Source organism: Schistocerca gregaria, chromosome 7 (genome assembly GCF_023897955.1).
Source record: "Schistocerca gregaria isolate iqSchGreg1 chromosome 7, iqSchGreg1.2, whole genome shotgun sequence".
Classification (NCBI taxonomy): Eukaryota; Metazoa; Arthropoda; class Insecta; order Orthoptera; family Acrididae; genus Schistocerca; species Schistocerca gregaria.
In genome coordinates, this window is record NC_064926.1 from 239,368,059 (window position 1) to 239,512,237 (window position 144,179).

Genomic DNA, 144,179 nt, shown 5'->3' on the forward strand with positions numbered 1-144,179 from the left:
AATAATCACACTTCTTGGTCACTTGCGCTCCAGACCTGAACCCTTTACACTTTTGCCTGTGGGAATGATTGAATGGCGAAGTCTACAAGGAAAAAGTAAACACAGGAGAGGAATTTATTGTTCGGACTGTGAACAGTGCCGCCTCTCGTACAAGAACTCCAAGACGAGCTCAGAAGAAATTCACACAGTGTGTTAAATGAAAAATGTTTTGAAGTCCGAGATAGAATTTATGAAATTCAGCTTTGATCTTAATCATTTTCCTTTAATCAGCACTTTGTGAGTATATGTTTGGGTACACTATAATAGCTGCATCTTTGTGACCAACACAAATTTTACATACATTATATGGAGGGCTTTAATCTAATTAGTATTTGGCATACTACCATGTTCTAAAACATTCTGATAAGCCAGAACATTATGACCACCTACCTAATAGCTGATATATCCAGCTTTGGCACGGTTAACAGCGGCGACGCTTTGCGGCATGGAAGCAATGAGGCATTGGTAGGTCGCCCGAAGGAGTTGGTACCACATCTGCACAAACAAGCATCTAATTCTCGTAAATTCCGGGGAGGGTGTTATTTGAGGTCATGTTCAATCACATCCCATATGTGTTCGATTGGGTTTAGATCTGGCGATCTGGGAGCGAGGACTTAGATTGTATCTCGCCAATTTGTTCTTCGAACCACTCCATCACACTGCTGGCCTTGTGGCATGGCGCAGTGACTTGGTGAAAATTACGACCAGCGTCGGAAAATATGATCATCATGAAGGGGTATACGTGGTCTGCAACGAGTTTACAATACTTCTTGGTCGTCATAGTGCCTTGTACGAGCTCCACTGGACGTACGGATGCCCACGTGAATTTTCCTCAGAGTACAATGGAGTCACCGCCAGCTTGTCTCCGTCCCGCAGTATAGGTGTCAAGGAGCTGTACCCCTGGAAGACGAATAATTCGCGCCCACCCATCGGCAGGCAACACACTGCGCTGAACCAACGTCGAGTGCCGATGGTCAAGTGCCAGTTTCAATCGTAGTTGCCCATATCGTGGTGCTAACATTGGGACATGCATGGCTTGTAGGCTGCGGAGGCCCCTTGTACTCTGCCCAGAATTAAAGTCAGGTGTTAGTCCCAACACAGTTCACCACCTGTCCTGTATTAGCAGTCTCCCCAGCCCGACAACTGTAAGAGGTGTGGCCACCCAGCACCGCGACATCTGGACATTGTTTCACTTTGGTTTTGCCACGTGTTGAAAACACTCACCACAGCACTCCTCGAACACCCGTCAGGTCGCGCACTTTCCGAAATGGTCAAGTCGAGCCTCCAGGCCTTCGCAATCTGCCTTCAGTCAAATTCAGATAGATCGCGCATCTTCCTCACTCTACACACGGACAGCGCGCTCACTGATACTACATTCACCGTACGTGTATCTGACTAGCAATCATCCTCGTTAGGTGATGCTGCTATCGCGTGGACGGCTTTAATCGACAGCAGGTGGTGGTCACGTTCTGGCTGATCATTCAGTTTGCTATTCCTCCAGAAACTCTCTGTATACTTAGAAGTAGAAACGAAAAGGTAAGTGACGTCACCCTGACGTAGACGAGCAGGAAGTCGGAGCGCCACCTCCCTGCATCTCTGTTGGAGCTTCTGGCAACGAGGCCCTCGACGACATAATGCCGGCTTACAACTTCATGCGGCAGTGAAGGACATGAAATCCCCCCACAATGCGGGCTGTCTTGCTCCATTTGGAATTCGCTGGACACCTGGAGACGCGGCCTGATGCGATTAGCGGAGTGTTGACTCCTGCGGCCGCCGGGCTGCGGCGTGGCGGGGCGCTGCACAAACACAAACATTGTGGCTGTGTGCACAATAGGCTGCCGCGCACAGGATTAGCGCTTTGTGTCCCGCTGAACCGAGGGCTGTTCACGCTACCGCTCTCTCGCCGATGAATCCGGCCCTACACTTGGATAAATCCAGAACAAAGTTATTCTAAAGGTGTGTTGTGGCCACTACTGAAAGGGAACGTAACTCGATACTGGACACTATAGGCATCTATTCACGTCCTTGTAGTTAATCTTACCACTGCTACTGGGCACATATTAAATTAAAATCTCACACCAAGTCCCATTCTGCCATCTCTGTAAACGGCTTAGAGGTAATGTATCCTTCTGTGGACCAATTACCGGAAAAGGGAAGATGGTGTGAACAGTGCTATGATGAGAAGTAATGTGACATATGTTTGTGTGTTTGTGTGTGTGTGTGTGTGTGTGTGTGTGTGTGTGTGTGTGTGTGTGTGTGTGTGTGTGTGAAAGAGAGAATAGGGCAAAAAAAGAAAATGTGCATATTTGTGTGGCGCTAACTCTCCTAAGTGAATATTAACATTATTCCTGTTCACAATTTTGTTTGAAAAGCACTTCGATGCAGCATTTCTCAACGTTTAGGTATTCGTGACCCAATTTTCAGTCGTAACTTTCATCGTCGCCCCCTCCCCCTTCCCCTTTCTTCATGTGTTTTGATACTAAAGCTACACAATTACAAACTTTACCAATTAACAAGAATACGTAAGTTTATTTCGCAATACCGATCTGCTACATTGCAAATGCCAGAACAGATGGCCTTCTATTGCTATCTGTCTTATGCCAGAAGACAGAGTTCGTGGAAAGTGGCAAAATTAAAAGACAATTAAGTAATAAATCAGTTTTTCAATTTTTAGCAGGATGTATTGGTGAGTTTTCAACATCCTAGCTTTGCGAAACCGGATTTTCTGCGTTGGTTGCATTGCAGACAAAATATAAATCTGAACTAAACATAGAACAAAAACTCAAGAGTGTCTTTTTCTGATATTAAAACCTCCTTCGAAAAATCTGGTTAACAAGTAGGATCTCAAATATTCGGAAGTTTAAGATTCCATAGCAGTATTCTAATCATAAATCAAGAAGTCATAAATATACCTTTCCTGCCTTTTTTTTTAAATTGAAACCAAACGCGAGGAATAAAACGAAACAGGCATTATTGTATAAACAAATTTTGTTTACAATTATTTATAAGGAGAAAGAATATATACAGGTGAAAAAATTTGTCTAATCGCCTAAACGCCCTGATATTGTAGTTAAAATTGACTGCGAGAAAGAAAATTAATCCACACATTATCACAGCACGGCACTGCATTTTTTCTCGCTGTCGGTTTTAATAGCAAAACTGTAAAATTTTATTTTATTTTTTTAAAATATGTGGCCGATGTTTATCTGAATGTTTATCAGATTATTGTACAAAATTTTGAAGTAAACTGATCGAGAACTTTTCGAGATTTTTGTTGGTTCGACTAGTTTCGTAAAAAAGCAAGAAAAATTATTTGTTTCATGAACAACTTATCTTACTTCTCAACTAGTCACCCTTCAGCGATCCCGAGCATTTTAATTTTGTCGCCGGCCGAAGTGGCCGAGGGGTTCTAGGCGCTACAGTCTGGAACCGCGCGACCGCTACGGTCGCAGGTTCGAATCCTGCCTCGGGCATGGATGTGTGTGACGTCCTTAGGTTAGTTAGGTTTAAGTAGTTCTAAGTTCTAAGGGACTGATGACCTCAGAAGTTAAGTCGTATAGTGCTCAGAGCCATTTGAATCATTTAATTTTGTCGGAAAAACGTGTTCTGTCAAATTCTGCAAAATATTCGTTGATTGCAACTATCATTCCTCATTTTATAAAGATTTCATCCCAGCAAGGCGAAATTTCAATTTAGGGAACAGGAAGAAGCACTTTGGGCTAAATCTTGTGAACAGTGAGGGTAAAGAACCAATACAAAGCCCAATTCACTCATTTCCACCATTGTTATCGCTGATGTGTGGGATGGTGGTGCATCATCTGGTGAAATAGGAATTTTTTTGTGTGCCAACCTTGCTCATTTCTCAGCCAACGCTAGTTCCTAACGATACAACAATGAAACATAATCAGGTCCAGTTACTGTTCCATATCTTTTCCAAGAAATCCATGAGAATTGTTCCTTGAGAATCGCAAAGAACAGTGGCCATCACGTTACGAGCTGACGAAATGGTCTTTGCTGTCTTCGGTGCAATTTCACCAGCCTTTGTACTTTGTTTGACTGCTGTTTTGACTATGGTATGTAATGATTCATACAGTTTTTATCAACAGTCACAAAGCGGTGCAAAAAGTCTTGCGCGTTGCGATTAAACATCGCCATACGTTGTGTTGAAATGTCGTGCTGGATGTGCTTTGGTCGACTGTGAGCAATCGGAACCTCAGATTCGCACATAGCTTCTTCATAATCAATTCTCCACGCAGGATACTATGCACTCGTTCAGTCGAGATGCCTATGGTCTCAGCAATCTCATGAATTTTTAATCAGCAGAGTTGCATTACCATATCATGGATTTTGTGAGTGGTTTCCTTTGCGGTGACCTCAATTGGGCGGCCGCAGTATTGCTTTGTCTTCGGTGCTTGCCTGACAACGTTTAAATCCATTAATCCAAAAGTAAATGGTGTTCAGTGATGGTGCACTTCATCCAATTCTGCTTTGATTTCTGCGGCAGTCCAACTCTTTAAATGAAAATATTTAGTAACAGCACTGAAATCGGATTTCACCATTTTCAGTCGAAGTCGACAGACTCCAGTTCAGAGAGTCGTCAACAGTTAAATGTAGGCTGTACATTGTTGAAATTCTTTATAAGATCGTTGGAATAATCAAATTTACCAATCAAGAGGTGTAACAAATATGTTCCACCTTTTCGCAGAAATTTACCAGACTTATAAAACACCTACAATGTCCGATCCTTTATGAGGGTACGGTGTAAAAATCTGAAGAAAATTGGTCAATAGCTTTTCGAGATTTTGATTGGTTGGTTGGTTGCTTTGGTATAAGGGGACCAAAGAGTGAGGTCATTGGTCCCATCGCAATAAAGAAGGATGGAGAAGGAACTCGGCTGTGTCCTTTCAAAGGAACCTTTTTGGCATTTGCCTTAAGCGATTTAGGGAAATCACGAAAAACATAAATCAGCTTGGCCGAACGTGGGTTTGAACCGTCGTCCTCCCGAATGCGAGTCTAATGTGCTAATCACTGCACCACCTCGCTCGGTCGAGATTTTGGTAACAACGTTAAACTACAAGTCTTTATACAGGAGTATAGATCATACAGGTGTAAACAGGAATTATAATTTTTTTTGTGACATAATATATTTTGCTTTTATGTTATTTTAGTAAGTTCATCAGCATTGTATTCATAGTTTTTTTTCTCTTTTCGATAAACTCACCTCCCTCCCATCTAGTGTCAGTAAGCCAACTTCCACAAGGGGGGTGCACCCAACAGATTGAGAATCGCTGGCCTGATGAATGGCTAAATAAGTTTCCAACAAAGTACGGCAGCTATGGGCAATATTAAATGACGCAAGGCACATGTGTCAGCTGAGACTAAAGATCTATATCTACATACATAGTATGAAAGCCACTCTACAGTAAGTGGTGGAGACTACATCGTACCAGTATAATGATTTTTTTTCCTATTTCATTAGCGTATCACAGGGAAAAATGGCTGTCTAAAATGCCTCTGTAGGATCCCTAATCTCTCTCACCCTTTTCTCGTGATCCCTACACGAAAAATACGTTTATCGAAGTGCAATGGTCACATAATCTACGATACAGGTTCTGTATGTTTAACATACAGGACTCTGAGAGGATCTTCCAGCGATTCCGATTTAAATGCCACAAGCATTTCTGTCACACTTTGGTCTGGGCTATAAATACTTGTTACGATGCTAGCACCGCTTCTCTGATGTCGTTCGATGCCTGTTGTCGTGCCTACTTGTTAAGAACTCCAAACACTGGAACAATATTCTATAATTGATCACACAAGCGTCTGATACACCATTTCCTTTACAAATGCACCATATTTTCCCAGAACTCTACCAACAAATAAAGCTCTACCGCTCCCCTTTCCTAATACCAATTTTACGTACCTGTCCCATTTCACATTACTTTTTAATATTACTCCTGAATATTTACACGATGTGGTGTGCTCAAGATTTTCAGCATTGACCTTGCAGTCAGGTGCTGTAGGGTTCCTTCTCCTTCTTAGACTCATATTTCATTTATCGGCATTTAAAGAGAGCTGCCATTCGTTACACCAAGTGGGCATTTTGTCTAAGACTTTCAGCAGTTCCTTAAAATACACAAATATGTTGTCAACTAATCTTATAACAGTGCTGCCACTCGTATCTGATTAATTTCAAACGACTCTTATTCTTCCTCAGAGACCCGCACCACTACGAAGACTGTGTTTCGACGCCTGGTGTCAAAGCGACGTCTCTGTGACAGAAGACGTTGTCAGTTCTCTATGTCACAGGACTCAGTCTTCGGCTGGTGAAATTGCCAGTTAGTCAGTTAGTTTCTCATTTGAACGGTTCTTTTATCGAAGTAATGTGGAATGAGTCTGTTTACAGGCTATGTATTCATGACTATTCTTAACATTAATTACTATTTTAGTCATATTAATGTAACTACACTTAAAAACAATTGTTCTTTGTTTTACCAGTTTTTAAATAGAAATTAGTAAGTGTAATAGAACGTCCGCCTCACACGCAGGGGGCTCGTCTTCGATTCCCGACAGGGGACTGGGTGTTGTGTGTCCTTCATCATCATTTCATCATCATTGACTCGCAAGTCGCCGATGTGGCGTTACCTAAAAAGGGCTTAATACGGCGGCCGAACTCCCCCGAATGGGGCCTCCCGGCCAACAATGCCATACGATAATTTCATTTCATTTCAATGTAACACAACGAGTTGCTCAGGAGAAATAATTTTAAGTTGTATTTAAAACTTGCTTTGCTATCTGTCAGACATTTTATATTATTTGCCAAATGATGAAAAATTTTTGTTGTTGCATACTGAAGTCCTTTCTGAGCAAATGACAGTTTTAATAATCGTATTGAAGGTCATTTTTCCTCTAGTGTTGTTGGCATGGCCATCACTGTTCATCTCAAATTTGATGAATTTCACTAGCGAATATACACACTAACACGACGCAGCATGAAGGACTCATCCGAATGGGACGCAAATCGGTAGATGTGATGGACATGGTCCATCTCTGACCGCTATTGGTCCACTTCTGACCCTTATGCAACCAGCTATTCGGCTTTGCACTGACAGACTTGTTGAATTCCAGCTGAGGGATGCCGTGCCAAATTCTGTTCAAGGGGCGCGTTAGATCGTCAGAATCACAAGCCGATTGGAGGTCCCTGCCCATTGTGCTCCAAACGTTCTCAGTTGGGCAGAGATCCAGTGACACTGCTGGCCAAGGTAGGATTTGGCAAGCACTAAGACAAGCAGTAGGTACTCTTACCGTTTGTGGGCAGGCATTATCTTGCTGGGTTGTCGGGCTGTATGGTAGGCTCCTTTCAGGTTGGTATCCCACAACTGTCTGGGGCGTCTCCAGACACGACTTCGACCTGGAACCTCATGGACTGGAGTAGAATTGTTTGCAGTGACGATTCCCTCATCGAACTGAGCCCTGATGACCAGCAAAGACGTGTCTGGAGATGCTTCGAACAGGGGTGGGATATCAATCTACGATCCAACAACCAGGATGGTGGTCTGGTGTGCCATTTCTTTTCGCGGCAGGACCACTTTGGTCGTCATCCTCGACACTCTTACACCACGGCGGAAAGTCGAAAATATTCTGGGCTTCATTTCGTTGCACATCAAGGCATGCCATCCCACCCTTACAATTCAGTAAGATAATGCCCGCTCGCACAGCCGATTGTCTTCGTGCCTGCCAAACCCTATCTTGGCCAATAAGGTCGCCGGATCTCTCCCCAACTGAGAAGGTTTGAAGCACTATTGGTAGAGCCCTCCCGGGATTTTGACAATTTAACACCGCAGTTCGATAGAATTTGGTCTGATATCCCTCAGGAGGGCATCCAACAACTCTGTCAATCAATGCCAAGCTGAATAAATGCTTGCATAAACACCAGAAGTGGACCAACGCGTTGTTGACATGGATCAGTTGGTGAAGCTCCTTCTCTTGATTGAATCGTTTGTTTGTCTGTAGATGTACATCATTTCTACCGATTTCCGTTCCATTCGGATAATTCCTTCGAGGTGCATCCTGTTTTTTTCGTCATCGGGCGTATTTATTGCTATAGCACAGTTAAAATGCCTAACACCTTGAAGAGGTACCAACATGACGTCCGTGGGTCAGCACCATATATTATCATCAAATGTTTTTTATTCCAGACTTTGATCACAATACCAATTCCTTAGACGATGACCTTTTTCAATCCGTAATGACCATCCACAGATCTTTTTTACACCACGTCCCAAAGCGATAAGGCCATAATGGCATCGTGATCTATGTGACGATGCTGCGCTGATTATATTCATATGTTTTGGCGATGCCATTATGGCCTTACCCCTTTAGGACATGGTGTAAAAAAGATCTGAGAATGGTCATTACGGACTGAAACCGGTCATCGTCTAAAGAACTGATATTGTGATCAAAGACTGGAATAAAAAAAACATTTGACAGTATTGGATCACTGTTTGTATACGTGACTATGTCGCAGTTGCTAATATATTATCGCTTTCGTGCAATCAGTACTTTCTTTCTAAGTGGTTAGTAGCCCTAGAAATCATTCCACAAGTAAGAGGTTGATTCGTTTGCTGTGAAGAGCAAATTGAGCTCGACTTAATTGTTTGTGAAGCTCAATAATAGAGTTGTAGTTATGGATACCAGTTTTCTTCTGAACTTGTGATGTTGTTATGGATTATTTATAACGTATTTCACTAACGAATATAAGTGCTTTGACAACACAGTTATCAATCCTAGCTCCTTTAAGAGGTATCTGCGTGATGTCGGTGGGTGAACACACATTATTCCTACTGCTCGCTTTTGTGCAACGAATATGTTGTTTCTAAGCGGTGAGTTACCCAAGACCGTTATTTCGTACGACATTACTGAGTGGAAATATGCAAAATATGTCAAGAAGTTGATCTGTTTGTTTGCAAGATAAGCAATAATACGAAGAGCAAAAATAGCTAAACTTAAATGTTTGAGAAGTTCCGTAATATCGTGCTTACAGTTCAATTTTCCTCAGTATGTAAATCCAAAAATTTGGATCGTTTTACCCTATTTAGTCGGATCTGCCTAGGTGCTACATCAAGCGCCGGTATGACTCTATTTCTTGTGCAGCACTGAATGTAGTACGTTTTTTCAAAATTTTGGGACAGTCCATTTTCAGGGAACCATTTAATAATTCTTTGTAAAATATAATTCACCAGCTCTTCCGTTGCTTTCTCGATAATGGTATTTATTATAACATTCGTATCGTCTGCAAAAAGCGTCAATTTCTCTTGATCATTCACATCTGTAAGAAATAGAAGTGGACCAAAAACTGAACCCTGTGGGCCTCCCTTTGTGGTTTTTCCGAAGTCACTAAAACTTTTTACCTTTCCGATATTGTCTGAATTCTTCAGCACAACATTTTATATTCTGTTTGAGTATGATTCAGCCAGCTGTGTATAAAGCCATCAAGTTCGTAAAACCTGAGGCTTTTTAAGAGAGTAACATGATCTACACGATCAAACGCCTTAGAAAGACGACAAAAGATACCAAATGACGAAATACTATTATTTAGTTCTTCTACTATTTGCTGTATGAAGCCGCGCGGGATTAGCTGAGCGGTCTAAAGGGTTGCAGTCATGGACTGTGCGGCTGATCCGGGTGGAGGTTCGAGTCCTCCTTCGGGCATGGGTGTGTGTGTTTTTCCTTAGGATAATTTAGGTTCTGTAGTGTGTGTAAGCTTAGGGACTGACGACCTTAGCAGTTAAGCTCCATAAGATCTCACACACATTTTAACATTTTTTTGAGGACTCGAACCTCCGCCGGGAGCAGTCGCCAGTTCATGACTGCAGCGCCCTACACCGCTCGGCTAATCCCGCGCGGCTATGCATGTTCTTTAAATAAATATTCTTTCCGTCCCCATGCGGCGAAGACACCGTAGGGGCCTATAATCATCTCAGAATTGTCAAATGGTTCTGAGCGCTATGGACAACATCTGAGGTCATCAGTCCCCTAGAACTTAGAACTACTTAAACCTAACTAACCTAAGGACATCACACACACATCGATGCCCGAGGCAGGATTCGAACCTGCGACTGTAGTGGTCAAGCGGTTCCAGACTGAAGCGCCTAGAATCGCTCGGCCACTGTGGCCAACTAATCATCTCACTAAGCTGAGAGGAAATTAAGGTTAAAATAGCAATTATTTTATGTACCTCATTTTTTTCACCGATCTGTCTGTCTGTCGGTCTTCTCAACTGGTGCGAGAAAGGTGTATGTGATTGTCCCGTCAGTACTGTGTTAAGTAATAGTTATAATATACGGAAGTCGCAAGTTTTCATTCTGCTACCGAGCTACGTCCTAATTTCCTTCTCCCGATCCGGCGAGGACTTGCATTTTGAAATGGACCCTTTCGGAAACGAAGTCAACACTAAGAGAGAAAAGGTAAATACCAAGTCAAAAAAAAAAAAATGGTTCAAATGACTCTGAGCACTATGGGACTTAACATCTGAGGTCATCAGTCCACTAGAACTTAGAACTACTTAAACCTAACTAACCTAAGCACTCACACACATTCACGCCCGGGGCAGGATTCGAACCTGCGACCGTAGCAGTCACGCGGTTACAGACTGAAGCACCTAGAACCGCACGGCCACCGCGGCCGGCCAAGCCAAACACCAGAACTAAAAGGAATTAATATTCATTCAGTGTTCCAGAACTGCCACATCGTTCTTAACACACATGCGTCTACGCCTGTGCGCATTTCTGAGCAGACAATTTTTGGTGTGGCTAAACGATAATTACTGCAACTCTGGACAATCGACATTATCCCTCCCCTCAACCACTATACTCTGTATGTGAGAGGTATTATCTATGCACTGAAGGCTGCTCGCAGCAATATGTTTATGAATTCTGGTAGAAGTTATCTCACTGTTAAACTTTGATCTGATTTGTTTGTGTTGAATCTTCTGTCCACTTGCCTCAGGCACCTAAATCCGCTGTATTAAGGAATGATGTTGGCTGCCTTCCACTGTCAAAACTGAGTTAGGGCTAAATTATTTGCTAGCAACTTGCAAATTTCTACTTCAAAAGGCAGAACCTATTTGTGTAGCCTGTAACGAGTAGTTTACAGCCGTCTACCCGTCGTTTGGGAGGCAACACCGAGAATTAGAAGTAGATCGATTATTCTACGCAGGATGCCATAGACAGGGTGACTCAACTGCCCCTACTGATAGGTTTGATGCAAACCGCAATGCTTTCAAAAACCATGCCCGCGATTTTCAAATTTTCTCGCTCGCTGCTAGTCCTCTAGAAAAAAAATGAACAGGACCGTTATGTCGGATATTAAATGTAGTTAAATTTTGTACTGTGATAAGTTTTCGCTGGTTCCACAATTTTCGAGTTATTCAAGAGGTCAGTTTTGTAAGTTTTTCTTGAATAATTCGATAACTACAATGTGAAACTGAAGTGTAACAAAGTATAAAATTTAACTATATTAAATATCCTACCAAAAGATCCTGTTCATAATTTGTGTAAGACTAATAGTTGGCGTGTAGCGAACGAGAGAATATGAAAATCTTGCACGTTGTATTTGAAGGTTGCATAAAACCTATGGGTAAGAGCAGCTGAATCACCTAGAGTGTTGCCAGTATGCCCAGGTTATTTATACGCCAGCTTAAGCTGTTCGATAGAGTATATTTATTTTTTTATTTTTTTTATTTTACTGCTGGACTGGTAAATGTCAGTTTTCAGTGCCATTTTATACAACCTGTTTACTTAGAAAGTGCTAAAGAATTTTCATTATGAAATTTATGTAACTCTTCAGTACACGACAGCCATGTTAACGAAGGAAAATTGCGGAAAAAATCGTGTCGGAAATTTCTAAACGGTGGTAGGAGGGAGTGTCATGAATAACGTAATAAAAATCACCATCGACTGAGTGTGAACGAGATGTGGGGGGAGAGTTTCCGCGGAGGGCCCCATTCTGCCGTCTCACGATGTCTAGTGGCCACTGAGGTCGCTGGTCTGGAGTACCTGGCAGCAGTTGGCAGCACAATGCACCTAATATGAAAAACGTACGTTTTTGGGGGTCTCCAGATACTTTTGATCACATAGCGTATGTTGGTGGAACTGTCTGCTACAACTATACAAAAACTTCCGACGACACGAATTATTCCCGATATTCGACCTTTCTTGGTCTCTGTTGATCGGGGCATTACGTCACCAGCATGGCCGACTATTTCGTTAACATTAATAACTTAAAACGCTTGTGAGGAAAAAAAGACTTTTGTAAAAGTTACGCCACAACTAATTTCGTTGACAATTCGATCAATAATTAATCTTTACAAACACAGCAGTTTCGTAGTCAGAAGACCTGACAAATACAAAGATGTAATTCTTTATGCTGCTAAAACTCACAAAACGGTTAAGTAAAATTTACATAAGCGTCAGTTTTACAATTTGTAAATGCTCGACTAAGCCGGTCGCTAAATAAGACCAATCAATGAAGACCGTAAGAGGTAGGATGCGGAAAATAATTCGAGCACTCTCAGATTTTTGTACAATCGTAGGTGAGACTGCCATGAACAACATACTAGAAATCCTGACTGGTGGTGGATTAGTGTACGAGTGGGGAAGGGTTTGGAAGTCACTTTTGTACGGTTTTCTGAAATGAAATGTTGTGTGGCGAGGGCCTCTCACCTGTCGTCTGGTGCAAGTCGTTTGGCGTGACGTCACTTCCACGAGGTGTGCGTCGATACGGTTTTCTTGAATAACTCGAAAACTACGGTCTCTAACGAAAACAAATCCCAGTAGAAAACTTAACTTCATTGAATTTCCTACCAAAAGGCCCTGTTTACTTTTTCTGTACTAGTTTGCGTGTAGCAAGGGAGAGAATATGAAAAGCTCGCACGTGGTTTTTGAAGGCGCTGCGGGTTGAATAAAACGCAGCAGCCGAATCATCCTGCATACAGGGTGAAATTGCTAAAACCGACAAACTTCAAGGACGGACTTCTGACTGAAAATGAAGGAAAGAAAGTCCTACGAACATCTGTCCGGAAATGCATCATTGCCACTGTAGATGGCGTGGCCAAAGAAAGTTCCTCTGACCACGTGCTGTGTGTTCCTTGTGTGTTGCAGGCTTTGAGATCGATGCAGCGTAGTGTAAGCAAGAGAATGGTCCGGTATTCACGTCGGGAACAAGCCGATATTGTGTTTTTGTATCGCCAGACAAATGGAAACCATCGAGAGACAGCACGGCTATGCCAAAAAAAGTCCCCTCACAGACACCTGCTACATCGCACAACATTTCAAGTCCTGTTTTGGCGTCAAACAGACGAAGTACAGGGAGGCGGCGGATTGTGCGTACACAAAATTTGGAGGAGCGGGTTCTACAGGATACTGAGACGAACTGAAGTACAAGCTACAGGCAAGAGGCCCGCCAAAATGGTGTATCCTGCAGGACAACCGCTATTACCTCTTATCACCTGCACGGAGTGCGAGGATTATCAGCAGCCGATTTTCCACTACAGGAAGGATTTTGTCGATGGATTTTGCACCAGACCATCACAATTATGGGATTTAAGTCCTCCTTACCGAAGAAGCAACTCTTACCAGAACTGGTATCACCAGTCTGCATAACTGTCATCTGTGGGCTACAGACAATTCTCACGCAATGGTTGAGGTGTCACATCAGCATCGCTGCAGCATCATTGTGTGGACAGGGATACTTGGCGACCACATATTTGGAACAGTTACTTCACAATGCTACGCCAGAGGAATTTACCTGCACTTCCTACAGAATACTATTTGAGCCGTGTCTGGCTCATGTTATGGGTTGGATTAAACTTTGGTTGCTGTTCTGTGTTTATCCTCCCGCGGTTATCGCAATTATCCTCACTCTCCGCGAGTGGCAGCAGTGGTGTGTATCGATATTCGCAGCTTTTACTACCTTTGACCTGGCGCTTATAGTTTCCGGTTGTGCGGTGTGCGACCAGTTGGTCGGTTGGCGTGGAGCAACGAGAAAATACACTCCTGGAAATTGAAATAAGAACACTGTAAATTCATTGTCCCAGGAAGGGGAAACTTTATTGACACATTCCTGGGGTCAGATACATCACATGATCACACTGACAGAACCACAGGCACATAGACACAGGCAACAGAGCATGCACAATGTCGGCACTAGTACAGTGTATATCCACCTTTCGCAGCAATGCAGGCTGCTATTCTCCCATGGAGACGATCGTAGAGATGCTAGATGTAGTCCTGTGGAACGGCTTGCCATGCCATTTCCACCTGGCGCCTCAGTTGGACCAGCGTTCGTGCTGCACGTGCAGACCGCGTGAGACGACGCTTCATTCAGTCCCAAACATGCTCAATGGGGGACAGATCCGGAGATCTTGCTGGCCAGGGTAGTTCACTTACACCTTCTAGAGCACGTTGGGTGGCAAGGGATACATGCGGACGTGCATTGTCCTGTTGGAACAGCAAGTTCCCTTGCCGGTCTAGGAATGGTAGAACGATGGGTTCGATGACGGTTTGGATGTACCGTGCACTATTCAGTGTCCCCTCGACGATCACCAGAGGTGTACGGCCAGTGTAGGAGATCGCTCCCCACACCATGATGCCGGGTGTTGGCCCTGTGTGCCTCAGTCGTATGCAGTCCTGATTGTGGCGCTCACCTGCACGGCGCCAAACACGCATACGACCATCATTGGCACCAAGGCAGAAGCGACTCTCATCGCTGAAGACGACACGTCTCCAATCGTCCCTCCATTCACGCCTGTCGCGACACCACTGGAGGCGGGCTGCACGATGTTGGGGCGTGAACGGAAGACGGCCTAACGGTGTGCGGGACCGTAGCCCAGCTTCATGGAGACGGTTGCGAATGGTCCTCGTCGATACCCCAGGAGCAACAGTGTCCCTAATTTGCTGGGAAGTGGCGGTGCAGTCCCCTACGGCACTGCGTAGGATCCTACGGTCTTGGCGTGCATCCGTGCGTCGTTGCGGTCCGGTCCCAGGTCGACGGGCACGTTTAACTTCCGCCGACCACTGGCGACAACATCGATGTACTGTGGAGACCTCACGCCCCACGTGTTGAGCAATTCGGCGGTTCGTCCACCCGGCCTCCCGCATGCCCACTATACGCCCTCGCTCGAAGTCCGTCAACTGCACATACGGTTCACGTCCATGCTGTCGCGGCATGCTACCAGTGTTAAAGACTGCGATGGAGCTCCGTATGCCACGGCAAACTGGCTGACGCTGACGGCGGCGGTGCACAAATGCTGCGCAGCTAGCGCCATTCGACGGCCAACACCGCGGTTCCTGGTGTGTCCGCTGTGCCGTGCGTGTGATCATTGCTTGTACAGCCCTGTCGCAGTGTCCGGAGCAAGTATGGTGGGTCTGACACACCGGTGTCAATGTGTTCTTTTTTCCATTTCCAGGAGTGTATAATTGGTTGTGGGCGCCAATACTTTCTACGTTGTTCCATTGAACTCCCTGTTGTGTGCTGCTCAGTTGGAGCGGAAGTTATCTTGTCGGTGGGTCCTCTGACGTCTGTAGGTTGGGTTATCATCGGATCGAGGATGATTGAGCCGGCTGCCTGTCTCACCTAAGTGAGCGTTAGTATTTGAATCCCAGGCTGGCCCTCGGAAACTTCTGAGCGCCTTTGGGTGTACTGCCTTTTCTTATTTGTTCTTGTTTGTATTTGTATGGCTTCCAGCCAAGTTTTAAATTAAGGTTGTTTTTCCCTTAAAGCGTAAGATTGTTTAGGCTTCAGCCTAATTTAAAGAGCTGTTTTAAGTAAGGCCTGTTGCCTTTTTAAAAATTTCATTTTGTTGAGTCTTAAGAGATGGGTCTTCAGCCGATTTTGAACTAAAAGTGTTTTGCTCTTAAGGTGTCAGATTGTTTGGACCTTCAGCCTAATTAAAGAACTTTTTGAAGATAAGGCCTTAGCCTTTTAAAAATTTAATATGGGTTCGAGTCTTAAGAGATGGGCCTTCAGCTGTTTTCTTAAAAAACTAAAGTTGTTTTGATCGTTTGAGCCTTCAGCCTAATTGAAAGAACTGATTTAAGATAAGGCGTTCTGCCTTTTAAATGTCTTATTTTAAATTAAAGTGGTCTTGCCCGTAAGGTATGTGATTATTTTGCGTATCCAACCGGTTATTAAGTTCCAAAAATTGATGCTGTCTTTTTTTTTATTTTCTTGGCTCTTGTAATGTTTGGTCAAATAAATAAAGTTGTATGTTTGAGTGTAACTGCCAACCACTTCTTTAGGCCTGTTCCACAATTTAAACTACCTGTCCTGTCCTGCGGGTTCAGTAGGGCGTCTCACTCTCCCTGGGCTGCTTGAGAATGTGCCTTTGTCAATACGACGGGTTATGTGGTTTCTGCGTGAGGGAACACCACCTCATTTCCGCACTGCAGTTCGCCGTGACCTCAGCAACATCTTCCTCGGACATTGGATACGATGTGGAGGCTCTGTAGCGTAGTTTTCTATATCTCCGGACTTAAATACCTTGGTATTTTTTCCCTCTGGGGGCTGAAGCAGTTCCTGATGTGGAGACTCTGCAACACCGTGTTCGCGACTCCTTTGACGCTATTCGGAGAGAGGTCGGAACATGCGAAAGAGTACACTTATCCATGATCGACAAGTGAACAGGTGTTCTGCATCACATAGAGGCCTCTTCGAATACCTGTTGTGATGTGGATGCGATGTAGCTCTGTAGTGTGTTCCAGGACGATTTGCTGTCGTTGTACGCAAACTCCGTTTCAAGGCAAATGTTCATAGGCCCTCTTTCCCGCCATTTCTATTGAGTAATTCGCACCTGCAGTTTGTCGGTTTTAGAAATGTTCACCCTGTATACACTACCAGAAAAAAGGTTAGTACTCCCTTTTAGAGGTTTCCAATTCACTCAAGATCTATTGTTTCAACAATGGATATGGAGTACATGAAATGAATACAGTTGCAGGTCAGTAGCACAAGAAGTTCTGAGGTTCAAGGTGTTGACCCGTGTTGAAACACTTATATGAGTTCGTGGAGTAGCCTCGCCAGGCGGCAATGCAAGCGTTGAATCTGGCATCCAGTCGACCGTACAGATGGCGAATATTGTCCTGGCGTACATTATGCCATGCCTGCTCGACCTGTCCACGTAGTTCTGTAAGAGTTTTGGTTGACAAGTCTAACGAGTTACTCCTCCTCCCATCATATCCTACATATGCTCGATCGGAGACAAGTCTGGAAATCGCAATGCCAAAGGAAGTTACTGCACCCCTTGCATTGAGTTTCACGGACAGTGTGTGGGCGAGCGTTATACCATTGGAACAACGCATCACGCTGGTTAGCGTTCCCTCCAGAAATACCGAAGATGAACGAGAGTTTAGCTTGTTGCACCCCAGACAATAAGGCCTGGGTTCTGGCCAGGGTAGTTTCCAAGAATGATTGCCTATCGAAGTGGCGGCGACCAAACGATACACATCGAATGTGCAATCGTAATTCGATCATGCAACTCTGATGGCAGGCGTTATGAGAATGTTTACGGTGGTCACTACAACAATGACAAAAGAAGAGCGTTACAAAAATACTTGCAATTGCAAAGGAGACGATTTACCTTAGTCGTCGTCAGTGTTGTCGTCATGTGAAAGTCCATTACGGTGGTCTGGATGGATAATTTGGAAGAGTTGAACCATGTATTCTTCCTGATACTAGTGCGTTTTCCTCACTGTCCGCAATGAAATTGTAGCGGTATTTCAGCACCGAAACTCTTCTTACGAAGTTTCACACACTTCGCACCACCACAGTCTACACAGTCCCCCTTTCTTCCCTCGTCTGGTAGTACTCAATATTTGCGCCAAAAAGTCACACAATTTTCTACGCTGGATAGACATGGAATTAGATTTTTCCATGAGAGAAACATCAAGAACACTAGACATCCCACTCACTAACAATATAAATCGTCTGTGTTTCCCTAGCAACTCAAAAATAATTCGCGGAGGTATGTAATTTAGAGCAACTACGGGAATAACGGAAAACATATAAAAATGACGATCACAAATAATTGATCACAACGCCCGCCACCGGAGTCGCATTATGGATTTAAGATCGCACGTTCGATATGTATCGTTTGGACCCAGCGACTACGATAGGCAATCATTCCTGGAAATTACCTTGCCAGTGTGTCTTGGACGAATGCACTCTATGAGACAACGCGCACCAGGTCTACACGTCGTACGTACAAACAAGCAGTACTCGCGTGCAGGCAGAATTTGCTTTCATCACTGAAGATCACATCGCGACATTCCATGTTCCAAGCAATGCTCTCACAGGGCCAGTCGAGCAGTGCAGGCCGACGCTGTGACGTGGCTGGAAGACAGGCCAGAGCTATGGACGCCCAGTCCCCTCGCGGTTTTCGAGTTATTAAACGAAAACGCGTTTGAAGGTCACTTTTATACGTTTTTCTTGGATTATTCGAAAACTACGACCTGTACCAATAACGAATATCGGTACAAAATTCAACTACATTGCATTTCTACAAAAAGGTCCTGTTCAATTTTTCTGTTGGACTAATAGCTTGGGTGAAGCGAGCGAGAGAAAAGAAAATATGCACATGGTATTTGAAAGCAATGCGGGTTGCATAAATCCCATCAGTAGAAAATGGTGCTGCAGATGACCAAGTGCCCAATTTAGACAATAAAATAAAAAATAAAAGGTAGAGACTGAGCAGTGTATATATTGCGACAACATATTCAATAATAGTGTAACGTCTCCTGCCAAAACACACAATATATGTGATAAAAAAGGAGAAAAGAATAATTGAACTGGATGATTGTAATTGCGTGGACAATGGTTGTGTGAACTTTATGTAATAAAGAGAAACCATTATGTGTCACGTTTTATACTTGTTTAGAATTATGTACCGATTTTTTTTAAAGATAATATCTGCGTAGGCGAGTACTGAAACCGCCACAGACGATAGTTATTAAATATCGAACAAAGATAAAAATATGTCACAACGAGCATAAATAGTAGTGAGCGAAAATTAATTTCTCTGTCGTCTTCTTGGAGTTACGTGAGTAGGAAGAGCGTGTTACGTTATATTGTATGCTTGTATAGCATTCTTTTGTCAAGATTGAGAGACGTAGGCCATTAGGTACTGATTTGTAAAGGTGTGTAGTAATTTAGTCTGTCTAAATGTTTTGCATAGAGTTACTTAGTGAAAACTTGCATTATGATTTGTAATAAGCTTGCCTGGTATTTTATCCCATCCTTTTAAAACGTTTTCAGCTATTTAAATACACTCCTGGAAATGGAAAAAAGAACACATTGACACCGGTGTGTCAGACCCACCATACTTGCTCCGGACACTGCGACAGGGCTGTACAAGCAATGATCACACGCACGGCACAGCGGACACACCAGGAACCGCGGTGTTGGCCGTCGAATGGCGCTAGCTGCGCAGCATTTGTGCACCGCCGCCGTCAGCGTCAGCCAGTTTGCCGTGGCATACGGAGCTCCATCGCAGTCTTTTAACACTGGTAGCATGCCGCGACAGCATGGACGTGAACCGTATGTGCAGTTGACGGACTTCGAGCGAGGGCGTATAGTGGGCATGCGGGAGGCCGGGTGGACGAACCGCCGAATTGCTCAACACGTGGGGCGTGAGGTCTCCACAGTACATCGATGTTGTCGCCAGTGGTCGGCGGAAGTTAAACGTGCCCGTCGACCTGGGACCGGACCGCAACGACGCACGGATGCACGCCAAGACCGTAGGATCCTACGCAGTGCCGTAGAGGACCGCACCGCCACTTCCCAGCAAATTAGGGACACTGTTGCTCCTGGGGTATCGACGAGGACCATTCGCAACCGTCTCCATGAAGCTGGGCTACGGTCCCGCACACCGTTAGGCCGTCTTCCGCTCACGCCCCAACATCGTGCAGCCCGCCTCCAGTGCTGTCGCGACAGGCGTGAATGGAGGGACGATTGGAGACGTGTCGTCTTCAGCGATGAGAGTCGCTTCTGCCTTGGTGCCAATGATGGTCGTGTGCGTGTTTGGCGCCGTGCAGGTGAGCGCCACTATCAGGACTGCATACGACTGAGGCACACAGGGCCAACACCCGGCATCATGGTGTGGGGAGCGATCTCCTACACTGGCCGTACACCTCTGGTGATCGTCGAGGGGACACTGAATAGTGCACGGTACATCCAAACCGTCATCGAACTCATCGTTCTACCATTCCTAGACCGGCAAGGGAACTTGCTGTTCCAACAGGACAATGCACGTCCGCATGTATCCCGTGCCACCCAACGTGCTCTAGAAGGTGTAAGTCAACTACCCTGGCCAGCAAGATCTCCGGATCTGTCCCCCATTGAGCATGTTTGGGACTGGATGAAGCGTTGTCTCACGCGGTCTGCACGTGCAGCACTAACGCTGGTCCAACTGAGGCCCAAGGTGGAAATGGCATGTATCCCGTGCCACCCAACGTGCTCTAGAAGGTGTAAGTCAACTACCCTGGCCAGCAAGATCTCCGGATCTGTCCCCCATTGAGCATGTTTGGGACTGGATGAAGCGTTGTCTCACGCGGTCTGCACGTCCAGCACTAACGCTGGTCCAACTGAGGCGCCAGGTGGAAATGGCATGGCAAGCCGTTCCACAGGACTACATCCAGCATCTCTACGATCGTCTCCATGGGAGAATAGCAGCCTGCATTGCTGCGAAAGGTGGATATACACTGTACTAGTGCCGACATTGTGCATGCTCTGTTGCCTGTGTCTATGTGCCTGTGGTTCAGTCAGTGTGATCATGTGATGTATCTGACCCCAGGAATGTGTCAATAAAGTTTCCCCTTCCTGGGACAATGAATTCACGGTGTTCTTATTTCAATTTCCAGGAGTGTATTATTTGTGGTGCAGACCTGCGCTACGAACGCACGAGCCGCTGCCGCGGCGCATTCAAACTCCATTAAATGAAACCAATCATACCGCAAAGAAGCGGACAGAAAATAGTGAAATAAAATTACTTCTTCGAGGTTTCGGAATTGCAGAGCAGAGCAGTAGATTTTATGATGTGTTTTACAGGTGGACGCGGTCTGCGGATGATGTATTATTAACAGTGCAAAAAGATAATTGACCTCCATAACATAAAATAAATCTTGCTGTGTATAGCTCTGGTCTGGGAAACATTATAGTAAAAACATATTTTTCTCTGATAATAGTCTCATGTTCTCGTGTTAGTCGTTGTACTTATTGGTGTCTTAGTGTTAACAAAAATCCACTGGAAAATTTTGATGTTGAACAAACACTGCGTACAGTAACCTCAGTATTGATGACGAAATAATTTTCAATAACCGTTTCATTAACTATGAAATAAGGAAGATATAATGTACTTTATAGAGAGTTACAGTAACGAAACAATGTTCTTTTTATAGAAAGCCAGATCCAGAATAATAAGAAGATAATATATTTTGTTTTGTTGAAAATTAATGATCCAAAGAAACTCACAGCACAGCATCCCTAAAAGGTAGGGCTCTTCTTGTAGCAATGTAAGGTGTCAGGCAAATCCAACACCTTCCATGAAAACCCTGACATGATAAGCAAATCCAGTAGCATGTCACATAGCTCCGAATAAATCGTGACATTAAATTAACCAAAGGAATACGAGTAACGAGTGAGCAAATGGAATACCACAGACTAACACAAGAGTGCCTAAATGCATGTCGTACCTTCCTACCGTGAGACCGACGCAGTTCCGAGGGGAGAAACGAGAACAGTAGCCGAGAGCAGAACCATGTTAAGCTAGAAGGCCCTACGATAAGGGACGGACTGGACACCCACGTCACCAGCCTACCTCTAAGACTACCACCTGCACGTTTTAGCGTGAGACTTTTTCGCGTCTCTGTTACGTCAAGGACCACCCCCCAGCCCATGTTAAAAGCTAGAGCCCTCCAGAAAAACAGTATAGATCTTACGATAACACAAAAAGGGCCACTACCACCCGCAAGTTTTAGCGCGAGACTTTTTCGCGTGTCTGTTACATTAGGACCACCCGCCAGCCCATGTTAAAAGATAGAGCCCTCCAGAAGAACAGTATAGATCTCACGATAACGATAAAAGGACCACACCAGCTGCAGGTTTTAGCGTGAGACTTTTTAGCGTCTCTGCTACGTTGGAAACTTTAAAAACATTGCCCCACCACGAAAAGTATAACGTTTCTCATTGGATACATAGAATTTTTGTAGGCGGAGCTTAAGGTTAACATCGAGACCCTAAGTGTTCAGATGAAAACACAGCCAGATAGTTTTTTTAAACCAACTTCGGTAAATTGTAGTAAGGAGAAGTTAGAAAAGAGTCGCTTCCGAGATGGCGAGGTGAGCGGAGCTGTGCTGCCAGCCGCTGCCCTGACGCTGCCTAAACACCGACAAAGTAATGAACGCACGCGACGCCACATTTTTGAGCACATAAGGCTTCACTCAGAACTGCAGAAGTCTCATCTGCTACACCCCCTTTTTTGCGTAATACTAGTGTCGATCGTTAATTGAAATTCTTGGTGTTCACATTTTCCACTTGAAGTAAGAAATCTGAAACGCGATGATTTCTCTGTTATATAGTTATTGAGCAGCCACATCAGCCACTGTCACTTACGACAAGTTAGATAAGTAATTAAAGATAATTGAGGGTCGCTGTAGACCATTTTGATAGTTTTCTCGTTTGTGAAACTTAAATTAAACCTAGATTATAGATGTGATACTGCATAGGTCATCCTTCGATCGATTGTAGAACTTGGAAACCCATTCAGGGAATATTCGTTCACATTTTTGTTGAACACAGTTGGTTTTTACCATCCTGTATTAAAACATTTCCTTTTATCAATAGTGCAATTTATAAACGATGTTTTGTGAGTATAGTAAAATTTCCAATGGTAAACTTAACTGCTTTTTCGACGTTATTTTACCAGCTAACTAAAAATAGGAAAGCCTTGAACCCCTTCCACTAAATTTAGTTAGTATTAAGATTCTTTTACAGGAAGTGCAGTGAAGCTGACGCTGAGATCATTAAGTATTTGGTTATATCATCGCTAGTCTCACTGAGCTCTTCTTAATTCTACATGTCATGTGTGGTCTGGCATCTCCTTACCAGCAACAGGTCCCAGGTTCAAACTAGTCAATTCCCTAAAAAACACGCTCAGAGCGTCGTTGCGCGAAAGTGGTACGGAGACACGGTTAGAACAAACAGACACCACCATGAATGTTTAGAGCAACATATTTTATCTCATATGTTAGTTGTTATGCGAGCAATAACAAAGAAAAAAGAGAGACGGCGAAAATAGATTCCGTACGGCATTATACAAATGGAATAATCTGTCTCGTGATAACAGATATCAGTTGAGAGTAAGGGGAGGAAAGATGAAAATGTTGGCGACGAGCGGAAATGAGATTGGCGACGAACTTAACATCAAAACAGAGGGCCAAGTTACGGAAGTGATGAGATTCTTGGAAGCAAATTAAACAGTTCACGAAATAAAAAGGGCGCAAGTTTTAGGAATTCATCTTGTACGTAAACGTGACATGTTTTCAATACATCTAAGCTCCATATCACGACAAGACAGAGGTATAACTGTTAGTAATACACTTGCTCTAATCGATAAACTCGTGTAACTGTTGCGAGATAAGCCGAGTGCGTCGTGGTGCGATCTCCGCTGCCATGTTTGCGGGCGAGACGTGGCGGGGAGCTGTGGAGCTGACAATGCGGCCTGACGAGCAGCTCCCGCGGCGACGCCGCCTCCGCCGCCTCCGACGCCCCCGCCTCCCTCGCCGCCCACGCCCGGCGCCCACAACGCAGAGGCGGCAAATTATTTGGAAAGCCGCGCCCAAATAGCGACGCCTAGCCGCATTTCCTCGCCCCGCTGCAGCCATTTCCTCAGCGCCCGCTAAAAGCCGCTGATGACGCCGGGGCTAGAGAAGGGCGGTGGGGGGAAGGGTGAGGGAAGGGGGGTAGTCGCCGCCGCGACTGAGTGCTGCACTCACACGAGAAATAAAGAAAAATGCGGGAAAATAGCGCCGACAGCGGAGCCGCGGAAAAGTTTTCAAAAAGAGGACGCAGTCGCTTGACGCAGCGAGGTGAGGTGGTTCCAGGACTCGCACAGGGAGGTGGGCCTCGGGTGGCTGCAAGCAGGGTGGGGGCGAGGCTTTCGGGGACGCTACGAACGGCTCCACGGAGAGACAGCCCCTCCACCGTGCTTGCCGCAAAGTTTAGCCACACTCGGCGCGAAACACGGAAAGCAGTCCGGGAGGCCAACGGCAAGACTCCACGGTCCCGACAGTGGCCACCATTTCGTGCCTTTCCTTCCCTTTTGCTTCCACATTTAAACTCCATTGCTTTTACAGGCTGGCATGGAAACTTACGGCGCGACATAAAAACGTTTCCAATGTTTCCATACACCAAGTAGAATATTTTTTTTGGTTGTGTTAGTGTTACATGCGCTTCTCCGGATGCTGCCCTTGAGTTAAATTCAGCAGGCTGTTTAAGTACCGGCACGGTGAAGCTTCACAATAAATCGTCTCGCGAAACAAAGCAGCATCCGATGTCTGTGTTGAATCCTGGCTTAGTGGTTACAATACTGAATAAGATTTCGGAGCTGCGTTAAGGTTTAATCCACAACGTATCCGAGCTGATTTCATTAAAAAATTTTGATTAATAAGTTTGCAACTCAATAGCACTGATGTGATATTTTTTCAGTATTGTTCTTAAGTATCATTTAATTCTGTAAAGCAAAAACATTTGTTTTTCTGCAGATTCGAAATAAAATAACAATAACGGAAGAAATGCTACACGAGGGGGGAGAGGTACAGGCAGACGGCTCAACGAGATCTGAAATACAGAAGTGGCTGAACCAGATAACCGTGGAATTTGCTTCTTAAAATGGCAGATAAGTTATTGAGTGAAGACTCCAAGAGTGCTTGCGGCTTATCACATTACATTCCATGTGGTTTATGTCTCGGGTTTTGTGTGAAAATGTGTTTGATTACCTTGTAGAGCCACGCATTCCCACTACACTCGATTTTTCTATAATGTGCTTCACTTACACGTTCCTCGAATCACAGTGTGAAATTGCTAGAAACAACTGTGATCCTGAAATTCTTTCAAACACTCTTTTGTGTCCACAATTGTTTTCGTTTCTCGCCGACTCTGTGGAAAGCCGCCTCTTTCCCTATTAGTCCACCAGATTTTCATTATCCTCCTATAGCACAACAAATCAAACTCTTCGATTCTCTTTTTCACTGTTTTACCACGCTTTACGATTCACTTCCGCTCAAAGCTGTGTTGTAATCAGAAATTTCTTTGTCAAATTGAAGCCTATGTTCGGTACAGAAAGACTTCTTTTGGCCAAGAATGCCCTCCTGGGCTGTGCTAGTCTACTTTTTATGTGTTCATGCTTCGTTCGATGTGCCTTATTCTGCTTCCAAGGTAGCACCATTTTTTCACTTTGTTTATAAAATGGCCCCCAATCCTGATGTTATGTCATTTCTGCTACTCCTCGTTACCTTCGCCCTCATTCGGTTTTCTCTCAGTCAGTAGCGTGTGCTCCATGGACTGTCCATTCAGTTCAACAGTTCCTGAAATTCGTCCTCATTTTCGCTGAGGATAGCAAAATCAGCCGCATACCTTCTCTTCGAGACCCTTTCATCATGAATTTTAACCTCACTCCTCAAGCTTCTTGTTGGACAAACAGATTTTTTAATACGACCACTTAGTTCCTCATCCTCTGTTCTTATTTCTCCCTCTTGTTTCTTGTGTATTACCCATCTTTCCCTGTAGATTACACCTATTTACTTGAGAATTTCGACCACGTTTGACCATTTTCCATCGTTTGAGTCGATACTTTTAATAACGTTTCTTGATTTTCCTCAGGTCTTGCATCCATTACTAACCACAAAATCAGAACTTCCTCACAGCTGACTCTGCCTTTATCTTTGCTAAAGCCAAACTGATTACCTAATCAGCAATGAAATCTTAACGAGAAACACAACTGATTAGAACTATTAATTTCTCTCGAGCAGACACGGCCTAAAAATAGCATTGTCTGCTCGGGCGAAATGGATTGCGTATTTCAATAAAGCAGAGGGCTATACTGACTTTATCGTAGTTTTGGCAGTGTCTCCCGTGCCCGACAGGCCGCTTTCAGAGGATCCAGACAAAGAAAGTCTCACAACGTCCCATCTCTTCCTTTAATCAATCGTGAGTTTTCATTTCTTGAAATGTAACATAGGGTAGGACGAACTTTAGCCAAAGCGAAGGCAGCCTCCCTAGGCCAGTAAACAATGAGGAAAAATCCCAGTCTTTCTGGCTGGGAGTTCGGCGGGGTGATGGCATCCCACTCCGGTAAAAACAGGTTTTTCTATGTTTCCCAAACAAAATAAAAAAGACGGTCGTATCAGGAGGCATCGACTCTGATTCAGGACAAGGACTCTAATTTGTGAAACGTGGAATGTACAGGGATTAGCAGAAAAACTGAGAATATAATTAAAGATATGGAACTACTGAAACGAAAGAGAAAGGATCTGGACAGAAATAACTGGAGTCTATATTCTGTTTTGGATTGGAGATGAAAAAATTGAAATACCAAAACCAGGAGTAGCAGATCCTATAAAAAGAAACTGGAAACAAGGAATAATTAATTGGAAAGAAGTGAATGAAAGGATAATCAATGCAAAAATAAAAATTCATGAAATGTAATTGAAATTAATTAGGGTGTATGGCACCAACGAAGATGCGCCTGACGAGAAGGAGAGGGATTTCTTCGATCACTTACAAGAAATGGTTGACGAATGTCCAGAAGAGTGTGAACTGGTAACAATGGGGGACTTAAATGGGCCAATTGATAAAGATTAAATGATGACGTTGTAGGACTGTGGGGAGAGGATGTAGAGAACCATAACGGAAGGAGGTTGATTAACTACCGCAAGGTTCGGAAGTGTACTGTTATGAATGGCCAATTGTAGCATAAAAAATACATACGTACACTGAACCAGTCCGTCAAGGAACCTAAAATCGATTATAGACTCTGTAATAACGTGGAGGCAGCGGTTGATTAAGGTGCAAGATGTAAAGGTAAAAAGAGGAACAGAATGTGGCTCCTGTTATGTTATAGCTACTTGAAAAACTGCCTTCAGATTAAGACCAAGATGAGACAGAAGGAGAAAAAGGAGGATGCTGCAAGTAGAACAATAGAGGATCCAAAATATAGGATATATCTGCTACAAGAAGAAAGCGTGAAAAGTTTGTACCAGCAAGGATAAAATCTAAGATTGGATACAGTGTAGGATGACTGGAGTGCTAATGAGCTATACAGTTTCCTGAAATAGTAAATTAAGGAAGTAGCAGAGGATGCTCTAGGAAGGGAAAGGAAGAGAAGAGTAGGAACTGAATAGACAACCACGGAGTTGGAGGTGACTGACGAAAGCTATATCATACGTAACTAAACTGTGGGAGTGAAGAGAACTGGAACAGATACAAGGTATATAAAAAGAGGGCTTAGAAATCAACAACAAAGTGTAGGGAAGAGGAATAGGAAAGAGTATATGGGGAAATACAGCTTTTGCTTGGATACAGGAGATCGGCGGTAGCATGGAGGATGATAAGGAAGATGTACTCACAATACAGACTATATCTAATGGACAATGGATAAACCACTTTGAAGAACTTTCGGTAGCAACAAGAAAAGATCACGTGATAGCAGTCTACAACAAAAGCAGTAAATTAGGTAGTACAGAACCTATACTAGAGGAAGAAGTGAAAGATATGCTGAAAAAGGCAAGAGATCGAAAGGCAAGTGGACAGGGAGGAGTTGTGATGGAACTGTGGAAACATGGGCCCCTTAGGTGGTGAGACTTCTATGTATATTGTTCAGTCAGATTGTGGAGGGGGTGGAAATACCAAGGGAGTGGCGTGCATCACACATATCTGCTATCTACAAAAAAGCAAACAAGAAGCACTCAAGTAATAATGAGGGAATTAATGCTATGGCTTCTATCAGCAGACTTTTTAGTGCTGTGCTGAAAAACAGGTTTGAGAACGAGATTGAGCGAAAGATGCGAGAGGAACAGGCTCATAGAGGATCTTGTATGGATCATATTTTTAGCCTTAGACAATAAGTGAGAAGGTGTATTCCAAGGGTCAGGAGGTACACCTAAAAGGGAAACAGAATGTGGCTCCAGTTACGTTATAGCTACTTAAATGGAGTTAGAGAAAACGTATGGTTGGGAACCCATCAACGGATTATAGTAAGCAATGGAGTATATAGGTATAGAAACACAATAGATATCCGTAAATCAAAGAATATACTACCAATCGTACACAGCAGTTACAGTAGAGAGGAAGTTGAGTGAGATACTCCAAACATCGAAAGTATTTAGACAGGGCTAGAGCATGTTGCCGGCCCTGTTTAAAATATGTATGCAATGTATATTGGAACTGGGGAATCAGTCAGCCGGAGGTATGGAATTTCCTTTCCAGTATGGTACTATCTACTCATTATTGTTTGCCGATGATCAGGTTCTGATAGTGCAAAGTAGAGAAGATGTGAAATATATGATAAAGAAATTAATGCAAGCATTTGAACGAGGCCGGCTCAAAAAAATATGAGCAAAACAGAATATCTAATAATGGTAGGAGATCGAAGGAATGTAGTTTAACCGCAAGGAACTGTTAAATGTATAAAGAAGTTAAATACTTAGGATGATTATTAATTTCTCATGAAGATGTGAAGCAGATGTAGAATGCAATATCAAAAGAAACAAAGAAGAGAATTCTGTAGACAGCAGTAGAAAGTGTACTAACATATGGTGCAGAAGGATGGTTCTTGGGGGAGCAGCAGAGTACAGGCAGCAGAGATGGACGGAATAATGAGGGCTGCCGGGATATCCAGGACGGAGCGGCGAAGAAATGAGGGAATTACCGAGATGATAGATGTGGAGCAAGCAGTAATGCAAAGAATTAAGAATACATCTCTTTTACCGCATGGCTATGCAGGGCGACTGGAGCAAGACGAAAGTCATAAGCAGTCTTGGAATGGTCACCGTCAGAAAGGAGAAAGCATGGACGGCCTAGATTAATATGGAGAGCGGGAGTAAGTGGGATAATGAGGAAAAGAGATCTGAAAGAGGAAGACTGCCCTGATCTTGAAAGCTGGCGAATGAGAATGTGGAGAAGCCCTTAAAAGTAAAAGTAAATAACTCTCTTGATATCCACATTAAGTCTCACAAGTGGGTAGTGGGTTTTTACAGCAAAAAAGTTTCCAGAAGTGCGACAATCTCTACAATTGTTCGAATCACATGGGCACTCTGTCTCTCGATATGTTTACAAGAAACATGTGGAAAAGGATGATCAGTTTCGTCGCATAAGTACAGAATTTAACAGGTCCTCATCATACCTAGAAGAGTTTCTTCCATCGACATGTCAAGTTACGCGCAATAGATGATATATCATTAACAGGGAGCCTCGGTTTGTATCGTGTTGCTGGCCGACTACCAAGATGGCTGAGACAGGTAGTTAGAGGGCTGTAGCGAGCCGTGCCGAATGCTAGGTAGCAACAACAGGCGGCGCGTCCTATCTGATTTCGTAAGTCATTAAGAGTACGGTCTCCAGACCCGCTCGCAAGCAACACAACCATGTCCTGAGAATGGCACCGTCGATATCTGGATATACATAGCATTCACCAAAACAACAAAATTAGATCCAGAATAGGTACAGTAATTCTGACTCCATCTTTGAAATAAAACAACGTTTCCATAAAATTTTCACCACCGATATAATACCTTTTTAATTCTATGTTTATATGTAAATAGTCTACAGCAAAAGGAGTTCGTCGTAACAGTTGAAGAATCATTCAAAGTGTGCTAACAGCAGTATGAAAATACCGAGATCTGAAATAATAGTTGGGGCGGCTTTAACCTACTGAGTATAGAGTGGGACATCTTTCGATTCACTGCAGGTGGTACGAACAGTCTGTGAAGGTATTCTGAATGAGTTTTCCAGATCTTGTAGTTACAAACAGACACGATCTTTTCGACAAAGTCATTACAGAGACCGGGATTAGTAAATAGGATTGTCCCATGCGGCAGATGGTTGCTAAAGTTAATAAAGCCATAGAAGGCTAGGAGAGCATTTATAATGGAAAGAGCAGATAAACAGTTGTTAGCATCCTACGTAGTGAATGGACATCATTTATTGCCAATATAGTGGACGCTGAGAAATTTTGGGCAAAGTTTAAAGCGACTGTAAATTTCTCTCTGAAGAAGCAAATGTCGAGTATGTGGATTAGGGACGATAAAGATCCACCATGGTTTAGTAAATAAAACTTCGAAAACGCTGACACAGCAGAGATTCTGACACTCTCAAATGCCAAACTAACGTGGAAATGTCGTCAGGTAAAATTTAGTAGAAATTCGAGCGTCTATATAAAGATCGATGCGCGTAGCGTACAACTTGCGCCGTCATACTCTTGCAGAGTACCCAAGAAAATTCTGGCTCGATGTAAAATCAATAATCGGGTCGGAAGTTTCTATTGAGTTACCCGTCGACCAGTCAGGTGTGGCAATAGAACAAAGCAAAACGAAAGCTGAAGTCTTAAATTTAATGTTCAAAAAATATTTCACCTATAAGGATGGAACAGACATACCACCGTTTGCCAATCGCACAGGCTCCCGGACGAGTATGGACACACTTAAAGGTTCGCTTCTTCAAAATCACGCAATTGTCTCGCATTCCGGCACATTATTTTGAAATTTTGCTCAAAGGTATGCATAACATTCCTCTGTAGTGGTGAAAAATTGCAGCGCTCTAAAACGTTACCCTCGGCTAAGATTCAAACAGCACGGTGTCGACACAGGCGAAAGAAAGGCTGCCACTCAGAAGTTATGTGAGCTGTACGGTGGGTCAACGTTTTATTGGCAGGACACTTGGAAAATGTAGCAGACCTACTAAGGAGACTGCCTACACTACGCTTGTCCGTCCTCTTTTAGGATACTGCTGTGCTATGTTTAATCCTTACGAGATAGGACTGACGGAGTTCATCGAAAAAGTTCAAAGAAAGGCTGCACGTTTCGTATTATCGCGAAATATGGGAGAGAGTGGCACTGAAATGATACAGGATTTGAGCTGGAAATCATTAAAAGAAAGGCGTTTTGCATTGCGACGGAACCTTCTCACGAAATTCCAATCACCAACTTTCTCCTCCGAATGCAAAAATATTTTGTTGCAACCGATATACATAGGAAGGAACGATCACCACGATAAAATAAGGGAAATCAGAGCTCGTACGGAAAGATATAAGTGTTCAGTCTTTCCACGCACTATACGAGATTCGAATAATAGAGAATTGTGAAGGTGGTTCGATGAACCCTCTGCCAGCCCCACCGTGGACGTATCACACCTTGACAAGGTTGTCACACTCCCTCTTACTCACATTTCGTCCTGTCTTTTGATTCCTCAGCGACGGAGGTCAGCAGAGGAAAGTATTTAACACACGCCGCCGCTCAGAATCGACATGGAAAGCCCGAAGAAGGCGAAATAAGGACCGCCAATGACCCCTCCTCCCCTTTTCTTGGGGCGTTGATTCCAGTATATTTTGGGGTCTAAAACGCAGTTCTCTGTGCATTGACCGCCAGGACAACGTTCTTCACAAGGTTTGAAACTGATGACACCTTCCGACGGTTCAGTCCTTCTCTAAGGACACAACGGGCCCGCAACCGTGATCGCACACCTTCGGACTGTAGCGTGAGTAATTTTTCCTCTGTTATACAGAGTGGTACCACCAGGGAACGTGATTAGAGGAAGCAAACGGCGTTTATGCCTTAGTAGCCCTCCTATTTCGCACCCTCCTGTGTCGTGATCACGGGGCGTAGTGGCATTGACACATGCGTGAATAAAACGGCGAAGGGTCGCTCTGAGACCCCCAGTTCGACAACAGGTTCGGTGCCACCCGCGCACCTCTGGTGAACAGTTTAAAAATGTACATGTACAGAGACTGCCAGTTGCTGATTACTGGGCACCGCCCTCACAGGAAATCATTTCGCCACCCATGAGCTGAGTGGAACATACACAACTAGTACCTGCTTACACATTTCAAACTTCTGAGTCGCAATAGCAGACAATTAAGGTATTTCGAAAAAGTGGCCCTGCAATGTGTTTTACACTGTAGAAATAGGTAACCGTGGCACGGAGAAGCAATTGAGCTTAAAACGAATAAGTCGCCAAGTTCGGGAATCTCAGTTTGTTTTTACAGAGAATTTTCTAGGGCATGGGTCTCCAAACTACGGCCCGCGAGCCGAAACCGGCCCGCTAGGTCCGGCAAACCGGCCCGCGTTGTCTAGCCGTGCATCCCCGGTATCCGGCCCGCCAAATATTTGAGGTGGTGCCTATACTGGCAACGATTGAGTTTCGAGGCCTATCACGACCAATACACCGCCACATTGTCGGAGCTCTATCTTTACAAAGCGGAAGGTCATGGTTAAACTTGTGGCTATCCACAATAAACAGACCATTCTCCGTGCGATAGTGAAAAAAAAAGGTTAACAGACTAGTTTGGCGAAAACATTTTAAGTAAAAACTTCTTTGCATTTTATTCTACTCACGAGTCTGGTGCAAGTCTTTCAAATGGACGCCACTTCGGCGACTAGCCTTAGTAATCAATCATTATGGAAGATGCTTCTTAAGCTAGATTTCACTTTCTTTTGATTACTTTGTAAAATACATACAGTCCACCAATCAAAATTATGTAATTAAATAAAAATCGTAGTTCGTTTCAATGATAGCTATTCCCATAACCTTAGATTTTAGTGATTTCATCTTTCCTTTCGCCTTACATTACGGTGATTATGGAGTGCTAGGGTGCTTTAATCCCATTAAGTAGATCTTGGCCCTTATGACTTCGTGGAGGAGGCAATGTGGCCCGCGAACTACAAGTTTGGAGACTCATGTTTTAGGGCATAGGACCCTTACTTGTATTTCTCGCATATCTCGCCCACGCGAGATCGCAAAATAAAAGACTCTTGTATATGATTAGGGCAAAAGAACTCAAAAGCAAAATAACAGACCTCTATCCTTAACAGAATTCCGCACTGAAGCGCCAAAGAAACTGGAATACGCATGCGTACTCAGGCACAGAGATATGTAAACAGACAAAATACGCCTATATAAGACAAGTTGTTAAATCGGCTACTGCTGCTAAAATGGCAAGTTATCAAGATATAAGTGATTTTGAACGTGATGTTACAGTCGGCGCACAAGCGATGGGACACAGAATCTTCGAGATAGCGATGAAATGGGTATTCTCCCTTACTACCATTTCACGAGTGTACCGTCAATATATGGGATCCGGTAGAACATCACATCTCCGACATCGCTATGGCTGGAAAAAGCTCTTGCAAGAGAGGGACTAACAACGAGTGGAGAGAATCATTCACCGTGACAGAACTATAACCCTTCCATAGATTGCTGCACATTTCAATGCTGGACCATCAACAACTGTCAGCGTGCGAACCGTTCAACGAACCATCATCATTACGGGCTTTCGGAGCCGTAGGCCCACTCGTGTACCCTTGATGATTGCACGACACAAAACTTTACACCTCGCCTGGACCCGTCAACACCGACATTAGACTGTTAATGACTGGAAACATACTGTTTGGTTGGACGAGTCTCGTTTCAAATTGTATCGAGCAGAGGGACGTGTACGGGTGTGGAGAGAATCTCAAGAAGTCGTGGACCCTGCATGTCAGCAGGGGACTGTTCAAGCTGGTGGAGGCTCTGTAATGGTGTGGGGCGTGCGGAGTTGGAATGATATGGGACCCCTGAGGAGTCTGGATACGACTCTGACAGGTGATACGTGTGTAAGTATCCTGTCTGGTTACTTGCATCCATTCATGTCCATTTCGTATTCCAACGGACTTGGCCAATTGCAGCAGGACTGGGCAATTGCAGCAGGACAATGGGACACCTCATACGTCCAAAATTGCTACAGACTGGCTCCAGGGCAAGACTCTTCTAAGTACTACCGCTGGCCACCAGACTCCCCAGACATGATCGTTAGTAAGCATATCTGGGATGCCTTGCAACTTGCCGTTCAGAAGAGATCTACATCCCCCCACCAGTACTCTTACGTACTTATGGATAGCCCTGCAGGATTCATGGTGTCAGTTCCCTCGAGCACCACTTCAGACATTAGTCGAGTCCATGCCACGTCGTGTTGCGGCACTTTTGCGTGCTCGCGGGGGCCCTGCACGATACCAGGCAGGTGTACCAGTTTCTCTGGTTCTTCAGTGTAGAACATATTTCAAGTTCGAATATATTGAAGTTTCTTGAGAGAGAAAAGTTTCAGTCAATAATGCAGTGCGGACATAGAAAACGTGGCTCGTACGAGACTCGGCTTCCCTTTTATCGCACCATATCCTCCAAACTGTGAAAGAAGAGCGACCGGCTAATCGGTATTCCCAGATTTCCGGAATACAGAATAGATTCACAGATATGTGAGTGGCTCGAAGACTTCTCAAGTAAGATGACCCAATACGTTGTCCTCGAGGGCGAGTGCTCGTCAGAGACAAGCGTAAGGTCTGGACTACGCCAGGTAAGTGTAATAGGACATGCAGTGTGAGCAGCAATGTGCGACTGTTTGCTGATTACCTTGTGTTGTACGGGAAGGTATCATCGTAGACTGACTGTAGGAGTATACAAATGACGTAGACAAAATTTCTACACTCCTGGAAATGGAAAAAAGAACACATTGACACCGGTGTGTCAGACCAACCATACTTGCTCTGGACACTGTGAGAGGGCTGTACAAGCAATGATCACACGCACGGCACAGCGGACACACCAGGAACCGCGGTGTTGGCCGTCGAATGGCGCCAGCTGCGCAGCATTTGTGCACCGCTGCCGTCAGTGTCAGCCAGTGTGCCGTGGCATACGGAGCTCCATCGCAGTCTTTAACACTGGTAGCATGCCGCGACAGCGTGGACGTGAACCGTATGTGCAGTTGACGGACTTTGAGCGAGGGCGTATAGTGGGCATGCGGGAGGCCGGGTGGACGTACCGCCGAATTGCTCAACACGTGGGGCGTGAGGTCTCCACAGTACATCGATGTTGTCGCCAGTGGTCGGCGGAAGGTGCACGTGCCCGTCGACCTGGGACCGGACCGCAGCGACGCACGGATGCACGCCAAGACCGTAGGATCCTACGCAGTGCCGTAGGGGACCGCACCGCCACTTCCCAGCAAATTAGGGACACTGTTGCGCCTGGGGTATCGGCGAGGACCATTCGCAACCGTCTCCATGAAGCTGGGCTACGGTCCCGCACACCGTTAGGCCGTCTTCCGCTCAAGCCCCAACATCGTGCAGCCCGCCTCCAGTGGTGTCGCGACAGGCGTGAATGGAGGGACGAATGGAGACGTGTCGTCTTCAGCGATGAGAGTCGCTTCTGCCTTGGTGCCAATGATGGTCGTATGCGTGTTTGGCGCCGTGCAGGTGAGCCCCACAATCAGAACTGCATACGACTGAGGCACACAGGGCCAACACCCGGCATCATGGTGTGGAGAGCGATCTCCTACACTGGCCGTACACCTCTGGTGATCGTCGAGGGGACACTGAATAGTGCACGGTACATCCAAACCGTCATCGAACCCATCGTTCTACCATTCCTAGACCGGCAAGGGAACTTGCTGTTCCAACAGGACAATGCACGTCCGCATGTATCCCGTGCCACCCAACGTGCTCTTGAAGGTGTAAGTCAACTACCCTGGCCAGCAAGATTTCCGAATCTGTCCCCCATTGAGCATGTTTGGGACTGGATGAAGCGTCGTCTCACGCGGTCTGCACGTCCAGCACGAACGCTGGTCCAACTGAGGCGCCAGGTGGAAATGGCATGGCAAGCCGTTCCACAGGACTACATCCAGCATCTCTACGATCGTCTCCATGGGAGAATAGCAGCCTGCATTGCTGCGAAAGGTGGATATACGCTGTACTAGTGCCGACATTGTGCATGCTCTGTTGCCTGTGTCTATGTGCCTGTGGTTCTGTCAGTGTGATCATGTGATGTATCTGACCCCAGGAATGTGCCAATAAAGTTTCCCCTTCCTGGGACAATGAATTCACGGTGTTCTTATTTCAATTTCCAGGAGTGTAGTTGTGTGATGAATGGCAGCTAGCTCTAATTGTAGAAAAATGTAACTCAATGCAGACGATCCCGTAATTTTAGAATACAATTAGTTGTGTGTTACTTGGCATAGTCACATCGGTTAAATATCTAGGCCTAGCGTTGTAATGCGGTATGAAATGGAACGAGCACGTAAGGGCAGCAGCAGGGAAGACGAATGGTCGACTTTGGTTTATCGTGAGACTTTTAGGAAGCTGTACCTCATCTACAAAGGACTCCAGGTATAGATTTGTCGGATTCTCACCATGTTGGATTAAAGGAAGACATCGAAGCAGTTCAGAGCGCCCTACTGGATTTGTTACGGGTAAATTCGATCGTCACGCGAGTGTTGTAGGTATGATTCGTGAACTCAAGTGGAAATCCCTGGAGGGAAGACGATGTTCTTTTCGCGAGACACTATTCATAAAATTTAGAGAATCGTAATTTTCAGCTTACTGTCGCCAACGTATATTTCGTGTAAGGACAGCGAAAAGAAGATAACAGAAATCAGAGCTCCTACTGAGGCATATTGCCAGCTCCATTTTCGAGTGCGTGAGGGGCCCGCTTGTACGTAGAGCCCGGTTTTCTAATATACTTCATGAAAAATGACATATAATGCTTATCACATGTAGAAGAAATTGTATCTTTGACACCACTGAACCAAAGATGTTGCCTGAGTGGCAGAATCGATTCTAAGTAGGGATGCGCGGAGCACAGCAGTTGTTGCCGTTGCACACTGCTCAAGGTAGGATGTAAGACTTTAAGCTAGTGGCTGGCTGCGAGAATTTAGGTGTTGGCCTATGGATGCAGCATAATGCAGTTTTGTAAGGTAATGTAATTAATGTAAAATGATTCGTATCAGATTTTGTGAAGGAGAAACTTTATTTTTGAATACAAGTTTCTAACTGAACCATTCTGTCTTAGCAATCCCCTTATCAGTACCTCATCCTCTTCCAAATCGTGTTTATTTAAATCCAACGAATATTTTTTTAAAGAAATGAGTTTTCAGTCGGAATCAGAAAAGTATTAATATTTGTAACGGCATCATTGCGTGCAGCATTGCACAGCGCTGAGCCAATATCCGAAATTATCGCCGAACATTTGCAAGGTTATTCATTTATCAACTAATCTACTGCTGTTATTTGAATGAAGCTATTTTACGGCCGGCATTGGACTTCACTGAGCAAAGATTGAATATTTTGTATGCCTACTGTGGAGAGAACAGAATAACAACATTACATCCATTGCGTCTCAGCAGCTAAAAGAAATGTTTATTTGCATAGGGAATTTTATCAGTTTATTGCACAGGGCCATAGAACTCGGTGGTAACGAGACTGAGTAAATTTCAGAGGAATTGATTTCATCATAGGCATGACACAGAGGTCTGGCAGACTAAGTTGTTTAATAGTTCTTTGGATTACTGTAAAACTGATTAAGCACACAATTTGCTCAACAGCACATTACACAGTAAATTTCCATACGACAAACATTACGCATTGTATATCCATTAACAGAAACAACTAATAACTTTTATAAAGAACGTTACCAGTGGTATAGGTGAATATGATGGGGAGTGGTACCTAGACCCTCTGCCATACACGTTACGGTGGCTTGCAATGTACGTATGCAGATGTAGATCCTTAATATTCGCCTTCGAGCATCAGTCCTGAGAAGGAATGTGGAGTACTGAGGGCGTCACTTTCTGAGTGGTAACGTGGGCCCTGGTTAGACAGTGCACCTGCAGGACAATTGATGTGAGGAAGAGATGGTCCTAAGAATAACATACCACTTGATGCCAATGAAAAAGGTACATCTGGACATGAGGCTAGTAGCCTCGAATTCTATCATATTACAATAAACTTTAAGACCATTTAATTGCTCTTTGACACAAATTCATTCCTACTTTTAACTACGGAGTATTTTACTCTAATAAGAGATAGTTGTCCTGGTTGGTAACTAAATCATCTGCCGACACTGCTTGAAAAGTCATACAAGGCGCCTACAACGTAGGATGAGAAATTGCGTGAGTATCTCATGAAACGTTTTATTTAAGTGTTTTTAACTGTGTAAAGATAATTACGAAATATGTATTCTCCAATCACATAGGGAAAGAGGATCTCATCGGAGGAAAGTCGCTTCTTTCTAGGAAACTTACGTAGACCTCTGAAGAGCCTAAGCTGATGAATTTTACTGTGATTTAATTTTATAATGCGCTGGAAGACATCTTGACTTCTTAAGCCGATAAGCGTTCCTCCTCCGTAGACAGGACTGCAAAAGCATAGAGTAAACTGGTAATATTAGGGAAATCTTGCGGAGAACCCACTTCAATTACCTGACAGTCGGCTTAAGAGTTCTCCCGTAATATCCGAGCCCAGTAATTTGCGTCGGCAATCCGCTTTTAAACGTGGCCCATAAGCTGCGCGTAATCTGGGCTGGCTTACGTCAGTGGAAGGAGCAGGTGGGGGGGGGGGGGGGGGGGGAGGGCGGGGGGCTGGCAGGTGGTTGCAGCTTCATTTGTTTCCAGGTTCTCCACCCCACGGCAGTGATTACGGCGCACGTCAGCGCCCTGCGTGGGCGGAGCTGCGGCTTAGCAGGGCTCCTCAGATGATCACGTCAGAAAGTTGGCCTGGCGCTGCCGACGTCGAAATGAACAGCCCGTTTTCGTTGGTTGAGACAGGTATACACTTACTACCAAGAGGTCTGCGGGCACTCCACAGAAGGTGCGCGCTGTATCACTACTGTGTTTACAGGGACTCTCAAATACGTTTTTCCGAAAGCCGCTTTCCCAGTTTCTTAATACTCCAATATCGATTCTGAAAATGTGTATTTGGCTGCGGAATTGGTTTATTTATTTACGCTATTACTTCATATGGCAGGCCCTCTCTTACACTAACCAGACATCGTTAATGAATCAACATTACAATTTGTATGGTACATGAGAAATATATACAATAATGATTGAGCCGTGAATTTACACTTTCAAAATCTTTTCTTAAAGAATTTACTTTATTTATTAGCGATTCATCAAGAACATTAACACACTATGTGAGCGTGGAAGTAGTTGCCAAGGAGTAACTAATGGAAACAAATTAAATTTCATCCAATGGAAATTATATTCATAAAAGCCTTTTCAAAAACAGATTTAAAATTTATAAGCTGAAAAGCACCCTCGAAATATCAAGTTACAATTTAACAAATGGGAATTTTTTTTCCTAAAAGCCTTTTCAAAACCGTTTTAAAATTATAAGGAGAAAAGCGCCCTCGAAATATCAAGTTACAATTATTCAGAGGCAGAATAAAAAAATATTTTTTGTTACAGTAGGAGCCTTCGGGCTGAGAAGCTGCCGCTCCCTTTCAACAAGCCCGTAGTCACGACCGCTCACAACGACCTCTGAAAAACTACACTGGTGAAAATCTGCAACACATCAGATTAGTTTAAACTAAAATTTTTAACGCCTCACACCAACACATTAACTATTCACCCCGTAAGAGGGATGGAAATGGTACAAACTCTCATACTAAGAACTTATTTTCTACCAAAAGTGCAATTTGTTTTTAAAAGGGCTCTTACTGTGGAAGGGTGGCAAATTTATAAAAATGACTATTTAAATGAAACCCATGAAATTCAGACTTACATAAACTGTACAACATGCACTACATTACACATCTACCGCCTCGCAAGATGATAGACAAGATAAAAACGTCTTTCAGGAATTCGGTCCTTACCTTAGTTCTATAAATTCGTTAACACCGACTCCGACAAACATGACAGAGGCAGCTAATAACCTATGGCAGATTGACAGGGGAGGGGGGGTGTTACTAAACAACCCGAACCGCAGATTGCTCTAAACCTCCTCAATTCGACAAGGGCAAAACGGACCACCCAATTCGCAATAACCACCTTCCCGCGGGTGGGCAAACGGAGAAGAATGGTGGGACGACCCCAGAACAAAGTGGCTGGTGACCTCACCAAGAAAACCAGCAGAATTTAACAAGTAAATGAAAGACGAGACCTTTCGACTGCTAAATCAGTTGGCAAATGAGGTATCACGGAAGGTCTTAATACAATACCTGAGAAAGCTATGAGACTTAAAGAAGTCACAGACTAAGTCAATACCCCAATCCCGTACCGCCTGTGCGTGGACTGGTCGACTGGTAAAGTTGGAATCCGCCACGTGCAGGATAGGAGGAGAGGGGTGATTATACCGGACCTGACAACGCACTGATTTTGACTTAGAATAGTTCATTAGGTTAGGAAATTAGAATAGGAATTAAGATAGAAACCTGCAGCGGACAAAAGTACTGGCCTGCCCTGTGCCAGGGGCGCGTTCACCGGGGTTAGCTCGGTGAGCAAGGCACACAAGTAGGTTTGTATATTACTGGCACGTTTGTAACGCTGCAGGCAGTAGAGACTAGTCTAAGTAGTAATATAAGGTAGTAGTAGATTTGCTAATTAGTAGGTCTGCCCATTCAGCTAAACTATACTGTCTGTAGATTAGAACTAAAAATGTATATGCTGTACTAAACTAATGTATGATCTTAGGACCCACTATTTATTGTATAAATATTATATTGTTGGAAAGAAAGATTTAAAAAAAGTAAATGAAACAACATATCCCCAATCACTGAACTTCTAATAAACTACGATTGCTGGCGAAGACGTGGCGCAGCACCCCCAACGCTCTCCCGAACCGTGCGCTGCCAGCCGCTTCAACAGAAGGCGCGCTGATCTCCCTTCGCACGGCGTCACATCTCGCCCCGGCCAGCTCGATGTCGTGGTTCCGCTCCTGTTGCTCTCTTGTGCACCGCGAAGCCACTACCCCTTTCGATACGGCGCTGCCCACGGGACTCCCATGCGCCGACGCTCAAGGCGAACAAGTCATCTCGTGTCTCAGTGTGCGACCAACCAACCGGACGATCCAACCGCCAATGACCGTTGCCCGAGCAACTCGAGCAGACTGGCGGCCTAACGCGGAGGCTCAGATGCAGGAACTCAGCCCCGAACGGGCGACCACTAGCTGAGATCTGTTACTGGCGGAGTGGCAAGACTCTCATTTTCTGGCTTAAAGTTTGATCCAAACGACAGACATACTCGCACTCCGATGGCAGACACTGACTGCCCTACCGTGAGCCGACTAACCAACTGACTAGACTCGCCTCGACTGACCGAGTCTCTTCCTTAAGAGCTCATAGGGCCCCTCAGATGCACTCGAATTGGCAACCTTTCCGCTTTCCCATCAGAGGGAGACACGAAAGCTGCGATTAGTACAGCGGCGCCACCGCCAGAAACGGAGGGCGACTGCTTTACACAACGCGCTCTTCAAAACAGCAAATTTTTTTATCACGGCTCAAGGATACTAATGACAGTGTGTTTAGTAATACATATAAGAAATTTAAAAAATATGACTCTTGTTAAGCTTGTATTAAGTAATTTACTTATCATGTTCTTGTTAGGGAATTCAATACTCCGATGTCCATAGCGCCAAGAGTGTGCCGAGAATACCAAATTTTAGGCACTACCTCTTACCAACAACGCAATGGCCGACAGCCTTCACTTAACGACCGAGTGCAGCAGCGTTTGCGTAGAGCTGTCAGCACTAATAATCCGCTCTGTACGAAATAACCGAAGAAATCAATGAGGGACGTAGGACGTAGGATAATGCGGCTAATTTGGCGTAAATGCGCTGTGACAGCAGAGACCGACGCGAATGCCTTTGCTGACACCACGACATCCACTGTAGCCATTTCTCCTGTTGTTTGGACCCTAGACGATTTGAAAACTGTCCCGATTTCAGTTGGTAAGAGCTGGTGGTAGGTTTCGAGTGTGGTGGGGGACCCACGAAACTAAGGACCCAAGTTGTCAACAGGGCACTGTGCAACCTAGTCGTGGCTCCATAGTGATGTGGGCAGTGTGTGCATCAAATGCACTGTGTCTGGTCTAAGTGAATCGATCTTTGACTGGAAATGTTCACAGACTTCATGTTACCAATCAACGATGAAGTTCTTATGGACGACAATACGTCATCTCACTCGGCCACAATTGTTCGTGATTGGTTTAAAGATCATTCTGAACAGCATGCCCGAATGGTTTGGCCATCTAGATCGTCCGACACGAATCTCATTGAACATTGTCAAGTATGTATGCAGAACTGTAAACGGATCCTAGCCAAGGCTCGACATATATTACGTACCATGAATAATGGAGATGTAACCATTGTGCGCAATTTCTGGTTAAGCCACGTCACAAGGACAACTATAAATTTAAAAATTACAGAGTCGCCACCAGCCCAAGCCCTTCCCAACAATTAAGAAGAGACCGAACTGGAAATTATCAGTTTAATTAAATTCAGAATTTAATTAAAAGAATGCAATTTTTTTAAAGAAACTAACAAGATGAACAACGTTGTATGCGGTATTTCGATGAGCTTAATTAAATGTGATAATTTCTTAATTTTAGCACAGTACACCGATCACTTTGATTTTTTTCCATTTTTGTTCATCACAAGCAAGCAAATTAACTTAAAAAAATCAGGGAACAGAGAATTCATTTGAGAACTGGTATCAATGAGAAAGATAATCTACGCAGAGTTTATCTTTTACGTATCACATTTATTTCATTACTGAATTTGATGAACGTCCTTTGAATACACATGACTTGCGCCTGAATGAAAAATTTAACTAAATAATTCGCCAAGAAATGGTAAAATAGTGCAATTAAAAAAGAGAAACACCCAAAAGCGAAGTGGAACACAATAATTCCATCATTCCATCTGCATACCCACGACAGAAATAGTTCAGAGAGATACCTATCACCATTATGCTCATGCACTAGCTTGGAAAGAGGTTTATCCGATTCGCAAGGTTTGTATAGTAGATATACGACATGGAATCCGCGCCTACCGCTTACGAACGGCCGAACTGTTCAGAAAGTAGACATTAAACCAGGCACAAATGTAAGAAGTTTTAATGGTGCAATACCAGAATGATTTTGCCGTCAAGAAATAAAATTTACTCGGCATGGCAGAAACCCCCTCTAGGAGCTACGAACTGTACTCACCAAGCGCTGGATGCAGAGTGTCCTGTCTCCACCGAGTTTCGCCTAACTACCGGTGCAACGGAAGCTACCAGAGGGGTAGGCTTCCGCCACCAAACTGACAGACAAACCAACCTCAGACTAAAAGGGATAAATATCGCTGTCCATTTACTGGGATCCTAAGTTGGTCATCCTGTGCTACCCTCCAAACGAGAAGCAAACATCACCTGCTCCTAGCAGACGACAACCAACTCAGCGTCCCTCACAAAAGAAACCCGAAACCACTCTAAAAACACTCATGCAGTCACATTTACGCACACATAGGATAGGGTGAAGGAAAAAACGTAATAAATACAGGTCATGGTTTACTATGGAACACAAAAAAGTCAAACATAATATCATTTAATAGGCCTTAGTTTGATTGCTCAGTCTTTCTGGGAGAGGTAATAAATTAAACCGCAATTAGGCGGTGGACAGAATAGAATGCACAGAATCCAGTGAGACAAGTGTCCATGAAACTACTCCACAGAGACGTTTCAATGTTCATGGGGCATAACTGAGAGGTCTGTTCGTGCACAAAATCCTGCACCGGCAACACTTTCGCAATTATGGACGGCTGTAGAGGCAGTATAAAACAATATTTCTGCACGGTACTTCCGAAGACTTGTTGACTCCACGTCACGTCGAGATCCTGCACCACACTGGGCAAAACGGTGGCTCTGGTTCAAATGGCTCCGAGCACTATGGGACTTAACATCTGAGGTCATCAGTCCCCTAGACTTAGAACTACTTAAACCTAAGGACATCCTGCCCGAGGCAGGATTCGAACCTGCGACTGTAGCGGTCGCGCGGTTCCAGACAGTAGCGCCTAGAACCGCTCAGCCACACTGTCCAGTGGCAAAAGAATGTCCGACGAGATATTAGGGGGTGTACCACGACTTTTGTCACCTCAGTGTAGATAAGACACAGGGTATAGGGTGAAAGTGGCGGAGGCAGCGTGCAGAATAAACAGGCATCCGTACTACTCGACTACAGGACCCCGTTCCATGCCGCCCCGTCCCCCTCCCAAAATTATGCAAATCATTTCTTCCGGAAGCATCCAACTGGCCCATATCTGAGACCACAGCAGATGAGTGTTTCTGAGCAGCCAAAACGAAATGAACTCGACACGAGCCCATAGTTAAACTACTGAGAAGCTATCTCTTGAATAGATCTTTCTCCGCTAGAGTTGAAAGGTCACTATCGACGAAGAGACGCATACGTGCGAGAGTGCCTCTCTGGCGTATTTACCTTTCCTAAGGCCAAATTGATCGTCATTTAACAGAACCTCAATTTCTTTGCAGTTCTTCTCTATACTACTTGAGCTGGTGCGTTGCTGGCGCCAGTTTCCATCGATTCTTTTCATCGCTGCTCATTTGTCTTCTTCACAGCTTTGGCGGAGGGGGGCTGTAACTGCTGTGCGAGAGCTCTGCTGGGGCTGGTGTGCGGGTATCCGCAGTGTGGGGAGGAGTGACGTGGGACTGTGTTTGTATGCAGCACGGCGAGAGGCGGAGTCGGTACAACGGAGTGTGGCCACTAGCTATTGCGAGTTTAAAGGTTACAATGCAAATCTTCTGCCCATGGTGATGGGATTTCCTCGAGGTTAGAAGGACGAGTTCCGTCGAGTTGGTTACAAGTTACACAAGCCGAATGAATTTGCAGTCGTCGAGTTGCTAGGTGGGTGGTGTTCATGTTAACTAAATATTTCAGTGTACTAAAAACCATTTGGAATTTTTCCAGTTGCTTATTACTGGATTTGTTGTCGTCCTTTGATACTTTGACGGCAGTTAAGGAAGTGTAACGACGCTCACCAAACAGACACGAAGCATGGCTAATCACGTAGCTAGAAGTGTAACTAATTAGTGCGTAAGTGTGTGTTTGGCGTTCCAAGCTACGCTGAAATATCTTTCCCATTGTACATGTTATTTCATTATTTTAGTCTGGCCTTTGAATGTTTGCCGAGATTATTCTTGCTATTCTAATTTTCATACCATTATTTTAGTGATGGTTTTAAGGAATAGGCTAACCAAATTTTAAGAGCAGTGACTGCCCTAGTAAGTCTCAGAGGTTAATTCTGTTGGTTTCATTTGTGGAGTATATCATTTAAAGATATTCATAAATAGTTGTGCAGATAGGATTGTGTATCTCAGGCCTCAGAATATTGACTGCCACTGATGTGTTTTCTGTTGCAGATAATTGGCAGTGGTTGACGCGAGCAAACTGCGATCAGACTACCACGATGGCAGAGTGATATTTAAGGCCCTGCTCCCCCCAAATCCCGGGTTATGTTGTTACTGTCCTGTAATTCTATCCTTTCGGTGGAGAGTTATGGTTTGTGAAGCTCAATCGCAGTGCAAAGTTGAGTACCTTTTTATTTCATTTCCCGTCCCATGGATTTCCTGTATTGGTAAAATCTTTTGGTGTGCTCTCGTCCATCACTAATTCTCATGTAGAGTGGAACCGGCCCGTATTAAGTTTTTCTCGGGAATGTCTTCTCGTTATAGTCAGGTAATGAAATCACAGGTACTTGGTATATGCAAGTAGTATTGTTCCAATTAATCATAAGTTGGCCGAGTAAACCTTAGAAATTTTGGGGCTTGTTGAAATCAGAACTTTGATGTGAGTTGGTCATGTTACTCATATTTTATGAATCAGGATTTTATGAACATTGTATTAGTTAGTGAAAAGCTAGCCGAGTAAACGTTAAAAATTTGTTGTTTGTTGAATTCAGAAGTTTATCTGAGATAGTTATGTTAGTCATATTTTACGAGCATGCCTTTGTGAATATTGTGTTTGAATTATGAAAAGTGGACCAAGGAAGCCTGAAAACATTATTGTCCGTTGAACTCTGGGTTGGTTACGTCATCCATGTGTAAATTAAAAACGGTTTCATGAATAGCGTTTCATTTAATGAAAAGTTGCCCGAGAAAACCTTAAAAATATTAGTGTTTGTTGAATTTGTTATCTGATCCAATTAAGTAAGTCCTATTTTACGAAGGATGCTTTTATGAATATTGTTTTTAAATTATGAAAAGTTGCCCAAAGAATTCTTAAAACATTACTGTCTGTTGAACTCTTAACTTGGATGTGATGAAGTTGCCCAAAGAATTCTTAAAACATTACTGTCTGTTGAACTCTTAACTTGGATGTAATGGAAAAATAGATAAAAGGGTTCCATGTAAGTGATGAAGTAGGTGTGATTTATTTGTCAATCATATTGAATAAATTATGGGTCCATGGACATGGTTAAAACTAATGAATTGCTTGAAAGAAAGCGATATGGGGAAGATACCTTAAAAGATTTTTGTGTTCTATAACATAAGCTTTGTTGTAATTATGGTTACTGTGAATGTATTATGAGCAACGTGTTCGAAAAAAAAAAAGGCGGTGGCAACTACAACTGATTTCGATTGTGATTTCTGTGTGTCCATAGGGACTACACCCCACTACTCTTGTTAGCATATTGTGGAAGTACGATATGTTAAGGTGATTGCACGATACTTCTCTTACTTACCGGATCTTGCTATCTTCCCAATTATGTGGATGATTTTTTTTTTCCGAAAGTCTGATGGTACATCGCCAGTCTTATAGGTTCTACACATCAGCTTGAATAGTCGTATGGTTGCCACTTTCCCCAATAACTTTAGCAGTTGCGATGGAATGGTATCACTCCCTTCCGCTTTATTTCATCTCAAGCCTGCCAAAGCTTCCTTAAACTCTGATACTAATGCTGGATATCCTGTATCATCCATATCCACTTCAGTTTCTTCTTCCATCATGTCATAAGACAAGTCCACCCCTTCAATGTACTTTTTCTACCTGCCCGGCCTCTCTTCTGCGTTTAACAATGGTTTTACTTTCACCGAAGGTTGGTTCAAAATGGTTCAAATGGCTCTGAGCACTATGGGACTCAACTGCTGTGGTCATTAGTCCCCTAGAACTTAGAACTACTTAAACCTAACTAACATAAGGACATCACACACATCCATGCCCGAGGCAGGATTCGAACCTGCGACCGTAGCAGTCGCACGGTTCCGGACTGCGCGCCTAGAACCGCGAGATCACCGCGGCCGGCCACCGAAGGTTGTTTGCATTTTTCTACATCCTCAGTCAGTCTTCCCGACAGTAATTTATTTTTCTTCACATTTTTCCTGCGACGATTTCGCCTTCGCTGCCCTGAAACTGATGTTTATTTTATTCTTAAGTAATTTATATTGCTGTATTCAGTCTTTCCCTAAACATTTCTTTATTCTTCCGTCGACCTACTGAAGTATTACATCTGTTACCCACGGTTTCCCTCCCAAGTGCCTTCCTTGCACATATGTTTGTCTACCCCACATCTGTTATTGCCCTTTTTAGAGATGTTGTAAAGAAACTGGTTCTTTACTGCTGAAAAAAAAACCTGTTAAATAATAAAACATGACCTATACAAGGAATCTGACTACCCCTGTTAGTCATGGACGAAAAACAAAATTTGGCATAGTCTTTGTCAGAACGTGCAGAATCTTATGTGGGGCCAATAAGGCGTCAATTTTAATCTAAATATGGTATGTCAATGTTTACGTAATAAAAAAATAAATTAGGCAATTCAGTACAATTATTACATAGATGCGATAAATCACTTTAACGGTGGGGCCAAATGGATAATTAAAGTCAATATAATTCCAGTAAACCTGAAAAAGACGTCGCGCATCTGCTAGATGCCTACGAAATACGTAATTTTGTTTTGAAACTGACAGCCAATGAGAAAATAGGTGCAAAAATACTATTTGTCAGTTTTCAAGCAGTAGTGGCGGACAGCATCAGCTGGTAATATACGTAATTTTATGATAGCTAATTTTACTGCACAAAAAATATGTACTCCCTCCAAAAGAAGTTACAAACAAACATTAAAATAAAATTATGATGCGCAGCAAAACGTCTGAGAAGAATTTTCAAAGAAAATTATTAATTGAACTTTAATTTAGTGGCTTTTCAACACTGTCAACAAGACGAAAAAAAATGGTTCAAATGGCTCTGAGCACTATGGGACTTAACATCTATGGTCATCAGTCCCCTAGAACTTAGAACTACTTAAACCCAACTAACCTAAGGACATCAACAAGACGAAATAATGGAAAGAATATTTATTGGAACTAAATAAAATTGAACCTTGATATTGTGACAGTATTTTTAAAATAGATAATTTATACAAGGTATTAGAGATAAAGTTAGTGACTGCTTATAAATGTTGACTCTGAAATTGTTGGTATATCTGAACACTTCTTAATTAAGAAGATAATTCTGAGGCTTCCTGGGATACAGGTTGGCTGGCAGCTTTTCGAGGAGCTCTTTGCGGTGTGGGGGAGTAGCCATGTATGTGAAAAACGGCATCCCATTTGAGGCAATTAATGTTTCAAAGTACTGCGCTGAACAGGTGTTTGAATGTTGTGCAGGTGTGGTTAAATTCAATGGAGCTAAACTTCTAACTGTTGTTATTTATAGATCCCAGGACTCTGATCTCACAACATTTTTGCTAAAGCTAGAGGAGGTTCTTGGTTCACTTTATAGGAAATACAAAAAGTTAGTTATATGTGGTGACTTCAATACTAATTGTATAAGTGATTGTGCAAGGAAGAGGATGCTGGTAGACCTCCTTAATTCATATAATCTTATGCAAACCGTATTCTTTTCAACGAGAGTGCAAGGGAATAGTAGAACAACCATAGACAACATTTTTGTTCATTCCTCATTACTAGAAGGGCATTCTGTTAGCAAAAAGATGAATGGCCTTTCAGATCATGATGCACAAATTTTAACTCTAAAAGATTTTTGTGCTGCAACACGTGTTATATATAGTCATCAGCTGTTTAGGAAAGTTGATCCAGTTGCTGTAGAGACCGTTGTAAGCCTTATCAAGGAACAAGAGTGGCAAGATGTTTATAGCGCCGATACAGTAGACGATATATATAATGCTTTTCTCAAGACCTTTCTCGTGCTCTTTGAAAGTTGCTTTCCGTTACAACGTTCAAAACAGGGTACTAGCACAAACAGGCAGCCTGGGTGGTTGACTAGAGGGATAAGACTATCTTGTAGAACAAAGAGGCAATTATATCAAAACGTTAGAAACAGTCAAAACCTAAATGCAGCAGCCCATTCCAAACAGTATTGTAAGGTGCTTAAAAATGTTATTAGAAAGACAAGAAGTATGTGGTATGCAGACAGAATAGCTAAGTCTCAGGATAAAATTAAAACCATAAGGTCAGTCGTAAAGGAAGAGGCTGGTCTGCAGAGACAGGTCGAGGATATAGAATCAGTAAGTAGTGGGAATGTTCGTGTTACTGATAAGTCGCATATATGTATATTATTTAATAATCACTTTCTGATTATAGCAGGTGAACTAAATAGAAACCTAGTCCCAACAGGGAATCATATAGCGCTCTTAGAAAAAAGTGTTCCAAGACTGTTACCTTAAATGCTCCTCCATGATACTGACAAGAGGGAGATTGAGTTAATAATTAAATCACTAAAGACCGAGAACTCTCATGGATATGACGGGGTATCTAGCAGAATACTGAAGTATTGTTCTATGTATGTTAGCCCAGTACTTAGCTATATCTGTAACTTTTCCTTTAGGAGTGGTCGGTTTCCTGACCAATTAAAGTACTCGGTAGTGAAGCCACTTTATAAAAAGGGAGACACTGATAATGTTGACAATTTTAGACCTATTTATATGCCATCGGTGTTTGCTAAAGTTATCGAGAAGGTTGTATATACAAGATTACTGGAGCATTTAAATTCACATAATTTGCTGTCAAATGTTCAGTTTGGTTTTAGAAATGGTCTAACAACTGAAAATGCTATATTCTATTTTCTCCGTGAGGTTTTGGACGGATTAAATAAAAGGTTGCGAACGCTAGGTGTTTTCTTTAACGAAGGCTTTTGACTGTGTTGACCACAAAATATTACTGCAGAAGTTGGACCATTGCGGAATAAGGGGGAGCAGCTTACAATTGGTTCGCCTCTTACTTTAAGAACAGAAAGCAGAAGGTAATTCTCCACAATATTGAGAGGGGTAGTGATGTTCAGTCCCAATGGGGCACTGTTAAGAGGGGCGTTCCTCAAGCGTCGGTGCTGCGGCCACTGCTGTTTCTTATTTATATAAATGATATGCTTTCTAGTATTACAGATGATTCAAAAATATTTCTGTTTGCTGATGACACCAGCTTGGTAGTGAAGGATCTTGTGTGTAATATTGAAACAGTATCAAATAATGTAGTTCATGAAATAAGTTCGTGGTTTGCCGAAAATTATTTGATGCTAAATCACAGTAAGACTCAGTTTTTACAGTTTCTAACTCACAATTCAACAAGAACCGATATTTTGATCAGATGGAATGGGCATATTATAAGCGAGACGGAACAGTTCAAGTTCCTAGGCGTTCGGATAGATAGTAAGCTGTTGTGGAAAGCCCATGTCCAGCCTGCTTTATTTACCATTAGAACAGTATCTGAAATAAGTGACACTTCAACACGAAAAGTGGTCTACTTCGCATATTTTCATACGCTTATTTCGTATGGTATTATTTTTTGGGGTAATTCTTCTGATTCAAAAAGGGTATTTTTGGCTCAAAAACGGGCTGTTCGAGCTATATGTGGTGTAAGTTCGAGAACCTCTTGTCGTCCCCGTATTCAATAGTCTGGGAATTCTGACATTGCCCTCACAGTATGTATCTTCTTTAATGTCGTTTGTTGTTTGCAATATTAGCCTATTCCCAAGAGTTAGCAGCTTTCACCCAGTTAATACTAGACAGAAATCCAATTTGCATGTGGAACGCACTTCCTTGACTCTTGTGCAGAAAGGAGTGCAGTATTCTGCTGGATCCATTATCAATAAGCTACCACAAGAACTCAAAAATCTTAGCAGTAGCCCAAACTCTTTTAAGTCTAAACTGAAGAGTTTCCTCATAGTTCACTCCTTCTACTCTGTCGAGGAGCTCCTGGAAAAGCTAAAAAATTAAGAAAATTCCAGTGTAACATTGTTGATTTTCTGTATTTTAAACTTACAATTTGTCACCTGAATATGTTTTTTTATATTTCATTTTGTCTGTTTCTAATATCGTGTTATAATTTCATGTATTGACTCGTTCCATGACCATGGAGACTTCTCCTTAATTTGGTCCCACGGAACAATAAATAAATAAATAAATAAATAAACTGCAATTGTCTTTAATTTTGAAATGAGAGCGAGCGTAATAATTTTCTTTTAATGTCTTAACTGTTGCTGCTGGCCGTGCAATGACGTCATCGGTGGTCCGCGGGATGTAGTCGTTTTCAACACCTCTCTTGCCTTCGTGTTGTACAGTTCTGACATGCGTAGGTATAAGTTGTTTTAGCACCGTAAAACAAAATAAAATAAAATACATACAGTACCTCCTACGCCTAGGAAATAACAGTTTTAATATGACACTTGGTGTTAAGTGATCTGAGTGTCTGAAGTGGTTTTGAGTAGATTATACTGACTATGAGCTAACGAAGTTAATACTGGCATTACTTGTACTACTGCAGCTGCTGTCTGTAATAGTGATAATAATACAATAATAATAATAATTATTATTATAATGACAATAATTGTGACTTTAATATCAATAATGATAGTGCCAGATATATGAATAATTTATAGGTCTACGAAATAGATGTTTCCTGATAAAATGAGTTGTGGGAAAAGGAAATTTTAGGATACTGTATCGGTTAACTGTACTGGAAAACGAGGAAGTTAGTTTGGAAAGAGGAATGCACAAAGGTATCGAGTGCTTACAGGGACAATGGCACTTTTATTGTTGCTTTAGCAGATATGTCATTACCTGCCTTCCGAAGCTGGAGATGTTATTTAGTTCTTTAATATAATGTGGGAGGCCATTTGAGAGTCTTGTTCCTGCTACTGAGAAGGATTTCGAGAAGGTGGTCTGACAATGGAATGGAACAGGACGGATTTTGCTCCGATGGAAAAGGTTGTTCCTGCCGCGCTGTTCAGGGAAGAGCGTTAAGATTGAGGAAAGATAAGACAGTAGAGAAAATAGAGGACATGGAAATCTATGTGCTCGTCTGCACGCAGCCAGGATAACTGTGCATACGACGGTGCATTCATAACCAGTTTCAGGTGGCGTGACCTTTCCTGAGAAAGGCCTAGCGGAATGACATACCTGTAATCAATAATTCAAATTTGAAGTGTTTGTACAAGTTTCTTTTTCCGGTCATGAGGCAAAGTCTCTTTATATTTTTGTAGATGGCGATCAGTTTGTCTTTAGAAAAGGTAAAGGCACCAGGTAGGTAGGTCTCACGTTGCAGTTGATCATGGAAGCAAGACCAAAGAAAAATCGATCATGGATTTGTCGACCTGGGAAAAGTGCTCGACAGTGTCAAATGTGCAAGATGTTCGAAATCTGAGAAAAATAGGGGTATGCTACGACGAGAGACGGGTTGTATGCAACGTGTACAAGACCCAAGGGGGAATAATAAGAACGAAAGGCCAAGAACAAAGTACTCGGATTGAAAAGGATGCAAGACAAGGATGCACTCTTTCGCCCCTAGTGTTCAATATATATTCCGAAGAAGGAATGATGGAAATAAAAGAAAGGTTCAAGAGTGGAATTAAAGTATAAGGTGAAAGGATATCAGTGAAAATATTCGCTGATGACATTGCTATCCTTATAAGGTGGCTATAATTTCGCACCTTACGAGAACTCATCTACATACTTTGCCGTGATCTACAAACACAATTAGGTATCATGTGATAGCTTGTACATCGTACATATGAAAATATAAGGGAGACTGACATTTACACGTACGTCTTGTAAATAACTGCTAACGCTTATTGCATGAAAGGTGACGGAGTGTCTTTATTATAAAAACGGCGTAATGAATGATTGCCTATACTAGTAGAGGTAGGAACGCCAGTGGAGATGAAACGGCAGGCAGAACACAAGCTCTGGGTGGGAGGCACGGACAGGTGTTGGTCCTGCGTCCTCAGTCAAAGTGAAGAAGAATTACAGGATCTGCCGAATGGAATGAACTGTCTAATGAGTGCAGAAAGTGGATTGAGATTATTAAATCGAAGAAAGATGAAACTAATGTGAAGAAGCAGACATGAAAACAGCGAGAAACTTAACGTCAGGATTGATGGTCATGAAGTAGATGAAGCTAAGGAATTCTGCTACTCAGGCACTAAAATAATCAATGACATACTGGCCAAGCGAACATAAAAAGTAGACTAGAGCTGGTAAAAAAGGGCATTCCTGGGCAAGAGTAGTCGACTAATAGCAAATGTAGGTCTTAATTTAGGGAAGAAATTATGTGAATGTGCGTTTGGAGCACAGCATTGTGTTGTAGTGAAACATGGAACAGTGAAACCGGACTCATAAGGAATGAGGTGGGTTTGTGCAGAACTGGAGAGGAAAGGATTATGTGGAAAACACTGGCAAGAAGAAGGGGCAGGATGATAGGACATGTAATATTAGTAATTTTCGCCTCACAATCCTTAATATACGCTCAATAGTAAACGCCTGATGGCGTAAAGTTACCGAACAATTGTAAAGGAAAAGAAATGAACACATCGCATAGCAGCGACAGAATCTATTATTCTTTATATTTGCCGTTCTTGTGCGGTGCCTGTAAATCTCTATGTACATGTATCGATTAATGATATAAAAAATAATGCTGTTGTTTCAAGACAAACGTGGCATTTGGCGCCTCACCTCTTACTGTTTGTATTCCATGAAAGGCGGACGCGGACTTGCTGCGTTCCGCATCGGTATTTTATATTTTATGTGAAAATATTCAATAAATGTGCTAATTGTTATTTTTCCAACCGGAAAACATATGGTGTTTTGTAATTGATTGCTAACAGACAGCATCAAGAGGACTTTTGACTGTTATGTATAAAGTATGGTCATCTATTGTAATGTAATATGAAAAGGTACGTAGCATTAAAAAAACGCGTGTTAAGGATAAGTGTGCTTATTTTAGTAAATTAACCTTGATGATTTCCATCTCCTCATTTACTTTATCGATGATTATTTTGTGTTAGTTCATCACCAGAAATAACGATCACGCTGATGGGCCGAACGCAGTATGAGGCTGAAGGAACATTATCCTTTTCGTATTATTTCTGAATAAATTCCTTTTTTTAAAATTGTGTAGTGTTACATTTCTTTTAAAGTCTATAAATCTTCAGGTCCCTTAGTGTTGTTCCGGGTATGACTACATCGCGTCTATAAAAATGCATAGAAATGATAATGTTTCTTCCGAACGATCTCAAATAAATCAATCTGCTGCTCTTGTTCAGGTATTTAATGCTCAATGTATGTTACTATAATAGTGTAATCAATCCCTGATTCTGTTGCCAAGTGGCCCTCCAAAATATTCACTTTTTCGACATTTTTCAAAAAAGTATAAAATAACAATTCTTTTTCTTTCCGCTCTCAAGAGCAACACTACAGACATCTGTTAAGACATCAGGGAATTACTCCCATGGTACTAGGAGGATATGTGGATGAAGGCAGAGATTGGAATACGATCAGCAAATAACAGAGGACGTAAGTTTCATCTGCTACTCTGAAATAAAGAAGATGACGAAGGAGAGGAATTCGTGGCAGGCAGCAAAAAAACAGTCAGAAGACTGATGAAAAAAGAATAGAAAGGGGACAGAAAAGAAAATGAAAAAAGGACATGGATCGATACTGACAGCTTCTTGCACGCTATAATTATGCGCTCAGTCTAGTTTATACTTACATCTATTATTACTCCTAGACTCTTTGGAGGAAGAGAGAAAATAAGATTTGTCCTATTTTGGGTTAAAGATGGCACGGACTCCCGACATATCGGGCTAATGAGTCTAGAATGACCATGTTTATTGGTTTTGCTGTTAAATGCAACTGGGGGGTCATCAGTTGTACATGTGGCATTTGCAACTGCACAGTTGTCGCAACTCGGTTGTATTCTAGAACTTAATTAGTATGATACAGATAGTATAGCCGCGCCTGTTTAGCCGAGCGGTCTAAGGCGCTGCAGTCATGGACTGTGCGGCTGGTCCCGGCGGAGGTTCGAGTCCTCCCTCGGGCATGGGTGTGTGTGTTTGTCCTTAGGATAATTTAGGTTAAGTAGTGTGAAAGCTTAAGGACTGATGATCGTAGCAGTTAAGGCCCATAAGATTTCACACACACACATATATATAAATAATACGTGCGAGAATCGTCGGTAATAGCAGGGACAGCGGCCTGCCGAGTGGTCAGTTGTGTTGTGGCGAATTTTGTCGCCCCCGCCCGGTGAGCAAAAACAGGTGTGGCAATGCGGCCACAATGGGCTGTCAGCGCTAATGACGTGCACGAGCTCACAAAGCCCGTCCCCAGCCGATGCTATCTCGCCGAATCCCGCCTGCCGCCGGCTGTTTACATTTTCCGGACAATAAGGCATCGGCTTTGCGGAATTTGCTCTTTCTGTTGGCACGCGAACGCACGGGTCTCGGCTGTCGACGCCTCTCACACGGCCATTCTGAGGAAACCTACTGGGTCGAGAGTCTTAAGAAAGCAGCTTAGGGCCCACTTATCGCGCTTTTCAATCTGCCAACAGCCTATCTTAAGCGCCAGTGTTGTGGTGTCCGTGTAAACTGATGACTCTGGATTTAGGGACATTCTTTCGTCCACATGTGGGCCGTGACAATAAAAGTGACATGTCTTTACACGTTCTTCGGTTCCTTCGAGGTCGTCAGATGGTAAGTAGTTACGCTTCAATTTTGCAAGAACGAGGAAAGCCACTTCGCGCACGATCTATTTTAATCATTTACCGATACAAAAAAATAATGTAATTTGTCTGAATATGAATCATAATCACACGTGGCCAGCTACAAGTTTTGATACTTCCTGTAACTTTTTAATAGAGTAGAATTTTCTCTTCTCCGCTTAGATAATTTTGACTACTTTCTTCATTTTACTCGCACCGCTTGTTAGATCTTTTCATTACTGACTAGTGCGTATGTTCTTCATTTGACCTTCTCTACTGTATCAGTCGGGTGGCCGAGCGGTTCTAGTCGCTACAGTTTGGACCAATACGGTCGCAGGTTCGAATCCTGTCTCGGGCATGGGTGTATGTGATGTCCTTAGGTTAGTTAGGTTTAAGTAGTTCTAAGTTCTAGGGGACTTATGACCACAGATGTTAAGTCCCATAGTGCTCAGAGCCATTTTTTTTGTATCAGTTGGAGTGCTTTTATTTGTCTAGTTCTCCTTTCCTTTTGCTTCGGTCTCCTATTCAGTATAGTTCTTCCAAAGCTCTTTAACCATCTTCCTGTCCATTGCCTCTTAAATCCTTCTGGTCATTGTATTAAAGTTCGTCTTGATAATCTACATCTACATCTACATCCATACTCCGCAAGCCACCTGACGGTGTGTGGCGGAGGATATCCTGAGTACCTCTATCAGTTCTCCCTTCTATTACAGTCTCGTATTGTACGTGGAAAGAAGGATTGTCGGTATGCTTCTGTGTGGGCTCTAATCTCTCTGATTTTATCCTCATGGTCTCTTCGCGAGATATACGTAGGAGGGAGCAATATACTGCTTGACTCTTCGGTGAAGGTATGTTCTCGGAGCTTTAACAAAAGCCCGTACCGAGCTACTGAGCGTCTCTTCTGCAGAGTCTTCCACTGGAGTTTATCTATCATCTCCGTAACGCTTTCGCGATTACTAAATGATCCTGTAACGAAGCGCGCTGCTCTCCGTTGGATCTTCTCTATCTCTTCAATTAACCCTATCTGGTGCGGATCCCACACTGCTGAGCAGTATTCAAGCAGTGGGCGAACAAGCGTACTGTAACCTACTTCCTTTGTTGTCGGATTGCATTTCCTTAGGATTCTTCCAATGAATCTCAGTCTTGCATCTGCTTTACCGACGATCAACTTTATATGATCATTCCATTTATACGTCAATAAATTTTGTCCTTTATAGCTACTTTATTTTTTCCTGATACTCTTTGCACGAAAAGGCATTGTTAATACTTTGATATTTCACTTCCTCTTTTTGGATCTACGATAATTGTGAGATTTTTTTTCACATTAATTTGTGATACAGAAGTAAATATTCGCTTTGGAAAACTATTGATAATGGTTTCTAATACTGTTGGGTAAGCTTCGTCCAATATTCTCACTCATTTGAGAATATTTTAAAAGCTTGTGTACACATCTTTTCGCTAAAACACTATACAACAAGTTGTTTCGACACGACATAAAATCCAGATGTACGTTAAAATTGAAATTTTCTGAGAGACACGACGGCAACTGGACGAAAAAAGTGAAGTTCGTGCAAAATGGAAAGCAAAAAACCTATTCTGTCATAACAGCAGGCCGGTGTTGGGAACATTATGTGGCTGCACGACTACGCTGCACACGGGTACCTCTAACTAGAAACTCAGGGAAGCGCAGTGCGTTCCGTGTAGCCTCGAAAATATCGTACTCGATCCCACAGCAGAAGGGGTAAGTAAGGGGTAAGTAAGAGTATGCAACGTCGGTTCCTCAATTTTAATAATCCCGAAGTTCGCTACTGGACTGGACGCGAACTTTGATGCTGTAGTTCCTTTGTTATCCTGAGGCTACGGCTACGCAATGCGGTAAGAATAGTTTTACGTTATTTTCAAATAAAGTTTTGTGTTGCGACCATAAGCTATAATTCAGGCAGTAATGAATCTACGGAGTTTTACTTCTTATCATATTGCCGTAAGCTGAACTTTCATTCTCATGGGATATTAAAACATCGATATTCCACAAAATCGTTTCCATGGGCAGATTAATTTTCAATCGTGAATCACGGAGCCAGTTTACGCTTTTCAAGTGATAGCGCTATCAACGGCAGGGTTATCGTTGATATGAAGCTGTAAAAGTTTAAGACGCTACAAATGGATGTTTTACATTAAGCATAGGATTCAATGGGCCAATTTAACTATTTTATCGTCTACAAGAGAAGAACCGCACGGAAAGTAAGGACTCCAAAAGTCCTGTAAGCTGCAGTAATGGCCTGAAAATCGAGAAGCCTGAACGACACTTAGCTAGGGAGCTTGGAATAATTGTAGGAGCCCTTAAAAATCGCTGTAATGACGTCCAAGATCACTTCGAGTCCAGTCTCGTCCATATATATTTTTTTATTTTGGGGACTGTTACCAATGTAAAAATCAGCTTAAAATGAACTACCACGTTATTTTTCATGGTTTTTGAGAAAACAAATTGTGTAGATTCCAAAGACCTTCTAACGACGAGGAGGAACAGCAGCCAAGGAACAATGCAGATTTCCGGACAGATATTATTATGTCTTGTCACTAAAAGATTTTTGATAGTTAGTTTATGATTGACCTGAGAAGAATAAAATAAAAAAGAAATTTTGACAAACTCTTAGAAAAAAGGAATTATTGGGCTGATGATCTGAACAAATACGAAACCGTTGCCTTCAGAGCCTAGAAGAAAACTAATCTAGGACATGTGATGGGGTTTGATAATGGAGAAATATACATTTGCATCTTATCGTAATTAACACAGATGAGTAAGGGGTTACAATAGTTGCTAAGAAGACGACGAAAGTGACTGCACCATCAGACGCGAACTGCCGGGCACAAAGTGCATACAAAGGAAAGTCTTAATTAATAATGTTGTATGGGACTGAGGGGAATTACGTCCTTCCAGTAATGATATTTCCTCGGAAAAGATTGAAGGAGAATTTGGAGATTGAGTGTTTGGAGATTGAGAGTTCAGAGATCAGTGCTCCTCCTGGGCAATTAATGATGTGTTTGGGCACTGGATGGAACTCAGATTTGTGTCTCACATGTTACAACATATTGAGAAACGTATTTGGCCAACTGAAGGAATAATTTTTTACAATCACTCGTCACATTTATTTCTGAACCCTGTCATTTACTCTAAATACCACAACATTCATGTTCTTTCCTTTCCTCTAGATAGCAGCCGCAAAATGCAGCCACTGAACTGATGCTTTTTCAAGCTGGTAAAGAACTTTTGTCCACAAAAATGCGACCGGTGGCTCATTAAACATGTAGGACACGTAATTACCAAGAATTTATTGCCGGATTGTTATGAACTGCTTAGGAAAGAATGGCGATAAGTAACGAGGTCTACTAGGACGTTCAAGATCAGTTAGTGAGCAGAGTGGCAATTTGAATGATTCATGCGCAATTGAAACTGGATTTCTCCCGAGCCAAAGTTCTCAGTCCTATAAAGACGAACTACCGCCAGTTTCCCTAAAAGAATGTTAACAAGAAAAAGGCCACTGGAAAAGATAAAAGAAAAGAACCTGCCCCGGTGTTCCTGAAATCTGGTCGCTGGAACAGCAAATGGTCACCTGTTTCTGCCACGTCCCTCCATCCGTTTGCCCGGAGGTCGTTTGTTTCCCTGCAACCAAGACTGATGCTATAATCTGGGTCAGAAGACGGGCGGTCGGCTATCTTTATGGAGATGGAGTCGAATCGCGGCTTGGCTTTTGGACCCTCCTACACAAAGCACATGAATAACTGAAAGCCGCCCACGCTACCGCAACAGTGCCTTATTCAAAAAAACACTGCAGTAGCAATTAAGAGAAGAAGGAAGAAAGAAACCGTACATAAAACTGTTTCTGACCAGGAAAACAAAAAGACAGGAAAGCAAATTTCAAACGCGCGACATCTAACCTACAAACTTCTCGTTTTCCGGGGGGGGCAGGGGAGGGGGGGTGGGGGAGGTAATGTAAAGTACAATAATCCGCAAACAGAAGACGTGATTGAATCTCTAAATAGCGGAGATTGGCAACACTTTGTGAAGATTTTGAACACATTATTTGTGACTTCTGTTAAAATATATGTCTTCTGTTTAGAATAATTTCTACTGTCTACTTTACGAGCCCCAGCTGCCATATTCACTACAGACACTATCTGATCAAAAGTATCCGGAAACGCCTATGTAATACGAAACTGAGGTCCACCCACCAGAACAGAAGCAGTAACATCAGAATGTTTTGGTCAGGAGAGCTCAAGATCTTGAAAGTGGACTACTCACTGAATGCCGCGAAAGTAACAAATCCATCAGGGACATTTCATGGCTTGTAAATTGGGGGCAGCTCGACTGTTGTGAACATGAAGTGGAAATGAGAAGGAACAAACAGACCTAAACTGAGGCGGACGATTTGTAATGAAATGATCGTTGTTCTTGTTGTTGTTGTTGTTGTTTGTGGTCTTCAGTCCTGAGACTGGCAGCTCTTAATGCTACTCTACCCTGTGCAAGCTTCTTCATCTCCCAGTACTTACTGCAACCTACATCCTTCCGAATCTGCTTAGTGTATTCATCTCTTGGTCTCCCTCTACGATTTTTACCCTCCACGCTGCCCTCCAATGCTAAATTTTTGATCCCTTGATGCCTCAAAACATGTTCTACCAACCTGTCCCTTCTTTTTGTCAAGTTGTGCCACAAACTCCTCTTCTCCCCAATTCTATTCAATACCTCCTCATTAGGTTATGTGATCTACCCATCTAATCTTCAGCATTCTTCTGTAGCACCACATTTCGAAAGCTTCTATTCTTTTCTTATCCAAACTATTTATCATCCATGTTTCACTTCCATACATGGCTACACTCCATACAAATACTTTCAGAAATGACTTAATGATACTTTAATCTATACTCGATGTTAACAAATTTCTCTTCTTCAGAAACGATTTCCTTGCCATTGCCAGTCTACATTTTATATCCTCTCTACTTCGACCATCATCAGTTATTTTACTCCCTAAATAGCAAAACTCCTTTACAATGTCATCGGTGAACCTCAAAGTTTATTTCTTCTCCATGAATTTTAATACCTACTCCGTTTTTCTTTTGTTTCCTTTACTGCTTGCTCAATATACAGATCGAATAACATCGGGGAGAGGCTACAACCTTGTCTCACTCCCTTCACAACCACAGCTTCCCTTTCATGGCCCTCGACTCTTATAACTGCCATCTGGCTTCTGTACAAATTGTAAATAGCCTTACGCTCCCTGTATTTCATCCCTGCCATCTTCAGAATTTGGAAGAGAGTATTCCAGTTAACATTGACAAAAGCTTTCTCTAAGTCTACAAATGCTAGAAATGTAGGTTTGCCTTTTCTTAATCTTTCTTCTAAGATAAGTCGTAAGGTTAGTATTGCCTCACGTGTTCCAACATTTCTGCGGAATCCAAACTGATCTTCCCCAAGGTCCGCTTCTACCAGTTTTTCCATTCGTCTGTAAAGAATTCACGTTATTTTGCAGCTGTGACTTATTAAACTGATAGTTCGGTAATTTTCACATCTGTCAACACCTGCTTTCTTTGGGATTGAAATTATTATATTCTTCTTGAAGTCTGAGGGTATTTCGCCTGTCTCATACATCTTGCTCACCAGATGGTAGAGTTTTGTCAGGACTGGCTCTCCCAAGGCCGTCAGTAGTTCTAATGGAATGTTGTCTACTCCCGGGGCCTTGTTTCGACTCAGGTCTTTCAGTGCTCTGTCAAACTCTTCACGCAGTATCTTATCTCCCATTTCGTCTTCATCTACATCCTCTTCCATTTCCATAATATTGTCCTCAAGTACAACGCCCTTGTATAAACCCTCTATATACTCCTTGCACCTTTCCGCCTTCCCTTCTTTGCTTAGAACTGGGTTTCCATCTGAGCTCTTGATATTCATACAAGTGGCTCTCTTTTCTCCAAAGGTCTCTTTAATTTTCCTGTAGGCAGTATCTATCTTACCCCTAATGAGATAAGCCTCTACATCCTTACATTTGTCCTCTAGCCATCCCTGCTTAGCCATTTTGCACTTCCTGTCGATCTCATTTTTGAGACGTTTGTACTCCTTTTTGCCTGCTTCATTTACTGCATTTTTATATTTTCTCCTTTCATCAATTAAATTCAACATCTCTTCTGTTGCCCAAGGATTTCTATTAGCCCTCGTCTTTTTACCTACTTGATCTTCTGCTACCTTCACTACTTCATTCCTCAGAGCTACCCATTCTTCTTCTACTGTATTTCTTTCCTCCATTCCTGTCAATTGTTCCCTTATGCTCTCCCTGAAACTCTCTACAACCTCTGGTTCTTTCAGTTTATCCAGGTCCCATTTCCTTAAATGATCGTATGGCATAATATTTCGCCAGAAGACGCGGCCGGGACATTTCGACCGCCTGTCACGAGTCTTTCCATTTGGCGCCTCTTTGGCGACTTGCTCATCTTTCTGATGGTGGTTAGACAATGGGTCCCAGGGCGAAGCGAATACCCGACCCTTCTGGGAATCGAATCCGGGACCCCGAGATCTCAGGCACCGAAGCTAACGAATAGACAACGATCTACAGACTAGGTCATGTAATGAAGGATAGGGACTCTCGAGAGTAATGCGCTGGTGATTGTAACAAAGTCGTATGAAACCAGGAAGGAATTACTTTTGAGTTCCAAAGTGCTACCAGCATTCTAGCTAGAGCAACGACTGTGTGTAATGAGATGAAAACAATGAAGTATAGTGGTCGAGGAGCTCCTAATGTCACACATTTATGTAGTCAACGAAAAGAAACGCTTGAGCTCGTACAAAGAGAGACGTCACTGGACGCTAGATGGCGGGAAACTGTTTATTTGGAGTGATGGGTCACGCTACATGCTGTAACAATCAAATAGAAGAGTATGGTTTTGGTAAATGCCTGGAGGATATTACCTGACGTCATGTTTAGTGCCAACAGTGAAGTACGGAGGAGGGTAGGGCGTGTTAACTTTATTCTGCTGAGGAAACGCTACATGGGGGAGCATATGAACACATTTACAGCACTGTGTACGGTAGAGGAATAGTTTGGAGACGCCGACTGTTTCTATCAGCATGACAGTTCGCCCTGTCATAAGTCAGCATCTATGAGGGAATGGTTTGTTCCGGAAGTTGACAGCCTACTTGGAATCCCGACCTAAATCCAACAGAATGCCTTAGGGATGAGTTAGAACGTTGATTTCGTTCCAGACCCCAGAGCTTGCTATCAGTACCTTTTCCGCTTTCCGCTCTTGAGCAACAGTGGGCAGCCATTGCTCCACAGAGATTCAGACATGTTATTGAAAGTGTCCCCAGCGGAATTCGAGTCGTTATAATGGCGAAGAGCTGGCACACCCGATATTAATGTCCGCTAATGGATGTCCATAGAGTTTTGATCAGATAATCCACCAGACTGTCCTGTTATCTTGTCTACAATCGCGCTTGCCACAGTCTAGCTGCAACATTCGGGCGACAATTGCCACAAATGGTGGAATAGGGCTACGCTTCCTGCGACCTCTGACCACTCAGTTTCTTATGGTGTCAACGGCCGTGCCGAGACAGATACAGGGGTTCGTTTTAGCTCACCGAAGTTAACACTATCGGGCAATTCCATAGCTTGCATGGGATACCGTCTGGGTAGGCCGAGTTCTGTTGACAATTTTCCCTTTACCTTTCGGGCAGAGCGGACAGGAAGGGTGGCGCCTAAAGTCGCTGATCGCCAGTCATTGCGCCAATGAACTCGACTACAATCTAAACTTCTCCGCAATGTTTCATGAAGTGATGGCATGCGACATATTTGATGGTGATCCATCCGTTGGATGGCGACGCTAAGGTCGGCCGCACCCTTGGTGCTATTCAAGAGGAGTAAGCTATGTGTCGGCACCGGATTTCACCCTCTCCCTGCTGTCATCAATATGAACAGGGCAGTACACTACAACATACATTACAGTCATTTACGCTTAATAGATACATTTACCCACAAATCTCTCATACTTCGCGAAGGAGAAGTGTCTGCGGGTGGAAAAGATAGGAAAACCTTTCCAATTAATCTGCTGAACCTGCCCTTTGGGGCCTCCCAGCTATTCATGCCAAAAAACGACTTTACTAGTTTATTATATAGCAAGGCTGTAGTGGTAGATCTAAAGTCACTGTCCTCAAGGATGTCTGAATGTCAGGTGATTGTAATGTCAAACGATACTGACCATCAACACGACAATCGAATGGGCTTTTCAGTGCTACCAGGTAATGCGTGCCCCAAGTATGAGACATTCGTCTACGAGGTCACGCAAGAGTAAGAGCTTTGCTTGCTACGTTGTAAAAGGATATACAGGGGCTGTTGAGTAAGGAATGATCATAATTTTTTTTTTGACAACATGCCTCTACTCATCCTCATAATCTCGATGGTCCTTCTCAAAGCAGTGTCCCATGAGTGCGATGCACTTGTCCCATCATTTCTGCCAGTCCTCAAATACATGCTGGAAACCATTTTTGAGAGGTCCTGCAAATTCACCTGCGAATTCTACATCGCTGCTTCTGATGATTGATAATGCCTCCCACGAAGGCATATCTTCGTGTTAGGGAATAGAATAAAAGTCACATGGTGCTAAATCCGGACTATAAGGGGGAGGGAGGGGGGAGGCATACACATCACGTTGATTTTTGCAAGATATTCAGCAACAACATTGAGGATATGCATTCGCGCATTATCGAGGAGCGGCATCCAGCCTGCTTCACGGAAATGTGGTCTGTTGCGTCTGATAAGGACTTACAATGTTTTCAGGACGTCCCTGTAGTATTATCCAGTTAATGATGTGTGAGCAGGTACTACTTGCTGATAAACCATTCCATGCATATCAAAGAATGAAGTGACCACAACTTTCCCAGCAGAAGCAACCACTTTTGCTTTTTGGGGGTTGGTGATGAAGGAGATTTCCACACGGAGCTTTGCTGTTTGCTCTCACGATGTAGCCAAGTTTCATCAGCAGTAATTACACTAGGAAGAAACTCTGGATCTTCCTCTAACACCAACTTAAAGTGCGTGCAGACCTGCACGCGAATGTCCTTTTGTTCGGGAATCAACAGTCTGGGAACTCATCGCGCACAAACACGTGTCATGTGTAATTTTTCTGTCACCAACGTGTGGGTGGCACCCAATAAAATATTCAGTATTTCAGAAAGTGATCTTAAGATTATTCGTCGATTCTCTCTCACAATGTCAGCAGCAATGTTGACGTTTTCTTCCGCAAGAGCAGTAACTGGAGAACCGGGTCCCCTTCCTTTGAAACTGATTGTGTCCCTTCTTCAAAATTTTTAACCACCTTCGAGCTGTGCTGTAGGGTAGAACAGACTCTCCATAGGCCTCCTGTAACATTGTATAGACCTCAGCTGAAGATTTGTTGAGACGAAAGCAGAATTTCAAAGCCGCATATTGTTCCTCGCGTGTTACTTCCATTGCGGTGGTAGGCGACACTGAACATGTCTGATATTGCCTGCCTGTCACAGGCAGGAACGAGGAGTCCCAATAATGAAAATAATACGGCGTGTTTGTTGCACATTAAGCTAACAGAATAGCATAAGACTAAATTTTAGCGAGAGAAATTTTGACCATAAAAAAGCAAGATCATTCTTTATTGAACAGCACTCTTACTAACACTAACACTATCTGGAAAACAACTGAACCCATAGTCAACCGCAGGGGAAACAATGCGTTGCCTACAGGAGCCGCTATTGAATACTGTGAGTTGTAGCATGGAGCGTAGTGAGTTGCAGACGAATAGACGGACTGCAGGGTAACAAATCATTCAGCAATATGGTTACATTTGGAATACAGTCACTTGCCATACATCCCTTTAAAGATGAAGTCCCATACAATATCTTAAAACAAAGCCCATTGCGCCTCCCATTTTTTGAGCAGCTGCACGCTCTTTGATAGGTAACAGTGGCCTAGAAAACCCAGACCAGGAAAACTGAGTTTCTCGCCTGCGCAAAGGAACATCACTTTTCGATTGATATACCGAGTGGGTTGGCGCAGTGGTTAGCACACAGGACTCGCATTCTTAAGGACGACGATTCAAACCCGCGTCCGGCTATTCTGATCTAGGTTATCAATGATTTCCCTAAATCGCATTAGGCAAATGCCGGGATGGTTCCTTCGAAAGGGCACTGCCGATTTCCTTCCCGTCCTTCCCTTATCCGAGCTTGTGCTCCGTCTCTAATGACCTCTTTGCCCACGGGAAGCTAAACACTAATCTCCGCCTCCTCGATTGATGTAGTCTTTCTGTATTTGGAAAAAAGTTTCGTTGATCAAGAAGGATCACCAGCTCACGACTTTCGAACTAATAACGACCGTCAAAAACTCCCTCCGCCGGCAGACAGCAAACCTCTCTCATGCAACGCACGAGGGATGCTGGCCATATCGTCATTCTGTGACCTCGAAGCCGCAGCAAGAAATTACATCTCCATTTGACATTACTGGTGATGTGGGCCGATTGTAGTAGACATTTTATGCGAGCTTTACCAGTGGACATGCGCGCTACAGACACACGTCTCAAATATTCTGGCCACTAACCTTCTCTCATTTGTAGATGTGTCCAGTACGTAGCAGGTATACCATAACAAGGTGTGCGAGAAAGGTAATGAGACCGAATTTTTTGTCTACCAAAGTTTTTATTTTTTCAAACAGTAATATTGTCCCCTTCGGCAGCCTTGCACCGGCAGAGTCGTTGTTCCCATGGCCTCCAGAATCTCAAAGTGACCCAATTTTAAGGCATTTTTCAATTGCGGGAACCGTGATGGAAGAGACCGTGTGCCATGAGGCGATGTCATGATGCAGCACCCAATTGTCTGCATTGTCCAGTCTCTCGATTCGCCCTATTCCTGAGCCTCTCAAGAGCATCCTTGTAAAACACTTGGTTTGTCCTGGAGTAACAGATTCTTTATGCATAATACTCCTACTATCAAGAAAGAAATTAGCATTGTTTCAATCCTTAATTAGCTCATTCGAGCTTCTTTCGATCGCAAAGTCTCAGTGTGCCATTCCTCACTTCGTCGCTTTGTCTCACGCTCGTAGTCGAAAATTCAGTCACAATAATCTGTGATCACACGGCTCAACCATTAGTGGTCTTTGGCAGTCCTCTCAAGAAGATCAACACACGCGTTTCTTCGATTGTCATTCTCCTCAAAAATGGTTCAAATGGCTCTAAGCACTACGGGACTTAACATCTGAGGTCATCAGTTAACTGGACTTAGATCTACTTAAACCTAACTAACCTAAGGACACCACACACATCCATGCCCGAGGCAGGATTCGAACCTGCGACCACAGCAGCAGCGCGGTTCCAGACTAAAGCGCCTAAAACCGTTCGGCCACAGCGGCCGGCCGTTCTCCTCTGTTGTGAGATTTTTCCGGCACCATTTTGACACAAACCTTTTGCATGTGCCAATTTTCGACAAAAATTTGATTTACGGTGAAAGTCTTTAACTTGTCACCCATCATCCTTATTGCTAAACGTCGGTCTGATCTCATAACAGCACGCACACGTTAGTCGTTTTCGTCCGTTTTGGAAGCTGAAGGTGGCCCTAACCTAGGTTCATTTTCAACTTTATCTCGGTGTTCCAAAAGTGATTTGTGCCAGCCAATAACTTGTGCTCTTGATAAGAAACGTTCCCGATACGCCTGTTTTAACTTTTCAGAGATCACACTCACAGATTTCCCAAGGTAAAAAGAATTCCCCAAGATTAACACAAAACTTGCTCTAAATTCTGCTGTTCCCAGTAACATACAACAAAAACACTACTTCACTGATGGTTCTCTAAAAAAATCGCGTGATGGCTGTACGATGCTGAAACTCGGACTGAGCATCTGAAAGGAATGAACGACCAGTTTACACAAGTGGAACATAGTATCGTTCATAGCACTCACCATGACTACAATGAGGATCGCTACTGAGGATCACTACAGGTATTAACCGGCTGCTTCACTATTAGTAATGTATATTCTAACATTTTTAGGGATGCCAATGTACTTTTTTTATTACAAGAGCAATTTGAATAAAAAGTGAAATATAAAATCTGTGCTACTTACAAGAGGCGCTTGCTCTGTGTACATCCGTCTCCACTCGTGTTGATTCTCACACTACAGTCACCTACTAGTGTCCGCCCGTTTTGCAGTCTCTGCTCTGAAAAACTAGCAATCCGAGAGGGGTGAAAACGTATCACTCAGTCGCTTTACTCAGTGCCTGTTCATGGTACAAAAGGTGTCTCCCAATAGAGGTCATCCCATATTGCACAAAATTACAGTTCCCACATACCACGTTATTTGATTGGAATGTATGTCACCCAGTTGAACAAGTTCATGTTTCAGATTTTGGCATGTCTCGGCGTAGGACTAATTAGCCAAAGTATTACAAAATGATTTTGTATGTCAGCTGGCTTCGAAGGGATTGGGAAAGCAATATGTTCTGCCTGTTACCGTCTTCCCTGCCATCAGATTTAAATTACCACACATGGAAGCGTCCAACTTCTTGGACCGTTGTGGCATCTGGCTTCATTTCGTCCAGGAGGGATTTCGTTTCCTGTTACAATTTATTGATTAATGAATGGAACAGGGAAAGACTACAGACCACTAACAGTCAGACGGCCCAAGTGAACCAGGATATATTCTTGAAAGCAGAAAAGCAAAGCTGTCTCGTCACACAAAAAAGGTGGGAACTTGCGAGTCCACAAATTTGGACAACACAGGCGATCAGCAGGCTTGCTGTGGGACAACCCCAAAGTACTTGAAAACAAATAAAATATAAGAAAAATAAAAGTAACTAGTTCAGTTCCTTGATTAAATAAATTACAGAACTGTCTCCAGGATACAGATCACAAAAAGGAGGTAATTAGCCATAAGAAGATATGTGCTGTGAGCATGCAGACAGGGACAGCGTAGCAGAAAGTGCGCTGTAGAATTTTACATGGATACCGTGCAGCTAATTTCTCGCATTGCAAATCGCGTATTTGCCGCTTAATCATGGACGAAAGTGCCTACAAGCATTCTACCACGAACGCATTGGCTAAAACTGAACGTAAGACTATAAAGCTGCTTCCAAGGTGTTGGAAACGAATACGATGGCAACTACTGCTTCTCTTCTGATCAAGAAGTAAAGCGTACCAAGAACTGCAACGAACCGAGGCCGAGACGGCGTCCCTCAGCACTTTTCTGACCTCGGGTCCTCCCACACTGTGTGCTTCCTCCGACAGCAAATGTTCTCTGCAGCCAGATTATCTGGGGGCAGTGGTTCCGATAGTCGTTTAGCCATTTAGGATCAGTTCGGTCACTCAAGCATTAATGTGGAGCCCCGGATGCTCCATAGAAAGTAAGGAAGACTTTGAACCTAACAAAGAAGAGAGCACGAGAGCAAGATACTTCTGCTTCCAAATTACATACAGAGAAGCTAGGTTGCTTGCATAATAGAGGGTATAATTTTGCCACTGAAACGCCAGAGCGGCCAGCAACTAAGAGAACTCTATACTACAAGTGGGCACACACGCAGGGTGCTGAGAGAGATTCGCAGACAAGACAACAAAATTCATCTCAGAGCAGGACTGCTAATTATTAATGATGGCAGCAGTTTTCTGTTAAGCGATGACAAACTAGGGGAAAGGATAATAGTTTTTAGCAGAAGGGCAGGGAGAGAAGCTCTAAGAAGTAAACAAGATTACTTATGGAAGGCACGTCCAAGTAATGCAGGAAACAGTTTCCGCAAATGTACACAATTCACGTCGACTTTGATAGTCCAAATACTAAGACAAGCATCTATCCAGTTGCCTTAGAATAATCGCCAAACAAAAGAAAAGAGACATAGATCTGTCTTTTCCGAAATTTCGTGGAAAATATTCCAGAATGGAAACCTACAAATGTGATCGAAGATCTTGAATCAGCAACAATTTCTGCGGTTGAAGTTGTACTAATGACAGCCGAAGTGCATGGATGTTATTACCAAATGAGGAAGTCTCTCTGGAGAATAGTGCAAGTTCTAGAACTTACTCATGAAAACAAAGAAAATGAAGAAGTGGGAAGACAAATTCACATGTGTGCTGCGCTGGCGTTTCTACTGCCTGGAGATGTATCCGATGGCTGGCTCGAGATAAATTCACAGGTGCCGGATATCCCCAGGTTTTTAGAGTTTTTTTATTACTTTGTACATAGCTAGTTTCGAAAAGGAAGAAAACCCGATCAACCTTTGTAATTGCTACAAACTGCGCCATCGGACGACCAACGCTGTAGAAGACAAGCTCCACAAAATATACAACATTCATACTGAACCAAATCCTAAAATCAATGGCGTAATTAGGTTAGTTACATGTATGAAAAGAGAAGTAGAAAATTCATTGTGTGCTTTAATGAGGGCAGAGTTGAGTATGGAAGGTAAACGAAAAAAATCTACATGAAACGGGATGGAAGGTTAAAACAAGATAGCAAAAAAGTACGAAGAGGGTGGTGAGATATGTGTTTGCTTGAAGCTGTCTCCTACTTACAAAAACTTGTGTAAATTTATCAGATGATGTATAGAGATAGAAAAATACACAAAATGCAAATAGCAACTTACAAATAATAAAAGACACACACACACACACACACACACACACACACACACACACACACACAGGTTAACTGATTAATTAAGGTAACAGAACAATAACCGAATATCTCCTTAATGACAAGTGACTAGCACGTAGCTTAGAATTGCTTCCTTCTTTCTCGGCTGCAAATTTCAAAATTATCTCATCAGTATCGGTACCTTTAGTTACGACATTTTTATTAACTGCTAAATTAGTCATGTTTCATTCATGGTGGACCCAAGATAACTCTTAATTAATTTTTCTTTTGTAAAAAAAACAAGGTTTAGAAAAATTTTGGCGCCAGAATAAAGTTGTGAACAGTTTCGGAATAAATCATAGTCGCGAAATTTGAGCAAAGATACTGCCTTCAGGAATCTCATGATAATTGTTAACAGATTTTTGTATAATCGTCAGACGTTTAGTTTCTGAAGTTTTAATCTAATGGGAAGGATCTGAAACAGCATACGTTCCATGGTTGTAATGTTGTTGCTTAATTTGTTCTGAAAGCGGTGTTGATATTCAAGACCATAAAAGTGGGTTAAAAGCTGTGAGCTATCTGAGGAAGTTAACCTAGCATTACTGCGCAACTGTTTCACCAGGAATCCAGTCTAGCTTACCAAATTCCCAACCAGACTAACATTAATTATACTCTTTTAGTACTCATTTTAAGATAACCGGTGATATATATATATATATATATATATATATATAAAGACAATTTCAATAAAAAGAAATAAATCAGTTTATATTTGGACATTTATTTTAATATTGATCATTGTTCCGTTAAAATTTCAGCATATCAAACTTGATTCATAGCTAAACTGGTGCCTTATTTAGGATTGTGAAAAAGTGAGTTTGTAATCTTACGGAACACATCAAACAGGGAGCCAAGATTGGGAGACTGCATACAACAATGCATTCATAAAATAACACACGAAGAACGTTGAAACATATGCAAGAGAAAATTAACCACAACCAACTGATTTAATTTTCACCCAAAGAAGTAACGTTCGTAGCGCAATTCTGTCCGTCATGTAATTACCACACACTGGTATACTAAATTCATACTAACTCTCTGTGAAATCTTCCCGAAAACAATAGCTGAGAGCTACTTTGATGATTACACCACATGCTTCACGTGGTCAACTTGGTTTACACCAAGAGTGTAACTCCACAATAATTTTGATAATTAAAATAAATTAAATCGAAAAGCAATTTACAAAAGAAAAACCTCGAACTGGTTACTATCATCTTATTATTAACCTGATGGGTCAGACAATTGTATAAGCAAGTGGTACTGGTCTCACAAACCCCACATGGGTTGAACATTAAGAAAAGTTGCTATATTGAAAAATATTGTCAAGACGAGACGTTATAATTTCACACACATTCGCATTTAAGATTGATGATCTTAGAGTTACTGATCAACACGTGGTTCCACTTTACTCACAAAGTAGTGACAAAGCAACTACCGGAAGATATTCTGAGCTTCACACTCGAATTACATTGCGTTGCAATTTAAAATAACATTAGATATTTTAGAGCTAAACCTGAAATAAAGGTGATTAAATTTTCAGTTAGAGTGAACTTAAGAAATCCATTGTCCTACGGACTTAGCAGACACGCGCTTAGCCGGAGATGTTACCACTTCAGACGCTCGCCATGGACAGACTGACCTGGGCCCCTACCGAGAATGCTTATAACAACATGACAAGGGACGGACAGGACCATACTAAGAATAGAAACCTCTCTGCTTTTAGACAGCGTAGCTACCAGTTCCAATGTTGATCCTACTGTTCTCTAGCAGACAGGCTTGTCTGCTACCATCAAGCAAGCAACTAGAAATACATTTGCTCATTCATCCGCTCACACAGAAGGGAAGGGGGATGACAGTATCTTATCATATAAAAGAAAGCGGATGTAGGTTCCGTATGAGACTGTGTGACATAAATTACATATAAACAATGTTTTAAAGTGTAGTAGTGTGACAGATCGTTCTTGTTTATGTGTAAAAGTAACACGTTTCACTGCTCAGTCTCCTCCCAGATAGTCAGAAACACGACAGTAAATTTAGAAGAGGAATTTATGCCGAAAATGACAACAGATTTAAGAAATTAACATGAAAGGAATCCAGCAGAGACCTCCCATGGTTTTGCAACGTGTATCGCTTTTTTGCAGAAAGCTGTCGATGTACTCTTAACATTGATCTTACCAGATCGCAGCGTTCTTTGTAGTTTGACTTGAAAATTCGAGCCGGAAACTTCTAGGTAGCGTCTGTCAGTTCTTCTACCTGCCGGGCAAGGGGATTAGTGGTCCTTAGTGGACCCTTCCTCGGCCCTTTCTGGGCGCAAATTTCACTGGACGCAAATTTCAGTGGGTGCCGTTTTCAGTACACCCGGCAATTCAACTAACTGACTGCAGAGCTGCAGAACGTGAGTGAGGGATAAACTGACCCTTTACAAATACTCTTCTTCCGTTCATTAAAAGTTGTGAAAATCAATTGTGTCCTGTTTCAAAGGAAGGAATCACATGCTGTACAAGGAGATCTTGTAATTTTCCTCCCTTTCTATGTAATTATGTAGATATGTAGTTCTCAATTCTTTCGAGCCAATCATTCATAATAGGAAACACAGTCATAACTCAGTCACTCAAAAATGATTCAGAAATTTTACTTGTTAGAATGAAATCAGGCGATGATTCTTCTTCTCTGCAGGCTCGTGCTTTGCGGCAGTCTGCTAATCTGTACAAATAAAATGCCTCGTATTTTTGGGAGCGTTGTATAATCAGTTGTGAAACCTCAAATCAAGCGGATATTTGGCTTTGATGAAATTTAACCTTCCGAAGAAGTAATGGAGCTCTTGGATTATTAAACGCAGGTTCGTACCCAGTCTTTCGGAAGTTCGCTTTTGATTAACAACTACGCAATATATCGATGAATATCATTAATTCTCAAATGTCAAATAATGTAAATTGTTACACACCTTTTGTATGAAGGAGCAATATATATATATAATTCCCTTTAAATAGTACAATTTCGTATCAGTTATCTTTTGTCATAAACCTCAATATTCAGATTACAATTCTTCAAACAGTGCTCAGGCTCATCGGCACGAAGATAATCTCGGAAGCTATTTTTCACTAACAACTACCAGAGTGAGTACTAAAAAGAATAATTATGCCTCATGGCATAGCTATTGTATGAAACTACTTTGCGCATGGATTCTGCAAGTATGAAGATAGAAAATTAGTAAGCGACATTCAAGGGTAGAATTGTATCAGAATAATTCATCGAATATAAAGAGATATTACAATCTCAGTTACATCCGGACATCACGGTACACCTGACAGGCCCTCTGGCAGTATTTTCTTCGTAGAAGGACCGAGCATAAAGGTTCGTGTGAATCCACATCACGCACAAACATAGGTTGAGTGCAATGGCTCTTCGTGCAGAGCACGTGGTTAAACAGTGCCCCCAATTCGGCAGTTCTGTGTATCCACTGCAACCTGTAGTGCAAAATGTGCCTCGGCACTCCACAAAATATTGCCCGGTCACACGTCATCTGCTTCGATCCTTGCCAGAAACCGAAGACCAAATTCAGAACGTTGCTAGATCATGAGATTTCAGTCACTGCACCGTCTGGATCTTGTAGGGTATCAGTGTAAAATAAAATGCAGAACTTTTCGTACTGTTAACCGTGGCCGGCTGGGTGGACGAGCGGTTCTAGGCGCTACAGTCTGGAACCGCGCGACCGCTACGGTCGCAGGTTCGAATCCTGCCTCGGGCATGGATGTGTGTGACGTCCTTAGGTTAGGTATGTTTAAGTAGTTCTGAGTTCTAGAGGACTGATGACCTCAGAAGTTAAGTCCCATAGTGCTCAGAGCAATTTTTGAAGACTAGAAGATGCATTTCAACGCAACCCCCAGAATTCAACTCGTAAAGCATCACACGAACTGCAGAGGCAAGGGTATGGCCAGGAGGGCCCCAGAGAAGTGTGACAGGACCGCTGTTATTTTCTATAGACTCATACATAGGTGATCTGGCGGACAGGGTAAGCAGCAGTCTGTAGCTCTTCGGTGATGATGCTCTGGCGTATGGGAAGGTGTCGTCGTTGCGTGATTGTAGGAGAATACAAGATGACTTAAACAAAATTTCTAGTTGGTGTGATGAATGGCAGCTAGCGCTGGACGTAGAAAAACCTAAGTTAATGCAACGAGCAGGCAAAATAAACCCATAACGTTCTTTTACAGCATCAGCAGTGTGCTGCTTGACACAGTCACGTCGCTTAATTATCTAGGCGTGGCGCTGCAAAACAGTGTAATGGGCATGTAAGAATTGTAGTAGGGAATGCGAATGGTCGACTTCGGTTTATTGAGAGAATTCTAGGAAAGCGTGTCTAAAGGATGCGACCCATACTGTTCGCGTGTTTGGGATCAGTACCAGATCAGCTTCAATTCAGTGGCGGGCTGCTAGGTCTGTTACAGAACGACTCTACTGCCGCCACAAAGATAAGATTAGACGTATTAGGATAGTCGTTTACCCCTCGCTCTGTTGGCGAGTGGAACAGGCTGAAACGTCCCTTTAGAAAAGTTATAAATGACTGTGCTTAAACTGACACAAAGTAATTTTAGCGCAACGCAATCAGACTTTCAAAAATCCCTGCGAAAGAATTTCCCTGACTGACAATAACCTACACCTTTCATGAATCACTTACCGCACAAAAATCTTCGTTACTCAAACTACTGCAACACAGCATGTGCCAATACTGCCAGGTAATTAAAAGATTCTAACTACTGAAGGTACTAACTACTGATAGGCATAGCAAATGAAAGATTTTGATAGAGAACAAAAATGTATTTACCTTAATAGTGTTCAAAAGTCATTATATATATATATATATATCAGTTCACGACATCCAGTCTCACATATTTACTCATTCTGATGGACACACGTCCAGATCATCCGCTCTCAAAACTCCGTCATCTCTCTCCCCACATCCACCATTGCTGGCAGCTCACCTCCAACTGCACAACGCTACGCGCTGTTCACATCGAACTGCTCAACACTACAATAGAAAATATTTCAACGATGCCAACCAGCCACAGACTGCACACAGTACAGCCAGTGATTTTCATACAGAGAGCTACGTGGCGCTACTAATATAAAAACCTAAACAGCCTACTTACAAGGGTACCCTCCGCTACGCACCATGCGGTATTTTGCGGAGTACGTCTATAGATATAGGTGTTGATGAGATCAACGTCCATAAGGCGTTACATAAGCGGTGGACGGCTGTTGATGGTCCCATATAGCATGGCACGCTCTCCCGATGTCACGTCAGTAGACTTCATTTTGTTGGGTGGCGTCAAGGACCACGTGTTCACAACACCAGTCAATAAGACGGCTACCCTTCATGCACGAATCGACGCAGCAATCAGAATTCTTGATGCTGCTACGCTGAGCCGCACATCGTCAGAACTCGAATCTCACATCAATTCTACAAGGAATCAGTGGGGCACACACTGAAAGGAAAGAGAAAACCTTTGAGAGTTGTTAAACGTAGGACAACAAATCACGAAGCTCTATCGATTCTGTACTAATAATAAAACTCTTCGTTAGTTTGAACTGGCTTCGCCGAAACTGCCGCGCGCGTTTAGCCGAGCGGTCTCGGCTTTCAGCCGTGATACCGTGCCGACGGGCTCGGCGCGCCGGGCAGTGCGCCGCAGGCGTTGTTGTTTACCCGCTAGCGCGCGGTCGCGTCGTTGTCTTGCCGTATAGTACCTGTACCGACCCGACATGGCGTTCTCATATCGAAAAGCTACAATCAAACTAACGTTCAACTCATCGTACACGAGACCGAAGGGCATCATGCACATAGAGCCGATAGAACTGATAGGCATTCATTTGTCTATCGTATCCAGCACAGTGTACCTCAAACTGATTGACGAAGCGGCCTGCGACAGACTACTCCATCGATCTGCAAACGGCTTTCGCTTCTGTCACGCAGACGGTAACGTGAGCGTGGTAGGAGTTGACCATGCTGGTCTGGGGGCGCGTACCGTGCCCATCTTTGAACTACCGTTGGAAGTTCCTGCCAATCTTGTCGTTGATTCCGTGAGGCCATACCGCACAGTTCTGAGCCGCACAGAGGAGAAATGGAACACATTCGAAACGTACCCTGTCCTTAACGGAGTACGACAAGTGCGCATAGAACTTAAGAAGCACGTTCCATCATATATTTTCGTTGGTGGCTGCGGCGCAATTGTTATACATATGGACAACCAGGAGGGCCATATTAGAACTGAGTGTCTGCAGCGCCGCCTCGTTCAGGTGCCCCGCAATGAACTTTCCCAACGATCCACTATGACCTCTCTACCACTAACACATGTGGAGGCGGCACGACATGATGTGATGGATGATCAAAACGTGCTACCTCCACGACGACGATGCAGCCCAACGGTGCAGAGGTTCCTACAGCCTCTGCCCACCGCAGCGTCGTGGGCACCCAGCCGCCGTCACTGTCGGGACCGAACACAGGGATTCCTAGCGACCGAGACTGTGTCGAGCCCCGCCCTCCAGTGGATGTCGAATCTCGGACCCGAAAGCAAAAATCACCCAAGTGACACAAGAAGAGGCGATTGTCAGCTGAAGAACAGGACAGGGATGTGAAGCCGGCGGAAGACATCGACTTCGTTGACTCGTTCACAACTGCAACGGACTCCAATGGCATCATTCACCAGAAGGTGCCTGCCGACAAGGAACACTCTCCTAAATCTTTTGGCCCAGAAAACGAGGCGCATTGCGTCGACTCCCAAAATGTGGGCTCCTGTGCAAGCGACCAGCCACCAATGACAACACAATCCTCTCTTGGTGATTGGGCAGACGATATGGAGGCAGATGATGAACAGCAAACATCGATATTTCCACCAGAGCCCATGGCTAACATTGAGCCCGGAGGGCTCGGCCAGTCAGGGACTCGTACGGCACAGTAATGCACAGCATGCAGCTGGATGGCTATGTGGTGTGTGAGATTACTGTGGGCTTACACCAGCATACTGCCTCCGTCACTTGATATGTCTCAGTCATACCGTGTGGGAACAGTCAATGTAAATGTTGTCCACTCCACTGTCAAGACCCGCATGTTACACGACATGATCAGAGCGGCAGACTTGGACATTGCCCTTCTCCAGGAGGTCAGTCCCGAGCTGCGTTTGGACCTATATGGCTACACCATGTACAGCCTACCCGTAGGCGATGGCGCAGGAGGAACGGCCATCCTTCTCCGAGATGGCATAAACGCGAAGGATGTGACGTACTTGCCGAACGGCCGAGGCATCGCTCTCATACTTGGCGCAGTCCGCCTCATTAACGTCTACGCTCCCTCCGGTAATTCGCACCGTGGTGACACGCATTTCTTCTATTCGGAGGAGGTAGCCCCACTTTTGCAAGGAAATATGGGCCATTACATAGTGGGCGGCGATTTTAACAGTGTTCTGCGGCCCGAGGACCAGAAACCGCATTACGTCCCATGCCCGGCTCTAGAAGCATTGATACGTGACCTCGCGCTCCACGACACATGGCTCTTACATCATGAGACCCAGAGTGGATATACGCACTTTACCAGCCATTCTGCCAGTCGTCTGGACCGGATATAGGTCTCGCGTGCCTTCCGCACAGCAACCCGTGATGCAGAACTCTGGCCGACGGCCTTCACGGATCATCTCGCGTACATCTGCACAGTCACCTTACCCCGACAACTCACAAGACGCAGCAGGGGCCCGTGGACGCTGAACGTATCCCTCCTTCGCGAGGAAGCGTGTCGGCGAGCAGTCACTGACACGTGGCTTCGATGTATCAGGCGCCTGCCCATGTATGCTTCCACGTTGCTGTGGTGGCTGGGATGTGTCAAACCTGCACTCCGAAAGACCCTGATGGCCTACGGGCGTGACAGATCGAACTGGCAGAGGGCAACATCGGAAATTTACTATACAGCGTAACGTGAGCTGGCGACGCAGCCGCCGTCTCCCGAACGTCAGATGTCCGTACAACGCATCAAATGTCTACTTCCCATCAGGACAGAGCAGCTATAAGGTGTCCGCATCTGCGCGCGAGTGCAAGACTGTATCCCCGACGAAACGGCGTCAGTGTATCACATTGTGCGCGAGAGGCGCCACCGCAAACGTCAGCTCATTACGGCGGTAAACACGGAGGAGGGTGGCCGCGCAGTGACACAAACGGACATCGCGCACACGTTCGCCAGGCACTATGGGACCTTGTACATGGAAGATCCGCGAAACGTACGTGATTATGACGAGCTGTTGTACGATTTTCCCGCCCCTCGGGACTTGGCACCCGATGATAGTCTGCTGTTGCCCATTACACCCGACGAGCTGACATCGGCCTTGGCACATGGAGCACCGAACAAGTCGCCTGGACCGGACGGTTTACCCCTGGAATTCTACCGCACTTTTTACGTCCTTATGGGCGACAAGTGGCTCCAAATGTTTCAAGACCTGACCCACCCTGATTTCACTGTCCCCATAGAATTCACAGAAGGCATCTTGATCCCAGTTCCGAAACCGAATGGTGGTTGTAGGTGGCAAGACGTTCGCCCACTCACACTCCTCAACAACGACTACAAGATCTTCGCCCGCATCCTCTGCGCGCGTCTCCACACCGCTATCGGGAAAGTCATCCACACCGATCAGACATGTTTAGGTGGTCTTAGCAACATTCATACGGCGTTAGGAGCATACCGCGACGTAATTTCTTTGACGGCGGCGTGCAAAATACGAGGCGCCCTTGTCGCCGTAGATTTTGACCATGCATTCGACCGCGTCGACCACGGCTTCTTACGCGCAGTTTTGCAAGACATGGGCCTCTCTCCAGAGCCTGCACAGGTGGTCCTTCGATTGGTTCACGGAGCGCGCTCCCGCATGATGGTCAACGGTTATCAGTCTGGTCACATTGTTGTTGGACGGTCAGTGCGACAAGGGTGCCCCCTGTCGGGTATATTATTTACGGCAGCGCTTGAACCAGCTTTACATGGGCTACGGCAGCGATTAACAGACATTTCCATGCGGGACGTGACCTTTCGTTGTGGTGCATTCGCCGATGACGTGGTGTTCCTGGCCAAATCAGAGGATGAAATGCATATGGCGCTACAGTGGCTACGTCAGTACGGGGCGGTCACTGGGAGCGTCATCAACGTGAAGAAGACAAAATACATGGATGTCGGAGGGGGGCTTTCCCACACAACGGCGGTGCCCTTTGACAAGGTGCCCGTACTCAAGTGTTTAGGAGTGCAATTCTATAGCAATGTCCGTCACGGCGGCGGCTACGTACCGCCGGCTCCTACACCAGACACGTGCTCTGCTGCAGGACAACAAACTGCGTCGCTTGGATATGGTCCTCAGAACACGTTATGTCATCACCTATCTTGTCTCAAAACTGAATTATTTTGCGCATGCCTTGTGCCGCGACCAGCGAGTGCTGGCTACTGACGCAGCGCATGATGGCGTTACTCTTGCGGCGATTGCCGGAGTCTATCCCCCCTGATGATGTATTGCGCCCCGACGGAATATACTTTCCATCAACCAGAACGAATGCAGTTCACTGGCTAAAAGGCCTGGGCCTTTACTACATATTTCGCGATACTCTCAAAGGCACACTCGACTTTTGGTCCCTACTGATGACGACACATGCAGCTTTCAGCCGCCACCCGAAGTACAGAACTCGTTTCGCAAACTATTTAGGTTCATTATTTGGGGATCCTCCTGCTCACTGGGGCGTTCCGGGTATGAGACGCTGAAAATGAAGAAGAATCCTGGAGCATATTGATCCCCACCGGACGGAACAGGGGGAACACCTCCCAACAGACGAGAAGACGACTCAGACGCTCGGCTACGGCAGTTGTTGGATCTGTCTTTGTAATGAAAAAAAAATCTATAAATACAATACAAAACGAAAATTTTTAAAAAAATTAAAAATGTTCTAAAAATTAAAGAACTAAATAAATAAAACAACATCGACAAACCCACTACATCCTCTTCCTGATCCTTCGATCCTCGAACTCGAACACGTTGCTTGGGCGTGGCGGCGGGATGGCCAGGCTTCCGATGTCGACCCCTGCTCTACCCATCGTCCTGCTCCTACAGCGGTTCCTAAAAAAAATAAAATAATAAAAAATAAAAAACTGAACAACATAAAAAAGCGGTCTAGGGCGCTGCAGTCATGATGGACTGTGCGGCTGGTCCCGGCGGAGGTTCGAGTCCTCCCGACTCCGTAGACGCTTTACTTCATCAAAATCGTATAACAAAGAAAAAGGATAATGTTATTTAAAATTTTGTCTAAAAATGTCACGCCTGCTGCTTCTATCAACATGCCAATCTCTTTCATGGCGTTTTCACAGATATCTTGGGGGTAGCTTTCAGTTCATGAAAATCGGATCATGAAATAAATATATCGTAACATAAAATTTTATCCATGCTAATATAGTATTATAAATGCGAAAGTAACTCTGTTACGTTTTCACGACTAACCTGCTGTAACGATTTCGATGAAGTTTGATATGCGGATAGCTTGAACCATGAGAAAGAACATAGGCTACTTTGTAGAATGTATTTATTGATTTGAAGAAGATACATGAATTATGACAAAATGTTTACTCTTTGAAGAAGCTACTTGCCCTTTAACTTTTAATCTTTATTATATTTGTGAAAACGCTTTTATTGAGTTATACGTGCTACGTGTTAAGATTTATAGTAATTAATACAATGCGTAAAAAGTACTTGGTTTACTTGCCGCGTCAGATTCTGATAGAATTCCAGGCTTGCGACGACTGCCTCCATTATCATCGTCAGTGGCTCACACTGACTGTAGTGAACTGGCCAGGCTCCCACTTTTATACCCCATGAAGCGACAACTTTTAAGCAAGCACTCCGTCGCGAAAAACTTCGTAGCCAATGAATACAATGCTTACACGATGCGAAATGTGTTTAATCCATACTTCCACGCTGTTTGTTGCATAATGTACACGTTATATAATGTAAAGCTATCTTCAGTTTATTAATTTTTTGCAGCTGTGTACGTGACTGCATTCATTACACAGCCCAAGTTTGAACGGAAACGCTTTCAGTCAAAAGTTTTTTCGTGTTTTATTAATCACGCGACACATTTCGGAGTGGATGCATGTTCAAATGTAAAAAAAAAACTCATATGTAATATACATTTGCTCTTGAGTGAGGGGAAATGCATTTTCTTCTTACGAGATTGTTAGATGTTATATTTCGTATTTCATGAATCGAGTGCTGAAACATTGTTTCTCACATACTTCCGCACTAGTTCATGAAATACGAAACCCAGTACCTAACTTTCTCATAACGGGATAACGCATTTCACCTCTTTCAAGAGCAAATATAAATTATGCATCTGATGATGAACCCACAGGTTCTGAAATGCATCGTATAATTTAATAAAACACGGAAAAATTATGACTGAAACAAGGACTGATGACCTCATAAGTTAAGTCCCATAGTGCTGAGAGCCATTTTGTGACTGAAATCGATTTTATTCATATTTCCCGTGTTATATACAGCTACTTAACATCATGTATAGATGCACTCTACTGCACACGCCCCTCTGTATACACTGCTCGACAGAGAAGCTGAATATGCTGGTGCATCGTGCGTTGGTGCAGCTCGGGAAGGCTGAAAGAGGGATGCACATCACGGGCTATGCTTACCCAAACAGGTAGGCACTTGAAGGCAGCAGACGTTATTGCACCTACAATAGCTTAGTCATGTCAGCGCCATGTCAAAACTACTGACACGGAAGCACATCCGCATGTAATAGCTATCTCTACTACTTTCCAAGTTATGATTATTTTTAATTTAGGAATTCATGGTCACCCTTTAGACTATACAGGCTCCATCAACTTCCGACAAAGTACAAATTATCAATATTCCAGAAATAAATAAAAAACTAAAATAATAAAAATAAAAAAACTTCGCCCAAACAGGTCATGAACAGGTCATGAGGGCCCAACAGTACCAATCGGCCACCGTGCCATCCTCAGCCCACAGGCATCTCTGTATACGGATAATGAGGGGAATGTGGTCGGTACACCACTCCGGCCGCTGTGGCCGAGCAGTTCTAGGCGCTTCAATCCCGAAGCACGCGGCTGCTACGGTCGCACATTCGCATCCTGCCTCGGGCATCGATGTGTGTGATGTCCTTAGGTTAGTTAGGTCTACTTGCTTCCAAGTCTAGGGGACTGATGACTCAGATGTCAAGTCCCGTAGTGCTTAGAGCCATCTGAACCATTTGAACAAATGGCTCTGAGGACATCAGTCCCCTAGAACTTGAAACTACTTACACCTAACTAACCTAAGAACGTCACACACATCCATGCCGAGGCTGGATTCGAACCTGCGACCGTAGCGGTCGCGCGGTTCCAGACTGAAGCACCTACAACCGCTCGGCCACAACAGCCGGCCACCATTTGAGCACACCGCTCACCCAGCCGAATGTCAGTTTACGAGACCGGAGCCGTTACTTTTCAGTCAAGTAGCTCCTCAGTTTGCCTCACAGGGGCTGAGTGCACCCCGCTTGCCAACAGCGTTCGGCAGACCGGATGGTCACCTATCCTAGCGCTAGCCCAGCCCAAGAATAGTTAACTTCGTTGACCTGTCGGGAACCATACCACTGCACCAACGCCCTTCAGTATTCCTACTCTACGTAAAATATATCTTTGTTGTATGAAATGATTGCTTACAGAAAATGGCTTGGCTGGTTGGTTTATTTGTTGGGGAGGGGGGGGGGGGGACCATCAGATTACGGTGGGATGGGGAAGGAATGCGGCCGTGCCGTTTGAAAGGAACCATGGCGGAATTTGCCTGAAGGGATTTAAGGAAATCACTGAAAACCTAAATCAGTTTGGCCGGACGCGGGTTTGAACGGTCGTCCTCCCGAACGCGAGTCCAGTGTGCTAACCACTGCGCCACCTCGCTCATTACAAAGTAGGTACGAGGTCATCGAAAGCGCAGTTCTCTTAGGGCAGGACTTGCTCGTTCGTACGGGGAAAAACGAAGTGGAAACATCGGAGACCGAGAAAGAGCTGCCAGAACTGTTAGCGCTCTGTCGATTCGCGACCGGGCCGCGCCGCTATCGATCTCCAGTAATCGCACTGTGATTGCCGGCACAAATTGCGGCCTATTTGCACAAAGTGGTTCAGGGGCATTCCTTCTGCTTCGAGTGCTTCGGCGCGCTTCCACGCAAAACGTTCCCACGTTTCCACGTCCTCGCCCTCGGCAGGGATAAGTAATTTAATTGCACAATTTCCCCTTTCAAGGTAAACGCAAATGGGGTGTAAATACGGCAGCGGACCAGGGCGCCAACAGGACGAGACGCTGCTTCGGGGGCCTCCCACCTCCTAATGAAGGCTTGCGAAAACCGATGACGCGGTGCCTTACGTGTGAATAGGGCGCATTAGGATCTGTCGCGTCGATGAGCACTGTGTATCTCACAGAATGCCCCGCACAACACGGCTAGCAGCAGGGAGCAAGAACAGTGCGGCGCTGCCGCCGCCTTCACAAACCGTGTCTCCCACGTTCCGAGTCGTGGCAGCGGAGGTTGCCCTGCGCTCTCGGGAAGAAACTGCGCATTAGTCGCGCGTCGGTGAGATATTACGTAACAGCTGCATTTAGACGAAGGAATTATAATGCTCCGATTACTCTTTCGTGCATACTGCGGTCCACATCCTGTTTTCTGGTAATCATGAAGGATTTCATTTACTGCTTGGGATTTGTTGACAGACTACAAATGTTAGCTACTTGAGTACGTGTAGGCTCTACCATGATAAATAGAAACGAACCTCGAATCGCAGGATTAGCCGAGCATTCTAAGGCGCTGCAGTCATGGACTGTGCGGCTGGTCCTGTCGGAGGTTCGAGTCCTCCCTCGGGCATGGGTGTGTGTGTTTGTCCTTAGGATAATTTAGGTTAAAAAGTGTGTAAGCTTAGGGACTGATGACCTTAGCAGTTATGTCCCATAAGATTTCACACACATTTGAATTTTTTTTAAGAAACCCCATAAAAAATCATCCTTTAGGGATTTCAGAAACCAGTCACAGTCTGAATTGGCTGTTCAGAATCTGTGATCACTAACAGAACATCAACTAAAATTGATGAACAGAGAAAACTCATGTAGACAGATGAGAAACCTTAAAGATTCTATACAATGCGGACGCTTTTGCTCCCCTTCTTGTAGGAATTTATTGTAGATCGGAGTCTCGTTGAAGCATACCAAATGGTTCGAGCATAGTCAGCTCATTTGAAATATGTCATATTACCGCCTTGAGCTGCTGTAAAAAACTTTATTAATACAACCAGTTTCATTCGTCTGGCCATCGTCACGTTCATAAATATATTCACAGCATCGTTTTATGTGAAATATAAAATAGTTATCGTCAGGTGAAAAAAACATGAATAATGCACTGTTTCATACCGTAATATAAATTACCACGTCAGTCAACAGAAAGTATGGTAGTGAGTGCATTCATTCATGTTAAAGCTGTAATCGGATGTTCAGTCGCCCGTGCGGTATAAATCTGTTAACAGTTTTAACATTAATGAATACTATCACTACACAGTTTTTATAGTGTATTATTCATAGATTTATCACCTGGCAATAACGTTTTTATATTTCGCCTACCATGATGCTGTGAATATTTTTGTGAACCTGACGATAGTCAGACGAATGAAACTGGTTGTATAAATAAAGTGTTTTACCAGCACCTCAAGGCGGTAATATGATACTTTTCAAATATATAAGAGCCGTGGGACACCACCTTCTGAAGATATGTTAGCTCATTTCTTTTATAGAAGGATCATCAGGCTGATGGACAAAACTGCTTCAGCGAGGAAGATCGTACTGCAATCCCTTCCTTAAACCGTCGCAAGAAAGTCAAATTAACAGATATGGAAATAAGTTACCGTAGGTTAGAAAATGTAGTGAGCAAAGTCACTGGAGATAATAGGTTACCTATGCGATTCTACACGGAGTATGTGAAAGAACTTGCTCGTCTCCTAGCAACGGCGAACCGTAGGTCGCTAGAAGACCGTAGCATTCCTAGTGTTTGGAAAAATACGTAGATCATTCCTGTTTTCGAGAAGGGTCGACGAGCAGGAGCACGAAACTATAGGTCTATACCTTTGAACTAAGTGTGTTGCAGAATTATGGAATATTTCTTATACTCAGATTTTGTGGAATTTCTGGAGACCGAAAAAATCTTCTGTAGGAATCAAAGATCGCGTAAAACTCAGCTCTCTCTGATCATCCACGAGACCCATACAGCAGTAGATACCGGCGCCCAGGTAGATGACGTGTCCTGTAAGGATTCGACACGGTTCAGCATTGCGGCCTACTGAACAAAGTAAGACCGTACGGAATATCAGTCCAACTGTGAGAATGGATTCAAGAGTTTCTAGCACACAGCAAATCACTCTTAACACTACGCTTGTTCGTCCTCTGTTAGAGGTATCCTTACCATATAGGATTGAAGGAGAATTTCGAAAAAGTTCAGTGAAGAACAGCTCGATTTGTATTATCGGGAAACAGGGGAGAGAGTGTTACGGGAATTGTAAACGAATTGGGAAGACAATCATTAAAATAACGGCGTATTTCGTTGGGGCGAGATCTTTTCACGAAATTTCAATCACCAACTTTCTGCTCTGAGCGTGGAAATATTTTACTGTCGTCAACCTGAGAAATCATCAACGTAGTGAAATAAGAAAAATGAGAGATCGTACAGAAAGGTTTAAGTATTCTGTTTACCAAGGAACTGTTAGAGAGTGGAACGGTAGAAAAATAGTCTGAAGGTGGTTCGAAGAACCTTCCGCCAGGAACTTAAATGTGAATTGTAGTCATGCAGACGTGAATGTAGATGTACATGTAGAAGCGAGAGAAAACTTCAGACGTAAACTAGTTCTTCCGTACCCCAAAGGAGTGTTATAGGACCATTACTTTTCACAATACGTGTGAATGACTTAGTAGATAACATCGGAAGTTCAATGTGGCTTTTCGTTGATGACGGTGTTCTATACAGACAAATCGTAACGCTACCGAAATGGCAGAAGGCCTGCGGAAGATTGACGCTTCGCACAGGGACTGCCAGTTCACCCACAACATACACTGATATAAAGTAACGATCGTAAATAGTAGGAAAGACTCATAAGCAGTTCTATTGCATAACTACCGATGAGTTACTGGAAAAAACAACACTGGTAAAATATCTAGATGTATCCCTTTGGAGCGACCAAAAACGGAAAGAGCACGCGAAACTAGTCATACGATCCTGATCAGCAATCTCCTGTTTTTTTTTTTTTTTTTTTTTTCCTTGGTGGTGGTGGTGGAACTCGAACACAGACAGGTTTTTTCCCATATGGAGTTTGCAAATAACGTGTGAATTTATTACACACCGTTTGAGGTTTTTTCTGACATTCTTAGTGGCGTGTCTCACTTCTCTACTGCTTCCGCGATTGACTGTAAACCTATACACATTTCTGAGATTGCATTGGTGGTCCGTTTTTCTTGTTGATGCCTTTTCAGCAATTTCTGAGGTCATCAGTCCCCTAGAACTTAGAACTACTTAAACCTAACTAACCTAAGGGCATCAAACACATCCACGCCCGAGGCAGGATTCGAACCTGCGACCGTAGCGTTCGCGCTGTTTCAGGCTGTAGCGCCTAGAAACGCTCGGCCACTCCAGCCGGCAATACCACTACATCTGATATAAGTTACTCGAAGTATATTGATAGTGACTGCGCCTAATATCTCACGAAATAAGCATCAAACGAAAAAACTACAAAGAACGAAACTCGTCTCGCTTGAAGGGGGAAACCAGATGGCGCTGTGTTTGGCCCGCTAGATGGAGCTGCCATAGGTAAAACGGATATCAACTGCGTTTTTTTTAAAATAGGAACCCCCTTTTTTATTACATATTCTAGTAGTATGTAAAGAAATATGAATGTTTTAGTTGGACCACTTTTTTCGCTTTTTGATAGATGGCGCTGTAATAGTCACAAACATATGGCTCACAATTTTAGACGAACACTTGGTAACATGTAGGTTTTGTCAATTAAAGTACAGAACGTAGGTACGTTTGAACATATTACTTCGGTTGTTCCAATGTGATACATGTACCTTTGTGAACTTATCATTTCTGTGAACGCATGTTGTTACAGCGTGATTACCTATAAACACTACAAAAATGCAATAAATGCTCAAAATGATGTCCGTCAACCTCAATGTATTTGGCAATACGTGTAATGACATTTCTTTCAACAGCGAATAGTTAGCCTTCCGTAATGTTCGCACATGCATTGACAATGCGCTGACGCATGTTGGCAGGCGTTGTCGGTGCATCACGATAGCAAATATCCTTCAACTTTCCCCACAGAAAGAAATTCGAGGACATCAGATCCGGTGAACGTGCGGACCATGGTATGGTGCTTCGACGACCAATGCACCTGTCATGAAATATGCTGTACAATACTGCTTCAACCGCAAGCTAGATATGTGTAGGACATCCATCATGTTGGAAGTACATCGCCATTCCGTCATGCAGTGAAACATCCTGTGCTAACATCGGTATAACACTACGTAGGAAATCAGCAGACGTTGCACCATTTAGATTGCCATCGATAAAATGCGGGTCAATTATCCTTCCTCCCATAATGCCGCACCATACATTAACCCGCCAAGGTCGCTGATGTTCCACTTGTCGCAGCCATCGTGGATTTTCCGTTGCCCAATAGTGCATATTATGCCGGTTTAAGTTGCCGCTGTCGGTGAATGACGCTTCGTTGCTAAATAGAACGCGCGCAAAAAATCTTTCATCGTCCATAATTTCTCTTCTACCCAGTGACAGAACAGTACACGATGTTCAAAGTCGTCGCCATGCAATTCCTGGTGCATAGAAATACGGGACGGGTGCAATAGATGTTGTTGTAGCATTCTCAATACCGATTCTCACGCAATTTGTCTGCTACTGATGTGCGGATTAGCACGTGATACCACGTACTTACACGTTTGTGACTATTACAGCGCCATCTATCACAAAGCGAAAAAAGTGGTCCAACTAAAACATTCATATTTCTTTACATACTACAAGAATATGTAATAAAAAAAGGGGGTTCCTATTTTTAAAAAAACGCAGTTGATATCCGTTTGACCTATGGAAGCTCCATCTAGCGGGCAACCATAGCGCCATCTGGTTTCCCCTTTCAAGCTAGTCAAGTTTCGTTCTTTGTAGTTTTTCGTTTGACTCATATTTCGTGAGATATTTTGCCCGGTCACGATCAATGGACTAACCTGTAATCAGAGCCCAGATAAATGTAAAACTAAAATCTGGAAATATTACCCAAGGAAATATTAATTAAGAAGCCATACAAGTGTATTTTACTTCACAGATACTTTTAATTTTATATTTAGACGACGTTGTGAGGGACTGGAAACAACGGATTATAAAATTTAGTATAGATCACAGCCTCAAAGGGAGAAATTTTATCAGATCTTGTACGTTTGCTGACGATCAGATTCTAGTTGCTGGTAATGATGGTAACTCGCAAAGAACGCCATAAAATAGCAAAGCAACACAATTTTAGCATATCGATAAACAGAACCAAGTGTTTGGCACTCCAGGACTCACAGTCTTTAAGATCTAAATTTGTATTAGTAAGTGACTGATTCTTGCGCTGTGACATAATATGTCTCGGTGAAACTGACATTGAAAAATAATTCATAGAGTCAATATGATGTGTAGCACCACCGAAAGAACTCTCAGAAGCTAGGGACGAAAGGACACACTGCTGAAATTTTATAAAGTTGAGGCAGTTTCCTGTCGACTGTATGGAAATGCAAACAGGGACATGAACTCAGGAACACCTAGAGACTCCAAGCAGGCGATATTTGATTTTCGTCAACAGTCCGAAGCACACCAAAAAGAGACAGACTAAAGAATGAGACCATTTGGAAGACTGCAGGTATTTTCAACTTAAATGAGAAATGAAGGAATAGTGATCATTGAAATGATACAGAAGTGCGGAAAATAATGGAAAAGAACATGTAGATGAAATGGCCGAGGAACCTATTCCGAAGCAATTGCTTCAGTAAACCCCGTAAGGAAAGGACACTGATAAACCAAAGAGAAGATCAATGGATCTATTTGTCACAATGGAACAGCTGGTCTAATGTTTGAGCGAGAAGAAGAAAATGACATCATAAATAAGTTTCAAATGACTTGGAGAAATGTTCAATTTAGAATGAACTACGTGTAATAAGATTTAAAATGTTGCATAACAACTCGCCAAAACGTTAAGAAACGCTAACGTGAAGAACACATTAACTTACATCTCGAACATGTTGTCCAAAAACATTTTTTTTTTAAATTTTACGTGAGGTTACGAAGTACAGCAAATTGCGCATAATAAAATGTTATACATTGCAAAGTATTATTACATTAACACATAAAATAAGTAATTCATGAACGTACATTTCAAACATCGTGGATCTATTAAGGTGCGAGATAGAGTAAGGTGAATAGACTCGGTAATAAAATTGTGGATAATGAGAAGCAAGGAAGCAAAAGGCACGAAAAAACTGCGTAGCAACTTAAACTCAAACTTAAAACGCATAAATGTAGAACATATTATATGACCTCTCAAAAGATAACACTGGCAGATAGCAGCAGGTATAAAATAGAACATATCTGTAAAACACTCGTAAGTAAAATACAGCTGACGACGCTCAGAGAATATCCGAAGGCAACGTCGACTAAGGTAAGCCAGTAACACCAACAACATGTCGATACATCAATGCAAGCATACATCGAATTAATAAGAAATCATTTTCTCATTCATAAAACTTTTTCCTAGAGTGCAGTTGTGGAATCTATTAAGTTACTGACACTGGCTTTCGACTATAACTTCTTTACATTCAACAATAGGAAGTTGATACAAAACGAAGAACTGGGCATGGGGTGCCTGCTTTCTTCCACTATCATTTATATATTTATTAATTATATCGAAACTAAATTCTATGACAAACGTCCAGAGAAGGTACGGAAAATCATTTATTGCAGGAGATACGTGCATGGTATTCTATTATTACACCAACGCTCTGACGATGAGACTGACTCATTAGATAAAAAGATAATCAAACTTCATTCTAACATTAAATTCAACAGAGCATCAGCAAGATACGACAGTTAACTTTCTAGGTCTTTCTGGCACTAATGATAATCAGAATCATTCATTTGCTATCTTTAGCAAGGCTACCACACCCGATGTCGTCATATATTATAGCTGGTGCCATCCAGGGCGGCACAAAAACTGCGTCTCTCAAGCCAGGGTTAGTTGAATAGTTAAATTACGGTTGAATATAAAGGAATTTAAAAGAGAATTAGATATTTTAAGACAATATCATGTGAAAATCGTTTCATTTATTCTATGTTAATGAAATCTAGAAACACAAAGTTCAGTGCTGGAATATAACAATTCAGGTAATGACAATAATATTCAAAATTCGAAATTTATTTACATTTCCATTCTACAAAGAAGTCTCCAATCAACTCAGCAATTAATTTAGTAAGTTTAATATCAGAACTGTCTTTAAGACCAACACATTATATTAAGCCCAACAGAAACAAATTCGAAACAGTAGGTACCTATGAAATTTAATGTAAGACTTACTGCATCGGTCAAACTGGCACGAAATTTAAAAAGAGATATAAAGAAACCTCAGAAATAGGAAGAAAAATCGCAGCAGACCATCTATTTTTGTATCGATAATGCAACAGACACTCAGCATCACGCTGACCGATTGTAGTGGAGACTCCCCCTTTGTCGGCGGTGGTGAATCCATCTGTTTCCACTGCTTGCTTTACTAGTTTGCCTTGGGATCATGTGATTTCAAAAATGGCTCTGAGCACTATGGGACTTAACATCTGAGAACTTAGAACCACTTAAACCTAACTAACCTAAAGACATCACACACATACATGCCCGAGGGAGGATTCGAACCTGCGACTGTAGCAGTCGCGCAGTTCCGGACTGAAGCGCCTAGAACAGCTCGGTCAACGCGGCCGGCCATGTGATTTAATTGTTACAACGAAGGGTACTAAACACCTTACATAGTCGGCTGAGAATTTGTAACATTCCAATAACGTAAATTTATAAGATAATAGCCTATTACTGCTTATGTACGTTCTTTTATTGAAGTATTTTTGGTACAATCAAATCATAGATTGTGACAAAAACATGTCTCAATGTTAATAAATGAAGAGAGATTCATAGACAGATTAAAAGCGAGGACTGTGTTATAATTCAAATGCGTCGAACGTAAGTGACAAATTAGAACGATGAGATTTTTAATTTGGGGAGAATACATACATTTCATTAAGTTTGAGCGTTGTCTATAAATTTTTGTACTGCCCTGTTCTGAACCTATATTTGAAAGATGTATGTTTATAGAGTATACCAAATAGGATGTTAAGGTATTACCCCTCATATTTGAAAGATGTTTGTGTACAGAGTATAGGCTTACCACAAAAGGGACAACTATACATAGGATAGTCCATATCTTTAGAATTGTACAGTTATTAGAGGACCCTAAGCTATTTTGATATGAGGGGCCAAAGGTCGGAAATTCACAAATCTCGGAATCCAAGGTACTGAACAAGCAGTGCAGTCAGTCACGTGTATGGAAACAATCACCTGCAAATGACACAAATGGCTCTGAGCACTATAGGACTTAACTTCTGAGGTCATTAGTCCCCTAGAACTTAGAACTACTTAAACCTAACTAACCTAAGGACATCACATACACCCATGCCCGAGGCAGGATTCGAACCTGCGACTGTAGCGGTCACGCGGTTCCATACTGTAGCGCCTAAAACCGCTCGGACGCCCCAGCCGCCAATCACCTGCCACATCGACGTTGCTGGCTTTATCCTTAAAACAATACACAACCGTCTATGGTCTATCCGCATTGGAACACACCCTGTTTATAGTTCAGTACTGGTTCCTGACAAAGATTTGTTCGCACAGAAGAATAACATAGTGTAATACACATAAATATCCGTCAGACTGTCCTTGCTAAGCATCCTTCGAAGAACAAAGTCAAAGAGCGCCAGGGGAGCAGCAGCTTAAACCCACTGATAAACAACGTGAATGACTAAAACTGAATCTCAGATAGAGTCTGATTTCCTGAAACCTCTGAACATGACAAAAATAGTGACCTGTAGTGAAACCCGCTAGATTAACGGTCTCGAGGCGTCAATGAACAAATGGTTCATAGCTAAATGTACACCTTCAGTTCACAATGTGAGAATTTTGACACTTCAGAAGGAACGAAGGTAGAGGGAGTCGGAAATGACGTCGAAAGGATTTGTGCAATGATAGGAGAGTTGTTGTTGTTGTGGTCTTCAGGCCTGAGACTGGTTTGATGCAGCTCTCCATGCTACTCTATCCTGTGCAAGCTTCTTCATCTCCTAGAACCCACTGCAACCTACATCCTTCTGAATCTGCTTAGTGTATTCGTCTCTTGGTCCCCCTCTACGATTTTTACCATATACGCTGCCCTCCAATACTAAATTGGTGATCCCATGATGCCTCAGAACATGTCCTACCAACCGATCCCTTCTTCTGGTCAAGTTGTGCCACAAACTTCTCTTCTCCCCAATCCTATTCAATACGTCCTCATTAGTTATGTGATCTGCCCATCTAATTTTCAGCATTCTTCTGTAGCACCACATTTCGAAAGCTTCTATTCTCTTCTTCTCCAAACTATTTATCGTCCATGTTTCACTTCCATACATGGCTACACTCCATACAAATACATTCATACATGATTTCCTAACACTTAAATCTATACTCGATGTTAACAAATTTCTCCTCTTCAGAAACGCTTTCCTTGCCATTGCCAGTCTACATTTTATATCCTCTATACTTCGACCATCATCAGTTATTTTGCTCCCCAAATAGCAAAACTCCTTTACTACTTTAAGTGTCTCATTTCCTAATCTAATTCCCTCAGCATCACCCGATTTAATTCGACTACATTCCATTATTCTCGTTTTGCTTTTGTTGATGTTCATCTTATATCCTCCTTTCAAGACACTATCCATTCCGCTCAACTGCTCTTCCAAGTCATTTGCTGTCTCTGACAGAATTACGATGTCATCGGCGAACGGCCAAGTTTTTATTTCTTCTCCATGGATTTTAATACCTACTCCAAATTTTTCTTTTGTTTCCTGTACTGCTTCCTCAATATACAGATTGAATAACATCGGGGAGAGGCTACCACCCTGTCTCACTCCCTTCCCAACCACTGCTTCCCTTCCATGTCCCTCGACTCTTATAACTGCCATCTGGTTTCTGTACAAATTGAAAATAGCCTTTCGCTCCCTATATTTTACCCCTGCCACCTTCAGAATTTGAAAGAGAGTATTCCAGTCAACATTGTCAAAAGCTTTCTCTAAGTCTACAAATGCTAGAAACGTAGGTTTGCCTTTTCTTAATCTTTCTTCTAAGATAAGTCGTAAGGTCAGTATTGCCTCACGTGTTCCAACATTTCGACGGAATCCAAACTGATCCTCCCCGAGGTCTGCATCTACCAGTTTTTCCATTCGTCTGTAAAGAATTCGCGTTAGTATTTTGCAGCCGTGGCTTATTAAACTGATAGTTCGGTAATTTTCACATCTGTCAGCACCTGCTTTCTTTGGGATTGGAATTATTATATTCTTCTTGAAGTCTGAGGGTATTTCGCCTGTCTCATACATCTTGCTCACCAGCTGGTAGAGTTTTGTCATGACTGGCTCTCCCAAGGCCGTCAGTAGTTCTAATGGAATGTTGTCTACTCCGGGGGCCTTGTTTCGACTCAGGTCTTTCAGTGCTCTGTCAAACTCTTCACGCAGTATCGTATCTCCCATTTCGTCTTCATCTACATCCTCTTCTATTTCCATAATATTGTCCTCAAGTACATCGCCCTTGTATAAACCTTCTATATACTCCTTCCACCTTTCTGCCTTCCCTTCTTTGCTTAAAACTGGGCTGCCATCTGAGCTCTTGATATTCATACACGTGGTTCTCTTTTCTCCAAAGGTCTCTTTAATTTTCCTGTAGGCAGTATCTATCTTACTCCTAGTGAGATAAGCCTCTACATCCTTACATTCGTCCTCTAGCCATCCCTGCATAGCCATTTTGCACTTCCTGTCGACCTCATTTTTGAGACGTCTGTATTCCTTTTCGCCTGCTTCATTTACTGCATTTTTATATTTTCTCCTTTCATCAATTAAATTCAATATTTCTTCAGTTACCCAAGGATTTCTGCTAGCCCTCTTCTTTTTACCTACTTGATCCTCTGCTCCCTTCACTACTTCATCCCTCAAAGCTACCCATTCTTCTTCTACTGTATTTCTTTCCCCCATTCCTGTCAATTGCTCCCTTATGCTCTCCCTGAAACTCTGTACAACCTCTGGTTCTTTTAGTTTATCCATGTCCCATCTCCTTAAATTCCCAACTTTTTGCAGTTTCTTCAGTTTTAATCTACATGTCATAACAAATAGATTGTGGTCAGAGTCCACATCTGACCCTGGAAACGTCTTACAATTTAAAACCTGGTTCCTAAATCTCTGTCTACCATTATATAATCTATCTGATACCTTTTAGTATCTCCAGGGTTCTTCCATGTATACAACCTTCTTTCATGATTCTTAAACCAAGTGTTAGCTATGATTAAGTTGTGCTCTGTGCAAAATTCTACCAGGCGGCTTCCTCTTTCATTTCTTAGCCCCAATCCATATTCACCTATTACGTTTCCTTCTCTCCCTTTTCCTACTACCGAATTCCAGTCACCCATGACTATTAAATTTTCGTCTCCCTTCACTATCTGAATAATTTCTTTTATTTCATCGCACATTTCATCAATTTCTTCATCATCTGCAGAGCTAGTTGGCATATAAACTTGTACTACTGTAGTAGGTGTGGGCTTCCTATCTATCTTGGGCACAATAATGAGTTCACTATGCTGTTTGTAGTAGCTTACCTGCATTCCTATTTTCCTATTCATTATTAAACCTACTCCTGCATTACACCTATTTGATTTTGTGTTTATAACCCTGTAGTCATCTGACCAGAAGTCTTGTTCCTCCTGCCACCGAACTTCACTAATTCCCACTATATCTAACTTTAACCTATCCATTTCCCTTTTTAAATTTTCTAACCTACCTGCCCTATTAAGGGATCTGACATTCAACGCTCCGATCCGTAGAACGCCAGTTTTCTTTCTGCTGATAACGACATCCTCTTGAGTAGTCCCCGCCCGGAGATCCGAATGGGGGACTATTTTACCTCCGGAATATTTTATCCAAGAGGACGCCATCATCATTTAACCATACAGTAAAGCTGCGTGCCCTCGGGAAAAATTACGGCCGTAGTTTCCCCTTGCTTTCAGCCGTTCGCAGTACCAGCACAGCAAGGCTGTTTTGGTTATTGTTACAAGGCCAGATCAGTCAATCATCCAGACTGTAGCCCCTGCAACTACTGAAATGGCTGTTGCCCCTCTTCAGGAACCACACGTTTGTCTGGCGTCTCAACAGATACCCCTCCCTTGTGGTTACACCTACGGTAGGGCTATCTGTATCGCTGAGGCACGCAAGCCTCCCCACCAACGGCAAGGTCCATGGTTCATGGGGGGAGGGATAGGAGAGGACAGACCCATTATGACACCAGCAGTAGCTCTTCCATGATGATGAAGAAGTAAAACTCTCTCTGGTTCAAACAACTTATGGGAATGGAGCCGGATGAAGTCTTCGACATCCACCTGTACTTCGTCAGATGAGCCGCCTGTCATTTTCAAGGCGCTAATGCAACGACAAAATGCTGTTCCAGGAAATTCAAACCCTTGGTAGGAGAGGCTTCGGAAACCACACGCAGAAAGACAACCCACTTGCCGTAAACGACCAGCACCACTACACAACCAGAGAAACCAGTCTGACACTCTACAGCAGCGGTTCTTAACAGGTGGTCCGCGGACTCTAAGGAGCCCGCGAGCTATGCCAGAGGGGTCCGCAAGCTGCTACTAGAATAAAAAATATATCAAATATATTTCGTCTGATAACAGATTTTTTGTTTTGGCCGCTTCCTGCATGTGCGCGTTTAAGCTCATGCATTTATAACAACTACATCAAGCGAGTAGAGCGTCGATTATTCGGACGTCGATGTACCGAACGACCGAGTAACCGAGCTGTTACTCTCACTCGTGCTTCTCATCCCATCCCATCCCCCCACTACAGTCTTGTCTTCCCCCCCCCCCCTCCCGCCACGAACATCAACACTCACCATCCCTCCCGCTGCATCGAGTTGCCGCCGACAATAGTAACCGCCTGTGTTCTGTTACGATCACTTGTGTCAGCTTTACTGCATAAAGTAAATTTGTCATCTAAAATGCCTAAACGTAAATGTGTTGTTCTTTCTATTAGAGGTAAATAAGAGATTAATAAAAGGTTCGTGGAAAGTGAATCTCCAGCACAATTACGGATTTTATATCTAAACGTGATTCTACTGATGCACAGACAACTCGTAAAAATGCGAAGCTCACCACGAACTTGAATCTAGACGTGGAGTCTACAAGTGGTTTACACATAATAGATCACAAGGAGAACCTATCTCTGGTCACATTCTGAATGAAAGTCTTGGAGAGCCGCTGAATTTTAATGCAAGCATGGGCTAGTTAAAACGCTTTAAGTCAAGACAAGGCGTTCATAAACTTGAAATTCAAGGAGAAAAATTGTCTGCTAATTCTTATGCAGCTGATTCTTTCACAATCAAACCAATGGACGTATTGAGTAACGAAGATTATGCTCTCGACAACAGTAACAATGCTGACAAAACTGGGCTCAATTAAAAAGCTTTGCCAAGAGAAACTGCTGCTACATATTGTAAATTAGAAGCACCTCGCCCTAAAATAAGCGAATATCGTATTACTGCCTTAGCTTGTGCGAATGTTACATGTAGGTACCGTCCGCCACGGTAGCTGAGTGGTCAGCGCAACAGACTGTCAATCCAAAGGGCCTGGGTTCGATTCCCGGTTGGGTCGGAGATTTTCTCCACTTAGGGACTGGGTGTTGTGTTGTCCTAATCATCATCATTTCATCCCCATCGACGCGCAAGTCGCCGAAGTGGCGTCAAATCGAAAGACTTGCACCAGGCGAACGGTCTACCCGACCGGGGGCCCTCGTCACACGACATTTCATTTCATGTAGGTACCGAGTGCCTACGCTCGTCATCGGTAAAAGTAAGAAACCGCGTTGTTTCACAGACATTAATATGTCTGCGATGTCTACGTCTGCACCTCACAATCCCCAGTTCCCGTCAGATCACCGAAGTTAAGCGGTGTCGAGCTGGGCTAGCACTTGGGTGGGTGACCATCCCGTCTACCGAGCGCTGTTGGCAAGCGGGCTGCACTCAGCCCTTGTCACGCAAACTGAGGAGCTACTTGATTGAGAAGTAGCGCCTCTGGTCTCGGAAATTGACCTAGGGCCGGAAAAGTGGTGTGCTGACCAAATGCCCCTCCATATCCGCATCCAGTGACGCATGTGGGCTGACGATGACACGGCGGCCAGTCGGTACCTTTGTGTCTTCATGGCCTGTGTGGGAGGACTTTTGCGGATGTTTTCGTACACACTGTAAAAGCTTATCAGTTAAAGAATGGCAAAACGGAGAAAATATTACTGCTTCTTGACAACGCACGAACTCATCCATCATGTAATGTCTTAAATGAACAGAGAGAGTTCATAAAAGAGATGTTTTTTCCACCTAAAATAATCTCCCATGAATCAAGGCGTTATTGAGGCTTTCGAAAGAAATTAGAAAAAAAATTGTTACGCCAGTTATTGAAAGAAAGAGAAGAGGAGGGAGAGGAAAGTCTGTCAAGACATCAGAAAAGTATTGATTTGAAAGGTGCATTCTATGTGACTGGAACAGCGTGGGACAGTGTAAAGGAACAAAATATGAAAAAAGCCTGGAATAAAATTTTAAGTATGTCAGAAAGTTCTCAGTCTAATTGTAAATGACGAACAGAAAGATCAGTCCGAAATACTCAACTTGCTAAAAAAAAAAAAAAAAAAAAAAAAAAAAAATCAATTGCCGTGAATGTGATGAAAAAGATGTTGAAGAATGGATGAGTGTAGTCGATGCAGATCCAGGGCATCGAATAATGCAGGATAGCGAAAGTGTAAACCTCGTTACTGTTAAAGTTGACGCTAACAAAATGGGTCAAATGGCTCTGAGCACTATGAAACTTAACATCTGTGGTCATCAGTCCCCTAGAGCTTAGAACTGGTTAAACCTAACTAAAAACCTAACTAACCTAAGGACGTCACACAAATCCATGCCTGAGGCAGGATTCGAACCTGCGACGGTGGCGGTCACGCGGTTCCAAACTGAAGCGCCTAGAACCGCACGGCCACACCGGCCGGCCGATTGACGCTAACAGCATCTTATCAATTATTGATCCAGAAAATGAAGATGAAAATATACACCGGCTGCTTCTGAAGCCTTTACCTGTTTCACATACTGCCCTACGGTGGTTTGAAGTCTAGATGGAAGCGACCGGTGTTAACTATCTGTGTTTAAAAAAAAGTGCTTGACTTAGCTGCTCGTAAGCGGATTGGTTTGTTTAAGCATGTCAAAATCAGGGATTTTTTAAGCGTTAATTCCATGCATATGTATTTTACATGCGAAACCCATATTTTTACACACATTTTGTTTAGTAGGCAGCATTACATACAGACTTACTATACTTGCCTTTGTAATAACAAAAGAGATTCACGTTACTATAAATATTTGTAGATTTTATTGCTGAAATGGCAAATAAAAGTGCGAAGTTTGATTATTCGAATAAACCCGTTTTGCCGAACATCCATGCCCCCTGTAAGTTCAGATAATCGATGCTCTACTGTATCTTAGAGGACCATACGGCAATAGGATCTTTTTATTATGTTGTTTTATTATTATTATTTACATTATATTTTTTATATCTGTGGTACATAAAGTACAGTACTCCATTATCAATCTACAAAATTAGGTCATTGCAACTCTTAAAAATTCTCCAGGAAATCGGTTTTGAAATTTACCGAGCGCTCTTAACATCTTATACCACGAGCATACACTCAGTGGATGCTTGGCTCTTTATTAAAGTTACTGCATGCAACGTAGATGCCTTGGGTTCGAAACCCAGTCCTACTAAAATTTTAGACAGAGGTTCAAATAACATGCGAGTTTCGCCAAAGCGAAATACATACAAGGATGAAAAAAAAAATTTTCTTTTAATTTACATAATATTTTATAGAAGACTAGCTTAGTGCCCCTGGTTCGCTCGTATTGACTGTATGGTCTTGAAACGTCCCCTGTGAAAAATTATACACGACTGCTAAAACTGACACACAATATTTTTTAGCGCAACGCAATCTGACTTTCAAAAAATCCCTACAAACGAATGGCCCGGACTAACATTAATCTATACCTTTCACAAATCACGTACCTCAGAAAAAAATCTTCGTTACTCGAACTACTGCAATACAGCGAGCACCACTACTGCCAGCTAAATAAAAGATTCTAACTACGGAAGGCACTAACTACTGATCGGTATAGTTAACAAATGAAAGATTTTAATAGAGAACAAACAGTGTATTTACCTTAATAGTCAAAATATATATGATAGTTTATGACATCCAGTCTTACAAATTACAAAACTCCGCCATCTCTCTCCCCACGTCCACCACTGCTGGCGGCTCACCTTCAACTGCCAACGCTACGCGCTGTTAGCATCCAGCTGCCGCTTCCCAACACTACAATGGCAGACAACAATGCAAACTAAACACAGACTGCGCACAGCACAGCCAGTGATTTTTCATACCGAGCGCTAAGCGGCGTTACCAATAAGAAAACCTAAACAGCCTACTTACAGTCTACACGGATTTTTTTTCCTTTAATCGAATTTTTATGTTGCTCACAAACTGCCACGCCTCCTATACTTTGCACGCTAGTTAAGGCAATAGATGAGTGGTCTTTTCCTACTGTCCTTTTGACTAAAAAGCGATTCTGGCAGCTAGAGTTAGAAGTCTTTGATTCTGCCTTTTGAGTTCATGGGATTTCCATGGAAACTTTCGTCTCCTACTAAATATTTCCTTAGAAGTCAAACGAAAATTCCTTACAATTACCTTTAAAAATGTTTTATTGTAACGAAATATTTTCATCGTAATTTTCATCCCATATTTTAACCCCATAGGGGTTGAATTTCCAAAAACACTGACTCAAGTATTTTTTTGTATCTAGCCTAGAAGAGAAATACCAATTATCATAGATGTATGTTTAATAATGCATTATTTGTACTCTGATAATGATTTATTTTCAAAAAAGCTTTCAACCTCTATGCTACCCCCTTATTAGATGAATTACCAAAAAAGCTGAAGCACATATCTTTTTTTTAATTCTAGCGGAGGAAACAAATACCAGTTTTCATATTTCTAACTTCAAAATCCTCTCAATAGCGACATATCTCCAAAAATCCTCTCACCTCTAAGTTCAACTCCCCAGGGATGGAATTTCGAACATTTCCTTGCTATGCGTCGCCTACAGTGTAAGATCAACATCCTCCTCAAATTTTAAGTTTCTATCCTTAGCGGTTTGGGCTGGGCGATGTCGAGCCAATGAATTGGTCAGACCCTCTTTCATCCCTTTGGGGGTTGAATTTCCAAAATCACTGAAGTACGTTACTTTTTACCTCGAACCAAGAAGGCAACTACGATTTTTCATAGATATAGCACCGAAAATGCCTTCATAACGAAATAATTCCATGAATTTTTCATCCCCTATTTCATATTCTTAGGGGTTGAATTACCAAAAACTCTTAAACATGTTTTTTTTTTTAATTTCTAACTGAGAAGTCAAATAACAGTTCTCATAAAGGTAGCTTTAAAAATGCTGTATTAGTTCTTTCATAATTATTTCTTATCTAAAGCTGAAATTTCTAAAAATGCTGAAATAGGTATTTCTTTATTTCTGACTGAGGAACTAGTTCTAGCTTCAAAACTGCATTAATAGCAACATATTTCAAAAACCCTTTCATCCCAGATTTCCCTCCCTTAGGGACAGAACTTCAAAAAAAATCCCTTCTTAAATGATGCCTACAGTGTAAGATCATCATTCTCCCCAAATTTCAAGTTTCTGTATTTGGCAGTTTGGGCTGGACGATGATGAAGCAGTCAGGACATTGCCTTTTGTGTACAGAGCGCAGTAATTAAGAATCCTTGTAATTAAGAATGAGAAGACGAGCATTTTTCAAACGAATAGTAGCTGGATAACTGCTCACTAGCAGATATTTCTGCATTTCGTATTTAAATGGCATGTGTATTCAAATAGACGAGAAAAGAAGAATAAATAATGACCGAAATGTGAGTCGAAGTAGCGATTACCAGACTCGAGCACCGCTGATTTTTTTTTCCTTCGTCAGTATTGTATGCTTCATGGAAACGGTCATAGAAATCACGCGTCTCTGTTCAAAAATTTGCATCGTCCAGGAATCCGACCTGAGACCCTTACGTGGCAAACGAGCATTCTACCACAGACGGAGAAATCGATCTCATTATAGTATATGAAAGCGGTTAGGAAACTTCATAGTCTTCTAGGGGAGTTTTTATATTTTCATCGACTTGCCTAAGTCGACTGAAATTTGAGATCACATAAATATAACAAATTTAAAAAGTCCGATTGTTGGGTGTTCTCCTTCTTAAATCAGAAGGTTTCAAAACCATGCAAAACGTGACTGGGAGAGTACGTAATCTGTCAAATGACTATGCGTGACTGAGGGGGTTTCGAGTGCCACGATTAAGTGGTTTCCGTACTGTACGGAGTCGCAAACTGAAACGGCCGTTATGCCCGTCCCTTTCCATACATGGCGCTGCAAAAGAAAAATTGTCGTGTTCTGGTTTCTTAACACTGAAGGCAGTCATTTAAAAAGATTATGGAGTGTGAAACTTCCCGACAGATTAAAACTGTCTACCGCACCACGTCCCGAATTCGGGATCTTTCGCGGGCAAGTGCTCTACCGTCTGAGCTATCCAAGCATGACCGTAGACCGTCCTCACAGCTTTACTTCCTCCAGTACATAATCTCCTCCCTTCTAAACTTCACTTCTGGAGTATACTTGCACGTACAATATGCACAACTGTTATTGACAAATATTTTACTGATGCGTATTTTTGTGCATAGTAAGATTTTTACATAGCACATACTTTCTAGATACTTTCTAAATTGAATTTTAGGTTTATCAACTAGCTGATACAACAGGGGGACAAGGAGACATAAGTTTTCCCTGCCTGCGCAGTGCACCCCCTCGTGAGACATCAATGGCCGCCGGCACATCAATGGTGGTTAGCTGTGTAGTGCGGCACGCGCCTTTTTATCTGTCTACGGTCGGTACGCACGGGCGCGGTGCTGTTTCCACAACGCTCTACGACCGCATCAAACTGAGCGTAAAGAAAATCCCCCTGGTAGCAGAAATAATTATCCTACACACGGTTCCGCTGGTACGAAAGAAGCGCCCCTTTGAGGCGCGCAGTCCGGCGGATAATCTCGTTAGGGCGCCGCAATTAACGAAGGAGGGGGAGGAGGGGCAAAGAGGGGGCGAGGGGGGGAGGGGACGGTGAAGCGGGAGGGCGCCGGAAGCGACGCCGGCGGCCAACTGGAGCGTCGCTTATTTAATTGCTTCCGCCGCCGTCGCCACCGCCGCCGCTGCCGCGACGTTCCCGGGAAAGAGGGGATTCCCCGAGCCGAGCGAGCCTGGCCGCCATTTTGAGTCGGCAGCGCTCGCGCCGCGCCGCGGGCGGGCAGGCGAGCTGGCGTCGCTAAACTGCCGCGAAATTGCGATTCCAGCATTGATCAACACCGCGCGCTGGCGGGCGGAGCGGAGAGGTCCCACGGGAACTGCGCGGCGCCGCGGGGAGGGGACTGGGAGCAGAGCGCGGCCGCCTGGGACAGCCGGCCGGGGATACGGAGAGGAGCCCGAGAGCCGGGAATCTCAGGATTGGCCGTGTAACGGCACTCCGAGAGGTCGCTACTTCCTCCGGCAGTTTTGGAACGGGGATTTTACTGTAGGTAAAGACAAAAACTGTGAATTTAATGAAGAAATACACTGAAACTTCCTGGCAGATTAAAACTGTGTGCCCGACCGAGACTCGAACTCGGGACCTTTGCCTTTCGCGAGGAAGTGCTCTACCAACTGAGCTACCGAAGCACGACTCACGCCCGGTACTCACAGCTTTACTTCTGCCAGTATCGGGCACACAGTTTTAATCTGCCAGGAAGTTTCATATCAGCGCACCCTCCGCTGCAGAGTGAAAATCTCATTCTTGAAACATCCCCCAGGCTGTGGCTAAGCCATGTCTCCACAGTATCCTTTCTTTCAGGAGTGTTAGTTCTGCATGTTTCGCAGAAGAGCTTCTGTAAAGTTTGGAAGGTAGGAGACGGATACTGGCAGAAGTAAAGCTGTGAGTACCGGGTGTGAGTCGTGCTTCGGTAGCTCAGTTGGTAGAGCACTTGCCCGCGAAAGGCAAAGGTCCCGAGTTCGAGTCTCGGTCGGGCACACAGTTTTAATCTGCCAGGAAGTTTCATATCAGCACTCTCCGCTGCAGAGTGAAAATCTCATTCAAGAAATACACTGTCAGGGCAACTTGTATCTTTACCTGGAATAGCGGTTTCGACCTTTCTTATCAGTTGTAGCGTTTCTTGCTCTTGGAGACCTCATTTTAAAGTCGTTTTTCAAGTTAATTTCAGTTGTGTTTCTTATGTAATGAAATTCTGATATATAAACGTATTATATGTATTTTGGTTGTTGTAAAACACATTCAGAATGCACTACAGTCGACATAATCGTCTTGAGAGATTACGAACTGTACGGATAGTTAAGAAAATTCTGCCTGACGGAGTGGCCGAGCGGTTCTAGGCGCTACAGTCTGGAACCGCGCGACCGCTACGGTTGCAGGCTCGAAGCCTGCCTCGGGCATGGATGTGTGTGACGTCCTTAGGTTAGTTAGGTTTAAGTAGTTCTAGGTTCTGGGGGACTGATGACCTCAGAAGTTAAGTCCCATAGTGCTCAGAGCCATCAAGAAAATTCTCATATACTGTATGGTCTCAATTGCACATTTTTAATTAGGTTAAATGTTTTGATCACTCTAGATCATCTTGTGTCAGCAACCCGTCTTCTCTGCGCAGAACCACTCTGATAGTTTTGAACAGGAGATTTTACGGAAGGTGAAGATTCAAACTGTGGACTTAATGAAGAAAGACACCGTCTGAGTCATCTTCTACCTTTATTTGGATTACTGGTGTTCTGATATGTGGTTGTGAGTAGACAAGACTACTTAGATCTGAAGATAACCCAGAGTGATCGAAACCTGTAATCTAATTAAAAATGTATAACTGAAATGGAACAGTAAATGAGGATTATGATAAATCAAGATTTTAAACATAAGAATGACAGCCAAAACAGGTGCTCATAATCATGTTGTACAAATGGAGAAGATGTCTTAATTATTGACGACGCCTTTGGCACAATTGTTTTATTAATCTCCATTGCATGATGTAATTTTAGATTTTTTACTTCTGATGAAGGTATATTTATGTATACCGTAACCTTGGCCAAGAATTTAAATAAATCTTTATCCTGCAACTGTTTGCGCTGTCATCCTTTATCGTGAAGAATTATCATAAACATTTGGAATGCATGTAACAGCAAACCAATAGGAGAAATAAACAAACAAACAAAATTGCGAAATGGAATTGCTATTTTAATTTTATCGTTGTTTCCCAGGCTGCAGATTTTTCATGAAACGCTTTGCATTTACCATTGTCGGGAAATGTACTTGAGCGTTTTGCGTATATCTTTAATTTTGTTTTTTTGTTTTCAGTTATTGGACAGGCACCATTTGGACAAGCATGGTTGCTTGGTAGTTCTGGGATATGTGGATATGTTGGTCCAGGAATGAAAGAATGTTTAATTTTCCTGCTATGAGCGATTTTGCCAAAACTATTCCGATCTGTTGTGCAGGGAAAGCAGAATGCCATAAAATCTGAAGCAGTTAACGAAGCCTTTTCATCTCCAGGGGTCCTTAACAGAAGTCTCTATGGAATTAGCATTTCTTTTGTAATAATGTAGACACTAGTTGTTATATTCAACAATATCCTCGTTTTCAAAGATTGTAATTGTAAAATTTTCTTTTGCACTAGAGCGAACTACGTGTGGCTGAAGCTACAGCTATTATTCGTGAAATACCTGGTTGTTTAGACAGTCATCAGCACGCAGTATCTGTTGTGCATAATGCAAACAGACGACATTTCCAGCAACATATTTCAAACAATATTCGTCACATGGCAGTTTGTCTCTGAACATCAGTAGTGGTAAAACCTTCACGGACCCCTAGCGAGAAAATGTGCACCTGTGCCAATTTTGTCACATAAAAAGCTTCCTTTTTAACTCCCCTTACACACTGAAGATTTTTACAACCTTTCATTCGCTGATGCTTCTAGCATTGTCGCTCTCAAAATTTTTACACTGAACGACATCGTCATGCAGAACGCTTTTATTGCAGCTTCGACCACTGGGATTGGTTCACAATCTTTGTGGCACTCTAGCGTTTCTCTCATTCCCCTGTCAATGCTATGTGTATAGATCCCACCCTCAGGGGAAATATTCAAGCTTTGTCGAAGGAGTTTCTCCCAAGCTACCTCCATCGCTGCTGCACTGTATTTCCTGGGCATTTTGCCAATAAATCTGTCTGGCGTTAAGCATTCTTGCGATGTAAATAGCTTCACATGAATTCTCCGGAATAGTTAATACGCCACGCGATCAAAAGTATTCGGACACCTGGCTGAAAATGACTTACATGTTCGTGGCGCCCTCCATCGGTAATGCTGGAATTCAGTATGGTGTTAGCCCAACCTCAGCCTTGATGACAGCTTCCACTCTCGCAGGCGTACGTTCAGTCACGTGCTGGAAGGTTTATTGGGGAATGGTAGACCATTCTTCACGGAGTGCTGCACTGAGGAGAGGTATCGATGTTGGTCAGTGAGACCTGGCACGAAGTCGGCGTTCCAAAACATAGGATTCAGGTCAGGACTCTGTGCAGGTCAGTCTATTACAGGGATGTTATTGTCGTGTAACCACTCCGCCACAGGCCGTGCATTATGAACAGGTACAGGCAATCGCCATCTCCAAATTGCTCTTCAACAGAGGGAAGCAAGAAGGTGCTTAAAATATCAGTGTAGTCTTGTGATGTGATAGTGCCACGCAAAACAACAACGGGCGCAAGACCCCTCCATGAGAAACACGACCACCCCATAACACCACCCCTTCCGAATTTTACTGTTGGCCCTACACAAGCTGGCAGATGACGGTCACCGGGCATTCGCCATACACACAACCGTTTCTTCAGATCGCCACATCGTATCCCGCGATTAGTCACTCCACACACCGTTTTTCAACTGTTCAGTCGTCCAATGTTTACGTTCCTTACACCAAGCGAGGCGTCGTTTAGCGTTGGAATTCCTGTGTGATGGTCTGGATAGATGCCAGCCTATTACACATTACGACCCTCTTCAACTGTCGGCGGTCTCTGTCAGTCAACAGACGAGGTCGGCCTGTACGCTTTTGTGCTGTACATATCCCTTCACGTTTTCACTTCATTATCACATCGGATACAGTGGATGTTTAGGAGCGTGGAAATCTCGGGTACAAACGTATGACACAAGTGACACCCAATCACCTGACCACGTTCGAAGTCAGTGAGTTCCCCGGGGCGCCCCATTTTGTTCTCTCATGCTGTCTAATGACTATTGAGGTCGCTTTTATGGAATACCTGGCAGTAGGAGGTAGCACAATGCACCTAATAGGAAAAGCGTATGTCTTTGGTGGTGTCGGGATACTTTTCATCACATAGTGTAGATGTGGTTGCTTCCAGTGATTTTTCAGCTATCGTGTAGCACTGCAACACGTTACATTTGTTGGGCTATCGGTCAACTACCAATCCCTCCACTAAGCGTTGATGTTCTTTATGTTTTCCTTCATTTTGCGTCACTTTTATAGCGTTGCCACTGCTCTGCGTACGACATAGGTAAACAGCCTGTTCGAGCTTCCGACGCTCTTCACCATCTAGGATATGTACAGCGTGTATCTGAAATGAATGTAGAAAATTAGAGGGCTGGTAGAATGGGTCATAACAAGCATATTTTACATAGCCAACCCAAGTCCGCACCCCATAGCGTACGGCGCTAGGCGTCTTTGAACAGCGATGCGCGCCGCCTAGAGGGTAGGCACACAACATGGCATCCGAGGCGTCATGGTAGCAGGTCTGCATGGCAACGTTTTAATGTATTTGTGTCATCAAGGTAAATAAGTAGTCGGGGTGAACTTTTATATCTTTATCTGAAAGCTGTTACAAAAACTGCTCGAAATCACGCCCTCCTGCCTGAATGCGCGTCATCCAATGACGCTGGAGTGACTGTCGCACTCTTTCACACACTCATGGCAAAGCGGAAATTACATCGTAGGCTGCTATAATGCGCGCTGTCAGCTCTTCATCAGTCTCAATGGGCGTTTCATAGACAACAGATTTCAGGTGGCCCTAGAAGAAAAGATTAATGGGCGTCAAGTCGGGGGAACGTGTAGCCCATGCCACCGGTCCATCACCTCCTATCCCGTTCTTAGCAAAGGTTTCATCCAAATGCATTCGCACTGCATGTGCGAAGCGCCCAGGTGCACCATCGTGTTTGTACCACATCCGCTGTCGCAGGTTGAGTGGAATACGTTCCAACAACTCTTGCAGAGTTTCTCGTAAAAAGATTAAGTATCTCTTTGGGCCGGCCGAGGTGGTCGAACGGTTCTAGGCTCTACAGTCAGGAACCGCGCGACCGCTAAGCTCGCAGGTTAGAATCCTGCGTCGGCCATGGATGTGTGTGATGTCCTTAGGTTAGTTAGGTTTAAGTAGTTCTAAGTTCTAGAGGACTGATGACCACAGATGTTAAGTCCCATAGTGCTCAGAGCCATTTGAACCATTTTCTTTATCTCTTTGGGTTCAGTCGCCGGGGGAACATATATAGACCGACCATACTATCGCCTACCAAGTTGTCCCAAAAGTTGACAGCCAAACGATCTTGATGACCACGAACGAAGGCGGCGGACGGATTTCTCCGTGCCCACACTTGTTGATTGTTACCGTTGAACATACCCTCTCGTGTAAAGCATGTCTCATGTGTAAAAAGTACACGATTCAGAAAGTCCGGCTGAATGGCCTACCTTTGCAAAAACCACCGGCAGAATTCAGTTGGACGTGGAAAGTCGTCTGGGTTAAGGGCTTGAATCCTCTGAAGGCGGTAGGGGATGCGAATCACCTTCATGCCACATACACCAAATTGTGGAATGGCTTACTTCCATTTCCCGTGCAACATAGCGCGAGCTTGTTGAGTGTGTGTTTTCCAGCAGTGCTAACGTAGTGTTGTTACGGCTGGAATATCCACAACAGTGTCGACTTCAGCGTTTGCAAGTAAAGGTCATAAAAGTTCAACCCGATGTCTTTCTTACCTTGATGTCACAAATACATCGGAATAGTTGCCCTACAGACCAACCACCACGTCGGCCCGGATGACATGTTGTGTGTCTTTATCTACGGATAAGGGACATTTATGCGCATTTGAGAAAGTTAAATCGCCTCCATACCTTTGTGGTTCCGCATTACTCTGAGACTGAATTGCCGAGTTGATGAAGGACATAATAATACAGACTTTACGCAAAAAATGAATTGTACGTAATCAATAGCGTTTCTGGATGTATTTTTTCGTGTGTTGACCAACGGCCTTACCGCAGTGGTAACACTGTTTCCCCTCAGGTTAACGGAGAGCTGTCGGACTTGGATAGCACTTGGACGGGTCACCGTACTGGTCTGCCGAATGCTGTTGCCAATCGTGCTATACTCAGCCTTTGTGAAGCCAGTTGAGGAGCTACCTGACTGAGGAGTAGCAGCACCGGTTACGAAAACTGACAACGGTCGGGAGGGCGGTGTGCTGAGCACACGCCCCTCCGTAACCAGCATCCAGTGTAGCCTCAGGGCTGAGGATGACACGGCGGCCGGTCAGTACAGTTGGGCCGTCAAGGTCTGTTCGGACGGTGTACTTCAGCATGTAGTAATGGTTTAATAGACAAGGCCTTCACTTGCATTTCTTATAGCGATATGTTTGGTGTCGATTATGTAAGTTGTTGTTGTTGTTGTCTTCAGTCCTGAGACTGGTTTGATGCAGCTCTCCATGCTACTCTATCCTGTGCAAGCTGCTTCATCTCCCAGTACCTACTGCAACCTACATCCTTCTGAATCTGCTTAGTGTACTCATCTCTCGGTCTCCCTCTACGATTTTTACCCTCCACGCTGCCCTCCAATGCTAAATTTGTGATCCCTTGATGCCTCAAAACATGTCCTACCAACCGATCCCTTCTTCTAGTCAAGTTGTGCCACAAACTTCTCTTCTCCCCAATCCTATTCAATACCTCCTCATTAGTTACGTGATCTATCCACCTTATCTTCAGTATTCTTCTGTAGCACCACATTTCGAAAGCTTCTATTCTCTTCTTGTCCAAACTATTTATCGTCCATGTTTCACTTCCATACATGGCTACACTCCAAACAAATACTTTCAGAAACGACTTCCTGATACATAAATCTATATTCGATGTTAACAAATTTCTCTTCTTCAGAAACGCTTTCCTTGCCATTGCCAGTCTACATTTTATATCCTCTCTACTTCGACCATCATCAGTTATTTTACTTCCTAAATAGCAAAACTCCTTTACTACTTTAAGTGTCTCATTTCCTAATCTAATTCCCTCAGCATCACCCGATTTAATTTGACTACATTCCATTATCCTCGTTTTGCTTTTGTTAATGTTCATCTTATATCCTCCTTTCAAGACACTGTCCATTCCGTTCAACTGCTCTTCCAAGTCCTTTGCCGTCTCTGACAGAATTACAATGTCATCGGCGAACCTCAAAGTTTTTACTTCGTCTCCATGAATTTTAATTCCTACTCCAAATTTTTCTTTTGTTTCCTCTACTGCTTGCTCAATATACAGATTGAATAACATCGGGGAGAGGCTACAACCCCGTCTCACTCCTTTCCCAACCACTGCTTCCCTTTCATGCCCCTCGACTCTTATGACTGCCATCTGGTTTCTGTACAAATTATAAATAGCCATACACTCCCTGTATTTTACCCCTGTCACCTTTAGAATTTGAAAAAGAGTATTCCAGTCAACATTGTCAAAAGCTTTCTCTAAGTCTACAAATGCTAGAAATGTAGGTTTGCCTTTTCTTAATCTTTCTTCTAAGATAAGTCGTAGGGTCAGTATTGCTTCACGTGTTCCAACATTTCGACGGAATCCAAACTGATCCTCCCCGAGGTCTGCATCTACCAGTTTTTCCATTCGTCTGTAAAGAATTCGCGTTAGTATTTTGCAGCCGTGGCTTATTAAACTGATAGTTCGGTAATTTTCACATCTGTCAGCACCTGCTTTCTTTGGGATTGGAATTATTATATTCTTCTTGAAGTCTGAGGGTATTTCGCCTGTCTCATACATCTTGCTCACCAGCTGGTAGAGTTTTGTCAGGACTGGTTCTCCCAAGGCCGTCAGTAGTTCTAATGGAATGTTGTCTACTCCGGGGGCCTTGTTTCGACTCAGGTCTTTCAGTGCTCTCTCAAACTCTTCACGCAGTATCGTATCTCCCATTTCGTCTTCATCTACATCCTCTTCCACTTCCATAATACTGTCCCCAAGTACATCGCCCTTGTATAAACCTTCTATATACTCCTTCCACCTTTCTGCCTTCCCTTCCTTGCTTAAAACTGGGCTGCCATCTGAGCTCTTGATATTCATACACATGGTTCTCTTCTCTCCAAAGGTCTCTTTAATTTTCCTGTAGGCAGTATCTATCTTACCCCTAGTGAGATAAGCTTCTACATCCTTACATTTGTCCTCTAGCCATCCCTGTTTAGCCATTTTGCACTTCCTGTCGATCTCATTTTTGAGACGTTTGTATTCCTTTTTGCCTGTTTCATTTACTGCATTTTTATATTTTCGCCTGTCATCAATTAAATTCAATATTTCTTCTGTTACCCAAGGATTTCTAGCAGCCCTCGTCTTTGTACCTACTTTATCCTCTGCTGCCTTCACTACTTCATCCCTCAGAGCTACCCATTCATCTTCTACTGTATTTCTTTCCCCTATTCCTGTCAATTGTTCCCTTATACTCTCCCTGAAACTCTGTACAACCTCTGGTTCTTTCAGTTTATCCAGGTCCCATCTCCTTAATTTCCCACATTTTTGCAGTTTCTTCAGTTTTAATCTACAGGTCATAACCAATAGATTGTGGTCAGTGGTACTCAAAATTTAACTTTGTTTTACCTACTGGTGTTTTACGGGTTTATAACATGATTCTTGCAGTTACAAATTTTCTACTGTTTATATAACGAAATATATGAGTAATGTGAGCCCTATCATTTAACTTACACACGTACAAAACTTTTGTATGCTGAAGCTCGTTATAGTCTTGCAAATACTCATTGTCTACTCTACTTGCCCGCTAAAGGCAAAGGTGCCGAGTTCGAATCTCGGTCCGACACACAGTTTTAATTTGCCAGGAAGTTTTTTATCAGCGCACACTCCGCTGCAGAGTGAAAATCTCATTCTGGAAACATCCCCCAGGCTGTGGCTAAGCCATGTCTCAGCAGTATCCTTTCTTTCAGGAGTGCTAATTCTGCAAGGTTCGCAGTAGAGCTTCTGTAAAGTTTGGAAGGTAGGAGACGAGATACTGGCAGAAGTAAAGTTGCGCGGTGGGGCCGTAAGTCGTGCTTGGGTAGCCTAGTTAGCCGACACGGTCGCTCAGCGTGTTCGGTCAGAGGGCTAGCTGGCCTCTGTAATAAAAAAAAAAAAAAAAAAAAACTGAGTTAATCGATCAACAACAAACTTACATGGATGTCTTATGACGTCCACCCCTAGCAGATCCAACGAATAAAAGCGAACAAAATGAAATTTAGACTTGCTTAACATGGGTGATCTCATGCGAACAGGTGTATCCTGCTCGGTACGGCCGTTCACGTCTGAACTGCCTGTATAGTTCTTTACTTAAGGCCAGTATAATAAAGCTTTTGCCGAGCATAACGTGCATCACCCTCTTAAGAATGATTGCTTAAATCCTAGAGAGCGTGATAAAAAATTACTAAAACTGGATGACCGCCTTACGACTTTTGGCTAGTAATTAACAACAAGCCAGGGATCCACACGTTGTTTGTATTATTATCTACACTCGTCTCGGCCGACCATCTCATTAATTTATTTTAACTGCTATTTTTGGCCCGTTACATTAAACCATGTAATGTACACACTCGTCTCACGGAGTCAAAATATTCGCAAATGTTGGAAGTAGTCTGTCTGAAGGACAACTCAGTTATTTTCGGTACTTTTATGAGAAAAGAAAGTACTTTTCAGGATTATTGATCTTACAAGGTGGCGAACTTGACCTCGTGTCTTAAGGAGAAAAAGAAGCACACTAGCAAGATATCAGACCGAGCACTCTACCAGGCGAGAAAATTTGGTCCATAATTCTGGTGGTACACTGCTACGATCTTGTGAAAAAACAGCTTTTAAACATGCGCGCCCATCCATTTTCTGCCTCTCGCTGCATCGTCTGCAGCCACCTGATCTACAAGTGCCAAGCACTGCACAGCAGAGTCACAACCAGAGCCTTCCTCCTCGCGGTATTTTGGTAGCGATGGAAAGGGGGGGGGGGGGGGGGGAGGTGGATAGATCTGCCCAACGTGTACCGAGGTCTACTTCTAGGACACATGTTATTCCACCCCAAAAGTACACTAAGGTAGTAAAAGTCATGGGTTAGCGATATGCACATATACAGATGTCGGTAATATTGTGTAGGTACACAATATATAAACATGCAGTGCATTGGCGTAGCTGTGATTTGTACAAATGTGGATCATCGGAAAGGTGTCTGACGTGGTTATATTTCGGAAATCGCTAGGGAATTCAATATTCTGATATCCATAGCATCAAGTCCGTGCCGGGAATACCAAATTTCAGGCACTTCTCACCACAGGCAATTCACTGGCCGACGGCTTTCACTTAACGACCGAGAGCAATGGGGTTTGCGTGAACTATCCCACTCTACAGGCACAAACTTTAGAACTTAAACTCCCCTAAGTAAATGACAGGTAGAAGTATTTAAACATTACAATCATGCATTAAAAAAGTGGAAAATAATATAAACAGAATAGGCAGGACAATTTACGCTCAAGTTAATCGAACCGTGGAGGCCATAAGTTTGCAAACTGACATGTTTTTATAACTGAGGATTTATAAAAAATGATCAAAGTAATCTGCAGTTCAAATCAGTATTTATTTCAATCACAAGTGGGTACCATGCACGTATATAAAGCCGACAGCGGCCGCCCCTGGGGCAGGCAGCATTGGTACAAAGTTAAAACAGCTATGAATGGCCGGCCGGTGAAGCCGAGCGGTTCTAGACGCCTCAGTCTGGAAACGCGCGACCGCTACGGTCGCAGGTTCGAATCCTGCCTCGGGCATGGATGTGTGTGATGTCCTTAGGTTAGTTAGGTTTGAGTAGTTCTAAGTTCTAGGGGACTGATGACTTCAGATGTTAAGTCCCATAGTGCTCAGAGCCATTTGAACCATTTAGCTACGAATGTAAAAGAGAAACAAGATATCACACACACTCTTGCACATCCAAAAATTTTATACAACATCAGTTACTGAAATGGGGCTAACGCTCGAGCGATCCTTATGACTTTTGTTCTGTTATACCAACTGACCCAAAAATTTAATAAACAGGGGAAATTACCTAGGGCAGTTTTTATTAAAAGAATAAAGTACTTAAATCCAAACGGGGCAACTGTGCTATTAAAGATGAACACAAAGTAAAATTTTGCATAAAACCTTAAGTACTGAATAATCGATCTGAAATTTCATAGCTGAACGTTACAGTGTGTTTTCTTTACGGCAATTTACAAGGACAAAGACAACGCCTCCTTAAGAACTGGACTCAAATTACAAAACTCAGTTCTCACTATTTAACCAAAAGGCGCTACAGGCGCCACTGAAATTTACTAGTAAATAGGCACCACCCATTCCTTCCTGTGAGAGTACAACAATGGAAGCTCACAATAAAGTCCTGTTATGTCACAACTCCTTGGTTTTGGTTCCCACATAGCTTTTCATTAACCGCGAAACTAGGTGGAAATTTCGGAGGACCGGCTCGGCACCGCGTTCCGTGCTGTGGCGATCTTGTGGTTCCGACAGAACAAAAGAACACTTCACTGAGTTGTGCCTATCCGGCTGGGATCTGGTGTTTATCTCCACCCTCCGCCCAAGCTCTGAAGCACACTTCGAGCCAAGGCATAACTCTGTTTTACTGCGAAGAGCACATTGCAAGAAGTCCATATGATTTCACCGGCATGAATCTTCTTACAAGGTGAGCTCTTCATTCACGGTGAGCTGACAATCAAAGTCCGACTGCCGACACAGCTCCCGCAACCTTACACGTGAGAGCCCTAAACCAACTGCCACGAGATAGCATCCTCTACCTCTCTTGAAGGCTTCGAGCAGCCTCTCTACCACAGAGGCCTGACACGCGCTATCGGTAACCTGTCTGAAATCGATAGAGACCGTCTCATGTTTTTACTGCTAACTGACAAGCAAAACTGTATGAAATAAGCGCAGAAATCAATGTAGGACATACGACGAACGTATCCGCTAGGTCAATGCGGCGAAATCTGGCTTTAATAAGCTATGCCAACAGGCGACCGAGGCGAGTACCTGTGCTAACAGCATGTCATTGCCTGAAGCGCCTCTCCTGCGATCGTGGCCGCATAGATTGGACCCTAGACGATTAGAGAACGGTGGAATAGTCTCATAAGTCCCAATTTTAGTTGGTAAGAGGTGATAGTTGTGTTCGAATGTGGCGCAAACCCCACTAAACCATGGACCCAAGTAGTCAACAAGACACTGTGCAATCTGGTAGTGGCTTCATAATGGTATGGGTTCTGTTTACATGAATGAACTGGGTCCTCTGGTCAACTGAACCGATCGCTGACTGGGAATGGTTATGTTGGGCTACTTGGAGACCATTTGCATCCATTCATAGACTTACCTTCTGAGACAACGATGGTATATTTGTGGATGACAATGCGCCATTTGCCTGTGCAACAATTGTTTGCCACTTGTTTGGACGACTCGAGAGAATGATTTGGCCACCCAGGTCTCCCGAAATGAATCCCACTGAACATTTATGGGAGATAATGGAGAGGTCATTTCGTGCACAAAATCCTGCAACGGCAACACTTTCGCAATTCTGGACGGCTATAGCGGCAACATGGCTGAATATTTTTGCAGGAGGCTTTCAACGATTTGTTGAGTCCATGCCACGTCGAACTCCAGCATTACACCAGGAAAAAAGAGGTACGACAGGATATTAGGAGATACCCATTCCCTTCTATCACCTCACTGTAGTATTATTATGAGCTAGTAATATGTCAGACTCACACACGTTAAGTATTACGTGGAGAATACTTTCGTATTGATATTATACACTACTGGCCATTAAAATTGCTACACCACGAATATGACGTGCTACAGATGCGAAATTTAACCGACAGTAAGAAGATGCTGTGATATGCAAATGATTAGCTTTACAAAGCGTTCACACAAGGTTGGCGCCGGTGGCGACAGGTACAACGTGCTGACATAAGGAAAGTTTCCAACTGATTTCTCATACACAAACAGCAGTTGACCGGCGTTTCCTGGTGAAACGTTGTTGTGATGCTTCATGTAAGGAGGAGACATGCGCACCATCACGATTTCGACTTTGATAAAGGTCGGATTGAAGCCTATCGCGATTGCGGTTTATCGTATCGCGACATTGCTGTTCACGTTGGTCGAGATCCCATGACTGTTAGTAGAGTATGGAATCGGGGGTTGAGGAAAGTAATACGTAGCGGCGTGCAGGGCCCCAACGGCCTCGTATCACTAGCAGTCGAGATGACAGGCATCTTATCCGCATGGCTGTAACGGATCGAGCAGCCACGTCTCGATCCCTGAGTCATCAGACGGGGACGTTTGCATGACAACAACCATCTGCACGAACAGTTCGTAGACATTTGCAGAAGCATGGACTATCAGCTCGCAGACCATAACTACGGTTACCCTTGACGCTGCATCGCAGACAGGAGCGCCTGCGATGGTGTACTCAACGACGAACCTGGGTGTACGAATCGCAAAACGTCATTTTTTTTCGGATGAATCCAGGTTCATCATAATGGTCGCATCCCTGTTTGGCGACATCGCGGTGAACGCACATTGGAAGCGTGTATTCGTCATAGCCATACTGGCGAATCAGTCGGGGTGATGGTATATGGTGCCACTGGTTACACGTCTCGGTCACCTTTTGTTCGCATTGACGGCACTTTGAACAGTGGACGTTACATTTCAGATGTGTTACGACCCGTGGCTCTACCCTCCATTCGGTCCCTGCGAATCCCTATATTTCAGCAGGATAATGCACGACCGCATGTTGCAGGTCCTTTTCGGGCCTTTCTGGATACAGAAAATGTTCTACTGCTGCCCTGGCCAGCACATTCTCCAGATCTCTCACCAATTGAAAACGCCTGGTGAATGATGGCCGAGCAACTGGCTCGTCACAATACGCCAGTCACTACTCTTGATGAACTGCGCATGGGCAGCTGTACCTGTACACGCCATCCAAGCTCTGTTTGACTCAATGCCCAGGCGTATAAAGGCCGTTATTACGACCAGAGGTGGTTGTTCTGTTTACTGATTTCTAAGGATCTATGCACCCAAATTGCGTGAAAATGTGATCACATGCCAGTTCTGGTATAATATATTTGTCCAATGAATACCCGTTTATCATCTGCATTTCTTTTTGATATAGCAATTTTAATGGCCAGTAGTGGATAGCTATAGATTGTCCTACGCCCCAAAACCAAAATGAATAAGACTAAGCAACTCAAGAATTATGGTGACATGTGGTTAACGAGCCTCAAAATGGTTCAAATGGCTCTGAGCACTATGGGACTCAACTGCTGTGGTTATTAGTCCCCTAGAACTTAGAACTACTTAAACCTAACTAACCTAAGGACATCACACACATCCATGCCCGAGGCAGGATTCGAACCTGCGACCGTAGCAATCGCACGGTTCCGGACTGCGCGCCTAGAACCGCGAGACCACCGCCGCCGGCTAACGAGCCTCGATTTATATTTTACTCATTGCAATCACATTAAGAGTAGTGCATTTCCTGTAGATTTAATTCACTTTAACATGACAGCTTTAAAATCTGAAGAAAATAACGCGCAATAGCGACTTGAATAATTAAAAAGCACACAGAAAAAAGTAAGATTCGCACAACTTGAAAGTGCTGCATCGACGCGAGCTAGAAACTTGGGCTGTATAAGAAAAATATCAGTTCAAATGGCTCCAAGCACTATGGCTCCGAGCACTGTCGGACTTAACATCTGAGGTCATCAGTCCCCTAGACTTATAACTACTTAAACCTAACTAACCTAAGGACACCACACATCCATGCGGAGGCAGTATTCGAACGTGAGACAGTAGCAGCAGTGCCGTTCCGGACTGAAGAGACTAGAACCGCTCGTCCACAGCGGCCGGCATAAATATCAGTAATCGCATATCAGCACAGCAATTATTAGACTACAAAGCAATCAGAAGGCGGTATCCAATTGAGACAATATCAGCACCTATCTTGTATTGTTTGCAGATGATGTTGTCATTTACTATCTAGTGAAGTTATCGTAGGCAACGGCCTTGCCGCAGTAGATACACCGGTTTCCGTCAGATCACCGAAGTTAAGCGCTGTCGGGCATGGCCGGCACTTGGATGGGTGAGCATGCGGTCAGCCATGCGCTGTTGCCATTTTTCGGGATGTACTCAGTCTCGTGATGCCAATTGAGGAGCTACTCGAGCGAATAGCAGCGGCTCCAGTCGAAGAGAACCATCGTAGCGACCGGAAGAGCGGTGTGCTGACCACGTGCCCCTCCTATCTGCATCCTCAGCTGATGGTCCCGATGGTCCACTTGTGACTTGACGACGAAGTGCTCTAAAGTTACCGGAAGATCAAAACCAATATTGCAAATCATTTAGAGTAGCTATCTGTATGGTGTGAAAAGTGGCAATTGATCCTAAAAGATGAAAAGTGTGAGGTTGTCCAGTTGAGTACTGCAAGAAATCCGTTGATTTTCTGTTACACTATAAATGGCGCAAAAATAAAGGCTGTGAATTCAACTAAGCACCAACAAATTACGGTTACTAAAAACTTAAAGTGGAGCGATAACATAGTACTGAGTGAAAGACGAACCACAGACTGAGTTTTATCGGTAGAACATCTATAAGACGCAACAGGTCTACTAAAGAAACTGCCCAAATTACGCTCCTTCGTCCAATTTTGGAGTACTGCTGCGCGGTGTGGGATCCCTACTAGATAGGACTGACAGTGGACATTGAAAACGTTCGAAGAAGTGCAGGTCGTTCTGTATTCTCGCAATATTGGGAGAGAGTGTCGCAGAAATGAGATTCGTGTTGGATGGCAATCATTAAAACGAAGACGTTTCTTGTTGTGAGGAGATCTTTTCATAAAATTTCAAGCACTAACTTTCTCCTCCGAGTGTCAACACGGTTTGATGGCACCCACCTACATAGGGAGCACTGATGATCGAAATAAAATAAGATAAATCAGAGCTTGCAAGGAAAGAATTGAGTGTTCGTTTTTCTCGTGCGATGTTCAAGAGTAGAACGTTACAGAATTAATACGGAAGTATGTCGAGGAACCCTCTGCCATGCACCAATGTTATCTCGTAAACACTCGGGCAGCCGCCCTAAAACGGTCTCACACTCATGGAATCGCCGCCATTTCATACAGCTGAAATGTCAGAAAGATCTTTGGTAAGTGCAGAGCCATCCACAGTGCACCGTTCTGCACTGCCCTGTACAGTGTGACTACGGAGGCAGGGTGGAAGATATAGCAGGGTGTGCAATTTACTGAGTCAATCGTTGGTTTTGTTCCTGATGTCTCGGACCTACTGCTCGCACGTTGGACAACGGCCTAGTGTGGCACCGAGATATCGCGAGATTATTGGGACAACCACTCTGCATTATTGCCAGATATATCAAAGATGACGGCGATGACGTCAATCAAGATGGCAGGGAGTAGACTTGGTAACAGTGCATGACGTCATCCAGGATGGCGTCAATGATGTCATTTTTACGGGAAGATAGGTGAATTGGGCTACCTCCACTAACCTAACCCCCACAATACCTCCACTCCCTCAGAAAATGATGGGAAGTTCAAATTCCATCAGGACAACCTATCACACCACAGTTACGTCAGCTAACCTAAGAAAATGGAGGGGAAAGAGATGGCAGTTGGGCTACCTCCACTAACCTAAGTCAACCGACAGCCACCTCTTCTTAGGGATTGGTGGGGAGAGGACTCGACCTGTGCTTGACGTAAGTCTTTATTATTTTGCATGCACTAATTTATTTAAACAATTAGATGCACTACCACCATCCTGGGTGACCACCAAGGGGTCTGGACTCCAACTGACCTAGTACACAGTACCGCTACCAGAGGGTGCAGTCATCCCTCCTGTGATGTAATCCAAGATGGTGTGAGGATATGGTGGAAAACAGTATAGCCGCCATGAGGTCCAGACTTCAACTGACATAGTACACAGTACAACCGCCATAGAGAGCTCTCATCCGTGAAGTAATCCAAGATCGGCGCCATGATGTCAGCTGATGACACAAGTACTGTTATTCAAGATGGCAGGAAACAGTGTGTTCGCCATGTGTGGGTCAGGTACACAGTACCACCACCAGAGTGCGCTGTCGTCCGTTCCATGACGTAATCCAAGATGACAGTCCAAGGTGGGGGAATGGTGAGAAAAGGACTATGACAATGATGGACATAAGTCTTTATTTTGCAGGCAGTGTCTCCACCATGAGATGTAGAATCCAACTGACCTAGTACACAGTAGTGCCACCAGACGATGCTGTCATCCCTCCTGTGATGTAATCATAGATGGTGGTTTCGGGGGGGGGGGGGGGGGGATGGTGCAAAATGTTCAGCCTGCAATGGCCTGCAGGAGAGAGTAAGAAAGGATTGTATTTATTTTTTATTTAGGGATGGATTTTGAAAGATAGTATATTTATCACACTGATACAAAACACAAGATCTGACATGTTTTGGGTCACACCACGCAGCCTGCAGACCTGTAAACTATTCGTAAATTATGCTCTGCAAACATGCAAACAACTCCTAAATTACCGAAATAATTTCAATGCAGACATGCAAACTACTCCTAAATAATGCAGTACACTAATGTGTAGACACACTCAATATTTGTAAACTGTCCGAATAATGCATAGCGCAGCCTACATGAGTGCTCGCAAAATAATGCAACAGACACGTGCAAGCACCGTCAGCCATCCCGTCACTGGACCACACAGGAGGCTAGCGGCAGCCCCTGTAAAGTGACGTAGAGGTGCCCATTCTGGTCCTACAAGCATGAGGTGGCGACACCCCTTTCATACTTGGTACCTGAGAAATTCGTCCTGAAATACATGTTCACAGTTGCTGACGTGACCAGACAGGAGCAAAAACATATCTGCACAGCACACCGATGGCCCTGCAAGCCACCATAGGATGCAAGCCAGCCCAAGCCACCACTCTCACACTACTGCTACCTGCAGCGAGCAAGTGAAAGTTGCTTCTATTTTCTGGTATACAGTTAGAGTTCTCTGAGTGTTATACGGACATCACAGAACTCCAATGCTCGATCACACCAGTCCCATATGTGAGACACTTCTGGGCAGCACATGTGTTATTCCTTTGCTGATGCGATGCCTAGGGATACTGATGTCACCGAACAGCACAAGGAGCATTGTTCCTAGCGTGACATGTAAGACATTCTAACCGTGCTTGACTTCCCAACATGACTCACGCAACGCTGAAAAGTTTGAGAGCATAGCTACAAACCATCAGAAGTGCATCTAGCAAAGTTCTCCAGTCACATAGCTAGGTAAAATCAGAACCGAGTCGACATCTCGGAAATTGTATTGTGTCCCAGAAATAGTTAACGCTCGCCTTCTTGATGTTTCAGGTTGTATGCACAGAAATTTTTGCCCTATCTGTTTATGAAAATAGTGCAGAAAAATATGGAATGCACTCTTCCGTCAATCTTAACATGGCACCCCATCAATCATGTATCACCCTTCCTGCTTTCAACACACACAAACGTTCCCACCAATATGTATAGACTCCTATACCCCATCACAAAAGACTGTATTGTGAATGAATTGAGCATCATGGTTGGCTCGTATCGAACTTACCCTCCGAATTACTGATGCCGCTGGTGTGGAAACAAAGTCCGCCTTTTTTTTCTTTCGTCTGACAGGATTTACAGAGGCAAAAATCTATTCTACAGAGATCGCCATGTGGCACCAACAATTAAATATTGTAAACTACCATACAGATCGTCAACTATGGAAAGACTCTTAAGACTCTTACTCAATTACACCACTCTCCGCCGGCCATGGTGGCCGAGTGGTTCTAGGCGCTTCAGTCTGGAACTGCACGACTGCTACGGTCACAGGTTCGAATCCTGCCTCAGGCATGGATGTGTGTGATGTCCTTAGGTTAGTTAGGTTTAAGTAGTTCTAAGTTCTATGGGACTGATGACCTTAGAAGTTAAGTCCCATAGTGCTCTGAGCCATTTGAACACTACTCTCCCACTGAGGACAGGAGCTTGAATATTCAAAGTTGAAACCGACCTGCGACCAGTCAGTATATCACTGTGTACCATCCATATCGTCAAATACAGAAAGACTCCTATTCAGTTACACTGCTCTCCCACTGAGGACAGAAGCTTGATAATTAGAGCGTGAGATTGATCTCCAACCCAGCAATATATCACTGCCTACCGTCTCAAAGTAGTAAACATGCAATTCGTATCTTGCACCATACAAAATCATCCTTTTTGCATCACTCGTACATACGCTGTGAACACAGACAGCGTAATATACACGCTCAGTGGACCAAAGTCACTCTCAGAACTATTCTACAAATTCTGCCTCGCTTTCCCTCGGCACAACCGCATTACTTTTTCTTGTCCGGACCCGATTGGTTGCCTGCATTTCTACACCCATCTCCAGATTCTGGGATTACAAGATAAGATCTATTTTTGCATGATTTGCGAATATATTATACCATTTCCGTGGCACTCCTCAAAATCAAGCACACGGGAGCATCCTACCGATCACTCACGCAACATAATTCCTAAGATATAGACTGGAAATTTTTTCTCTACAGACCCCAACTATTAACAAGGTGGAGCGTGCTCTAAACTACTGAGTAACTACAAACTTATCACCCTTTTGGTGGAAAAAACTCGAAACAAATAGAGGAAACTGATATATCCACTCTCTAATACAGTGATGTAACAGATTCCAAATCATCACTATAATTTACGAAGTCAAATAACGTGCTTCTCATGTCTAGAGAACCAGCAAATGTGCCTTTCATCTGCTAGATGCACACACCACAATCCACGTTCCCTCAGGTAAATAAAGGCGCGAAATATAAAGAAGCAATGAACTGAACATTTTACATAGGCGGGAATAATGACCCAGCACAAACACACGTCCATACTGATTCTTCTCAGATTACCACACAATCACGAAAGCTATCCAACACATACTAAGCATCAGTTCGCTGTTCTGCCATCTACAGGACGACAAAGTTAACTCAGCGACATTCCTACAATCCAACAGGCCTCTCCATTCAGAGAGATCCTATCGTTAATGGGAAACGTGAATCAGACCCACCACAGACCACGGATAGGCAGAATCTCCCTAGAACACTGGTAACATATATATTTGATCGCTATACTTATAATTAAATGTTACGATTGTTACGATCGTGGTCTCAATTAAACGACATTTGACAATGAGCAAAGTATCAGAAATGCTCCCTGCTGACGGCTGTGGCTCTGGAAATATAAATATCTGTACCATTCTTATGACTTGACATACTCTTCCCTCTGCTATCACAGTATTCCACAGTTATCTTCTTTGCACATGTCGGAACACCAACACATACATTATAAGCCTGATGCTCAAGGTGAACCTATCACGCATCGCCTACTATGCTACTAACTATAATACCTGGCTAATAAATGATTCAACACGATACAAAATAATACTCAGAGAAAATCAGCGATGGGTGGGCATGTATCATAAGTTTTTCTTGCGAGTGTTACCACTGTGTCTTAGAAAGAGAGGTGTAATTTGCCAGATGCTAAAATCCAGATAGCAAGAACTAGCGTATGTTACTTCACAAGCAGTCTTGGTTCTTCAGATGCACACAAGTATCCATGTTATAAGCTATACTAGCTTTATGGCTATATGGCTCTGAGCACTATGGGACTTAACTTCTGAGGTCATCAGCCCCCTAGAACTTAGAACTACTTAAACCTAACTAACCTAAGGACATAGCACACATCCATGCCCGAGGCAGGATTCGAACCTGCGACCGTAGCAGTCGCGCGGCTCCAGACTGTAGCGCCTAGAACCGCTCGACCACTGTGACCGGCTAGTAGCTTTATAAATCGAGGTATGGAATTACCTACGAATCACGTCGTTTTCCCGACAAATAACGAGACGGTGATCATAGGTGCGTATCTTATCAGACCTTCAGTCAAGTTACACGTAACCTACGATGCAACCTCATGAGAAAAATTGCTCAATTTTGAAAGTGATTCGACTAAGGAACATGGTATGAAAGCGCTATCTGCAACTCCCTCACGCCACTTGATATTTTTCCTGTATGTGTCACGTATTCCTTCTCGATACCATGACAGAGGTTCTGCGTTATATCCACTGAGTTATAGGTGATGAATGGTTGAGAAGGATCGCAAACAGTAGCCGATGGTGTGCTGATTCAGGTCATAAGAAATGTACACTATCTTTTGAGATCTCTAATGTTGCACTAACTCAGATCGTTCTGCTTCTACATGGGTTAAAGAAGGTTGTGGATTTGGCTTTCTCCGACTTCTGCTCAGTTCCGACTTAAACTGCAACGATAACATGTGCAAAGCTGCAGAAATGGGACCATTTGCACGATGCTTAGTGACTGACTAAAACCACGTTGGAATTTTACTGTAGCAGATACGTTCGAGAAAGGTGACTCATTTGGAGATATGAGAGTTCCAGAAATATGATTCTCTAGTGACTGTGATCATTAAAGTACTTCTCCATAGGATCCAATGCATGAATGTATTCGAATGGAGACACTTGATTCCAAATCATAGACATCATTTATAGAAGATAGCGTATCATTAGAGATCTGAAAAGCTAGTGTACATTTCTTATGACCTGAATCAGCACACCATCTTCTACTGTTTGTGATCCTTCTCAACCAGTCATCGCCTATAACTCAGTGGTTATAACGCAGAACCTCTGTCATGGTATCGAGAAAGAATACGTGACACATACAGGAAAAATATCAGGTGGGGTGAGGGAGTTGCAGATAGCGCTTTCATACCATGTTCCTTAGCCAAAGGCTGTGCTGTTAAGCACTGTTATATTTCGTGATAGGATCAATGCACTCTGTGCTATTTGGCAATGTCAGTATCCCCACGTATCGCATCAGCAATGGTAAATCACATATGCTGCCCAGAGGCATTTCGCATATGGGATCGGTGTGAGCAGGTGTGGGAGTTCTGTGATGTCGGTAAACACTATGTGAACCCTAACTGTATAGAGGCAAGTTTCACCTGCTCGCTGCAGGTAGCAGCAGTGTGAGAGTGGTAGCTCGCGCTGGCTTGCATCTGGCAGTGGCTCGCATTGGCGTCGGTGTGTCTGCAAATAGGTCTTCACTCCCGTCCGGTCATGTCACTAACAGTGCCTATGTGAACACATATTCCGAGAGAAATTTTTCAGGTACCAACTATGAAAGGGGTGTCGCCACCTCATGCTTGTGGGACCAGAATGGGCACCTGTACGTCACTTCACACAGACTGCTGCTAGCCTTCTGTGCAGCCCAGTGGACAAGTGATGGCTGACGGTGTTTGCACGTGTCTGTTGCATTATATTGCGAGCAGGTCTGTAGGCTGCACTGTACATTATTTGTACATTTTACAATTGTTGAGCGTGTCTACACATTAGTTTATTGCATTATTTAGGAGGAGTTTGCATGTCGGTTCTGAAATTATTTCGGTAATTTAGCAGTTGTTTGTGTTCTGCAGAATGTTAGGAATAGTTTACAGGTCTGCAGGATGTGTGACGTGACCCCAAACATGTCAGACGGTTTGTTTTTATATCACTGTGATAAATGAACTATATTTCAAAATTCATCCCTAAATAAAAAATAAAGTACACTCCATCCTTAGTCTCTCCAGTTGGTCAGCGTAGACTGATTCATTTTCACACCATCCCCCCCCCCCCCCGCCCACCACCACCAAACCACCATCTTTGATTACATTACAGGAGGGATGACAGCACCGTCTGGTGGCAGCACTGTGTACTAGGTCAGTTGGACTCTACATCTCGTGGTGGAGACACTGCCTGAAATATAAAGACCTATGTCCATCATAGGCATAGTCCTTTTCCCACCATTTTCCCCACCCTGGACCGTCATCTCAGATTATGTCATGGAACAGACGACAGCACTCCCTGGTGGTGGTACTGTGTACTACACCCGGATGTGGTGAACACACTGTTTCCAACAATCTGGGCAATGGTACTTGCATCAGCTGACGTTATATCGACCATCTTGGATTACGTCATGGATGAGAATACCCTAGGTCAGTTGGAGTCTGGACCCCACGGCGACCACACTGTTTCCCACTATTTCCTCCCACCATCTAGCATTACATCACAGGAGGGATGACAGTACCCTCTGGTGGTGGTACTCTTCACTAGGTCAATTGGGGTCTGGACCCCTTGGCGACCATACTGGAGGTGGTAATGCCATTAATTATTTAAATAAAATAGTGGATGCAAAATAATAAAGACTTATGTCAACACAGGTTGAGTCCTCTGCCTGCCAATCCCTAGGAAGCAGTGGCAGTCAGGTAACTTAGGTTAGTGGAGCAGACTGGCGTAGAACATATGTTGTCCCAATACTCACGCAGTGTCACTCTGTGGTACCCAGCTGCAAAATGTCTGTGAATTCCAAAGGGACCAAACTGCTGAGGTCATCAGTCCCTAGACTTACACACTACTTGAATTACCTTAAGCTAAGAAGAACACTGCCCTTTCTTTCCTGACATTTACTTAGGTTAGTAGAGATAGCGCAAGTGACCCTTCTTTACTGCTAAAATTGGCGCTAGTTCCTAGGAGGAGTAAGCGGTTGGCTCACTTAGGTTGGTGGAGGTAGTCCAAGTGACTTCTCTTCCCAACATTTTCTTGGGTTAGTTGAGGTAACCGTGGTGTGATGCATTGTCTTGATGGAATTTGGACTTCCTGCCATTTTTTGGGGGAGGGGTTGGGAAGGGAGTTAGGTTAGTGGAGGTAGCCCAATTGACCTATCTTCCAGCGAAAATCAGCCATATTCAATGACGTCATCGACGCCTACTTCAACGACATAATGCACTGTTGCCAAGTCTACATGATCCCATCTTGGATTACGTCATGGCCTACACCTTGGATGCATCTGGCAACAATGCAGACTGGCGTAGAACATAGGTTGTCCCAATACTCACGCAGTGTCACTCTGTGGAACCCAGCTGCAAAATGTCTGTGAATTCCTAAGGGACCAAACTGCTGAGGTCATCAGCCCCTAGACTTACACACTACTTGAACTACCTTAAGCTAAGAAGAACACACACACCCATACCCAAGGGAGGAACCCGGCTGCCTGAGAAATTTATGGGTCAAACGCGATCTCAGTGGGTGTAGCAATCTTGGAATTCATCTACAGCTGGAGATAGCTGTGTCATTGGCGTACAATTCACTTCAATTTATTATCACGAATTTTAGTCTTCTAAACGAGTCGTACATATTTAGTACTCGTAGTGATATACAATGTTTTATACATGGTCCAGTCATATTAACATGGCCACCAATTATGTTTGATGTCAATGTCCAGTAACCACTCACAGGTGCGATGTGACAGCACTAGCAATGGAGGGTATATCATGCGTGTTGTGTGGGCTCAAATGGCTGTGAGCACTATGGGACTTAACTACTGTGTTCATCAGTCCCCTAGAACTTAGAACTACTTAAATCTAACTAACCTAAGGACGTCACACACATCCATGCCCGAGGCAGGATTCGAACCTGCGACCGTTGCAGTCGCGCGGTTCCGGACTGCGCGCCTAGAACCGCTAGACCACCGCGGCCGGCTGTTGTGTGGGCATGAATGGTGGGGGAGGTGGGTGGGGAGGGCAGCACGGGGACGTGGAAAAACTGTGTAGTCGCTGTCGTAGTCAGGAAACACGCCGATTTATCTGATGTCCAAAAGGTACGATCATAAGCTTTCAGTCAAAGAGCGGAAGAATTTCCGAAACGGCTACGTTTGTAACCTGTTTGCCTGCCGCCGTGGCTAAAGTATACCGTGTGTGGCAAAATGGCGCTCGGCCCAAATGAACCAATGAGCCACCAACAGTGACTCCTTTTAAAAACAACTTTCAGCATTGTACTTGATACTAGCATAAAAGTCAAAATCTAGACAGTACAACAGTGAAATGGTAGTTACTCTTTTAAAAAGTATTGCATGGTAGTGGCTCAACGAGATCGAAAACTTTTTATCAGTGCCACCGCTGTGTGGTTCATGCACCCATGCTGACTGCAGGTCATTGACGATACAGCCTAGAATTGGCACTCCAGGCTACAGGTTGGTCTTTGCAGATTTATGCTCCATCAGCGTGAAACATCTGAAAGCAAACAGCCTGCAAGGTCTAGGCTGAAGGTGAGAGCATTATAGTCTGGGGAATGTTTTTGTGGCAGTCCTTGGCTAGCTCGTAATTCTGGAGTGCACAATGGATCAACTCAGATATGCATTCATCCTTGGGAACCATAACAACCCCTACATAGAGTTTGTTTGTCCTCAGGCCGATGCTATCTACCAGCGTCACACAGCTCGCAGTGTACCTTCGTGGTTCGAAGAACACCAGAGTGAGTTTACCGTACACCCCTGGCCACTGAACTCCCTGGAGTACCTCAACCGGTGTGTTCGCGCGATGGTTCCTCCACCTAGAAACCTAGGGCAGCTGGCCACGGCACTGGAGTCGGCATGGCTCCACAACGGTGTTGCTACCTTCCAGAATCTCACCGACGTTTTTCCTGCAGATGCAGCAAATGAGGGCTGCAAAAGGCAGTTATTCAGGCTTTTGACAGGTGGTCACATTAATGTGACTGGGCATACATAACTGCAAATTACGAGTAGTTAACAGTAATCAGTGTTAATGTTAATGTAGAAATGAAACAGGGCATTGAAAATAAAACCGATTAAAAACAACGTAAAATAAAAGGAATTACTTCAGCTTCCAAGTGAATACCGTCCAGCTTTTATGATTAGAAATGGTACTGGCAGCGTCGGAAGAACTCGAGGTTTGCCGACCAACTACAACTATACCAACTTCCAAATCCGTTGTTACTACTCTGCTTTACATGTCCCACATCGGTATGTGCAAGGCTAGGCTTGCATCCCACGCGAGGCAGATGTTTCGGATGTGTACCTGATTTGTTCATAGGTGCATCATAATGTCTCGCATCTTGGGCGTACTCCTAACGATTGGGAATATGCTGTATACCCGCCCTCCAGTGCTTCTAGTGTCTTACCTGACTAACATAATCGCAAATGTCTTTCATCAGTAATATGAGCTTCTGTGGTCTTGTACACATTATCATATTGTTGACGCCTCAACTAATAGAACGCTGTCTAGTAACGTACCACATATCCATCTAACATATCCCAAGAATCACCAGTAAACCCTCGACAGCTATAGTGCGAAAGGCACGGGTGAGCCCCGGAAGTGAACTCCGCTGAATTCGCCGCAGTTTTGTTTTGTAGGTGCATAGTCGAATGCGATGCCTCCGGAGGCTGGCAGTGAAGCCCACAACGGTGTTGAAGACAACTTTGTGATATGACCACACTAACAGCAACGGTAATTTATAGTCAGCAGTGCCAGCAAAGGCTGTCTTTTGCAACATTTGAGCCGCAGATTTTACGTATTCTAGAAAGTTCCTTTTCTCTTTCAGAAGATTGCCTAAATACCAGCAAACAGTGATGCGTTTTAGGGGGATTCCGTCAAGCCTCAGGGAAGGATTTCAGACAAAAGGAATTCTTCCCTTCAGAAATACGTGTATGATCGCTCTTAGCTATGTCTGCAGTGCAGAGCGTATACAGGATCGAGCCCTGTGGCACACAAGCACAAGTACGATGAAATGTGAACATTCCAGTTTTAGCTCGCAAATGGAACGTCCTTTCGCTGAGAATGGAGTAGATGAGGCGGATAAGTGGCGCCTGCGTAAGTAATCTGAACAAGAGGCCATACTACCACATGCTGTTAGCTGCTCGGGAAACGACAAGGAACACTGGCCCAAAGTTCTCGCGTTCTGCATAGCAGTGAACGCCTCTTCCACTAATCACAAGAAGTGATGCTTGATTGAATTACCCTTCCGAAACCCGAAATGCTCCTCGATTAGTAGAGCATCAGAAGTGCTCTGACACTGCAGTTTCTTGGAACGCACTCCATCAAAGACTTTGGATAGAGCTGGTAATAAACTTACTGGTCTATAGCTCTGTGAAAGTCGCAGATCATTGACAATCTTAGGTATAGCTACCATCTCTGCGAGTTTCCACGCTGCGGGATAGTGATTGGTCAGGAAAATATCGTTGAATACGCTGTCCGGTCGCTGCTGGTAATATCTCCTTCAACATCTATTGTAATACTCCGTAAGGCACCTGACGGGATGAGCCGGAGGGTATCCATGGTTACCACTGACTGCCCCCCCCCCACCCCCCTCCACTCCCCTTTCCCTGTTCCACTCGCGAATGGGACGTAGGAAGAATGACTGTCGGTAGGCCTCTGTATTAGTTCTAATTTCTTGAATGTTTTCATCGTGGCCATTTCGCAAGATGTATGTGGGAGGAAGTGATATGTTATCAGATTCTTCACGGAAATTATTCCCTCGAAATATCAACAGCAAACATCTCCGTATGCACAACGCTTCTCTTGTAGCATCCGTCATGGGAGTTAGTTGAGCATCTTGTAATGCTCTCGCCCGACTAGGCGATCCCCTGACGGAACGCGCCGCTCTTTGTTGGAACTTTATCTCTTCTATCAGTCCCACCTGGTAAGGGTCCCAGACTGATGAACAATAATCAAGTATCAGTGGAACAAGTGCCTTGTAAGACGCTTCTTTCTTGGGGTGATGGGTTTATTCCTATAAATTTCATTCTGGTGCCTGCTTTTCTTACTATTCGTTTTATGTAGTCATCCCCTTAAGGTCGCTCAGGATAGTTACTCCTACATATTCTACATTATCTAGCCATTCCAGTAATTTGTCATGAGTAGCGTAGCTCTTTTGTAGTGGATTTCTTTTCCTATGTATGCGCAGTATGTTACATTTATTTACGTTCAGGGGCAGCTACCAGAGGTTGCATCATTCATAAATTCTCTGTAGGTCATCTTGTAAATCGTTATTGTCTTCTGGTGTTCCTACTTTCTTATAGACAACTGCGTTATTTGCGAATAATCTTAAAGAGCTTTCGACGCTTTCTGCAAAACATTTGTAAGCATTGCAAACAGTAACGGTTCTGTCCTTCAGCAGAGCATTTTGGCGTCATCGGAACCTGCAACCTTCCTGGTGTTGAGGTTGCGGGGGGCGTCTATTGACGGAAAGTTATCGAGTAAAACAGAAGTGATTTCTGGCGTTCCCCAAGGTAGCGTTATAGGCCCTTGGCTGTCCCTTATCTATATGAACGATTTGGGAGACAATTTGAGCAGCCGTCTTCGGTTTTTTGCAGATGAGGCTGTCGTTTATCGACTAATAAAGTCATCAGAAGATCAAAACAAACTGCAAAACGATTTAGAAGAAATATCAGAATGGTGCGAAAAGTGGCAGTTGACCTTAAATAACGAAAAGTGGGAGGTTATCCACATGAGTGCTAAAAGGAACGCGTTAAACTTCGGTTACACGATAAATCAGTCTCATCTAAAAGACATAAATTCTACTAAATGTCTAGGTATTACAATTACGAACAATTTAAATTGGAAGGAACACGTAGAAAATATTGTGGAGAAGGCTAACCAAAGACTGCGTTTCATTGGCACGACGCTTAGAAAATGTAACAGACCTACTAAGGAGACTGCCTACACTATGCTTGTCCGTCCTCTGTTAGAATACTGCTGCGCGGTGTGGGATCCTTACCACATAGGACTGACTGAGTACATCGAAAAAGTTCAAAGAAAGGCAGCACGTTTTGTTTTATTGCGAAATATGGGAGAGAGTGTCACAGAAATGATACAGGATTTGGGATGGACATCATTAACAGAAAGGCGTTTTTCGTTGCGACGGAATCTTCTCACGAAATTCCAAGTAACAACTTTCTCCTCCGAATGCGAAAATATTTTGTTGATACCGCCTTACATAGGGAGGGACGATAACAGAGGTAAAATAAGGGAAATCAGAGCTCGTACGGAAAGATATACGTGTTTATTCTCTCCGCGCGCTATACGAGATTGGAATAATAGAGAATTGTGAAGGCACTTGACAGGAATCACGTCGAGCTATCTGAGTGGCCAAATCATTCGCTCGAACTGTTCTTCAAACAAGACCCGGACAATTGTGGCGTAGTGGCATGACGCATTATCGTCCACAAAAATTCCATCGTTGTTTGGGAACATGAGAACCATGAATGGCCGCAAGTGGTCTGCAATTAGTCGAACATAGCCGGGGCCCGGTCCATTCCGTTTAACCATAGGCCACATGGTTATGGATCCAGTGTCAAATTGTACAGTGCCCTGTTGACAACTTGGGTCCATGACTTTTTGGGGTCTGCGCCACACTCGAACACTACAATCAGCTCTTACCAACTGAAATCTGGACTCATCTGATCAGTCCATTGGTTTGCACTCGTCTAGAGTCCAACGTTTTGTGGTTACGGGCGCAGTAGAGGCGCTGCAGGCGATGTCGTGCAGTTACCGAAGGCTAACTGCTGCCATAGTCCATTAACGCCCAACTTCGCCGCCCTGTCCTAACAAATATGTTCATCGTATGACCCACATTGATTTCTGCGGTTATTTCAAGCAGTGTGGCTTGTCTGTTAGTACTGACAACTCTCCGCATATGCCGCTGCTCTAGATCATTGAGTGAAGGCCGTTAGCCACTGCGTTGTCCGTGGTGAGAGATAATTCATGAAACTTGCTGTTCTCGGCACACTCTTGAAACTGTGTATCGCGGAATACTGAATTCTCTAACGATTTCCGAAATGAAATGTCCCACGCGTCTAGCTCCAACTACCATTCCGCGTTCAAAGTTTTTTCATCTCCGCCGTGCGGCCATAACCACGTCGCAAACCTTTCCACATGAACCACTCGAGTACAAATGGCAGTTCCGCCAGTGCGTTGCCCTCTTACGTGTCGTGTCCGCGATACTATCGCTATCTCTGTAAGTGCATATCGCTATGCCGTTAGTTTTATCACGTCAGTGTATACTTGCAGATATAAGGACCAGTGAGCCGCCGGGAAGCGCCATCTATCACTAACTTTCTGTGTCCCTTAACCTCTTTGATATGATTTATCGTTACCTTCTGTGACGGAATTGTCATTGCTATCCACTTGAGTAACTTTAGTCTTTATATCAACATTTGATCAACAAAAGAGTTTTTTTAAAGATTCTTAAATAATGAAATGGGTTAGAAATTCAAATGATCGAGCTAAACAGTAGCTTAAGCAGTATTATTTTGGCTAACTCGCTACGTTGCGAGGTTAACGACTGTCCATACGAATAGTTACTGAAATGTACGCTGCATGATTAATTTTTGTTCAAATTATGAAAAACGGATTGAGCTTAATGAGAGAAAAGTGAAGCGTGCGGCGGTTTTTTTTCCTTTTTTTTTTTTTTTTTTTTTTTTTTAGGAAGATGGCCTGATATTTCGCTCCTCTTCTACCCTTACCCATCCTCCGCTCCCACCACGTACCACATTTTGCCGCCCCCCCCCCCCTTTTCCCGTCACCCAGTTGTTCATTATTCCGGGGAGGGCTGCATTTTGCATGCGCGTCGCGCGTGTTTGGACCCGGTCATTATAGCGGCGCCCGCTAAACAAGCGACAATCAATATGCGCCGCTAACTAGGCGCATTTTGCAAACTGTTTAATTACGGGACAGCGCCCCGCCGCTGCCGAAACGCTATTTTGCGAAACAAAGCGTCGCGCGCCGCCTCTGGCATGCAATTTTTCAGTTTCCTCCCTTTTTTTTGTCGCTCATATGCATCCGCTCCAGTATGCAGCGATGTAGCCAACGCAAATTTTGAACCCAGCGTGTTCTGTTTATTAATATCTGACTCTGCCGATGCGTTGTGGGAACAGTTTTGCTTTCGTTCTCGTGAAACAGTACTGGAGATAGCATAGGACAGAATATAGTGACCTGACTAATGTTAACATACCTAGGCCTGACAAAGAAATCAATATCTTGTGACAAGTGAGGTGAAGGTGATCAACTGTTTTCTTTCTCCCTACTTTTTATTATTGTTGAGGAGATGAGTATTATTGATATCACTGTGGGGATGGCCACTGATACAAATTTGTTGAATGTCAATATTATGTACGTCTACATGCACTTAAGGACGAGTTACATAAAGAAATATAAAGTTTTAACTACTCGGTGGAAGCACAAGAACATGCTGCCAGAGGTTTCGCAGTCGTGCACAGAATGTTGGACGTTCTTGGCGTGAGGTCACCGTGACTACAGCGCCAAATAGGACTGGTCCCACAACAAAAGGCAGTAGAAGGCACGGGAAGAGATAACGTTTTTCAATCAGCGAGCAGTTTCGGTATACGTTCTTGCTATTCTTCATGATAACTTGGCCTGGAGATAACATAGGGACGACTTTCCCATGAGCTTTTCAGGAGGTCATTCGACCCTGACTTTATTTGTATGGATGGCAGTGCGCGACTGAGGAACTCTTGGGATTAGAGGGCTGTCCTGCCCATTCCCCTTACTTATTATTATTTAGCGTATGGCAGTGCACATCATTTAACGCTCCTTACAAATTTTTAAACAAAGATATAAATAAAAAACACAAAAAACGTACATATAATGGCGACCCAATGAATAGAGACATCAAGATTATATATGGTCAATACAATTAAATACAAACAGCAAGATTATATATAAAGTCTTTTGCGGTATCTGTTGCCATCAGAAAATCACTGAACTTACCACTGTATACTCTTCTGCCGCACTCTTGTACGATGTGGTGGATGGTCTGTCTGTTGGCTCCGCAGTCACAGTTGGGAGTTGGTGCTTTTCCCCATTTGTAAAGAGTATCTGCACATCTTATGTGATTTGTCCATATTCTGTTAAGGGATGACCATATTTTACGTGGTAGTTCATATCCGGGCGGTCTCTCAGTGATGCAGGGGAGGGCTTGACAATGCTCAGGGCACACCTCTCGGCATTGTTGTTCCCTCCAGGTTTTTATTGCATCAAAGTTTATATTTTGCAATTCCTTGGCTGTTATCATTGTTGGATGTCTAGACCGAAGTCTATTTCCTTCCAGGTCAGGTATGTCGCAGTGTATAGGGAGCTCGGCGTTGTCGAGCATCTTCCTATATTCCCGGAGAGAGCATTCTTTAGACGTAGGTCCGCAGGTCGTATGTGGCTTAGAATGCAGCCAATGTGTTGGCGTTGATCTCATGGTTCCGCTGATAATTCGCATCGTGCTATTCAGCTGCAAGTCGATTTTTTTTTTTTTTTTTTTTTGGTGTGTGTGTGAACACTGTTCATCCAGACCGGAGCGCAGTACTCCGCAGCCGAGTAGACCATTCCGGGTGCTGACGTGTGTAAGACAAGGAGCAGCAAGTAGTAGCGCGCAGTTTCTCGAGGATATTATTCCTCGTCTTTAGTTTGGCTGCAGTACACTCCTAGAAATTGAAATAAGAACACCGTGAATTCATTGTACCAGGGAGGGGAAACTTTATTGACACATTCCTGAGGTCAGATACATCACATGATCACACTGACAGAACCACAGCCAAATAGACACAGGCAACAGAGCATGCACAACGTTGGCACCAGTACAGTGTATATCCACCTTTCGCAGCAATGCAGGCTGCTGTTCTCCCATGGAGACGATCGTAGAGATGCTGGATGTAGTCCTGTGGAACGGCTTGCCATGCCATTTCCACCTGGCGCCTCAGTTGGACCAGCGTTCGTGCTGGACGTGCAGACCACGTGAGACGACGCTTCATTCAGTCCCAAACATGCTCATTGGGGGACAGATCCGGAGATCTTGCTGGCCAGGGTAGTTGACTTACACCTTCTAGAGCACGTTGGGTGGCACGGGATACATGCGGACGTGCATTGTCCTGTTGGAACAGCAAGTTCCCTTGCCGGTCTAGGAATGGTAGAACGATGGGTTCGATGACGGTTTGGATGTACCGTGCACTATTCAGTGTCCCCTCGACGATCACCAGAGGTGTACGGCCAGTGTAGGAGATCGCTCCCCACACCATGATGCCGGGTGTTGGCCCTGTGTGCCTCCGTCGTATGCAGTCCTGATTGTGGCGCTCACCTGCACGGCGCCAAACACGCATACGACCATCATTGGCACCAAGGCAGAAGCGAATCTCATCGCTGAAGACGACACGTCTCCATTCGTCCCTCCATTCACGCCTGTCGCGACACCACTGGAGGCGGGCTGCACGATGTTGGGGCTTGAGCGGAAGACGGCCTAACGGTGTGCGGGACTGTAGCCCAGCTTTATGGAGACGGTTGCGAATGGTCCTCGCCGATACCCCAGGAGCAACAGTGTCCCTAATTTGCTGGGAAGTGGCGGTGCGGTCCCCTACGGCACTGCGTAGGATCCTACGGTCTTGGCGTGCATCCGTGAGTCGCTGCGGTCCGGTCCCAGATCGACAGGCACGTGCACCTTCCGCCGACCACTGGCGACAAAATCGATGTACTGTGGAGACCTCACGCCCCACGTGTTGAGCAATTCGGCGGTACGTCCACCCGGCCTCCCGCATGCCCACTATACGCCCTCGCTCAAAGTCCGTCAACTGCACATACGGTTCACGTCCACGCTGTCGCGGCATGCTACCAGTGTTAATGACTGCGATGGAGCTCCGTATGCCACGACAAACTGGCTGACACTGACAGCGGCGGTGCACAAATGCTGCGCAGCTAGCGCCATTCGACGGCCAACACCGCGGTTCCTGGTGTGTCCGCTGTGCCGTGTGTGTGATCATTGTTTGTACAGCCCTCTCGCAGTGTCCGGAGCAAGTATGGTGGGTCTGACACACCGGTGTCAATGTGTTCTTTTTTCCATTTCCAGGAGTGTATTTTCCAGATGTTGTTTATACGTGAGCTCTCTGTCCAAAGTGACTGTAAGGTACTTTGGATGCTAATTAGATCGGAGCCGATTTCCCTCTAGACGAACATGAAGTTGTTTGCTTGCTAATTTATTATTGAGATGGAAACATGTAGTTTCGCTTTTTGTAGGATTTGGCTGTAATTTCCATTTATGAAAGTATGTGCTTATTGTCTACAAATCAGATGTCAAGGTTGTTTCCATGACCTCAAAGTTCTTGTGTTGTGTTACCAAGATCCAGTCGTCTGCGTACCTGATCTTCCTGGAAGATGTGGATGGCATATCGGCAATACATAAGCTGAAAAGTGGAGCCCTGCGGTAGGCCGTTGTTCAGGGTTCTTTGGACGCTTAGCTGTTCTCCTGTCACTACTGGGAATGTTCTAGCCGCAAGCATGACATCTATAAGTCTGGTAGTTCTCAAGCAAGGGATTGTTCGCATGAATTTGTACAATAGGCCATGTCTGTTGTACAAATTCATGCGAACAATCCACTAACTTAAAAATCATCGAGCACGTGTGGGACGCGTTAGGGAGAAATATGCTCCAGCAACCGACCGCGGTGGATGAGCGGTTCTAGGCGCTTCAGTCTGGAACCGCGCGACTGCTACGGTCACAGGTTCGAATCCTGTCTCGGGCGTGGATGTGTGTCATGTTCTTAGGTTCGTTAGTTTTAAGTAGTTCTACGTTCTAGGGGACTGATGACCGCAGATGTTAAGTCCTATAGTGCTCAGAGCCATTTGAACCATTCAGCAGTAGTCAACCGCACTGGTAGGAGAATGAAACGCCCACAACTCCTTACCGACCTCGTAGCCAGCATGAGAGGATGCATTACTGTCCATGGTGATCATACATCCTTTTGAGAACCATGTCACGCATTTCGTAATGCACAATGGACCACTAGTTGTGGACGTCTGCGGACATGCCTTTGCTGATCATCGGTGCTCAGTTCGAAGTGAGTCTCATCACTGAAGACAATTCTACTCCAGTCAGTGAGAGTCCAGTCCGGAGACGTGTTTGGAGTCGCCCTGGACAGCAGTGTGATTCCAACCTCACTGTCGCTCACGGTACGACCCGACAGGGATAAAATTTCTCTTCATAGCAGGACTCCTTTGGCTATCTTCCGCGGCACCCTTACAGTACAGCGGTATGTCGACGATATTCTACGTTCCGTTTTGTTGCTCTTCGTGTCAAGCTAATCTGGGCTTACATTTCAGAGCCCGTCCGCACATCGCGGGACTTTCTGCTGCTGCTCTTCGTGCTAGCCAAACCCTACCTTGGCCAGGAAGGTCGTTCGATATCTCCCAACTAAGAACACTTGGAGCATTACGGGAGTGCCCTCCAACCGTCTCGTGATTTTGACTATCTAAAGCACTGGTTGGATAGGTGTCGATAAGATACCCGTAAGGACATCCAACAACTCTACCAATCAATGCCAAGCAGGGTAACTGCTTGCATGAGGGCCAAAGGTGGACCAACGCGTTATTTGTGAAGCTCTTTCCCTCGAAGAAATCATCACTTTTACTGAAATTGTATCATTTGTTTGTTTGTACACGTACATCACATCGAGTGACCGACCTCCGTCCCATACGGACAATTCCTCCGTGGTGTGTCTTTTATTCTTGTCTTGTAGTGTAGATAAGTTTGTAATGTAAATAAAAAATTACTGATTGTTAGTTCCTTATCTTAAAGCATCAGCTGATGATCTACCACCATGCTTACAATGTCGGCCCCAAAGATTGAAAACATAACATGTGAAGGTAGGCAACGTCATTAGGAAGATGCGGAAATCAAGAAAAATTAAAGATGCGAAATGCAGAAAGCCCTCTGCTGAATCAATAACTGGTGCACGGACTGCTAGTTGGCTCTGAAGGTAAAGATATGTAATGTATTGCGGGTAAACGGGCGACGAGATCCAACACTATTCGATTTCGCTACTGGCGAAAAACCTTTTGAAATACAAATACGAGTAGCCAGAGCGACCTAATATTGAATAATCACATAAAACTAATTGTAATAAATGCAGTGGGAGAAGTTCGTTGTAAGAATCTTTAGGAAATGCAATTCACCCACGAAAGAAGTGGTCTACGAAACAGCAGTAAAACAAATTTTTGAGTGTTGCTGGGACACTTATCAGGTTGGATTAATAGAAGATATAGAGAAGCCCCAACAAAGAGCGCCACGTTCGTACGATGGATCGTTTCGTCAGCTAGAGAGCCCGACGTTGATTCCTACAGACGTTGCCTAAAAGATGCAGGAGTGTACGGTATGCTGTCACTAGGTAAGTTACGAGATCAAATGATGAAACAGATGGAGGCCGGCCAGTGTGACCGTGCGGTTCTAGGCGCTACAGTCTGGAACCGCGTGACCGCTACGTTCGCAGGTTCGAATCCTGCCTCGGGTGTGGATGTGTGTGATGTCCTTAGGTTAGTTAGGTTTAAGCAGTTCTAAGTTCTAGGGGACTGATGACCACAGATGTTAAGTCCCATAGTGCTCAGAGCCATTTGAACCATTTTTTTGAAAGAGATGGAAACACAAAATGATCAGGCGTAGTAACAATGGTACAGATTGTACGCTGCACAACAGAGCAAGCTGTGGATGAAGGCCATCGGCACAGCAAGTCGCATTAGAAATGCGAGAGCTTTCGCAGATCTGGCGGCGCCAGATTGCGCCCGCAGTCTGCGGTGCGTGGGCTTCGCCGGCTGCGTGGAAGCCGCTGAGCGCCATATGCGCCGTCGGGGCCACTTTGCGCTGCGGCAGCTCGGCGGCCGGCGTAATAAAACGCGACGCACAGCGCCCGAGATTAGCCGGCCGGCAGCCTACGCCGTATCATTTTCGCGCAATTACGCGGCCATTGAGCGGCGGTGCGGGGGCGGCGGTGGCGTTGGCGTCCCCCTCCTCGGCCGGTCCGGCACTCGATAGGAAAATTGTTACGACAACTGAAGGCTGCTAATTTGCAGGACATTCACTGGGGACCGGCGAGGGTAGCAGGAGCGCGGGGGCGTGACGCCGCGAGGCGGCGGTGGCGTCTGCCGGCGCGCTCGCCCACGCACGCACACGCACACGCACGCGGACGCACTCACGCGTAGCGGTGTGCGTCAGAGGGCGCGGTGTCGCGGCGGCGCTGCCGGTCGCGTAATTTTCGGCCGATTTCCATACATTTGCAACCCGATCCCGCGCGCAGCCGCCGCCGCCGCCGCCGCCGGCTGATCAATAGCGCCGCCCCCCGGCTGGCCGCCCCCGCCGTGCCCTGCGGCGGTCGCCGGGTTGGCAGCAGGCGGCGCCCACCGGCAGGGAAGTTTAAGGCCATTACCCGGCGTGCAGCCCTCCTCCCCGCGGCAGCGAGCTGCAAATGTTGGCCAACGCGACAAAAACAGACGCGCACCGGCTCTGACAAGCACCGCTCCGAACGCCCGCGCTGTTCTGCCCGCCCGCTGCAGCGCAACAGATGTGTACCGGCCCTCTGCAGCTCCTCCAAACCCGATCTGACGCGTATTCTCTCCGTTGATATCCAACCAGTAAATAACGTAGTAGTAAGCGTCGCTGGCGTAGAGAAACAAAAAATGTGAATAAAGACCACACCACAGGCCTGCGAACAGCGTTTGCATAGAATCACGTCAGTAGTGGCTGATAACCTCAGTCATTTCGCAAACAGTTTGAAAGTGTTGTTAATAAAACTTCTCTATTTAAACTAGACTGAACTGCATGTGACTGCTTTACTCTTTAATAAAACTTGCATCTGACTGCGTATTTAACTGAACTGAACTTTATCTGACTGCATGAAAATATTGTTGGAAAATTAATACTTAAAATACACATCTGACTGCATGAAAGTTTAGGGGTAAAAATAAATGAAAGTCACCAATCTGTTTCTGACTGCGTATGTGGACTTAGCTCGTGCACTCCTTCCTGTTTAGCCGATAATAAAACATATATTCAACTCAGCCGTAGTCCAATGGCATAAAATTGTCATTCTAGATGACCTTACTCATTTTGGCCCTGTTCGTTACTTAATAAAAATTCTGTCCTGATCTCAATAATTTGCCAACTGTGCAATGGCATATAAATTATTTTACTCTGATAAATGAAATTATTAGCTTTACTCATGCGATCTTTCCTTTAATGTAATTTTTGGTTCAATGCAAGCACAGGATGCAGAGAACGACATAAAGTGTGAGATGAAACTCTAATTTTATCAAAAAACTATTTATTGTTCAAACTTTTAAGGCACATGGGAAAAACTAAAAAAAAGAACTTCTATAGCATGGATTTACAAGAAAGTTTCACAAAACGCTTATTGCATCACCAATGGGATTTCTATCTAGCTTTTAGACATTATTTAACCAAAGAGAACCTATTTTATTAATTATTCTTTCTAGTTCCCCAGGTATGTGCCGAGTTTCGCTCAATATATAGCTTATTATGTGCGTAGCGCCAATTCTTACTTTGATTCTGTCACGACCCGGCTGCCGCCTGCAGGCATCTAGCTCCGACTCGAAACACGTCTGCTGTCTCTGCTCATCTCCTCACCACTACTCAAACCTTTACAGCGTGCACCTAGCTCTGTTAGCTGTCAGAGATCTTACTACTCGAAGATGTACTGCTCGTCCAACCTTGCGGTTGGGAACTATCGACATTTTTTCACTGGCTCTATCCTCATCGAATCTCAGCACATACCTTTCAAGTTCATCTACGGTCTTAGGTTTACTGAGACGTTTTTTGAATGCAATATAGTTAGGGTCAACTGTATGCGTCTATGCCACTAATTATCATACATCCGACATAGAGGATCTGTATAAGGGAACCAAATTTGAGGACAACATTATAGAAGGAGAAAAGGAAGTAGCTGAAGATATGATACGTTGAGAAGAATTTCAGAGAATTCTGAAAGGCAAAAGTGTAACAAGGCACTGGAGAAGAATGCATTCCATAAACATTATTAAGATCCTTAGAAGAGTCCGTCATGACAAAATTATTCCTCCTGATATCTTGGATATACTCAGAGACAGGTGAAATGCCCTCAGACTTCAGGATGAATTTAACACACTACTGGCCATTAAAATTGCTACACCACGAAGATGACGGGCGACAGACGCGAAATATAACCGACAGGAAGAAGATGCTGTGATATGCAAATGATTAGCTTTTCAGAGCATTCACACAAGATTGGCGCCGGTGGCGACACATACAACGTGCTGACATCAGGAAAGTTTCCAACCGATTTCTCATACACAAACAGCACTTGACCGGCGTTGCCTGGTGAAACGTTGTTCTGATTCCTCGTGTAAGGAGGAGAAATGCGTACCATCACGTTTCCGACTTTGATAAACGTCGGATTGTAGCCTATCGCGATAGCGGTTTATCGCATCGCGACATTGCTGCTAGCGTTGGTCGACATCCAATGAATGTTAGCAGAATGTGGAATCGGTAGGTTCAGGAGGGTAACACGGAGCGCCGTGCTGGATCCCAACGGCCTCGTATCACTAGCAGTCGAGATGACAGGCATCTTATCCGCATACCTGTAACGGATCGTGCAACCACGTCTCGATCCCTGAGTCAACAGATGGGGACGTTTGCAAGACAACAACCATCTCCACGAGCAGTTGGACAACGTTTGCAGCAGCATGGACTATCATCTCGGAGACCATGGCTGCGGTTACCCTTGACGCTGCAACACAGACAGGAGCGCCTGCGATGGTGTACTCAACGACGAACCTGGGTGGACCAATGGCAAAACGTCAATTTTTCGGCTGAATCCAGGTTCTGTTTACAGCATCACGATGGTCGCATCCGTGTTTGGCGACATAGCGGTGAACGCACATTGGAAGCGTGTGTTCGTCATCGCCACACTGGCATATCACCCGGTGTGATGGTATGGGGTGCCATTGGTTACACGTCTCGGTCACCTCTTGTTCGTTTGACGGCACTTTGAACAGTGGACGTTACGTTTCAGATGTGTTACGACCCGTGGCTCTACCCTTCATTCGATCCCTGCGAAACGCTGCATTTCAGCAGGATAGTGCACGACCGCATGTTGCAGGTCCTGTACTGGCGTTTCTGGGTACAGAAAATGTTCGACTGCTGTTCGACTGCTGCCTTGGCCAGCACATTCTCCAGTTCTCTCACCAATTGAAAACGTATGGTCAATGGTGGCCGAGCAAGTGGCTCGTCACAATACGCCAATCGCTACTCTCGATGAACTGTGGTATCGTGTTGAAGCTGCATGGGTAACTGTACCTGTACAAGCCATCCAAGCTCTGTTTGACTCAATGCCCAGGAGTATCAAGGCCGCTATTACGGCCAGAGGTGGTTGTTCTGGGTACTGATTTCTCAGGATCTATGCACCCAAATTGCTTGAAAATGTAATCACATGTCAGTTCTAGTATAATATATTTTTCCAATGAATACCCGTTTATCATCTGCATTTCTTCTTCTTTATTGGTGTAGAAATTTTAATGGCTAGTAGTGTAAATCAGCAGATTCGAATGGAATCCCAGTTCGATTTTACAAAGAGTACTCTACGGCACTGACTCCCTTCCTAGCTTTCATTTATAGCATATCTCTCCCCCAGCACAAAATCCCAAGCGACTGGAAAAAATCGAAGGACACTCCATCATATAAGAAGTGTACAAGAACGGCCCCGCAAAATTACAGACCAA